The sequence below is a fragment of the Phasianus colchicus genome, chromosome 2 (assembly GCF_987193195.1).
Source record: "Phasianus colchicus chromosome 2, bPhaCol1.hap1.1, whole genome shotgun sequence".
NCBI classification, from domain to species: Eukaryota; Metazoa; Chordata; class Aves; order Galliformes; family Phasianidae; genus Phasianus; species Phasianus colchicus.
This window is the reverse complement of record NC_143437.1, coordinates 37,878,084-38,022,262: the sequence shown is the minus strand read 5'-3', so window position 1 is coordinate 38,022,262 and position 144,179 is coordinate 37,878,084. Positions and strand designations below refer to the sequence as shown.

The following is a 144,179-nucleotide window of genomic DNA, read 5'->3' as shown; positions in this document are numbered from 1 at the left end:
TTAATGATAAAAATAATGTGCTGGTTTTGTCATTAGAGTAGGAGGAAATGTTAGCATACGGAACAAACACTTGTACTGCAATTTCTTCTGTTTAGAAAAAGAACAAAAAGATAACAGTGTGAGACTTTGACCAAGAGCAAAGATAAAATCAGGGCAGCTGACTCAGTGCAACAGAAAGGATTTAACAGAGCTGGCAACATTTCAGCCTAATCAAGAACATGAACGCAGGAATATGTTAAAAGCAGCACAACATATCCACAATGCTGCCAGCATGAAGAAAGAGTAACTACTGGGAGAAGGCATTCTTTTCAATAGCATCAAAGTCCTAGCCAAGCACAAGCACAAACCTGTTTTTATTTGTTGATGTTCAGTTACTGTCAATGTTGCAAACAATACAAACAAGTCAGAGACTCCAACCCTGCAATGCTGTCCCCAGATACTGAGAAAACGTTAGTTGTTCTCCTAAGGTCCCTGTGATGTAACTGTTCAATCCATTCCCCAGAAACAGGTAAAAACATGAGACTTGGACAAGACCCAAACAAAGTTAGCTGCACTTTAGAAATGCAGCTGAGACACAGATCTGCAGGTCTACTTGAAAGCAAGCTAGCTGTTTTTTAAGACACTGGGAAGCAATGGTATTTCCTGAGTTCTGGCTGTACCTACAGCGTAAAGGAGCTTCCCGTGCCGTTTCCTTAATTAGCACAAACATGCTGACAACCTTCTCTATGCTGAAATCAAGCCATAGACCGACCAAAAGTTTATCTACCTACGCATCCAAATCTACCACGTGCTGAACCAACATGTTTCAATGCCGTAATCAGTACTCCGATTATAACATGGCTTTGTCATGCATCCAGTTGCTGAAACAGATTTTGATGTCCCAATATGAAACCTATTTGTTCCGCAGTCAGCAAATATGAGAAGTGCCAATATATACATCCAATGTTTTGCAAGTGCTGAGACTGTGTGCTGGCATTATTGGAGCACGCTGACCACCGCATGAATTTATAAATACGACCCAGCTGAATTAGAGAAATAACACAATTTGAAGGCCAGATTCTAATCTTATTTAATCTGAAATAAACATGGAATAACTCATTTGGCATCCAGTAATTTACTCTGGTTTCATCATGCAGCGATCAAGGCCATAGTTACCTCTTCACACAGTTGGACCTGAGCATAGCCCTGTCAACAAGACACATTATAATATAATCATGCAACAGTAAAAAAAAAAAACAAAAAAAACAAAAAAACACAAAAAAACCAGCATTCCAATACAGTAAATATTGTAGTATCAGCTACTAGGGAAAAGTTTAGCAACATTATGACAGGTAGGGTTTAAGTGTGCGATCCCCTAGCTTCATTCCTGAGACAATTTTTGCTTTGTTGGGAATGCAGCTGGCAGGACTAATTCTAAAAGCAATTTCTGCACGGCCAGCTCATAGCTAATCCTGAGTGAAAGCTGTGACAGCTAATGCTGTTTCCCCACAGCCGAGGCAGCCAATTTTCTGGGGCAGGTTGGTAGGACATGGCACTGCGATGTGCTGGTGTGACTGACCTGTTCCCTCCCACCCATTTCAGTTGTGGGGTGCGTTGCTGTAGGGACGTCCCCACACTACGGTGCACAGCTTCCAGGAATCCACCTCCACTGCTGCTGGTCTGTGGCATCACTGGCCAGATTTTCCCAGAATCACTTGGCACAGACGTGGTCAGACGGCATGGCAGGCAGCCCTGCCAACATAGCTGCTGCTTGGAAAATCTGCCCTGTGGACGTAAGCTGAGCATCCTGCCCATTCCCCGCTGTAACTCTTTTAGCTGGATACAAGGTCACAGTTGTGAGAGTAACATGAATGTCTCTCTGATGACATTGACATACATTACCCATAGTTTCTTGCCGAGAAGAAAAAGAATGCCAGAAAGTGATGCTCCACGAAGAACAAATTAGATCTCATTTTGTGTTCCTTCACCCTCAGAGAATGGCTTTGAATGTCACCGAATCCTGAGCCGAGACTGTCACCCAGCCCACAGGGAACAGGAGCGGGTGACAGCTAACTCATAGCCTGCGTGCTGATGGAGCTTCTTCTTCCCTCAGTTTTATTTCAGGCCATTTATGTATCCATTTTTCAGTAGTTATTCTCCAGTACCACAGAGCAGCTTTAGGACACAAACATGTTGCCATCAGGCACCTCGAGCTTTCCTTAGGTGCTGCCAACAGAATCATGTCCTGCAGAGCTACCATGACCAGATGGGGCTCTTCCTGAGCCAGTGGGGTTCTTACTCTCCCAGAGAGAAGGGGAGGGATGGAGTGAAAGTGACACTGACCTTCCTTGAAGAATGGACTCCTTGATGGCACATGGGGCTGACTGCCAAAGCCACTGAAAGCCCGTGCCTAGGTAGTGAGAACTACCAAGCTGAGCCAGGTATGATTCAGTAATGCAAACTAAGTCGAGCAGAATTTCCTCTTCCTAACCTCATTCCTTCTCTCTGAAAGATAGTTTGCATGTTTAACCAAATGGAAGCTGCAACTGAGACATCAAGACAGCTTGCCGACTGGGCTGTGTGTCAGCATGAGCCAGAGGGTTGTAAATCAGACAAGGTGCAGTCAGCTCCTCTGGGAAGGTTTCCCTGAGGTTCCCCATTGTGCTAAAGCAGCAGCAAAAAAAATTTACCTTCAGACTGACACACCTTTGCCTCCCACAGAACTCAATATAAATCACGATTGCTCCTATTTAGAGAACAGAATGCTGCAAGCCTAATCACACTTACACCGGTTTTACACAGGTTTCTTTACTTTCTTTGGAAATACCCTATCTTTACGTTACAGGTGTCACCAAGACCAACCCTGTCTAGCTCAGCACCTCTGAGCACTGCTAAGGTTTGGGTCTTTCTTCAACAACAAAACATCACTCTCTGCTTGGTTAGAAAGCTGCTTCTCTCTCTCAGCTACTTCCCAGTGAAGACATAGTTTGAGAAGCTCACAACAGGAGGGCATAGGCAGCTTGGATCCTGCCAACCATTCACTAAACATGAACAAGCACCACACAAACCAGCCGCCCAGCCCTGCTGATGGGCATGACCAGGAGATACCACCATGCAAGGGAAAGCTCCTACAGACCCCCGTCTCTGGAGGGTTTCTGCTGCACTGCCATGCCTGAGCTGGTGGTTTGGGATGCTGAGGTCTTTCCTTCTGGAAACGAGTCCATAAGTCTATAAGCACAACTAACTCTCAGCACATACTGCAGTGGAGCTGGCATCCTATTTTCTAGCCTTTGCAACAGCAGCTTTAAAAAGTTTCAGCCCACACCTTGTTTACAAAAGCAGCTCAAAAAACCACCAGGTTTTAGACTACTGACAGAAGGCCAGTAGGTCTGATCTTGATCAGTAGCTGTATCACTAAAGAGTTATAATGCTAAGAGAAAATGCAGAAGACCAAGAGGAGTCCAGCCTCACTTCTCACCCCACAGATAACACTGCGACCAGTGAACACCTCTCCTTGTGCTACATAGAGGAAATCTTCTCCTTTCCTGCCAATGTACAACACCATGCTGTGGCATAAGCCCAGACTGGGGGTGTACTGTAGAAGCTCCAGAAAGCTTTGGAGACAAGATTTGTCATTTATTTATCAAAAAACTCAGATAAAATTGTACTACTTACATTGCTATAGGGCAAGGAAGAGAGAGAGAGAGAAACAAACAGACCATTCACTTTTCCAGGAGATCTGCTGTAGCATATATATGGCAAATTTTCTGTAGCTGAAGAACATGAAATCATATTTCATCATGTACCACTAGTTCTCCAGCTGCCATTCCTGAGCCTAGTCAGGCACTACTTACAGCCCCAGGCCCCAAGTGCCCCCTCGGCTAATCCTAAGCCTTGCTCTCTACCCTCCCATGGGGAACAAGACCCTCTGGGAACTCATTTTCCATTGAAGCTGGCTGAGCTGGCTCTACTTTTTCCCTGGAGATTAGGTGTGCCTGTAGCCAAGGTCCTGAACTGACCAGATCTCAAATAAATTAGTAGTTTATGCAGCAAAATTTGACAAGAGATAGTGGAAATAAATGACAGCCTAATATTTGAGGGGATTCTGTGCACTGTTTTGCTCATGTCTACTAGTCCACAGGTGTCCTACAAGCTGAAGATATTTCAGCTGACTTGTTTTTTCATGCCACCCTCGCATGTTTCTAAAAGCATCTTTCCTTCTGATCACATGGCAGCAGGTACTGACTTGCTTGCACACAGCACTTATGGTGACTGTGCTGAACACATGCTGTGCAGGTGAGCCTTGCAATATTGTCTATGGATATGAAGCCACCACCCCACCCACGCAGTCATGTTTTTCTCAGCGTTCCCCCTGATATGGCCCTGTGAGACGCCTGGCTGCTTTCAGATGAGAGCTTGCTCTCCTTCTCCCCCACCCCTCTGAGCTCAGCAACCAGAAATACAGAGGAAAACTTCTGGCCACGTAAGCTGAGGATGAGCAAAGGGCCAGCCCACGCTCTGTCCGGCAGCGCCAATGCCAGGTTACACAGGGACATGCCAGCAGAGCCCGCATACCACTGCCGGGCTGTGAGCAGTTCAGAGCTGACTGACTCTGCTCAGGAGACCCAAATATAAACAGTACTTTTCTGTGAGGAGTGGCTGGCATCCAAATACTCCCCCAAGTTAGTCACAGGTTGAAATAAATAAATAAACAGTGCCCTACTAATCTTGCAGCCAGCCTGCTTGCAGCCACGTGATCAGCGTCAGCTTTCCTGGGGGTGAAATATGGGCCCAAGGGCTGGCTCCTGGCTCTGGGTGCTCCAATGGCACAGGCGGGATGAAAGGCAGCCCCTAACCGGGATGGTGCAGGCCGCAGTATAAGGGAACACCCACCTGGCAGAAAGCAGGGCTCAGCTGCATGCCACCTGTTCCATTGCACTTGCATCAGGGAAATGCCAAAGGAGCCAGGACATGTTCAACCTAGAAATCCTCCTGTGACATGGAGCCAAAGTGAAACAGAGCAGCACTGGGTTTGCTACCTGCCCTGAACAGAGCAAAGAAAGCAACAACCAGGAGGACAGGATGATGGCTGCCTCCTCCCCCATCCCTCAATGGGTGCCCAGTGGCAGCAACAGCCTGGCCCAGCTCTGCTTCCCACCCTCCCTCCTGCAGCAACCAATGCTGGCCCATCACAGGCAGGATGGGGCCATGGATCTGGCACAGCACAGCCACTCTCATGCATTGCCCTGTGAGCCATGAGCCTGGCTGAAACTCCCCTATGTGTCTGAAAGACAATCCCAGCACTAAGTGTATTCTTCCTCTTACTCCAAACTAGAAATGACTGCTTAGCCTACAGCATCGCTAGGTTACATCTAAGTATAACCAGGAATGCAGCTGGAGGAAAACTGCAGGACATTGAAGCGTGGGGTGAGCAACCATGAGCGCATATTTTTATGGGACCTATCCCAATGGGCTCTGAGAGCTAAGTACAGTATATCTGCCTGTTGCTAATTATATTTACTGTGGGCCTTTTTTTTTTTTTTTTTTTAAGCTGAAGATGAGTCAGAAAAAGAAAAAAGTCCTTTGTTGTTGTGGAAGCAGAAGGACGTCTCCTGAGGGTGTATGTAATACACTACTGTCACGGCATGACAATGGAAAAACTGACTGCTGAGCCAACCAAACCCCCATAAATACCTAATGATATCTCTTCTGGCCCAGATTTCCTACAAGTCGGTGCCTGAACTGCATGCAGAATGACAATCAATATGAAAGGATCTCTCTTCTCAACAGAGTCAGAATTTAAGAGCCCAGCTGAGCATTATATTCCCGTTCATACAAAGAGATCCTTTCACAAGTCTGTCACAATATCCTAAAGGTGGTGGTCCAGCAGGAGCACTGCTAGCCTCTCCTCCCTCTCTCCCCAGTGCCTCACACTGTTACCATAAATAATGGCTGGCTATAAGGAGCTGGCATCCTTACTAATTGCAACACTGTTACGCAAACAAAACGTGCCTACAGACGCATCAGGTTTGCAGTCACATTGGACAAGAACAAAATCTTCTTCCTTTTTCTACCTCCTAGTCTTCTGGCTGGGTAGCTCCACCAGCTTGCTTCACTGGCTCAGGAGGTGGCTGTGCCAAGCACCTGACCCACTTACAGGTATGCATGCAGGGACAGCGAGCCTATTGTGAGAGCACTCGGCCTTAGCACATTTCTCTGGCTGCCTGCCAGCCTCTACGCATTGGGCAAGTGACTCTGCCCGGCCACTGCAGTTACATCAGTCACCACCACCTCTCAGGATGTCACAGCAGGGAAGTGGCTGCCAGCAGAGAGAGGCAGCCATGGGGTTTGAAACTGGCTTTCCAAAAACATTACAACACCTTTGCCAATTTCCAGTGGGTTTGCTCAGTTTCTCCCTGAAGACCACACAGATATTGAAAGGACACTTCACAGTGCCAACAAAAGGTGGTCTTTGTGGATGGCTTTCATACCCATTCCACTGACTTTCACCAGGCTACGCCAAGGGCCTGAACTGAACTTGTAAACTGCTATTTTAAGGGAAAAAATAGAAATACTGTGGGTTTATTTGTTTGTTTGTTTTAAGTTTTCTGCAGAGGGCGAGTCCCCATGCTGCTCCTTCCCAGTACAATTAGGAGGCAGGAATGGAAGGAGCAAATTGCTATGAAGTTCCTTTGGACCCCCTCCCCTGCCCCACTCTGGCCCCAGCTTCCAGGCTTGCTTGCCCGTGGCACAGCAGCTCCCTGCAGGTAGCTGATGGAAGCCATCAGGCCTCAGGGGCGCAGACTGGGGCCAGCAGCACTGGGGACACATGCTGCCTCAGAGAAGGTTGGCTGGAATGATTCCGCTGGCAGAGCTCACAGCCAGTTCCACCCTCAGCTGTTGCCCAAGTGTAAATTTAGAGCAGTTCCCCTCTGCAGCAGTGACCTGGGATTTGTCCTTTGGGTGGGAGCAGAGCAGAAGCTGGACGGAGAGACGGTCTTGAGGACAACCATTCAGGGCTCAGATGTGAGCACAATCACCTTATAAGAGAGCAAAACTGGAAAAGGAAAATATTGCTTCTGGCAAGCAAGTACTTCCATATTGATTCAATGCTTAAAAATGCACCCAAGAGAGGATGCCCTTTCTTCAAACCTTCCAGCAAATTCACTTTCACTCTTGGCACTCTCTCCTCAACTAGTTTGCCCTGATGGCAACAGCTCCTACCTGCACCAGCTTCCCAGTGCTTCACTGCTGGATTCCACTGGCCTCCATACTGCCTCCTCTCGCTCCCTCTGCCTGTCTCCTATTTAAAGTGCTTCTAGAGGAGGAGCTGAAACTTCTCCCTTCCAAACCAGCCGCTCTGCAATGTAACCCACCACGGGCTCAGCTATGGTAGCAAAAGTAGGGAGAACCTCTTGCTGAGGTCAAGGGGCCATGCCTTGTGCCCCTCTCTGTCCCTGGCCCCAAGACAGAGCCCCTGCAGGTCCAGGAGAGGGTGGCTGTTCTCAAGCCAGAGGCTCCACAAGGATTATTTGGCTGTAACATATCATATGACTTTGTTCTTAGAGTTACATTTTAACTGAGAAAGTTTAACAAGTATGACTTATGGGCTTCTAAAATTGGCAGCAGAAAAATGAGCTGAGGAAGTCATGGAAAAAAACCACAAGCGAGGCCATTCCATGTTATGCACAATTTCTGGGCTCTTTTTCCAATCTTCTGTTTTTTTGGATGGTGGAAAATATTTTCCAGCTACACAGGCCTGGCCTCACTGAGTACGTATTTATGCCAAGTTTATAAAAAGCAGCTGCAGACAGGGTTGAATGAAAGGATTACACTGCTGTCTGTCTTCCAGAAGGTGCTTCAGTTCACACCCTGTCCCACAGAGTGAGGCTCATTGCTCAAATCTCCATGAATGTATGTAAAGAGGGGCAGAATTTGAGCCTCATAGTACAAACAAATATGGCTGTACATGTGAATGGGCACGAGTGTATGCACAGCTCGCTAGCAGTGCTTCCTAGACACCGCTGATTTAGCTTTCAGTGTGAGTTTATCCCCATTTCTCTGACCTCTCCACTCTCCGCAGCCCCGTCCATCTTGTAGGAACACAGCGATGGGGAAAGGGCTTCAGGGGTCAGGACTCCAGTTTCAGCACACAGCTGCTGTCTGCTTCACGTATACCTTCTCTCAAGCTGCTCCCTCTGAAATTCAGGCTTCGCCAACCTCACGTACACCAAGGCTGCCAGCTTTTGAGTCTGAAGAGATGGCTGTAATCACACAGCCTGACCTCCTCCACAGCACACTGCCAGAGAATTTCAATCTGGAGCCGGCACAGCAGAGGCATAACCTTAATTTTCAGCCGTATCTTGTTGCAGCCTTGGCGTGATACACCAGTCACAAGAGGAGAGTCACAAATAATTCTTCACTCTCCCCAGCAGAATATCTGCAGGGGGTGCAAGGAGGACACAAACTGAAAGTAAATGGATATAAAAAGGTAAGGTAGGTGGTAAACTGCAGATCGTACATTACAGAACCGTACCCTGCTGGCTCTGCAGGCAAGTATCTTAGAATAACAGTACTGAGAACGACAGTGTTACATCAGGAATATCGGTCAAGACGATATTTCCTGGCAATTGTTTGAGAAATGCTTTTCTCACAGCTAATTGCTCCCAAGAGACTGTGTTTTCTCTGTTTTTAGAAGGAGAGCGATTAAGAAAGTTTTTAAACCTCTGCACCCTGCTGTGGGACAAAGAACTGGGGTCGGGGGTGTGGGGTAAGGGAAGGAAAAAAGAAAAGAAAAAGGCACAATGGCTGTAATGTTCTATGAAATGATTTTGTTCTGTTCTCTTGCCGGGGTGGTGGGTGCAATCACCAGTTTGGCAGAGATAAATACAGAAAAAAGCAATTATTGTACAGGAAGGAAAAGGTACTCCAGAGTACCACATTGCCATCTAGTGGCAGTGGCTCTGGCAAGCCAGAATACACGAGGCACTGCATGCTCCCACCTCACCACTCTGTGCCTGCACGCAGGCACCCACATGGAAAGGAGGCCAAGTTTCCTCTCAGCCTTTTACAACCAAACCAGGCCACTGCAAAACTGCTTGGTCTGAGAAAAAAGGGAAAGATGCCCTCCAAAGGCAGTTTAAGCCAAACTTGGCCTTGCCGTGAAAGCTTGGTGTTTACACTGAGGCCTGCAGATTCCCGCCTCCCACATCCACCTCAGTGGGAGGGACAGTCAGCCCCACCTCGTTCGAAGGTGACAGATATGAACCTAGAGCTGATGTCTTGTTCCCAGTCCTGCTGCACCAACTACCTCAGCACATGTGTGCGCTGATGGCAGCCCTTAACTCCATTAAGTGCCTCACTGATAACACATTTCCTTCGTATGCTGAAAAGAACCTTTCAACGCTGAAAAAAGAAAAGCCAAAATTTGAAGTCCCTCCAATAGCAAAAGGAAAGCACTCCACCTTCAGAAGGTACCCAGCAGAGGGCAGAGGACAGCAGACTGATTGCTCTGTATGACCTTCATGTTCCAAGTTAGAAAGAAAAAGAGTTTGCTGCATGTGAATTCTGATGTTCACTGAAAGATGCTGAACTTGAAAGTTCTGGCCAAAGCAGAGTCCTGTTTAGTCAGAAAACAACAGTCCTAGTGCCTGAACTCTACTGGAAGAGACCACCATTTTGGGGAGCAACAGAAGCCTCACATCAGGCATCCAAGACTGCCTGCAAAACACTACCTCTTGGCAAAGGCCTTTCTGCTCCTATACATCCCATTGGAAACATATGCTCATTCTCACACCTTATGGGCAGTGAGAAGTGTTTAGCAGAGTCTGCATTTAGGTCTGGTGCAAAAAGCAGTATGTCTGGCTAATCATTAGCTTTGGCCCCTGGATCCTGTGAGGCCTCCCAAGAGCACAGCTGTTCTGTTTATGCCCTGAATAGCCAGGTCAGCAAGGGTGATACTCTGATAGTAGCAAAAATAACTTGCTTTTCCAAGAAAGAAAAAAACAGTTAATTTCCCCAAAATGAAGATAACCTATGCCGCTCCAGTAAATCAATCTTACAACAGCCTTTCTGCAAAAGCTCAGAGATTCTATTTGAATGCTTTGATGACCACAAATACAACGATGACCTATGAATACTTTGTAGGGTATTTACAAAGTCCTTGCTGAATCAATCAACAACAAAGGTTGTGTTGTCACCCTGAGACCAAGCACAGAACACCTGGAATATTACCAGGAGGTGGGGTGGCAAAATTTGAGCAGTAAATTGAAAAAAGGAAAGGTCATGAAGAATCCTGAGCTTGAGCAACTGCTGGCAGTGGCAGACCGCAATCCATTTTCTTAAAACTTTTATTTAAAACCAGGGAGACGCGATTGCTTTTATTGAAAATGTGCTGCCCAAGGTAGGAGACATCGACCTGTGAAAAGATCTATAGTGCAGTGACAGATATTAACAGGCCTGCTGAAAACTTCTGAGGGCAACCCAGCAGAGAGAACACTGCCACTGACTGACCTTGGCAGAGACTCATAGTAAACAACATCCTGATAACAACCAAAACAAAGGGAGCAACTCTACAAAGAAACTAGATGTTTCCCCCGCTTCACATTTTTTTTATAAAAAGCAAGGGAAGAATTCTAATATCGGCATATTCCATCCAGTGTCTCTGTGTGCTTTAGAAAACTAATTTAAATTATCAGTATGTACCATCCATGGTTGCCCAGAGAATCCAAGGCACTGAAGTGATCAGCCCAAGCTCTCACTAAGAAGCAGACAGCCTGTTGATTCATGAAGGTGGCAGGCCACACCTGTCCAACCATCCAGCCCTCTGTATACAGCTACCACAAAGCTAGCTCATGTCGAGCACGTATTTTTCCCCTTTCCAGGTATCATCCCAAAAGCAGAAAAAGGAGAGTACAGCCACTCTGGTCAATAGATAACAGCTGCTCTAACCACAAGGGCTTTGAGCAATGGAGGCAAGCTGTAGAAAGCAGTGTTATTTGTAATGAAAAATGGCCAAGGCTAGGATACAAATTTCTTGCAGTAAAGTACTTCTCCAGTTTTCAACAATTTTATCAGCTCTTCACATATTCACGGTTTGCAATTCAACATACAGAATGGATGCTGACTCACCGCATTGCTTTTGAGGCTGTTTGCTTATGCCCACTTAACACCAATGTTCCAGCATTTCCATTTGCATGACGGGGTCACCAAAACTAAGGCACTATGGATAGAACCTAACTTTTTTAAAGTAACTTTTGACAGAGCAGTCGAAGTTCCATTTAAAGTTGCTATCACACAGCAATACAAATTTTGAAAGATTGCTTCTTATATTTGCAATACAGAAGCTACCTGTGAAATGCAGGACTACTGGCACTGCCAGCAGAATAATTAACCAAGTGTTGACAGTTCATGGTATTTAATTTCAGTATGGGGGATGGAGGGTGTTATGCCTCAAATATTTTCAACCATAGAGATGTTTAATGTTTGGGTTTGGTTTTTCTATGGTAGGTTTCATGATTTACAACCAGGTCGTCAGCAGTTGACTGAGGTCTGATTTTTCCTGATGGTAATAGTAACTTGTACTGATTACTCAACCGGTCTGAAAATAACACGGTGTAGAAAAGAAGCACATTTTAGAGCTATACACATAAATCAGATCAACAAAACATCCACTCAGTAAATAACAAACCAAACAGACTTTCCTAAACCTTACCTTCTCCCTTCCTGTTTCACTGTCCCCATGTCCTGATCTTGGTAGCTTAGGTTTCCCTAAAGAAGGGACTGTGCGGAGTAAGTTACAGGATCAGGACCACTGACTGTGAGCTTGCAGAGGCACAGACTCCCTCTTGACAGATTCTTCACAGTGTCACACACATCTCTGCTGACACAGAAGTAATAATAACATTTTCATGCTAAGAATTCTGCCAGTGCCAACAGCTGGTAGATGACATCCCAACAGAGAAGTAAAAAAGGGCCCGAAGCTTTGTCAGACAACCTCTAACATAAGCCAACGGGCTTGATGTTAATGTTCAGAACTTTAGATGGAAAGATAAAAGCAAATGAAAAACAAACAGCAACCCCTCGTTTATGCAAATTCAGCTGAGTGCCATTATAGCAAACACCCAAGCTGGAAGAACTCAATAAACATGGAGGCTACAACCTGGGAATAGTTGCGGTTTCTCTTCATTATATACATAAAAGCTTGCATTTCCTTCATTCTGCAAGTCGGTATTCTTCACTTACAGGACCAAGCACATAACACCAGGTCAATGTGCCACGATGGTAAATTTCCAACAAAACCAAACACCATTCCCATCAATAATGAGATACTGGTACGAACTGATTACACATGTACTATCAATTAAAAACACCAGCGGAGACTTTCTCAAAGAACATGCTTGCTCAGGAATCCCTTTTCTCCATTTCTCCATTTAATTAGTCATTGCATTATAATTAACAAATTCATGCAATAATCATTGTCATTTTAATCATCACAGCGGAAAGTACATTACTTCTAATTAAACATTTTAAATACAACAAAAGATGCTAATCAGGTTGTTCCAGAGCTCCAGGAAATGCTCTTTTACATACATGCCGAAGCGGGCAAGGATTTGTTTGTTACAGCGAATTTCTGTCTTTCAGGCTACCTTAGAGGGTGTAACATCCAGATTGACCCAAGGAGAGAAAAGTCCGGTTTGCAGAGATGGTTTTTTTTATTGAACAGCTCACTTTCTATAGGTACTTGCTATGCTTTAAGCAGACTCTGAAATATTTCATAATAACCAGTGAAATGTCTAGAAAAATGCTCGCTGATGTATAATACAGAGGCGAAAACTTCCATTTACACTTACAGTACGAACATATACCTTCCCCTGCAAACACAACCACGAAGCACAGAAACAGCACTTCAGAAGCACAGGAGTGGTTATGATTTGGTCTTAAGCCAAAGTGCCATTCTGCTACAAATAGCTGCCTCCTAGGCATCAGGGAGCCTACCAGCTCCTCCACATCAGCTACAGGATTGCAACAAAACTGCTCCCTAATGCCAACATTTTGCTTTTTTGGGGAGGGGGAGAGATGGGAGGGAAAGTAGGAGGTGGTTAACCCCAACTCCAGGCTAAAGCCGTATATTTCTCTTCCACCCCTACTGCAGTTGACAGCTCCCATTTCACTCAGGCTAACAAAGCTTATCCAGAAAAATCACATCTGAGCAGGGGGAATCCTTCTCTGACGTGTCAGGGAATGACATGCAGTTGCATTTTCTGGCATGGTTAAAGTGGCACAATACAGGTGGCTTCCCTATATACCTGGTTTGGCCTGAGGGATGGAGGGGAAGGGAAATGACTGTAATTATATAAGCACAACAAACATGTGAGGATTTAAAATGCCAAAATTGGGTGTCAGTAGAAACAGATGCCACTGCTGCCCCCACTGGCCATGTATCATACACTGTATCAAATCTGTTTGGAAAAAATGCTGCATTGCAACACCCTTCCAGACGTGAAGATTCTGAAAATCAGGATTTTGCAGGATGAGCTTGCACAAAACAGATGTGCAAAACTGCCCTCTGCTGTTTAGATTAAGACCTGCTCAAATAAATGATAGTATGACCAAATTGATTTTTCATAGTCGTAAGGGCCCAAGTTGTGAAGAGGCAGAACTATTTGGCAGCAGCTGTTTCCTGTCTCCATGAAGAGTAGAAATCTGAGATTTGAAAGCCACATAAGTTTTATTGTAGCAACACTGTTTTAGGAGCAGCAGCACCCCATTCAGTGACCATAGCAGAATGGGTGAGCACCAATGACACCCTCATCAAAAGACAGGCATACAAGGACATCCTCAGAGAGCAAAGGAAATGAGCAAGAGCTCCAGGACGCAAATCTATCAGGCCATTAAATCAAGGCCTGACCTTTACAAACCAGGAACTGGAATTATACCTCTAAAGACAAAAGCTTAGAGTGTATAAGCTTTTAGGAATTCATGATGGTTAGGTTACAGCAGTGATCAGGAAACACAGAGGGTAGTCACCTTATCCAATGACAAACAGTATGTAATCTATTAGGGTAGCACCTGTAAGGCCCTATTTCAGGGACACAAGGACCCTGACTTTATTTTTAAGCACAAATGGGAAGTACTGTACTTGGAAAGAACCTGCACATTACCTAGCCCTAGTAAGCGGGGAAGCCTGGTACAGAAATATCACAAAAGGGGCAGCTGTTTTCTGTAGCTTCATTCACACATTCATACTCAGGATGTTACAGGAGAATAGCACTGAATCCCACATTTTTGGGAAGCTCCATTTTGGTACAACTGCAGAGAGCAAGTACCGTTACCTTCATCAGAAGCTCAGTCTCTGCAGTGCCCAAAAGCTACTTGTCCTTATGAATTAAGCACGTTTCAGCTCTTTGCAAGACAGACTTGTGGTCAAATATGACTGCTACGCAGACAGGTGTTTTTTTCAGTCCTTTCCCAAATGAGAACATTATCTGTACTGATCAGTGTAAGCATGCAAACGGAAAACCAAACCAAGATTTGGGTACAATAGAAACCTTGACAAAACTATATTCTTCACATCAACCTTTTTCATACCTGCATTGTTTAAAAAACTCAGCTTGGGCGTAGCGTTCAACATGCCTTTGAAACACACTAAAAGCACTTAGTGACCACTTCAGAGACTCCCTTGAGGTTTAACTCACGTTAATTTTAACACAACAGTCACGTAGGACCAGTGTTGAGCCTAAGGGACTTTCAATACACCATCAACAGATATACAAATGAAATTTTAGAAAGATTGTTCTGGGTGCATAAATAGCTCGAGCTTTACTTTGATAATGGTTTGCTAATCTCCTACACAGCAGGACTAGGGCTGGGACTTCTCCATTTTCAAAGCTAGGGGCAACAATAATACTCTGTCATACCTCAGGGTAAGGAAATTAGTGAATTAGATGATTCAGTGAGTGCCTGATCACTCTGGTTTTGGATTTGATCATGCTATCTAAAAACCTTAATGGTGAGACATTAAAGAAAGGTAGTTCTGCACAATCACGAAAGTAGCTGTTGTTTGTAGGTTGTTAGGTGGATATTTTTTTTGCTTTGTTCTTTTTTTTTTTTTCTATAAAACCTGTTAGAGAAGCTTGTAACTAGTGACAGGAAACTTCCTAACACAAAATTAACAGACCTCTTTTATAAGAAATTCTCAAGAGCAGTCACATACATTGAAACCAGTGTGCCTCATTCCTGGAGCACTAAAGAGCAGAGGATGGCTCTGAGAAAAACAGTAGCCTTACCTGCAGCAAAGCACAATTACAGACATTATTTTCCAGCAGCTGTAAGATCACCAGCAGCAAATCCACAACTGAATTGTTCACTTCCACTTTGTTTTAAATTGCACAGGTAAAAAGGAATACAGTACTGTGTACAGTTAAGGCAGCAGCATTACTACTACTGGTGCAATAAGATGCATCACTACCACTGCACTTTCAATGACCTGCACCTTTGCTCATGTCTGAAGCAAGTTTTAAGTTAGAGCCTCTTACATCTGTGGGCTGTACATACTAGCTACAACAGCAGGAGCTCGCCATTATTGGAGAACATCAAATTCCCATCCTAGACACTATTTTTCTTTTTAACCAGCTTTCGTTAAGTTTTATCTTCAGTTTTTAGGAAAAAAAATAAAAATCAGTCTTATTCAAAGGATTCCACATTCCCACCCTATTAGCCAAGGCACTCAAATCAGGTATCAGAGCTTGCATCATCATACTAGCCAGGTACTTTGGGATTATAGAATTTGAGAATATATCAGTACTTAAGGCTTCACTTAAATCCACATTGTCTAAAAATGTCATTTATATCTAGTTTTTCAGGATCAAGAAAACTAAAAAGGATTAAAGTAGTATGGGTACCTATAACAACTATTAAAGCAACGAACTTCTGCAGACACAATCAGACTATCACCGATTCTTCCATCAAAGGAATTGACAGAAATATTTGCTAAAATACTCAGCTCAGGAAAGCACTGCTGTAAGCTAAACTGTGAATTCAAAGTGGCAACATTATACCAAAGAGCACAAAAAACTATTCAGTTTTAAAGGAAGGGTGCTTTATGTTATTTGAGTTTTCAGGAAGCTTGATCTACCATAAGCTGCTAAAAGATGAACCAAAAAGATCTTACAGTGAAATTGCCACCACCACTCAGGACAGCAGGTAAATATGGGAACAGTTCTGTCAGCATAATCTCTGAATTTTTCCAAACCTTTAAAATTAAAATGTAAAAGGCAAAGTCTGCCAAAAAGTCCAGCTGCACATCATAAGCACAGAACCTTCTACTACTTCACAGTGTTTTTATTAAATATCTTATTAGTAGAATAACTTTATATCTCTAAGACAAATTAAAAGAGAAAAACAGTCATTGTCACCTGAAGATGATGGCTAAGTTTTACTTCTACCTTATGCACCTGAACAACAAAAAGACCAAGTTATAGTCAGCTGTTCAAGAAATTTTGTTCCTCCCAGCTATTAACTTTAATATTCACTATAGAAAGATTCAACAGCAGCTCAAACTTTGGGAAACTGTATTTTCAAGGAATTAGTGGAGAAATTTCTCCTCCACAGCAAAAAGAATTGTCCAAGCTGGTGGACTCAGCAAGAGCCATTTGTACTCCCAAGTTTTGGTATGTGACAAGTGGGTGACCATCAACGTTCCATTTAACCTCTCAAAGACTCTGCAAGGCAATTTCTGAAACTTTGGTCCCATTTTGGAAGAATCTGCCTTTACAGAAACATACAGCAGGCTGGAGTGAGAAAGATATATGGGAGTGTTAATCAGAGTCTTTCTCTTTCAGAGTCTCTCTCTTCTACTCAGACTGTGCCATCTAGTACCTTTCTATTAATGTAACAGCACCATTAGACCAAAGCATTCTTCTTTTCATGAAATTGAAACAAGTCATAGTGCCAAAAAATATTAAGCCACATTGTTAACTGCTTTTTTTTTCTGCCACCAGAGTGGCCTTAGCACAAAAACAGAAAATGGCAGAAACTAGTCTGCTCTAATATGAAATTTAGAATACCCTATCGAGGGAAAATGAGTAGTAGAAGAATTCTGAAAACATATTTAAGTCAGTATATTTTCCTTGTTTTCTCTGCGTTCTGACATTTTACTTCTTTCTAATTCCAGCACTTTTAGTTAGTCTAGCCTGGGGATGTCATCATCTTACCTTTGTAATTTGAATCGGCACAAAAAAAAAATCAAGTCAAATGCCAAAGACTGCTAAATGTTTTCTATCATCTTAACAATTAGAGACTGAAATGTTAATTATCTTACAAAAAGGTTAAACACTTTCAAAAAAAAATATATTGTGCTCTTAAAATATGCCCAAGGTTCTATTATAAACAGCTTTACTTCACACAACTGCTTTAACAGAAGTTCCCTTTTGGCAGATTTGGTTTTGACATGCATCACTATAGGTGTTACTGTTCCTGACAAACAGATCGCTCATTCTTCCAGCAGCTAAGTCACCTATTACCATTCTGATTTGCATTTCTTTTTAATGCGATCAGTTACTGTTTAAATGATCACATGCCTATTTTCTCAGGGGATTACATGAGGTTTTGAATTAACTAAAAGCATTGGAAGACCAGCTGTAACACTTCTGGTTTTCTTAAATGTTGTTATTCTTAGATCATTTGCTCTGCTCTGACACCCAAACGTTCTGAAATTTAAAGCAGTACTATAGGGACACACAAGTGTGGATAAATCTTTATTGCCATAACTTTTTTCTTTAATTCTTTTTTTTTTTCTTCAAAAAATGAGCATTGGGTTTTCAATAGGTTGTAGCTTTATGTCTTTATATGTACAACATTACAACTGCATATTTTAATAATAATGAAGTTAGTGATACTTTGATAACTCAACACAGTGTATTTATAAAATGAATTTTTATCAAAATACACTTTTCACTGGGGTAATAAATAAAATCCTGTGAAACCCACCTACACAAAGTTAATTTTAACTCTGGTAGAACCCGATGTGGTACACAGTCCATTAACTACTATGTTTGCCCCTTTATCCCCCTACTGATGCTCATCTTCTGGGGTAAGAAAACACTTTTTCCCCCTGTTGTTGTGTGACCTCATTCAACATCATCTTCAGCCAAGCACTGTGCACTTACAATTCTCTGTAAGAAGGAGAAAAACTCATTCACAATTACGTAACAGACAGCAGGCAACTGATTATCAAGCAATGTAATTTTACACTGAAAATTAAGTTGTGTGATTACTGAGAAACCTGATTAATGTTAAAAATGGCAATCTATTTGACATAAGGTTTTAACGCCACGTCTTAGAAGTAATACATTGCAATACCTACCAAAGCTGAAGTCAGATAAATAACATCCTATCAGCCTCAAGTGTTGACTTAAGTGATGTGGCTCTGGGCAGCCTGGTCTGGTGGTTGGCGACCCTGCACACAGCAGGGAGATTGAAACTAGATGATCATTGTGGTCCTTTTCAACCCAGGCCATTCTATGATTTATTCTGACCTCCACGTTTTTTGGTTTCTCACATGAAATGTTTTTGCTCCACTGGTTCCTTTGTATCTCATTTAGCTGGTGTTTTTCAGCATTTTTACTAACAATTATAATCTTAAACTGCAGTGTAACCACACCTGAGCTGTAATGACAGCTGACTGATAAACACAGAGTATCTGCTTCATGTAAGGCAACATCCTGACGGAGTTCCCTTGCACTTCCAAGATTCTCTTGCGAGAAGATTATCAACGTTACCTGCACAGTAATCAGTCTAAAAAGAAGTGCATTTTATATACATAGCTACCAGCACTTTTATCACCTGGAAAATTTTCCAAAACTGTCAAGTGCTTTGGTGTTAATTAACATTTTGTGCTGACAGCTATCAAAACCAACAGGTTAATTCTGACGGACTCTTATAGCACTTATAGATACTTACATGTCATTTAAAAAAAGCTGAGATTCAAGACCCAGTGCAAGAAAGTTACCTTTTTTTTCAGACCCAACTTCAATCTGGGAAACAATGGATCTGCTTATGCAATAAGATGCCCACAGTTGTCTCTACTTTGAAGAGCTTAGCATACTCTATGCATAAGAGAATTTTTGTATTCCTATATTAACTTGTTTACTATCAATGCCATGCAATACTTTCCATACATTTTCATATTTTGTTCCAAGTGAAAAACCTTTTTGTCTAACTGAACATTTAAGAAAACTGTATCATAAAAACCAATACCCAAAGGCTAATGTAGCACATGACAGAAGATTACCTTCCAACCTCAACAACATGGAGTGTTTCACATACCTGGCTTATTGTAGGGAGCTTAGTTAGAAGCATTTGAAACACTGGTGGTGGAAGAGTCTGCTGTAGAACTTGTAGTAGCTGCTGCGGCTGTCCACACACAGCAATGGCATTGGTCAAGTGATCAACACCTTTCTCATATTCACCTGTATGACAAATCATAATGTTTTGAAAACAAACCTCTTCCACAGCATGAAGTATTTACAAAAAACATCCACCAACAGTGGATTGAACTACTTAGAATCAAACTACATTTCTTTTCTCCTCCCTTGTTGAATCTTCTGAACACAGAAGGTTAGAAAAGAGCAACCAAACCTAGGAAAGGATCATTTGACTCCCAAACAACAGAAATTTAGTAAAAGGTTAAAAAAAATGTTATTTTTACCACTTACCCTTCAAAAGAAATTATGCTATTACCTTGAGCTAGTAGTTCTTCCCCAAGCTGGATCTCCTCAAGAAAAAACTTCTGAACGGCTTCAGCATCTTTCAGATCAGGCAGCTGTAACACACACAGTAAAACTGAAGCTGGCCCTTAAACTTAAGTTAATAATTCAGCACAAAACATTCTCAGCCAAAACCAAACAAATACAATCATATTTTTACATGGAAACTCAAAAAAGAATTATAAGTATCACCACTAAGATAAACATATGCAGAGCAATATTGAAAATGAGACTCAAGTCTCCAATCATTGCATTATACATCCACAGAGGGACAGAGTCTGAAATACCTCTACTTGGTTTATTAAATATACAATTTTGTAGCAAATATAATTTCCAAAGTGTGTTATGTTTATCACAGCCCTCAGAACACATTAAGATAAATTTATCTCTTCTTAAAGGAACCACTGGCAACAAAAAAAAAACAGATTAGCAAATTAAATTTGTACCACAAAAATCTCCCAAATTTAGCTACCAGTGTATCTCACCCATGTTTCTTATATCTGGAAAGTATTTGCGGACCTCCTACAAAAGGAAAAAATCTTCAAGTCACACAGGAAATGTTATGGTTTCTATAGTTTTCCACCTGACTCGAAAAAGGAACGACATATTTTCATATGGTTATTTGTGAGAGCTTTAAAAAATAATAATATCTAAAGACTGCTTATCTGCAGAAGGTTTGTAATGTAGGGATCACAACAGAAAAGTCACTCTCTAAACAAACCTCATAAGCAAGCCTGATACAAATAAAACATTTTTCAAAACAGCTCTTCATTACTGAACACAGTATTACCTTGGAAAGCCCTGCTCTCTCTTTGGCAAGCTTCTGTTTCTTCCTTCCTATAAGAATAATAACATGTGTTTTTCAATTTGCAGTTTAAAAAGACTTCAGATGATAGCTCTAAAAAGTGAATGAGTCAAAGTTAATTTCAAAACGAGAAAACGTTAATATATTCCAAATACTGAGGGCTGAACACAAGAATGCAACCTGCTCTGTGCAACAGAGTACCATTCAGAGGTCTAATGAGAGCTGACACGTTGATTCAGAATGGCAATTCCTCTCCTGCTGGCTATCCTCAACACCAACTGTGCAGAGCCTGTACTCGCATATACCTCACGCACTGAGAAGTAAAGGGAATTAAGCTAATACAGGATTTTTCTCCGTGAATTTCCAGCAATCATAAGCCACAGAAGAACTGTCTACAAGGCAAGGCTACCCAATGTTGAGCCACATTCATTCTGAAATACACTAGTGCACCACCAGAACTGGCAGCTGCTTTGCTTTAGCAGAGGTTTGGGAACTAGTTACATAGGAGCAGGATCTCACTGTCCCACAGCAAAAGCATTACCAGAGCACACATTCCTGAAACTAAATAAGTAAGGAGAGCAAACGGTGACAGATGGAACAAACATTTACAGGCTTAATCATTCAACCTGAAGACATAAAGTTGGTCTGCAACAGAAAAGTGCAGCATTCCAGCACAACTAGTGTAATTAAAATGATATATAGCTTGTTTTTAATGCAATCGGGCAGGTATAACAATATTTTATGGTAGTGGTCATGCACACAAGATTATCCCAGTTCAGTAATACTGGTGATTTCCTTAGAATCATTTTGTTGTTCACTTCATCAACTGGAACAGTTACACCAATGTAACTTGGTATGGCCCATGGTTAAGTAACTGCGCTCTTGGTCCTCAGAGTCAGCTCCATGCACTCCCACCTACCTTAGGCACTTGCCACACAGCCCTCATCTGGCTTCTGACACAATTTTACATGCTGGAAATACTTCCGAATAATATGACTAAAAATTTTAATGGATGTGAGTTAAGAATTTGAGATTGTCCAGATGATGAAGACGTCCAGGAAATCATTTCCTAGCAGTAACAAAGTAACATGAAATCTATGGACAAGATCAAATGTTCCTTTCATAAAGGGAATGCACGTTCTAACCACATGGATCATCCTTCTTCTTCCTTGGTACTTTCCTAACCCCTCAGGCTTGAGTTTCTACAACATACTGACCTGTATATAAAATTTCACATCATTACACACAGAAAAATGTTGCATCATATAGAACTCTTGCTATTATAACAATATCATTGTTTTCTATTTTAAATACAAATTCACCTTCTGAAAGTTGGTGACTTCAGTTTGCCCGCTCCCAATTTTGTGAAGCATTCATCTGCCCAGAACTTTAAACTACATTAGCACACATGACAGTTGTTCTAATACAATACATCAGCTCTCGCACTGCACAGAATTCACAGGTTTTTCAGACCCAGCTCTTGTGTATGGAAAGTTTCCAATGCAAGCCAGTGGGTAACATGATGCTCAGGCAGTGGTGGCAGAACTCCATGCACTGCACCAGCAGCACAGGAGCCAGTCCCACAAAAACAGAGACCATTCACCTCTTCTGTTCTCATCCGCTGTGCAGGAACTGACCAGCTCCCAGTGTTTACAGCTTTACTATCCTTTGGCCCCAAGACTAAGCACCAAAACTAGGAACAAAAAACTAATGTAAGAACGCTGTGCCTACTAATTAAACAAGGTTAAGACATCTGGAAAACCAAAGTCCAGGAGTTCTTGCAGACTCACGAAATTGGTTCATATCCTGAAATCTGAGGCCGACCACTTTCATATTACTTACTGGGTGCTTTTGAAACACAGACTTTGTCCTGATGCTGCTTAAACAAAGGGATGTCAAATACAACTGGGATGGCAAAAAGCGTTATCAGTTCTTTGTTTGTTATCTGGTATTTGACCAAATGCAACAGGCAATCAATCCTCTGATACATGGGATCCCTATCCCTCTCAAGTTCTGCTGACATTGCATTAGAGAGGCTGAAAAAATAATCTTATCCTAAGAACAATACTTGAGATTATCTGCTCTAAATTTCACTGTTAAACAGCACATCTTCATCCAAGGAACTGCAACTGGCTGCTGCACTTGATCCTGGATGTCAAAATATTCTATAGATCAGGCTTTGCCATCCAACAGTAAAAATGCTGTCATGATCACCAGGTCACTGACTGCACTTCGGAAACACCTGCACTGAAGGAAAAAGTACAGTATTAAAGAACAACAAAAAAACCCTGAGTATTCTCTAAAGTCTTACAACTGAAAGCTGCCCAGTGCGTTGTGGCTAAGAATCTCTATCTTTCAGTTCTGTCTTCCCAATAGCAGACACTCCATATCAAACCATGATGGATTTCTTTCACTTCTAAAGCAAATATAAATTTCTAAACCCAGCAAGGATAAGCAGCATTCTTAGAACAAGTGTAAGATCTGTTCAGAATTTTACTTGATGAGAACTCGGAAAAAGAAAACAACGGGATGCAAAATCCCTGTCAGAGCTTCTGTACAAATTTTATGAAATGCATAGAATCGTATCATAGAAACACAGGCTGGCTTAGGCTGGAAGGGCCCTTACTTAAAGCCTCAGCCCCCCCCGCTGCAAGCAGGGCTGCCCCCCAGCAGCTCAGGGCCCCATCCAACCTGCCTTTGGGTATCTCCAGGGATGGGGCACCCACAGCTTCTCTGGGCAGCTGTGCCAGGGCCTCACCACATTCTGAGTAAAGAGTTTCTTCCTAGCATCTAACCTGAACCTCCTCTCTTTTAGTTTAAAGTCATTCCCTATTCTCTCTTGTCCTGTCACTATCAGAGCATGAAAACAGCCACTCCCCCCTTCCATTCTATAACCTGCCTTCAAGTACTGGAAGGCTGCAGCAATGCCTCCCTGGAGCCTTCTCTTCTTCAAACTGAACAAGCTCAGCTCCCTTGGCCTTTCTTCAGGAGAGATGCTCCAGCCCTCTGATTATTTTTGCGGCCCTCCTCTGACACTGCTCCAATGGCTCAGCATCTATGCAGCCAATTATTCTGCCAAAACCCAGTTTTTTCAAGCAAGACAAACAAATACTAGCCTACTATGCTGCAATTTGCCAACCTTGCACTGTGGGACAAAAAGTACCTGGAGGACACAGAACTGCTTTTGCGATCCCAGATCACAAGCAATGGCTCTTTTATCAGCAACGGCGCTGATCACGTTATGGTTACTTGCTAGGAAAATTTACTTTGAGAGTGATTCCTGACCTTCAGCTAAGTGACTGGAGGAACACACCTATTCTCGGGGTAGAATCAACCAGGTACGCAGCTCTCAGCCTGCTTCTCGTTATTCAAATACCTCGCACAACTCGCTCTCACAGTAAAGCTAAATTTAAAACTTCCTCAACCGCTCAAACATTTATTTAAATGTTGAAGACGTGAAATAACGAGGAGCCACAGGACGGGAGCTCCGCGTTTTGGATCAATCACCGGTTCGCTCTGGCATTCGTTCTTATGCCTGGAGGCCAGGGGGGCAGCCACCAGGAGGGTTTGGAATGCGGCGGGTAAGATGTCCGAAGGCCGCCGTTCGCTCACGACTCAGCGCAGGAGCGGCTTCGCTATCAGACCGCAGCTTTACCCGAACGCCGGGAAACGAGCGCCGCCGCGTACAGCGCAGCAGCGACAGGCCCCGCCGGAGCGTGCGGGATTAACAGACCGCGGCACGGGGCAGAGGATGTATCCGCAGGCCGCGCTCCCGGCGCGCACGGCCCACGTTACCCGCTCACACCGCGCAGCGCAAGGGCTGAGGCGCGCGGGGCCGCCGAAGCCGGGCCGGGAGGGCCGCCACGTGCCGCCGCCCCGCGCGGGAGCCGAGCCGGGCGGGGGAGGGGCGGCCGCGAGCGGGAGCCGCGCGGAGGGGGCGGCCCGGACACTCACGCTCCCGCAGCCGGTTCTTGAAATTCGGGTCGCTCCGCCTCTTGCGGTCGAAGTAGATGCAGTAGCCGATGAAGAGGGCCCCGCAGAGGCCCGCGGCGATGGCGCTGGTCTTGCCCACCATCATGGTGCCCGGCGCCGCGGGGAAGGCCCGCCGCCCCCGCCCTCCGCAAGGCCGGCGCCGAGCTCCGCAGGCACCTTGGGGCGAGCGGGCGGCGAGAAAGGACCCCGCCTCGCTTCCGCTACGTCATCAGCCCGCGCCGGAGGGCGGCTTCCTCAGTGCCTGGCGGGCGGCGGGGCCCGCGGCGCATGCGCGAGCGGCGGCACGCTCGCGCAGTCCTCACCCTTCCGGGGCCCTTCTGCCCTACCGCCAGGGACGGGGCGGCGCGGTCGAGGTACGGTGAGGACAGAGGCAGGTCGCGACTGAATGCCCTTGTGTTCATCGGCTTTATTAAAAAGAACTTTTTTTTTTTTTTTTTTTTTTTTTTTTTTTAAACATAGATGGGTTAGCTGTTCAAACAGCTATTTGTTTTTCCCACCTTTCTTTTTAGTAATGGTCTTAAGTCTTTTGGGCTTGGTCCTCTTTTTGGCTGGATTTGCCTTTTCTCCAACAAACGAATCATGAGAGCCTGACTTGTTTTTCAGCGTGGTTTGAGCTCTGTCCTTAGGGCCGCGGGACCGACTGGTGGTGCTTTTCTGTGGGGCTTTGTCCTTCTCAGAGCAGCGTTTCACGCGGAGCTTTCGTCCCATCAGGTCAGAGTTGTTGAGCTTCAGAGCGAGATGTACAGCATCTGTATTCTGTGAGGACAGACATTCACTTGAAAAGCAGCACACTCCAGTTGATGACTTCCAAATAAAAGGTTGCCTTTAATTCTGTCAGGCAGATTTTTTACAACAGAGAGCACCCGACTGCCTTTACTTCCATAATGTCACATCTCTGGTCAGAAGTGCTCGCACACCCACAGGGCTTATGCACTGGGGCACGTGTTCTTGAAAGAGAACTCTGAACAGCTTACACTGATCATAGGAGACAGACAGAAAGGAGAAACTGGGGGCAAAGATCTTGGGCTGCAGAAAATAAACTGAGTAAGATGAGGCTGGGAGAAAAGCATGAAAAAGCAGAGTTTAGGGAGCTGCAGAAATGGCTGCAGGAAAGAATTCACTTACATGTGGAAACATAACTAATGGGAGAACATTGCTGTTACAACAAATGAATTCATTTTTTCCTCCATTACACCTTTCCCTTGCAGTTAATTTCTTTCATCCCAGCGTTTTGCAACTCTTCTTTGTCCTCAACCTAAAATAATTGCCGCAGGTCTGGAGGAAGCTACTTTTAACACGCAAAACAGCGCTACCATCTAACATCGCGTCCGTATTTAAAAAAAGCAAGTGTTAGGTAAGGCCATAACAGCAATTCCCAATTCCCATTTTGACAAGTGTCCTGAAGTCTGACATTCATACATACCTCAAACAGAACGTAGCCAAAGCCTTTCCCCATGCCGCTCTGTCTGTCGCGCACAATCCGCACCGCCACCACATCTCCGCAGTCAGCAAAGTGCTCTCGCACAGCGCTGTCACTGATGTCTGCAGGCAAGCACAGCAAGACACGTCTTTTCAGAGAGGCAGCTTTAGAAGCCTGGCCTAAATCCAAACCATTCACCAATTTAGGTACGCAAACATATTTAAATCACACAATCACTGAACCACTCAGGCTGGAAAAGACCTCAAAGATCATCGAGTCCGACCACGACCTAACCATACTACCCTAACTAATAACCCTCCTCTAAATCATGTCCCTGAGCACCACATTCAAATGGATTTTAAACACATCCAGGGATGGTGACCTATAAAATTGTTTAAGTACACAAATATCAGTGTTTCAGAGAAACTCCAACAAGTTAACACTGCAGACAGCGTGGAAATTCTAAGCCATCACTGTGTATGATTTGAAAGTGGTTTGCAAATGCTGGTACTTGCGGACTTTATATAAGACTGTTTCCTTTGACACTCATTGATCCCCTACCTTTGAAAACTGCAATACAAATCGCAAATGAGAATAAGGACCAAAGTACATTTTTTCAAATAATTTCAGTTATGGGTTGAACACAGTGGAAATGAAGATTCAAGCAACATTTTTGCAACTCCTTCTTATGCCATAAACTATTTTTGAGAATTAATACTGATGATACCAAACCTGAGTCGGCAGTTCCTGAAACCTGATGCTCAGTGACCGGACAAAACGTTAGCTGAATGGGGGAAATGGGATGGCCACACATGTGAGGCTTTCTCAGTCTCATGTTTATGCAATCAGAAAGACAAATGGGATGTAAGAGTACTAAAACATAGGTTACACTCATTTCTGCATAGGTACACTTTATTCTATAATAACTCTCTTTACATGGATATGTCTCTGCACTAGGGAGGGTCTGAATTTAACAGTGAGGGTTTAATTTTAAGGGAATTTGATGTGCTGAGAAAAGTTAAAGGTGCTGAGGTCATATCCAGAGTACTGTCAACGTCCAAACTGCTATTTTCCTGCAGGATGCATGGAAGGACAGTACCAACACAAGTTCTACACAGCAGAGAAATGTTACCATACTCAGATCGGTCACTTCTCCAGCTTTACAGACAGGTCAAGTTTTAACAGTACTGGTTGTTTATCAAGTTATTGGCACAGGACATGCCATCATCCTGCATATTTATGCACCACACCCCAAAGCAAGTTATCCCAAGCATCCTCACTCCATTAATACCCTCACATGGACCACACCTGATGGTGATCCCTTCGTTTACTCAGAAGCAGCTGAATATTCATTAAGCACTGACCTGAACTATAGAGCAAGCACCTCCACTCAGCTAACAACTCACAGCAAACAGCTGCCTGGACAGAGTCACTCATCCTGTGGCTCACAGATGAGCATCAAAATTAGAAGCTGTCCCTGTGTATCACTTGGAAGTGGTTCACAAACACAAGCAGGCATTTGGCAGTTTATTAAGCTGTGACATATGCAGCTTAGTCATATTTATTTAAGAAACGTGAAGTAACAATAAGAAATAGAAGTGCTTGCAGTTCTAGAAATGTAACAGAAGAAAAAAATTCATGTGCAGCACCTGCTGAAAACTCACCACTTCTGGTGCCTCTGTCAAAAAATAAAAGTGGTATTTTAAAAGATTCCAACAAATGATAGTTAGCTGCCTAAACATGGTACCTTAAACAATAAATAAAAGAATTCTAATGTCAGTGTATTCCATAAGCATTAAACAACAAAGCATGATGTTCCATTTTACTTACCATACGCAAGATTTCCCAAGAATACAGATCGCTTGTTGTCATGCTAAAGAAAACAAGGAAGAGATTGAAAGCCACTAAGTCATTTGTTACAGCAAAACACAGAACATGAGTTTTTGCATCACACGCTACTTACCAAACTGTTTTTTGATGCACTGTCAACTCTGATGCGAAATCCACTAGCAACCTCTGTCCCATTTCTTTTGTAGTCAAAAGAAAAAGAAAAGTTCTTAAAATTAAATAATGAAGCATTACTTCATTTACAAAGTCACTGCATAGCATTTTTGCAAAAGGCACTTTACTTTTAAGCTTGAAATACCATCTTTATTTTAATACAATTGAAAAGCAGGAAGCAGATTAAATTTATCTTTAAACACTCTGCATATCTGCCTTTTCAACAGGCACAAGGAACAAAGCTGAGACTTACTTCTTTAGAGCCTTAACAGCAGCATGTTCTTCTTTAAATACAACATAAGCATTAATGTACTTCACGTTAGGATGAATCTTACGCCTGGAATGGGAAAAAGACACTTTTTAAACAATTCTGATGTTACGCTGTGCACAAGCACTTCTTGTTAAACAAGTTGATGTCTCCCATTTTGCACGCAGTAGCAACTTCAATTCTTGTAAAGCACATTCTGTCGAAAAGAGTTCCAACTGTACATCTTACACAGCATGTGTACGCACCTCAATCAAGCTTCCTCAGCTCATAAGTACACCCAAAGGAATTAAAGACAATTACTGTCTACCTCCTTCCTAAAATATCTGAAATGCAATCTAACATAATTATTTACTGCTACACTAGGCTTATAATTCCTTATCACTTGTCAAAAGAATTGCATACAAAGTATATTACAAAAATCAAAGAAACAAAAGACAAAAAAACCAACAGCAAAACAATGAACAACAAAAACTTTTAAAAAAAATTTTGTCTTTGAAAAATAAAGCACAAAACTCAGAAGCAGAACTTACTTTATGGCTGCTAACTTTCTGGATAAAGCAACTTCTGCTGGAACCTTTAAGATAAAAAAAAGCTTTCATTACGTAACCACAGTGACAACATATCACAACTATTTGTCCTTGAAGAGAAAGTCAAACAAACACCACTGCCACTTAGAGTTACGTAGCCAGTACACTGAGCAAATGTGATGACCTAGAAATATCTCAAAATCTCAAAAAAATACAGCTTGTTTTGGCCTAGTCTGTTCTGTTTCTTGAGTTCCTTCACCCATTCTATACAGTACACAGAGTTACAATGAATATGCCTTTTCTACTGTAATTTAAAAATAGCTAAATAATCCCGTATTAAATCAGCAATAATAAAGGCCTTCTCAGAGAAAAACTACAACTCTGATGGTACAAATTGCTGTTATAGGAAGAATAAAACGAGATGAAAGGTGCCTCTGCAGGAATATCACCAGTGCTTCTTCTAATGGTAAAATACATTCACCTAAGCCTGCTTCTAAATTAATGAAGATACAAGCCTGAGGAACAGTATTCTGTAAGGTCAGAAAAGCAGATGCCATATAACATCAGAGGAAATAACGTACCACGGAACGGAATCGAACGGATTCTATTCGTCCATATTCTTTGAAAAGAGACTTCAGCATCTGAACAGAAAACATAACAGATGTTCAGTGCATTTCTGCATCCTGATAATAAGAATTATTGTTGAGCACATACTACCAAGATGGTTTTTATACTATTTTCACTTCATTCATGCAAGCTATGTTAACAGGCTACTAAAAACATGCCAGCAACTTTCAAGTGTTTCTTTGTTTTCCATGACCACTTCTTATTCTATGGACTGCCAAAACTGAATTAATATCCCTAACTACTGAGGATGGTATAAATTTAAAATGTCGTGCAAAAATATGAAGCATTATTAGTGTTCAAAATGAGCAGCAGGTTCCAGCTTTGTACTTATAGCTCTCATTTATTACATAGATTTTAGTTGAAGGGGGAAGATCTTCACAGGGAGCGGTGAGGAGTTGGAACAAGCTGTCCAGATAGGCTGTGGATGCCCCGTCCCCGGAAGTGTTTGAGGCCAGGTTGGAAAGGGCCCTGGGCAGCCTGGTCTAGTATTAAATGGGGAGGTTGGCAGCCCTGCCTGCAGCAGAGGGGTTGGAGCTTTGTGATCCTTGAGGTCCCTTCCAACCCACGCCATTCTACGATTCATTCTATGATTCTATGAAGAAGAAATCAACAAATTCTACTGAAGCAACACAACTGCATCCACTGCTGTAAAAAGCCTAACTCCACTAAAACAAACAAGACTGCATCTGAAGGTTTCTGATAATGAGCATTATTTCCCACTTTCCCAATAAGAGATTTTAGTCATAAGCACGTGTGAGATCCCAAGTGGAAACATTCCCTGAAAGTAAGGACTGTCATAGTCTTTTTCATTCCTTTAGCTGACAGATTCTGCTCACGTACCTGAGCAGTATAGTTGACAGGTAGATTTCCAACAAACACCGTTCTTTTGTTTTTAATCATTTCTTCAGCCTCATTCTTTTTCTTCTCCTGTTTTACAGTGCTGCCTGTACCTGAATTAACATCACTCTTGGCGACAACATGAGAGGCCCGTTTTTTTTGCTTCGCTTTGCTCTGAAACAGTTTTCGCTCTTCATCTTCATCTGCCTGTTCTAAAGCACTCTCCCTTTTCAGAAAAAGACAAGCAAATTGTAACTGATGGGAAAGAATGGGACATTTGAGGTAAAAGAATTAATGCCTCCAGGAGAGGTATTTTAATTTCTATTTTAAATTGTCATGCTCAACATAAAATTTCAAATGTTATTTTTTCCTCCAGTGTGTAAAATAAACTTATCTGACTGTTATGTGATACAGAAAACTATTTGCTATCCCAGTCCATGGAATTCACTACTAATTAGTTAAGAAAGAATTCAGAAGATTACTCTGTATAAAATAAAGGGGGAAAAAAAGTCATTGTTGCAGGCCAGAAATAAGAAAAGGCTTCTTCCCATCATCTAACGACATCCACAACAATCTTTTGAGATCCATCCATATGCTAACAGATCTCTATCTGCACAAGTCTGCCATAATAGCATATTCAAGAAGGCTACTGACACCAAAAAACAAACAAATTGATTCCTTTCTTGTATATGGAAAATGCAGCAACAACATCAGAAAGTGGACACAGTATAAGTCCCAAGAGCTATAATCAATCAAATGCCATTATCCAGGAATTGAATGGAGAAGCTTCCGGCCTGAGCTGACAGCACCTCAACTCACCCTGCACGTTCACAGGAACAGGCAATGCAACAGAACAGTTTGGTTTACAACAGAGGCCAGCAGACTGAGGACAACCAGCTCAGGCCAGCAGATTGCTCCTGCTGAAGGTGCCTCTGAATGCAGCTCTGAAGGCATCACTCTGTGCCATGGAGCACACAATATCTCAGCCTGCAGCCCTGCCAGCTCTCTGACAGAGGCTTCGGTTCCATGAGCCTAGGGCCTGCCTCTAGCAGGAACACAAAGTATCGAACACCTTCTGGTGTAAACTATTAGACACTTCCACAAGCTGCTCAAAAATAGTACTTTAAAGCACAAGGTTGTGAGGAAAAGTAGATTAAAATTTCATTGTTTTGTCTCCTGATTAAGATAGGCTTTTTCTTTAATCTCTCTTTAAGAAGGTACCATCTACACACCTCTTTGCCAACTTCTCCTCTGCTTTTGAAAGCTCCTTCTTCCTGGTTTTCTTCACTTTCTTAGGAGGTTCTTCTCTGACAGAAGAGCTCTGTCCCTCCGACACTTTCTCCGTTTCTGTATGCTTTCTTTTCTTCTTTTCCTGTTTTGAAAACCTCAAAGAAATTAACTTGAGAAACAAAGTTCCAGAAATCCCCTACAGTTGTTTTACAAATTGCAGTTTACTTAAAACACCATTTATTTATCGGCTGTATCTCGAGCGGCCCAGCTGCACGCCTCCTCCTGCGACGCACAGAGGGGCACCGAGTCCCTCAGGGCGGCACTCCGCTGTGCAGCTACGAGGCCACGTAGATCCCATCGGGCCGGCCCGGCCAGGACGCACCGGGAAGAGGGGCAGGTCGGGGTTATCCAAACCCCACCGCGAGATCTCCGACCGATATTTAAAAACCCCGCCCTCACACCGAGGCGCACGCGGTGGGAGACGGCTCCGTCAAGCCGGTACGCAGAGCTTACCCTGGGCGCGGCCACCAACACGGGCGGCGGGGCGGCGGCACGGAACAGAGCCGCCAGGGGCCGCACCGCCGCCGCCCCGCCCGAGAAGAGGCTGCCGACCACCTGCCCCACCACGTAGTCCCCGCACGGGGCCCTGCACAGGAGAGCGGCGTCAGCGGTCGCCCCGCAACGTCCGCCGCACGGGGCAACACCGCCGCGCGGAGGCAGAAGGGGAGGGAAGGGGAACGGGACGGGGCAGAGCGCGCGGTAACGCACCCGGCGAGCGGCTCGGCGGCTCTTCGGGGCGCCGCCATGACGGGACGCGCGCCGCAGGAAGAGAGCGTGCGTCACTTCCGGCCGCCGCACGGCGTGGGCAAGGGGCGGCGCCGCGCTGGGCGGGCTGTGACACCTACCTGGGGGGCGGGCTGGGACGGGGGTCAGGTAGTGAGTAGGGCCCTGTGTCGTGTGCCCACACCGAGCGGTTGCCGCGGTTGGGCTGCTGAGATAAGACGTTGCTGTAGTATGTAATAAGGTGAAGCACTTTGTAGAAGGAAGTTATTGCTGCCCAGGGCAGTGGGCAGTTGGACTCGGTGATCCATGCGGGTCTCTCCCGAATCAGGATATTCTATGATTTTATGTACTCTTCCGATGTGACCTTTTAAGCACTTCAGGCACATTTTTGAGATGCCAATGCGACCAGTTCTGTTGGCACTCACATCTAAACTGAAGTAGAACAAGTAATCCAGCTAAGGAATAAGGTAAAGCATTATTGTTGATGTAGGCCTTTTGGACAACCCAAGAAAATACAAAAATTATTGAAAACAGTCAGTGGATCCTGCACTTACATGTATTGGCATTTCCAAACCACCTTCACGTGGCAGAGCAGCTTTGTAGGTGACACTGGGATAGAATAGACTGAACCATCAAATCGCATCAAAGCTACATTGGACAAACATTTTGCTGACTGATTTAAGAGATTTATATTTACTGAAGCTCAACAAAAGGCATATTACCTCCAGGAACTCAACCAGAGAGTGAGTTTGAGCCATAAGGTAGGCAGAGAAGAAAGCAAACAGAGAAGAAACCACACAGTAAAAAGCAGTACAAGCACTGGTGCAGACTGGTGCAAATAAACATATCAGGAGCAATACAGCCAGCCTTCAAGCAAGAAGGGCTCCAAAGCATATGCTGATGGCCTACGCACAGCTGTTCTCAAGAACATCAAATGTGAGGCACACAGAACGCACCTGTCACTCAGCCAAAGTGCATGCATAAGAGGGGCAATTTTCTTTTAAGGTTGTCCAAGCAGGCACTCACAGGTACAGACACACAGTCTTTCTCAGCTTCAAGCACAGTGTGCATGCCAAGCGGGAAGCACACCATGTTTAAGCAGTATTATAACATGTAAACTGAAAGGAAGCTCAGATTTCTCGTACTGCAACTCAGATTACATTAGCCTAGCTAAAAAGTTTGCCGAAAGCATCTTTGTTTGTAACTGCAGGGACACAGTAACATGAACTAGAGAATACAAATACTTCACAGAAGAGGAGCAGTATGAAACACCCAAAACAGATTCTGATTAGTCATTGAACTAAATGCAAGAGAGCAAAAATTAAATCTATTTAATAAAAAACACCCCAAATCCATACTTATGCAAAAACTTTCAACATAATGGAGCAGCAAGAAAGTGTGGGGAGGCAGCTTAATGAAGAATCTTCGTTGTTTCATGTTAAGTAAATAAAGCTTCACATATGGGAGTTAACAAATGTATCAAAGCACAAATGGCACTGAAGCAGAGCTGATAGAGAACTATCAGCAAATGGAAGGTTGAATATGCTCAATTGCCCAAATGCAGTTCCCAGTTAAATCAATACCAGCTGTGACTCCTGAAACTAAAGGCAGAACTGAGACAGTACAACTCTGTTTCTACTAAACATGTATATTACCTTCCAAGTAGCCCCAGTGAAGCTACTGAAAGTTGCCCCTGACAGTCTCAAATCGTGGCGATCATTAACAATTTAAGTGTCCAAAGCCTGTTGTCAGTCATCTGTGATTTACCAGCCTCAGTGGCAATCCACCATTTTACAAGTGCAACTATTTTGGACAACAGAAGGAAGGCCAGGCATGGCGTGAGCAGATATAACTAAAGGTTCCATACACGTTCCACTTCTACCAAATCTGAACTTAGCCAGTTGTTTTTAGAAGATGGCAAATATCTTTAGGAGCTTTCTTTTCCATTTTTCAAACTAACCATATTAACATGAATCCAAACTCCTCTTTATTTCAACCGGTGCAGCCTTAATGACATCAATGAGCAACCCTTCTGCTGAAAAAGATAAATTTTAGCCAACCACTAAGAGAAAAACAGAGCCAGCCAAGGTACCACGTCTAATTTTCCAATGCTTATTACACCACATCAAATATCCTTTGCTGAACTGATTCTGCAGGTTGGTGTCATTTAAATGAGCACGCTACTGTTGCTTAATTAAACTGTTAGAAACAAAATCAGGGATTCACAAACTATGGCATTTTATTTCAGAGGCCTTTGCTTACATTTGTACAATATATTACATAATTCTCCATTCTCTGCAGAACCTAATATATATTTTATAGCTTTTTTCTATAAGCTTTTCCTTCAACGTTTGTCAACAAATTTTTACAGTCCTGTACAATTCTGAATACTTTGAAACCATTTTCAATAAAATCAATAAAGTTAGCCTTAAGCACACACTACGAAGACTGAAAATGCTTTTCTTAGAAAAGTCAAATGTAAAGGATTCTGACACTCTAGCATCTACAAACAAAATGCTTTGAATTCTTACATGTTGTATTGCCAGAAAACAAAGAAAAACATGCCAGCCCCTATTTCCCCAGCCAAAAGAAGTACACAGAACTACAATTAAAACAGTAAAACAATCTGTACAATAAAGTACTGTGTATTAACAGTGCCAGGTATTAAATAGCTTGAATGAACACTTCCGCAATATACAAATGTCTTACAAAGGTATATAATTAACAGGAGAGCGCTTGGGATTCATACAACGTAAAATCAATACGAGTGAAAACAGTTTGAAGTTGGTTTTGGAATTTGTACAAGGCATTTAAAAAATTAAATGTCTACCACTCAGCTAGCTATGTATTTTAAAAACAACTACCCTTTGTGGCAGTGTTCATACCAGCAACCACAAATTATAACCTCACACCTTACTCGGTCTTGAAGTCCTCTCTCCTTGAAGCTCGTAATAAAATAAGCATTACAAATGAAATATTTGTTGCTTTAAGGGAAAAGAAACATTTACAAGAAAACACAAAAATATAACTGTTATAATCCATTATGAATAAATATACACTTTAAACTGGCTAAATACAATATTTATACATTAAGATTTAATACAGTTTGTTAGCCATTTTCTTCCTTTTTCATAATGTATTTTATCAAAATTAAAAAAAAATACTGTTTTATAGAAAAATGGCAAAGTACAGTAGTTTCTTTCCAATTAATGGGTTATTAAAACCCAGAGTAACCTATTTAAGCCTAATTCAAACCTGTAAACATTAGTCAGTTTTGTTTGTCTGTTTTTAAAGGAATCCTCGCATTTGGTTATCAGGACCGATGTCAAACATCCCACTAACTGCAGGTTTTGAATTGAATACATGTGCTTGACGTATACAATTAAAGCCACTATAAGGTGACTTAGCAGTTAAAAAACAATTAGCTTGTACAAATGAAAATAGGTTCAATATTTGTCATAAATAAATGGAAAAATATCAAATGTTCCAGCTTTAACAAAATACCAAGGAATACATGTACAGTAAGCCTTACCACATTTATTTAGATCAACCCAACAACTATATGCTTATTGTACTGTCTCTACAGGCAGTGAACAGCCTCCATTTGCCACAGTGGAAGGCCTTCCAGTCACTGGACTTACAATTCCCAGACAAGTTGGAAACAATTATTGCTTGAGGAAAAGCAGTTTGTTGTACTTTTTCTTCATAAAAGTGCACTTAAGTGCAAAGTTAGCTTGTCAAGAAACAACTTTAAATACAAAATAGTGCTTGTCTGAATTTTGTGCCACTGTGCAGTATAAAAAAAAATTAAAAAAAAGAAAAAAGAAAAGAGTGGCCCTCAGCAGCCATTAAGTGCAAAGTGCTTTGGCAAGTCCTGCTGTCACCTGCACTCAACTGACATTCCATTTTGTGATGAACTTGACATGGATGGTTCTGCTAAGGTTAACATAACTGCAGCTGTAATTGAACTGGAGGAAGGTGATGAGGAGGAAGATGACGTAGTAGCAGCACCTGCATGGGAACAAGAAAACAGGTTTTAGAAGTTCACAAATTAGGCAGTAAAAAGGGTTGATAAATACTGACTCCAATATCTAACGTCTAGTAATTAAAAGAAAAAAAATTCTCCACTCCCCAGCTTTCATGGGAAATACTCTGCAAGACAAGCTATGCTATTTACAAGATAGCATAGCACTGCACCCCTGCAGTCCTGGTTCCCCGATGCCCCACATCAGAAACTCAGCCAGAGGATGTCAAAGTCATTCCTGTCCCACAGGCAGTCATCAGTTCTCTTTCCTGTGGGAATTTACACAGGCAGGGCCTTGTCCCAGCACTAAACCTGCACGTACAGCCTGCTTGGGCAATCAAGAAGCAACTGTTGTGCCCACAAAAATCTTGCTACGTGGCAGAGTACTGCTAAATACGCAGACAAAAATGGGACGTGGAAAAAATGCTTTTAATGCTGTTAGAAGCAGGCACACTAGAACATTCCTTATTGAAGTAAAGAAAGAGAAACAAGATATTTTGTTTATTAATCTTCTTTAACCCCATGATGAATCTCTTATGCTAAGTGGAAATCTTGAACCAGCCACACAAAAAATACTCTAGTAAGCTAGCACTTGTCTTCAACTCGTACTGTAGGTTATTCATTACCTTAGGATGCTTCGTTCACAGCTTAGAGTTTATCATACTTTTGCCCCATGCAAAAAGAAGCTCTACCTAAACAAAATAGATTGCCTGTCTCCCCACCTCCCTTACGGAGGGTTGATTAAGTATCACTGCATGCCTGAACCGTACCTTCCAAAGTTGAAAAAGCATTGTTAAAAAAACAAACACAAATAACCACACAACCAAACCAAACTAAGGGCATGTCTTCCAATAAACTATCCAACTCCTATCAATACCTCAATAACATGATATGTGATTTAGCCCTTTGAAAGAAAAAGGGAGTTCCCACACTTACTTTCTCTCTCCTTTTTCTTTAAGCGCTTTCTTCTCCGATCAATGGAAGCTACCTCAGACTTCAGGGACAGGTAATGTTTCCTGATCTCCTGCAGTTTTTCTTGAAGAATGGTTATGCGCTCGGCACTGGTCAAATTTTCCAAGTCAGCTGCAAGGTAAACAGTCTGTTAATTACTGGACTGCAGCATTTCTAAAAACTTCTCAATTGCAGTGAAGTAGGAAGTACTCAAGGGCTGGAGAAGAAAATGTAGTGAGAATCTCTCAGAAACAGCTAGCATGGGCATGAAGGAACACTGCTGGCAAAAACAATTCAGCACAAGTGACTGCATGATGTGCTGCTCCAGCTCTTTCTACATTATGTAAGAAACGGCAGCCTTCAGGCAGTCTGTGATAGAGCATGGAATAGCAGAGCATAACGTTCTGAGAACTTCGGAAATTTGACATATATTAAGGTCATCTGTGAATACTGAATGAGATATTATGGATAATTCTAAGAAGTAATTTAAATCACTCATGTCACACAGTTTCAATTTGACCTTTTAAAGTTAAAAAAAAAAAAGTAATTCATGAATTTCTACACACATCCATGGTTGGTACTAAGGAGAACAATTTACTGCTGAATAAACAAACTCCTAGATGCTGAGAGAGGGGGCTAAAAACAAGTTTTTGTTTTAAGATAATTATTTTTCAATTGTTTGCTTATTGTTATACTGAGGAAGGGAGCTTAAATCATCTAGCATTTTGTCCATTTTTTCCCTCTCTTCCCACTGTAATACTGCAATAGCACACACAGGCAATGAAGAAGTTGCACTTACAGCAGTGAGATATTAATAAAGCTACTGTGATGTTTTTCAGATAAATGTGTGATCCCTTCAATACTATGCTCACAGCCTGCTCTGTGTCCCCATAGCTGACTGACACAAACGTGCTGAAAGCTCTTACTACTAGAAGTAGTAAACATACTCTGGCTAACTTAAGTAAAACAGAAGAGAAAATAAGTTAGAAATGCCTGAACAATAACTAGAGAATGAGGAGTAAAACACTGAAAGTCCTCTGTGACAGGTAAGCACTGGATAGCAACAGTGGCAAGTCACAAAGGAGCCATTTTTAAAAGAGCATTGGAACAGCAGGAGTGGTAATTTCCTGAATTGCAAAATAAAGCAAATGTTTTAAAACCAGGATTTAATCACAAAGTGGAGCAAAGTAGAGACAGAATCATTTTAAAGAAAAAAAGCAAAAAAACTTATCCAACACAAAAAAATATTCTATATTTCAAGACCACATTAGGTATGTTTTCAAGGAAATGCTTACACATTTGGAAACTCCACTTGTAAACTTTGGGCAAACGATTATTCTGTTCTTTGAGATCAGAATCCTTCTCTCCATTTTTCCCACATTTTCCTGGAGATTGCGTTCTTGAAAGTGATTTGGTTTGGTGAGATTTCATGCCTGTAGAAACCAATTTTGCTGGCTGAGTCTTGGACACACTTTCACCAGCGGATAGTTCTTCACTATCACTGCTGTTGGCTGAAGAAACAAGACAACATATTACAAAATAAAATAGCCTTTCGGACCAAAGCAAAGCTTATCAGAAATCTCTTCTGTGCTGATTTTCATACGAAAGGAGTTTATCTGACTGAAATCTTTTTTACCCTAACATGATACAATTTTCTGGCATAAAAGCTAAGCACACAGACTTTTACATCACTGGTACCTAAAAATAAGATCAGAACATGGGCAAAAAAGTATGAAATATAATTACATCCAGGTCTGTTTCTCTTCTATTACATGAGATCACCACACAACAGATATTGCTATCTTTTTTTCTTCCTGTGGTAACAAAGATCCCCAGGTGTTTAATAGCTTGTAATTCAGAAAGACTAAGAACAGTGAGATTTTACACCTAGTAGGTGTATTAAACATAGATATATTAAAACCTCTAAGGTGTTTAATAGGTCTAGAAATGACACGAGGCATTTAAAAATACTTGAGCATTCAGCAAAAGTAGTTTCTTCATTTTAAACTGTATTAAGAATTCCGTGATATGGGCATTATTTACATACATAATTAATGGGGTTTCTTCTACAGTTGTTTAAAGAAACGATGCACATTTCATTTCACACTAAACTGCTGTACTTACTAGTTTTACTCTTCTTTTTGTTGTTCACAGAAGATGTTTTGTGGCTTCTTTTCTGCTTTTTTGAGGAGCTGCCTCCTCCCTGAGCATCTTTAAGTCTCTTTTGGCCTGCACAGACTACAATTGGAAAAAAATTAAAAATGAAATACTTGAACTTCTGTATATTTTTCTCAAAATCTCAGGAAAACACTTCAGAGCTTAAGCACAGAGTCTTTTAATTTAGTAAATCTTATCTGAATACATTTTTTTGAAAAAAAAAAAATCAGGAACTCCTAGAACTGAAACATGTTGGAAAAAAACTGTTGTACTTGGAAGCTCCGAGAAAAAAATAACATGATTTGTTATCAGTGTTTACATTAATTGAATATATCAAAACCTTAGTTAGCATTTAAAAAACATCAGGCAACAGAAATGAGGGGAAAGAAAGCAAACAAATAGAAAAAAGCAAAGAAAAAAATATCTACTGGTATTTGTAACTACAATGGGAAAAAACAGATTATACATCTATAAATTGGCAAAGTAATACAGGCTTTATTTATGGAGGGCTACAAATATACTTCTTCCAAATTCTCCCCTGAACACTAAATGGCTCTTTTGGAAGAATGCAACAAACCTAGAATCAGCAAAGTGTTTTGAGAAAATTAACTATTTTTATACAACTGAGACATAAAATCTGTGGAGATGAACAAATCACTTCTGTATTCAGGTTTACAGTCAGACACTTTTTCCTTACTATCAGGCAGATTAATGGTTTTTAGAAGTAGCTGTACTTCTCATGGAGCTGTGAAATAACCACTGCATATCACAAAAAAGCTTTTGACTCAGTCTAGCAAATAGTTAAAAAATAGTATATTGATATTACATGTACAAGTATTGACAGTGTTTAAGCCCTGTACTGCAGTGGTCACAAGTTGTGAACTTCAGTCTGCAAAATCATATCTGAAATATTGCTTATCAAGTCAATACTTGTGATCAGCCTAGATTTCGTTTTTCTTGTTACTTGTTTGCTTTGTTATTTTTTGTTGTTTTCTATTAAAGAAGCTTGAAATGGCTGCCTGAGCATGCAATGACAGGCACTATTCTTCTCCTCCATATGCAGATAAAATGTTGATTCTCTGTAAAGGTATTTTTAAATGTACTCAGCTTGCTAGTAAATTTTCCCTATACAAAGTATTAGAGTTAATTCCAGGCTGTTATTGCCACCTCTGGTATAAACTTTCATCTTATATATTTTATTCCTCATTAAAACTACTGCAAATTCTTTCTGAAAGGCCAAGAAGCTTCCTGACAGATTATCTCTTATTCAGCAGGTGATTATGCCATTTCTACAGATTTGAAGTAGAGAGCTGGCTACTGCTTCCTTCCTTCTTCCAGTAGTGTAACCATAACAATGAATATACGTCTACAATGCAAAAAAAAAGAAAAAAGGATATGTTAGGTTGAAGACACCTGTTTCTGCTGTCCTTTACCTTTTTCAGTATGCTCTGGCTCTGGTTGATTACTACTACTGGAGCTGACGCTGGCATCAAAACCTGTTGGAGAAATATTTCCCTCAGACTGGAGGTCTTGCAGCTCTCCTGCTACACTGTCCACTTCTATTGTGCTATCGGTTTCACTTTTAATGCTTCTTATCTCTTCTTGATTTGGTGGCAATGTCTCAGAGACAGCAACACTAGACTGATGTCTACTGTCTGTTACAGTTACAGATGAAGGCGATTCAGGAGTTGTAGGTGGAGTATTTAGCACTGAATTACTGCCACTGCTTGGAAATTCAACTTTCTTTTCACCCATTTCAGCTGTTTTTTCCTCAACAGGTTTAACATCCACACTAGATGGCAAAGGTTTTTCAAGTTCAGAGCTAGGCAAAGAAATGTCTTCTTCTGCAAGAGTCTGAAGCTGCTCCTCTGCTGCAGCATCCTCTGGTGCAGCATGTGGAGGGGAGGCAGCAGCTTCGGTGTCAGAGTCCGAGAACAATTCCTTCAGCGTTTTCTTCGGCCACTGTCCCTGAATACTTGACCAGACATCTTTTCGGTCCTTTGCTCTGGTGTTCTGAAGTCTTTCATCAGAGTTATTTAGAAGTTTTATCCGTTTCTCTGCCACTTCAGAAAATCCTGAGTAGAAAGTACTTGTCCGTAAAGACTTTCTTTTTTCTTCTAATCCATTGTACTTTTTAGTGGGAGTGATCTTCAGCTTAGATTTGTCTTCCTCGTCTTCATCCGAGGAGCTGTTGCTGCTGTTTTCTAAACTAAGGGAATCTTTGTTTTTGGACTTCTCATCCTTTCTGTTAGGTGACACAGTCTTTAAAGATTCCTCTGCAACACAGTACCTTCGTTTACCACGTTTTACTTGTGGTTTTGCTGTTTTATCCCCAACCTCCTTTTTTACATCCTTTTTCTTTTTTGTGGCTTCATCTTCTCCATCAGAGTCAGTATCTTCAGATAACTCTTCCATCTCTTTCCGCAGTCTTTCAGGAGACTTGGATCCCGACTTGGGCACTACTGTATCTGGCAAAGCTTTAGCTTCCTCTGGGAGGGATGAACTGTCCTGTTCTTCTTTTAGACACAACTCATTTTTATCTTGGCTCACAGCTTCATGCTGAGATTCCTCTTTGCCATCAGCATCTATGTTCTGGGCACTTTGGTCATCTTCTTGCTCACTATCATCAGAACTTTCAGAAGCTAGTTAAAAATAAAATGAGAGAGTTGGTCTTGTTCTTGGTTACAAATACTAAAAAAAAATAAAGAAAACTGTATTGATATGATCACATGCTACAGAGATTTCTAGTAGTACGTATTTAAATTGTATTTATAAATTGTACTAAATTATATTATATATCTCCAGGAAACACACTAATAAAAATAACAAAAAAAGATCAGGTCCACCATTTTTTCCTCTCTACCTATTTAGTCTGCTGTGCCCTTCAAAGGAAAGCCAAATAAAGCATTATTAATTCCAGTTTAATGAAAGAGACATGTAAAGTTTTGAGCACACCGTTTTAAAATTGTGGAAAAATACTGTAACACAGCACAGCATTTCATACTTCAAAGAAAAAAGTTGTTTAATCTCACAGCGTGAATCTATGCAGACTGAAAAGCAGAAAGAGTAGCACGTAGTTAAAAAACATTCAGTTGTGTTTTTCTAAGGAAAAGTTGATTACAGAATAATTGTAGCAAAGTCACATTCAACACAACTAATTGCTTTTTGTTTCTATTTTCCTATGTAAACAAAGCTTAAGGTAACTGTTATTCCACCTATAGAAATATGAAACCCAGTAGCCAACATTACCAAATCTGAGTGTTTGAAAGATTATTACGTTCACATAACTTTCACAAGTCCTTAACCAAACTACATAGATCATATACTGTTTCTTTTTTTCTGGAGGCATGCAGGAAACCAACAAGGAAGAGAAGCAACCAGTTATTGCAGTGCTGCTGTAAAGGCATGGGAAGTGGGAAGCAAAGTTAGGAACAGCAGATGTGCTGATACAACACCTAGCTTCATTAATTCAATTTTTCAAGAGAAGAAATATTTATGGAACTTCTAGAACCCAGTGAATCAAAACTTAAAGTTTAGAAATAACACAGGAAGGAAAAATGCTTGGCTGTGTATCAAAGAAAAAGATGCCAAAAGAATGTAGTTCTTAAAACTTTACATACTCTGAGAATCCGCAATACCCATTTTCAGAAAACACGGATACAGATTTTGTTCAAGGCTTATTTCTGAAGATGATGTCACAGTGAAAGAGATGGCCAGACTGAAAAGTGCACAGTTGCATCATTTACTCTACACTGTCATTTACTACACTTAAAATTAACGTTACAGAATTCAAAAAGTTAACATACAGTACCTTGAAGCCCATTAATGATAGAAGTAATTTCTATTGATTTAACAGGAGCTTGTTCGCTATTTTTGGCTTCAGTGCTATCGAGTTTGGACCCAGTCTCTGGTGAAGTGCTGGCATGAAAGGGTGGCTTTGATGAACGTCGTAACTTACAGTTTTTTGGAGAATACTTCTCCTCCTTTTCTTTGTCAATTTTATGCTGCATGAAAGAAAAGATTAAAAACTCTTTATTTCAAGCATATTTCTTAAAATAGAATACAGTCAAGACATGCTTAGAGTTATCTTGAATGTTCAACCTGAAAAGAAAAGCTTCCCTCTGCTTAAAAGATGAGAAATACTTTTCTGCGATGACCCATGCTAAAATAGTTGTACCAAGGACAGGAACAAAGTCAGTGCTACCGCAAATGGGAAAGCAAACACAGCCAGTGTTGCCTTGGCACCACTGGGTGTCAGACCAGCAGGTGTAAGTGCCAAAGGGTGGGGCAGGATTCTGACTGTCACAAGGGGCAGGGATCTCTGGAACAAGACTCAGATACTAAAGGCATCACAACACTGGGGAAAAGGAGGAACGTGCTGACATCTGTGGCAGAAGGAAAAGCTTCCTAGCCTTCCATTGCACAACAAAGAATGCAGCATAACCTAAGCCTAAACATCAGTTTTAGGAGAGTGACTTTTGAAAGAAATACTATGAGGTAAAATTCTAAAAGAAAGTCACATACGTAAGGACTACTCATATGTATGCTCTCCAGTCAGCAGAGGGAGCTCCCAGATTCCAGTCCCAGAGTCACTCCCAAGCACTGATGGATCATCTTTGTTTCTTTAAGAGCATACATAAAATCTCACAAGACATATAGGAAAGAGAAGCTTCCCTCCACACCCTCTAAGTGAAAGAATAAAACTGAGTACAAGTTTTAACTTTTGCTGTCATACATTTGTAGGCCTATCAAAAGAAAGGGGTAGGGGGAAGAGTTTAAGAATACATTAAACCCAAAGGTGGGGAGGAACTAGGGAGAAGGGAGAGAAACTACCTTTATTTTCTTTCGATGCTTAATTTTTGGTACATTTTTATCAGCTGGTCTCACTATCTTGTCTGCCTTTATCCATTCATCATACCTATAAACAAAAAATTGTACACATTTACGTTTTTAAGTAGATCATCACCTCATAAAATAAATTAATGGAGGAAAAGTATTAGCAATATAAAAAAAAGACTAGAATTTAAAGAAAAAAAGTCATTAGTATAAATAAAGAAGTCATTAGTATAGCTTTCAGTATGTAGAGTTTAAGATAAGGGTTGATTCTTAACATGTTTGAGCATATAGGACAAAGTTACCTTACACTGATGAGTAGTTATCAAAACTAACACATCCCAGCCTGCTTGGAACAGGAGGTTCATTTGCACAGTGAAACAAACTACCAGAAAGGTGTTCTACATGAATCCACAGGAGATGTACTTTGTTTATAAGCTGTATCTCCTTAGCTATTAATTCTCACAACTATATAACATGTAAAAAGTTAACAAAAATCTCCTTCTAGCTCTGCTGAGTCACTAGCACTGGGGAATCACTAACTCCTGACTCACCCGCTCTCAATATTAACACTTTTCAACTCATTTTCAGTTCAGGTTTTCCATTCTATCTCAGAATGATACTAGGCAAAAATACATACTAACAGCATGCATTTTTTTGTACAACAATTGATGCTGTTACTGTCTAAAGCCACACATGTTAAATACAAATATCAGACCAAAGAACTACGTTCTGAGCAGGAATATACTTTCCACATAGAACTACACTTCCCATTTTCATTGCATATTTCTGAAAAACTGCAAGAATCAGTGCTATTTTGCATTAAAAAAAATTTTAAAAGCAAGCATCATTTGTTGTCCTACTTTAACTACAAATTCAATAACCATCTGATTAAGAAAGGGGTCAGCTAGAAAATTAGTACGTATTCACTTCTGCCTTTTGTAAAGCCACAAAAATAGAGAGCCCTTTAAGTAAAACGTGATAATGGAGAGAAAGAAACCAACCAAAACCACACCCAAAGAACTAGTACAAAACGGAGCAGAACATAATGCACTCATCACCATGCTGGCTTTCCAGCTGGCCTTATTTGACCACCTGCAGGCCCAATTCAGCTTCTTTACAACTACTGCCAATTATATCTACAATACTGACAAGTTAAAAACGATTACTTTTAAAAATTAAGTGGATATGTTTCCAATTCACTTTCTTATAAGCAAGGGATGTCAAAAACAAATACAACTCATATTTTGCATAATACAGTGAAAAACAAACACTTTAAAACACAATGTAGAAAGCAGAAATTATCTTTCTATAGATTAGCAGTAGTCTCTGACAACTTCCAAAGTATTTATTTTTCTTTTCCACTGAGTGACAACAGAAACACCAGTTCCAAGATTAACAGCAGATCCCACAGCTATAAGATACTGAGATTGCCTATACTGCTGCAGATAGGATACTGCCTGCAGGTGAAACATACGTAGATAGGTTCAGATTTCTCTCCGACACCTAAATAAAACTCTTCAGAGCTAGGCCTCATGAGAGTAAATTCATAACCATAGTGGTTTCAAGTCAGAGGTGTCGTCTCAAATTCTGAAGGTTGATGTGTTACCCTCCTTACTGCAGGACCACCTTTTAGATAAAAGTACATCCTAAAGCACAGAACCTCCCAAGAACCAACTTCAACCAGGTATATAAGAACCAGCAGTTTGTTGCATATGGGGTAAGGACAGGAATGTTCATAGGTAATATATCAGAGTGTGAGCACCCTCACTGGGCTGCAGATGGCTCCCATTTCAAAGCGACTGAGACCTGCAAGATTGACACTGCCCTTCCTGCTGCCGTTGATTTGACTGGAATAAAGTGCACCAAGGAGCTGCTAACTGCGCACTGATACCTGCTTCACCCCCCAGAGCACATCTAGCAAGCTGTGCCTTCTCCCACTCTACAGTCACTTCCTGAAGAGTGAGGCGTCCTCAGATTCTCACTGTATAAATGGATAGGGAAGGGAGGATGCAGCACTCTACTGCATTAGGGGTCTGGGCATCAAATCTGGTGACTGTTATTAAAAGTGGAAAAAAAACATTTAGAGGGACTAAATGTACCATATTATTTTAATGGAAAGCATTGGATGGTAAAAAATAAAAACAAACAAAAAACTATTCCTGTTGGACTGTGAGAAATTTGAAGGCTATTTGAAGTAGCCTTTCCTAAAGTCAAAGATGTGCTTTCATGAAGAAATATTGCTAAGTAGACTGCCAAACGGCCTTTGCAATCCAATAAATATAAGATTTCATTAGGTCTAAATGCATGCAGGAAAACTGCACCAGGATTTGACAAACGCACAGGGAAAGGCAATTATTCTGACAGTGCCCTTTCTGCCTGTTATGTTATCATAATAAAAAAAAAAAACTGTTTTCTTATTGGAAATGCATACTGCAAGTGAATACAACCTTTGACATAGGCAAAGACTGCTCTGCACATGAAGTCAGTCCTGTATTCCCCATTAGGCGCACAGCTGAGAGACATGGGGTGCAATGAAGTGATGGAGTAATTTTCTTATGACTCTGCATTTCCCTATCTGTAGACATCACTGGGTCTTAAAACATTACATACCAGAAGCATTAGTCACAGCTCACCTGAGAGAAGCACAAATTGAAAATCTGTGACAGTCACAGTTCCTCACAAGAACATATCCTGCTTTGCTCCTGACCATAAACGTAATAGCAGCTCCTGCAGGAAACTCCAGCAATACAGAACCCAGCAGCCTGCTCTGAGAAGTCAGATACTCACTTTTCATTCCACTGCAGGGCACAGCCTATGTTCACTGCCCACCTCAGCTCCCAAGAGAAAGCAGCTGGGGTGCATGGGGGAAGAAGGGAAGATGGGTATTTGTTCCTAAACAAGTCTTAGGAAGAGATTTGTTTGAGATCCAAGATGGATGATCTATTAATTAATTTAAGTTTTCATATTAAAAAAGCTGAAATAACTTCTTTGTTATAACAAAATGAAGGCAAAGATGAACAAGTAAAGAGTGAAAATTTCCTGCCTTACTGGTTAAAACAAATGTCTCCCAGAAATTTGGGTTTGAACTGGAAAGAAGAAAGGAAAGAAGAAATGCACAGTTATATAGTGAAAACCTAGCTGGGGCTTTGCATGGAGATATGTACTGTTTCTGTGATAACTACACATATCAATCACAGGCTAAAATAAACAATAACATATACTCAGGAAGACAAGTGATTACAAGGGACTAGTAAACCTTAGAAAATTCACTAAGAAGTATATTGTCTTTATCTGCTTACATGAAGGAATCAAACGTTTTCAGTGGCTGCAATCAAAGAAACAAGGGGATTATTTAGGCTGATATCCTAATATAGGAGTATTAGGTTTTCATTTACTTAGTTTTTAATAATTCTCCTCCATAACACACACTGCTCTAAAGCACTCAAAAATCTGGCAACACGAGTTCCTTTAATTTCAGGGGTTGACTGCTAAGTACAGAACTTGTATATTGTTCAACAAACCAAGATGAAAAGTAACACTTTCAAATATATATTTCTGGAGGAGATTAAAAATAAAAAGTTGAAAATAATAGTCTTAAACCCTTGTAATGTTCAAGAATATCTTGTGATAGTGTGCCATCTAACAGAATTAAAGTTACAGTCTCATTTTGAAAGTGTTATTCATCTGTTTTTCATTACTGGGAACATACTGCAGAGGAAATAGCTTAAACAATAACTTCTGACCTACATCAGCAGCCAAACAACAATGACAGAAGGGAATGGCACCATGGGCTCCAGAGAAGTTCATTTCATATGAAGCATGCATAATCGAGAAAGTAACTGTTCCTGTTAGAAAGCTACAAAATACAGTTTCTCTCACAAGAGCTTTCTGGCTAAAATGTGATAATGTATAGAGCTCTCTAACAGGGTAGAGATGTTTACTGATCCCTTTCATGGCAAGTCAGGCTTCACTGCACACTACTGTTCTGTACCTTCATCAGAAAGGAGCATCACCTGAATTTCACAAGCTAACAGCAAGGTCATTTAGCACAGCTACACGTTCTTGTCCAACTCTATTCCATCTCCATACTTCTAGACACTATACTGGCAAAGTTTTGCAGTTGACACTGCAGGTGACACTGGTTCTAGAGAATTAAACATGATAAATAAGGCCAAATATCAAATCTAGCAAATATCATTCCAAATACACCAAAGCACATGTACACATAATTATTCAGGAAATAAACAGGAAAGTTGACTTTAAGGATAGAAGGCAGACATAATTAAGAATTCCCAGGACTTCAGCATACTCCCTGACCTAATGTTACAGTCCTTGCTCCCCCTTAAGCACAGTAACCAAGGAACACAGCTATAATGAATAAGGAGAAGAGGCAATTGCAACCTACCCTAGTAAAGCAATTATCACATCATATCATACAAGACTTGTCTTTACAATACTAGAACATCAAAGTGTTCAGACGCTGTCTTAAGCTCAGACTTACTGTCAAATGCCGAAAGTTAAATAATTTCACTTTAAATAAATTAGCCATATTTAACAGAGTCCAGACACAGTCCCAAGGAGCTAAATTGCCATCACTGGTATATTTTCAGTGAAAATAATCCTGCCTCCCAGCCCCTTTCAGAGGGCTCTTCTGGAATCCCAAGAAAATAAATGCAAGTCCTGCTGCCAGAAAAAGAAAAAAAAGAAAAAAAAAAAGAAAAAAGACCCTTTTGACCTCTGGAATGAGTATGAACTACTAAAAATGCTTTTCTTATTAGATATACCGTAGTCACAGAAAAAAAAATGCCTCTGATACCAATCTGTGTATTTGTTTAAAATACAGAATTGTAATGTGGAGTTAAAAAAAATAAAATAATGTAATGTAGAGCTTAAAAAAAAAAAAACAAAAAACCAGGACTGTGATTTCTCCTTTAATAACCAGTATGCTGGATTCCCTAAGATGAAGGCTCACTTCTACCTTCTCTTCATTCTTAAAATGGCTTTGCTTAAATGAAACACTGGTGATCCCACATCATAGCATGTATTTAATAATATTTACTCTAAAAGAAAAACAACTTATGTTTACACAAAAATTCCAAAACGGAAGTTTAAAACAAATAAAACCTCAGGATGATAATTCTAAGTGAGGACGGTGCAAATTTCATCAACTTAAATTCTTTCCCTAATGAAGGAACTGCATCACTTAAAACCCTACCCTGAATAGGCTGCATCTCCCTTTATTTGGGCATTTTAAGGCTCAGACTTCATTGCCACAACACTTACAGAAGCTGCCTGAAATCGGTGTACATGAAAGACCATATTCCTGTAGATCAGCACACACGTAGATTAAAATTCTACAAAAGATTGCTATGAAAACTCACAATATTGAGATGTTACTCCTCAGCAGTGGACCTGGAAATCACCAGGCATAGACACAAAGAGGTATATTCAAGGGAGGGAGAGAAAAGTCATCTGCAACCATGACTTGCTAGCAGATATTGCTAGCACCGAATGAATGAGATCTGTCCTGCCCTCTTGGTCAGAGGTAGGATGGTAAAGTCCAGATGACAGTAGGTCATAAGAGCCTCAGACTTTCTGGAAGAGTAGAAGAATAAAAACAACAACAACAAAAGACTATAGCCTCAGGTACTTGTGGGCTGTGATTTTTATTTTATTTCTTTAAAGCTCTGTGAACACAGTAATGAAGTTTTAAAGATAACAGCTGAGGAGAATGAGCAGATACACTGAAACTGAGGAAAAAAGCAGAAGACTGGGTAACTGGCTTAAAAGCCACTAAGAACATTTAGCTTTCTCTGCTGTTGTCAAAGTTTTGTCAAATTTTTAATAGCAGGAAAAAAAAAGTCTTAAATGGAAATAAAAAACATTAATGCTTCAATTTATTTCTATTAGTACTACATTAAAGACACTAAAAAGCATATAATCTGAAATATATTAGGAAAAACATAAGAAGCCAGTGGACTAAGAAGAGTCTGCTTTGTAAGCATGAGGCCACTGGGGACAGGTGGTGAATTGGACCTCAAAGAAATGCAATTATTTGCTGCACACTAATTTGCCATCAAGAATCTTGTACTTCTCTTGCTAAACAGCATACTGCTAACATACTCTCTGCTACTCTGAGAAGAGCGCGTATGTAGACTCAATTATTAAGTGCAATACTCAAATATTGTATGAGAAAAAAATTGGTTTAAGAGATCCAGAAGAGGAATTTATGAAAGAGTGGACTTTCACTTGCTGTATGGGGAGATCTAAAAATGAGATAACAGCGAAGAAAGCCTTCTCTGAGCAAGACATTTTAAGATGATCTTGTAAATAACTAAAGTTCTGCATTTTTATGATGCTAAAAATCTAGTAGTTTCACACAGTACAATGCCCTTCACAGAACACCAAACTGAAAGTTTAGGACTTCAGATCTCTGTATTCATTTAGTTTTTCATAGTACTCAAGTGTATTTTAGTTGTAATTCAAGAAGCATTCACTAACTAAAACTCAAGTTACCTCACGTTCCATCCACAGTAGTGCACCAAGTAAAGGACTTCTCCACCTTCGATGTCAGAATCTTTAATACTAGCTTCATACATTTTTTGATTTTTCCCTCTTCCATACCGCACTTGGACTTTCATGCCTGGTGGATAGCATTCAAACTCTTCTTCCTCAATGTTATTGCTGTCTTCTTCCTCCTCCTCTTCCTCCTCCTCCTCCTCTGCTTCTTCTTCATCTTCATCTTCTTCCTTATTCGTGTCATCTCTTGAAAGGTTTAAAAAATTGTAGAGTTAATATGAGATACTTGATAAGCTTTTCAGTTCCAAACCACATATATTGATAAATATTGTGGATGCATTGGAGACTGGGAAACAGCAGGCTCCAAATATGCGAAACTGCACTACGTGCGATTAATATCAGTAAAATAGGATACAGCAATACACACAAAATCCAGTGATAGTATGGTGCAAAAATGACTTGTCTGTAAGAAAATCTAAAGAAAAAGATGTCATCCATCAAAATCTGTTTGAGCAGAAGTTGTTCAAACTCATCTTTTTTACGATCCTTCATGCAAGTCCCTTTAAGTTTTTTTTTTTTTTAGTCAAACTCATCTTTCTCAATATAAAATTTCCTATTCCATTTTTTAGCCCAGAAGTTTTACAAGCACTTCTAGAAACTTGCTTTCCCGAAAGATCCCTGCTCTTTTATAATCAATTCTCTCTAATATTTGAAAGTGCAACCAAAACCAGATATTAAGAAAAAAAGGGAAAAAACACACTGGGCAAACAAACCCCAAAATGCTACATGAGATTATTTAGCAAATCAAGAAGCCTGCGCTAATTCACGACCTTGTCATTCCTTGCCAATTACATATACAAAAAGTCTTCTAAACGTAAATCAAACTTGCATTCATTTACTGCAGGTGTCCACTGTTTTCAAAAGTAAGCCAATTCTAAACACTTGTTTAGACATTTAGACCAATTTTCAGAAGCACTAAGAACTCAAAAAACGTTCTGGTCCTGTCAGTGGCACGCATGGGCTGCTCAGCAGTTCTGGAAATAATCTCCAACAAGATTAGAGAGGCAAAGTACAAAAGTTAACGGGGAAAGTATCTTCTAATTTTAAATCACTTTACCAATTATTATTATTGGCCTTTACACAATCCCATTCTGTGCAACACAGAACAGATCAGAGCCTCTTACTAAATCTGCAATAACTATAGAACAATGATGATTTAAAACTTGCTGCACGGAACAGATGCATATGGATGTGTTACAAACTGGGTAAGAAGAGGTAGGTGATGCTCCAAGTCTGATTCACACCTACATTTAAGTTAAGCTCACAAATACAGAAGTCTGTAATCGAAATCTTTCTATGATATTTTTAGTAGAAAATGATCAAACTGAGCTTTACCTCTGCAAAAGGATCAAAAAGCATTTTTATTATCCAAATGCTTATTAGAAATGGCAATGTTATTAATTATTACTTCAATAGCTCAAAAGAGAATTCAAAATAAGCTAACCTTAGCTCCAGCATAACCACAATAACATAATGAAATTACTTCAGAAATGAATGTTGCCGTATACACATACGCACATACTGTGAGACAAATGCTAGAATTCCCACTCTGTGTATTAACTACATCAGATAGTAAAAATAAATAAATAAATAAATACATATTGCATTCATGCAGGTTTTATGTTGCATGGTCCAGTTTTGTTCTGCAAAGCCAAAATTTTTAGTTACATACTTTTGGAAGGGTACCTTCCTGTGGAGCTAAAAACTGCAATACAAATGAAAAAGCTTTGAAAGCTCGTTTCATCTCCACTGCACACTATGTGGCAAAATCTACTTCCCAAACAAATCATTACTAAAGCTCCTCAAAGGCTGTAATAAAAATCCTGAACAGAATTCTACAGCAGAAAGCACCAGCCACTAATTTGAATGCTCTTGAATACTACTCTGCTGCATTAAATCAAAGATCCTAGCTAATTTCAGCTTAACATTTATTGGCATTCAAAAGGAAAGAGCCAACACTGCTTCACAAACAAGACAAGTTTGTGATTTTCAACTACTGAAAAGACTTTCCAGAGTTGCAATAAAAATAAGTTTTGCTATACGTTATTGTTATTATTCCTCTTCAAGGACCAGTGGTACAATCCTTGAATGCATGGCTCTAAGTAAGATGCAGGGTTTTCCAGAAACTGGCAATTATGGTACCAGTAGCTCTTTCGGAAGCTGGACAAGCCCGGAGTCTCTCTCACATTAATACTCTGTGACTTCCTTGGAGTCTCAACATAACTTGTTTCTTGTTTGTTTGTTTGTTTTTAAATAAAGACTCATGACAATGCCAGGACTTCTCCGGAAGACATGTGAAACTCTCACTGAGAACTTGATTAATTTTGATGGCATAGTGGATGCGGAGAATAAACTGTACATAGTCGGAGGAAAATGTTGGAAACAAAGGCAAAACAGAAGCAGAGATGGTTGCAATTTTTTTAAAAGACTGTTCTAGTGAGTTGTCTGGTTAGTGATCATAAGCTAGAGATGCTAGGAAGCCAAAACAAAAGCAAAGAATATTCATCCTTTTGGAGCAAAAAAATTTGCGTACTCACAAAGCTCCTGAAAAAATAAAGTACATTCCAATGGTTGCAAGAAGAAAAAATATCCTGTTCTATAAGGCCATAGAAAGCTCAAACCTGGCAGCGCAGATGAAGAAGAAGTTATGACTGCCATGAAGCAGAGTTTTGTAAGAAAACTGTGATTGCAGCCATCCAGCATGCACAGCAATAACCTCATTCGTCCATTTATATTTGTATGATATCCAATTTCTTTTAATGCTCTTTAGGGAAAGGGAAACAAGCCTCTTGACCGCAGACAATAACTAACATAAGTAAATAATAAGAGATACTGAGCAGCATTTGCTACAAAGCTGCAACAATGTGAACGGCCTAAGCAGCAGCTGATGAAGGAAGGCAGCAGCTGATGTGCATGCACACTGTGTAAGAGACACAGGAATATAAGTGTAACTGTGTACCAGAAATCTAAAAAGCACCAGAAAGCTTACTGGGAGGACAAAGCAGCATTTCCATTTACAACTGTGGAACTCACCCTATCTCCTACTGAATGGGAATGTAAACCTTCAGAAGCAGAACTATGAATTGGAATGCAGCAACACTTGTTAGAAACACAGTAAAATCATTCAAGTGTTCAGATCATACAATCACTGCATACCGTTAGATCCCAAAGACAATCTGAAAGAGTTAAAAAGCTAAAAACCAAGTGTTAAAAAAAAAAAAGCACAGGTAGCAGGTACTTCTCACTCAGTATAAATATGTAACACCAACAAACCCATAGCATGGGTAAGTATGACAACAATCACATTAATAGGTGAAACAGCACATGCTATTACACCATAAAAGGAACTGCAGTAACGTGCAAACTTATTTCATTTCTCCCCTCTCCTTGTCTCTGGCACAAACCACAGCATCCTCCCAAAGCTCAGGTGAAACCACAAGGCAAGCTGACAGCCAGTACATCAGCCGTGCCTCCCAGGATCCCTGTCGTGCAGCAACCCCAGCCCTGTGCCAACACACTTTCCTCTGACACCATGCTGGGGCACACGGCAGGTGAGACGGTAAATGCAATATTTTTCAGGGTTATTCTAAAACTTGAGGAAGCAAGATTATTTCAATTATCGGTTCAATTAAGTCATTACAGTTAATTGAATCACTAGCAGAAATAAACTTCAGCAAAATTGACACTTTAAATTCAGCAATTAGCTTCTATTTTTGTTCCCTCCCCCTCCACATTTTTCTTATTCTAGAGTATTAACCTCTGCTTCACCATAGTACGGAGCTGAAAAACATCAGGTCTCCTCCTTCCTTTGACTTTTCAACTACAGCTGCATTAAAAAGCCCTGAAGTTTCCAGGCAGAAAAGCCATTAAGACCTGTATCTATACCATAACACTAGAATCTTCTGTTTAATTAGTAATATCAATAAAAGTAAAAAAAAATCCACCAATATTCTTCTTCGCTGTGAAGTTATAAAGATAACCTAAAATAAAGTTCTAAAGTCCAAAGGCTTCTGTCTATATCCAAAGAAAATCTGAACAAACACAGGGTTGTGGGCCCATCGCTCTGAGAGAGGGGAGAAGTACAACCTTGATCTGAGTCACATCAGAGGGAAGAGGTCAGCATGCTTCAGTCATACAAGCACGAAAGTTATCTTCTTCTACTGCCATGGAGAAGACAAATGAAAGAACCTCAAGTTATTGCTTCTACTCATTCAGCCAAGTTTTTAAGGAACTTTGAGTCACTGAAGGGGTAATGAATGGCCCAGAAGCCTGGCTGAGGAATGCAGCACTTTTCATTTTTATGGTGTGGGTTCCCCCACAGCATGAGAACACCTCCTGTTTGGTGAATGGTTAAGGGCTCCACCCAAGCACATTTGTCTCAGTGACAGACACCATGGTTAATAACTTCCACAGTGACCATAAGCTAGGCGTGATGACGGAACTACTTTTTCCAAATCAGAGAAGTCTCCCTCCAGTTTAAGATGAGGCATGCTTCAGAGCAGTGCATTTACACTGCCACTATCCGCATTGTTATTGTGCCATTAGTAGTTTATTGCAGTATGAAAAGCAGATGATACACAGATGTGTGCATCACTGCATACTCTACATTAAGAAGAAAACAATCAGACATTGTTTCTCAAAACATGACTATAGAAAAACTTCATTCTTACTATAACTGGCAGCTGGAATACACAAATATAACATGCATTGCAGTAACAGCATAGAAATACGTTCCTATAAATGAAACTATCTAAATACACTGCTTTTTTTGCATACACATCAACAGTCTAAGATCCAGAACAGATGTTCACACCAACTGTGCAATGAACAAGATGGATTTCTCTGCCTTCTGCCAAGCTAAATAAGCAATTCCATACAAACCTAAATCAGATCAGAGAAAGCTATCTCAATATATACCTCTCAACATCAATCTAGAAGCTAAGGTACGCCTCCCGTAGCAAACCTCTTCTCCAAAACATTCTAACCTCCCTGCTATCATTTTAGATTCACCACAACACAGCTTTGACGCATCACTAGAGCAGGTGAGGAGAGTGCACTGCTTCTAACAACTTGTTACCTGCAGGAGGTTAAATTGAGCATCTGACTATTATATAATCTTGTTGTAAATCATTTTCAGAAAATCCCTATCGAGTTTCCAGAAAAATTCTCTCTTGTACAAATAGAAGCCGTGACAAGCATAGCATGCAGACACCCTACCTGTACCCTACCAGAGTGGTAAACAACAGAAAAACCCTTAACATGAACCAATGCCATCTAAACTTAGCTCTCCACTTCAGCTTTCATTATTTCTATTATTCCTCACGCCTCCACTGTTTACAGGGAAGAAAATACTATTATAATGTTTTTTTATGCTGTATAACGTATCACTGATTAAGACTTCTTTGCATGTATGTGAATGGTTTGACTCAGTTATATATTGAGTCAAAGAGACTTCTGATTTTATCCCCTTGATATTGTCCCAGCGGGATGGTCCCAATTCACAGGAAACTGTATAGACAAGACCTGAGCATGGCAAAAAGACATCCAGAAGCGTGTAGGTTTTTAAATCATATTTTACAACAAGTGTTCATGCATTCCTTGGATTAATCCAAAAAGCAAACAGTTTAAGAAAAAAAAAATCTAGGAAGTTTCCTAACTTCCTTGACTGAGAACTGTTCACGAATACTGGAAGTGACAGCACAGTGTTAAGGACAGAACTAAAGACCCTGAGCTGGCAGGCTCCCCTGGAGGTTGAGTTAAGGCAGCACTCTGGCTAAGAGGAAGAAAACACCAGAACAAAGCTTCTTACAATCTTGCAGTACTGTAACTGAGATCACTTGCAAGAAACTTGCTTTGTCATCTTAAAAATCAAAACACTACCAACATACAAGTCCAATGTAACTTCTGTTTTAAACAGTAATTGCCTTCCTGATTCTGAGCACTTAATCTTTCAGTTCAGTATAACAGTCTTATTAGCAGCCCATCTGCCTCAGATGCTTTAATCATTAAAAAAAAAAAAAAAAAAAACTTGGTGTTAATCACCTGGAATAAAAAGTTCCTTGCTAATATTTGGTAATTAGCAATTAACCTGCCCTTCAGTGCATAAACTGCATCATTAAATTTTCGAACTCTCTTACTCTTGATTTCATTAGCGTATAATTTTTTTTTTTTAAATAAACTTCACTAGGCTTCTAGCCTCAGCCTCTTCAGAGCACGTTCACTTTACACTGTCTAGAAGGCTCTCGTGGTGCAGCAAAGCAATTCAGTTTTAAATTTGTTGGCTTTGACTCAAGTCTTTGGGTTAGTTACAACAGATTGTTGTTAGCAGCCATGAAGAAAAATTGCACCAAGTATACAGCAAGCTATATCCAAAGACCATTACTTCAGAAACAAATTTACCAGGAACTTACAAAGGAAGATCTTAAGCTTTCTTACTTATTGACTAAAAAAGAACGTACATCAGGGAAAAAGACAAGTTTTACAAAGCTATTTTGGTAAAGATCCCTCTGGAACAGACCCATGAGAAGTAACACATTACAAAAAGTAGCAATACATCTCCTAAAGCCATCCAAAAGCAGCTGACCATGAAGGCAGCCTTCTCGTATTATTTAAAGACTAAACTGCAGACAACAGGATGTAGCACATGCATCCTCCCCAGGCCATGCCAAAACAAGGAAAGCATACACAGGAACATACAGAACAAGAGGCAAGCTGCCTCTTGCACCGTTCTCAGTGCACAGATATTTTGGTAACTATGATACAGACACTCAGGGAAGAGAAAGAGAACAACATTCGGGCTTTCTTCCTATTCATCGTATTGTTGAATTCTGTGCAGAAAAGTCCAATGGGGTAACATGGGAGCAATTGCTACCTAAAGGGGTTGAGATGCATGGCTTTGCAGAAACAAAGCCTCTGGAAATAAAAAACACCTCTGGTTTCCAGTAGTACATCCCAAGATCACAAAGATGCAAATTTCCTCCCGTCCATCCAACACATTCTGCATGCAAGCCTGAAGTTTTCCTGTCTTCTTGCATCTCTATGAAAAGATGCTACATGAAGATGTATCTACAGGGTATAATTCCTAGAGGTATAAGTTCAAAGAGCAGCTCTATGAATTTGCCTCATGCAATATTAGATTCCATTTGACTGGCTATTTGGTTAGCACTGTGGAAGATAGATAGTCAATATTTTAAAACTTAATTTTAGGAGTACACTGAGAAAAAAAAAAAATCAGTCTGCAGCGGTATTCTGTGATTAACTTTCGATCTATAAAGGTGCATTTTACAGTTTGTACGTTAGCTTTTTTTTCATTTGTATGTTAGTTTAACACAGAACTCAATCCACAACATTTTTCCCTTCCAATAAGGAGAAGGGCTCACAGAAACCTTATGGCGTTTATAACACAAATGTATATCATAATCATTTTTTCAAGTATTTAGGATGTCAGCATCTTCTAAATTCTTTACAGCTTAGAAGTACAAAATCTTATCAATCTCTAGAAAAATAGCAAAACAAATTAAGCTAACAGCACTGCTACAGTACTTAATGCTGCTTATCAATGCTGAGACTACAAGCTGCTACAGACCTTTCATTTAAATAAGTTTATGTTATTCCAGGAAAATACGCTCCTGGAAATGATGATACCATCACCTCTATCTATTTTTAGAGTTATGTTTTCTATTCCAAGCAAAATACAAAAATACAAAAAATAATGAATTGCTACAGAAAATGCTACTCTTTACTGGATAAGTACAGAGAAGCAGAGAAACGCCTAACCATCAGATGAATTGGGGAAAATTAAGGGAAAACATCTTTTTGGTTTTTTGAAGGAAAAGCTAAGAGAACATCATGTTTTTATTGTTATAAATAACCCAAACATGAATCAGAAATAATAATAAAAAGAACTACTAAGCAGACCAAATGCAGCGTACAGCTCTACTTTCTTTCTACAGCAGCATGATAAGTTTTAAACCACTTTTATTTCCAAATATAAGCAAGTGCTAAATACCACCACAATAACACACAGAGTACTTAGGGATCTTTTTAAATACTGCTTTTCTTTCAGCAGTGCAAAGATTTTCTTACATTCAGTTAAATATTTTGAAAGTATCATAAAATTAGTCTTTAATATTTTTGAAAATTCAGAAAACCTGCTACAGAACCATTTTTCTGGTTGCTCTTATAAAACAAAATGTAAAATTCCAGCAACCAGTCTTTTAAAATGATTGTCACCTAGGACACAAATGAAGTCACATACACAGGGAGAAGGCTCTTCTGCTGTGTTCAGGTAAATTTGACTTTTCTTGTTATTCTGGATTTCTGAGTTACACAAGTTCTCAGTGGAATTTCCTTGAGAATAGGTGAGATGACATTTTACAGGGGGATTCTTTCAGAAATCAAAACGCTTAAAAGAAAACTAAAAAACTTTTTCGAATGAACTTGGAAATCAACACACTGAGCTATAACATTCTGTTAAAACTTTTAATGGGACAGAATAAGCAATAACAGTTGTTGATATTAAGATGGAAGAGAGTTTATCTGCTAAATATAGCAAAGGAAGAGTGGAATGAACAAGGAAATGAGTGGTCAGGCAACAGCTGCTATTAACTACATAAAAAAAACTCTGAGATTCAAACTGCTTAGAAAGAGTAAGGTGCCATTAGCTGCTTTCCCTCTTAAGAAAAGTTTCTCCTTTAAGCATCTGTACTGTTTTCAGTTACAGACAATATACTCAGTTAAACTAGACCTTTGACACATGACCCATAACAGCTACCTATGTCTTCTTGCTTGAAATCATACAGCACAAGGCTTCTATAATTCTAAGAATAAGAACTGTTACCACCCCATAGATCAGTGAGAACTGACATGCTGTTTTAAAATTCTTTGTTGTTTTTACGGTTGGTTTTTGTTTTTCCAGATCTGGCTGTCAGTTTTTTATTTTTTTCACTGAAATGTGAAAAGTTGTCAAACTCTATAACTAAAGTCAACTGCGTACATTTCATCCATGGAAGTATTAAGGATGCACAGGACCAAGTAATTCACTTCCTACTTTCAAAATTTCATGTCACGTGAAGGGCGGCACAAGTGTCTCCTGCAAGTCATCTCTGCCCAGTGGGAAAGTTGATACTAAATGATGCAAGGTATTTCTCTCTCTTCCCATGTTACCAGAACACACAACTGTCCAACAACAAAATCTACCAACCAAGTTAAATAAACAAATACTATTCGTAATGACGGCAATATTTTTGTCTTAAGTGAGATTTATACATTCTACTGCTTGTTCAGCTTGCAAATATTTTGGCTTGGATCTTTTAAAAGCCTTATGTAAATCTTCTTAAAAATGATTACATATTTTTAAATAGACTCACTGACTTTAGCAGCACTAACCATAAGAAAGATAGGAGCATACAGGTCTCCAGAAAATAGGAGCCTAATCGCAGCAGGGAGGTCTGATTTGAAGTTCAAATTACACGAGTAAAGTTAATGAACACACATTGGATGCCTTATCTGATTACAAACAGAGTAACTTACCCTGATTTGTCTTTTTCATCAGCCTCTGCATTTATGGTAGAATTTTCCACTTCTTTGATCTTTTCCTCTTCTTTATCTTCTAATTTGGTTTCATCTTCAGTTTTGATTACATTCAAGTCCTTTTCTTGGTCAGGCTGCGTATAAACTGAATCTGGTACATTTTTTTTGTTTCCCTAAGACAATAAAACCTTCTGTTAATTTACAAGAAAAAATAAAAATTCAGAGGATTTAAGAAAAACAAGATGCACAAGTTATTGAGAAGGGAAAAATAAAGCACTAGATTCTAGGGCTCTAAAACTACAGCATTTCTGCTGGTTTTATTTTTGAAATACTCAATGTAAGTACAACAGTCCTTAGTTGAATCCAGTCTCCTAGGCAGTTTTTGCTACAACAATATTTAGCACACAATTCTTAAAACACTTCACAGGATACATCAGGACACAGAAACATCAGCACTAACTGATGGAGCTTCTAGCAGCAGACAGGCCAAGGCTGCTGCCACCTGCATACATCACAGCTAAGTTGCATGTTGACTTGAAAAACTACAATGCTTCCAGAGCAAACTGCTGTACCTTCACTGCTCAGCTTACCACCTTAGGTCTCCTTTTCTAAAACTACTGGATCAGTACTGAATTTCGAAAAAGTAAAAAGATTTGTCTCTCTGAATCAATTAACTAATTATGCCACTGCATATCTTTGTAGAACTTAGGAGGGCTTAGTTCTTAGTTGTATTTATTTCAATACAAAATAGAAGTATCAGCACTGAAGGTAGTTGTGAGCATGTATTATCCAGACCACAATAAAGCTGCACGCTAATTGGTCTCCATTTGACTTGAGATGGCCCCAATCGAGTGGAAAGTTGCAGCTGCTTCCTACCAAGTCAAAGCCTTTGACATCACAAATCTCTAAAACAGGCACTTAAGAGATAAATATAGCTCAAATCTAACCTACAGCATGTTGTTTGTCTTGTTTTAAATCCGTTACAGAGATTTCTGTCTTAATACAAACTCATGGTTATCAACACACTATCTGCCTCTATCAACAGACTATAATATGAACATTAAAATATTTTACCAGAAGAGTGGGCTTATCATTTTCTTTACTTTCATTATCATTCTCAGCTAGCTTTTTTTCTTCTTGTTGTACTGTTGCTACTTCCTCTTGCTTGCGTTCCTCCTTATCCACTTTTATTTCTTTTACATCCTGCTCTGGATCTTCACGCATCTTTATATCTTTTTCTTTTTCACAGTCTTTACAAGGCTTGCTTGTCACTTTCTCTGGTAATGCCATTTGAAACTCAATATTTGCTGATGTACAGTACTCTTCAAAGCCATAGAGATATCTAAAAAAAAAAATGCTTCTGATGAGCAGGTTTTTTTTTTTTTTTTTTTTTTTTTTTAAGAAAAATCATGCTACCTAGCAGAAGCTTAACAGGAGCAATATATTTTAAAGCTTACACAGACTGTATTATAAACAAATGTATAGAATTTATGTATATTGCCACCACTACCAAAAGATCTCTACTTCTTTTTAGTGTCGTTTTAGCATAAACTGCATTGCTTATTACTTACTTTTTGTATGCACATTTAACATTATATCCTGCAGCTGAATTCAATACAGGGATTCCAAGATCTTGATAAACTTGCTTCCACACTGCTCCACTTTCAATCTGTTAAAGCAAATGTAATGATGGTTGCTGAATTAACTCACTGACATACAGAAGACCAAGCTATGTCTACAATTTCATACAATATTTAGTTCTCTCTACAACATTTCTGTTTATCATACACTGTACTTTCACTGTAACGCAAACTGTAGTCCAGTGTAACTACTTGTAGCAATTTAGCATTTCTGCACTTCAGTAAGCCACAGCTGGCCTCTTTCCAGGTGGTAATAAAGGAAAAAAAATACAAAGATCAGTATAGTTAAAATAATTCTTGAAATATCACATCTAGAATTTTAATTAAATTGGAAAGAAAAACACTAATTCCAAGTATTAACCATACTACATCCTTGCAGTACTGCATCAGAGAATCTAAGACTGGTAGCTACTGGATATCTTTAACACACTCTTCAGTGTCAAAGCTTTGTGACAGTGTGACATGCTCATTTCTCACCATCTGTGAAGGTAAAGCAGATCTACTGTGATACTAAGTACAAGATCCTCCCTTGTATAGTAGAAAGGCATCACAGCACAAACCAACCTCCTCAGTTGACGGGCTAGATTTATGAGAAGTAGCTCAAAGCAGTAACAGAATCTGCTTGACCAAGAATTCCCTATGCATCAACTACTACATTAAGACCAATTCCAGTCAGCACGTTCCTCTCTATATTGCCCAGAATAGATAGGAGTTAAGAATCTCACAACCAACTTGAACTTATGGTTACCTGCCTTTGGGATTTTACTGAGCAGCGACACTTTTCACTTCAGGGTAACAATTTTATCAGACAGACATTTCTTGAAATCTCACAGAAACACACATGCTGGCTGATTTTATGCAGCAATAACAACGCGCTGAGTAGACAACTGATTTAAAATATAACTAGTTTCTGGTAGAATTCAATTTTAATATCTGGAGCTGCTACACAAGATTTTTTCTGTATTTCTACTTAAGGAAAAACCACCCCCAGACTTTATAGATCTGTAATACTCACATTATCAAATCCTCCAAGCTTATGTACAAGTCTGAATAATTTGAACAAATTCAAATTTCTATATCCTAGTACAGGTCGCTTGTTAATAGGAGTCCCTGTAAAGATAGACAGTTATTAAGGTGTTTTGAAATATCTTTTTGAGAGCAATATGAAATCCATTCCACGTATGCTACTACACTATTAAATAGTATGATAAATTTTCTGACCATCTCATGCATCTAGTGTTTATTTTTTGTGAAAACCAAAATTCACGAGTTTTAATAAGCCATTCTGCCTATAGTTCAGTAATACAAATACATACATATATTTGCATTATTCCATATATTACTGAGTATGCACAAATGATGCAACTTCTCTTGCTTCTTACACATACACTTCTATTTCACCCACTGAAACAGCTGCCTCTAAAAGAACCAGCCTAGTCCTGCTGAGGGCCAGAGTTAACAGGCAGACTCATCTTCTAAGTGAACAGGAAGCCAAAAGCAAGGAATGCAGTCTCACTGTTTCAAAAATAAACTGTACGGTATTACTAGTTCACAGACTCAGGTCTTTGAAGTATTGCTAAGCAATACCTCTAAATCTAACAAGTCAAACACGGAAACGCGTACCTCTGTCTTCCATGAACTTGTATAACTGCTGAAGAAAGTTCTCCCTTTCTTCAGGAAAAGGCTCTATTTCCTCCTGTTAAAAAAAAAAACAAACATTTTACCCTTGTGAGTGAGTTACAGGCTGTCAATAAGAAAATCACTTAGGTTCAAAAGTTTAAGTTTGTTTTTACTGCAGCCAGAACAAGAAACTATACAAAGAATAACATTGGCCTCAGTGCTACGCCACATGGAGTTTTACATAGCACACTTTATCAACATACATAAGACAATATCTGTAATGACGCATCTGAAACTGGATTTTTGATGAATCACTGTCATAGATATCATAAATGCCATCATGATATATTCTTAATTTTGTTCCTTTACACAAAGTCTGGGAGATACCAGTATTAATGCTCAAGGGATATCAGATCTCTATTTCCTCTGCAGTTAAGCAATTTCTTAATGCTTGGATATACTGTGCAACTTTCAGGAATGAAGTAGAAGATAAAATCGTGCTTGCGCTTTCTCAGAAGTTCTAATCCACAGCACTGACAAACCACAGCCAATGACACCGCATGCTACTGCCATGAGGTACCAGCTGAATGCGTGCGTAGTGAGCAGGATCAATCCCAGAACTGAAATAACAATGGACATTTTGGATATTCAGTTCATTGCACTAATAAATCCTTGTATTAGATTTACCTAAATTAATAAACAGTGGGGTTTCTTAACAAAACACCTGGGTTTAATTTTATTAGAAAATGTCACTTGCCACAACTGGTTGTAATAAAATATTAAGCCTATAATCAGAATTCTTAGAAACGGATGACTAAGCTACTTCAAAACAATATGCTGAACAGAAGTTAATTTTCTACATTCCCTTTTCGCTACTATCTGGAAAGCTTCTAAAATTAACTAATACATTCTAAAACTTTTATGTGCATGCGCATCTCAATTCCATGTTTATTTTTCCATCCTTCAACAGCCTCCTTTTGCTAAACATTAAAGCTTCACAAAACACACTGCATTTAAAGTCAGACCAAGGCAATTCAGAAATCAGTAGAAATAGAATTATTAAACATGACAGAAAAAGAAACAAAATTGTGGCTGAAAATCAGGTTAAGGAAGGCTGTAGCAGGGTTTTTTTGTCATATACTTCCTCTTCTCCATTAAATGCACTCGGAGAATGTACTAAAGCAAACCAGCAAAAAAAAAAAAATTAAGAACTATTTGCACTATGTTGAAATTGTTAACATTTGAGCATACTTAATAACAGAAGTACAATGAAAAGTACTTTGTGAAGTACTACAAATGACGTACTCCAGTCAGAGCCACTGCAAAGGCAATACAAGACAAAAGTCTCTGTGAGGAACATGAGAGGATAAGCATCTACCCACTACCTAGTACACCAGCAAAACTCAGTGCAGGCTATTTTGATGAGCAAGGAGGATAGGTTACATCCTCACAAGGTAGGGCCAGAAGGAGTTGGGAGTATATAGTAATCCTCCACTGGTATGAGGAGCGATGCTGCAGCCCTGCAGTAGTACAGACAGATACATATAGATAAATGCTTGGTTCAGAAAGTTAACACTGCTAGTAAGCAAGGATGGACCTGCTACCATCAAACTTGAATACAACCACAAATGCCTCGATTGGAATGTATTAGGATTTGTTGTTCTTTGGTTTTGGGGTGAGGGGTACACAGTACTGAGGCAGAGATGTGGATTTTTCCTTTTTTTTTTCTTTCTTTTCCTTCTTGTCATATCACATGACCAGTACTAGTATAGGAATTTACCGGTATGCACTGGAACATGGTGAAGAGATCTAGGACACTTATTTGTGTTTTTCCTCCTCCATTCCTCACCAACAAAAGACTACCTGCCATAAGAAAGTGGTCTCACAGAGTATTTAAGGGATGGAAGATGAGGAAAGAGAAAGCTTTTAACCCAACAAAACTTTCAAGATACAAAATGTCAGTTAGGGGAACTAAAATAAAGGTGATGAGTAGGCTGAACATAACACTGTTGCTCTTTCCTTCCTGTAAGACATAATGTTTGAAAAGTACTTACATCTCAAACGTATTAATGCAAAGAGGTGTCAAAATGCCAAGTGGATATTCCTTATTAATATTCCCAATAAAGCCCTCTCAGAAAGTGTGCTAAGGGGGAAAGCTTAAAACCTTGTGTACTTCTGAAAAGACTTCTTTCTCAGAATCTTTACAAAAATCAATACATGCTACATATACTGTTAACTGTTAATACTCTCTAAAACATTTATGGAGTCTCTTAAATAATCGCTGAGAACACAACAGGGTTTCCTAGATAGTGGATTAAGGCAGACATACCATAGTCTGTTATCTCTGCTATTTCCAAGTTAGTTAACCACAGCACTAAGCAGGTTGCTCCGTGGCCTCTAATTTGTCTATGTCACAAAGGTAAAAGAAATTAGCTTGTGTGTTTAATATCAAAATCTAGAAAAAGCAACACGCTTCAAAGCAGGAAAAAAAATTCACACAGTATTGTAAGCCAGAAGAAAAGAGAGAATCCTTGTCAATCCTTTTGGCTACCATCAGATTCAGAGGAGGAAAGGAAAGCACTTTCCATTCTTCCATTTATAAAGCAGAAAAAGAGGGCAACACATCCTGGAAAGAGCTAGAACTATCTGCAGGTGGTACTCTGTAAAGAACAAGCCCAGAGGTCCTGCTTAAGAAAAGATGTTTCTTGATAGCTGGGAGTACTGGAACTGCCTCTCTAAAGACAAAAGCTACAAGGTCAAATATTTACAAACAGCATAGCTAAAGATGGCAAATATTTCCACCTAAAATAAGTAGCGATGGAATGACTGTTATAAAATGACTGTATGTTACACTGCAGAAGTAAAAATCTTCCTCATCGTGCTCATGGCTGGACATAAACCTGCTCTGGAAAAATCAAGAACTGTACTGAGTCCATGGAAGTACACTGTTTCTCAACATATCAGAGCATATATTGGACTACACAACTTAGGTCAGAGCTGCCTAATCTCCTGCCAGCGTGGAAAAGTGGCAAAGATTTTCTCACACTTTTGAATCCTCCCTAAAATAAAGAAATGAATGAAAGAAAGAGAGAGCCTCATCTTCTGGTAAGCCAGAGCTACAATTTTGAAGGATTATGTAGTCAGACCACAACAACCATCTATCTATCCCGCTCTTTGAATTTCCACTATGGATGGAAATTTCAGCTTATTGCATTACTGTCAGCAGCGTAACAAATCAGAGAAAACAGACCTTGAAAATACACGCCAAGTGAAAGATTCAAAAAGCCTCTCTTCCAGTTTCACAGCCAGCTAGATAAAGCTCTTTCCACTAATTTTCTTCTTTCCTCATCATTTTATTTTCTGGACCAAAAGTTGAGAGGGAATAACAGAATTAGAAAACCAAGCATGAGGCGGGGTTCCATATTTCCAGTACAAAAGAGAGAACAAAGGTGAAAGGAGTGCACAGACTCCGTGCTTTGATTGAAAGTTCTTCTGCTTCTTTACATCAGGGTAGCCAGAGAAATAGCTTTGTAGTACAGCAATTCTTCAGTAGAACAGGATAAAAGAAACGTACAACAACTCACATTTCTTGGTAGTTATTCAAGAGTCTCAAAATCTCTTATCTTTTTCTTTTCACTACAAGAAAACCAGTAGATTCTGCTTTCTGTAGTTAAAAGTGAGCAGTGAAAGATCAATGGAAGCTACTTGAAATTTCTGCTTTATAAAAGAATCTACAGTTACGAGCCAGTAATTTGAGAGCATGAAACTGAGGGAGGAGGACGGGGGGGGCAAACATACAGGGGAGAAAGAGACAAAACAGGACCATGTGAGCCTAGTTTGGCTTATTTTTTCAAAAGTGATAAGAACACAGGTCAGGAACAACAGCTCAGAGATGCTGCCTCAAATGAGGCTGCTGTATAAAAGCTAACAAGCTTCCCTGGGCCTCGAAACATGTGCTAAGCAACATATTTACTGAGGTAGTAGTTCTACAGTCAGTAGAAAAGTTTATCATCACTTGTGTGTGCAATTATTTATAGTAATGCTGGATCTTGCTGCACTGCCATAAAGGAAAACTACAGCCTTCTGCACAACACAACACACTCACCAGCAACATCATTACAGAAAGACAATGCATTATTTGGAGAGAGAGTGATCAAAGAAGTGGAAACCCAACTGGGCCATGACTGACATTTGCTCTAAGAAACATGATGTTCTGCACTGGTGAAAAAGAACTCCTTTGCCTTTCAATACTGAAACAGAATTGTGCAAAGAGAATAGATGTTTTCAAAGCAAAGAGAAAGTACATAGAAACATAGAACGTCTTGGTTTGGAAGGGACTTCAAAGATCACCTAGCTGCAACCCCTCTGCCACAGGCAGAGTTATCAACCCCTAAGATACTAAAAATATATCTTCTACACATGCAAAGTCTTTGTAGAACACCAAGATATGCTTTTATTAACGTTAATGACTTCACATACTCAAAAGCAACAGTTTTACCAAAGAATAGGATGCTCATAAAGTTGAACAAGAGTTTTAACAGCTCAGAAACTTCTTAGGATAACTTCAGACAGTGATATTTATAGTGCATGCATGTTTCCTATTCATACGGAGAGAAACAGGGTTTAAAACCCTCCAGAAAGACTTTAAACAGATGTATCATTCATGTATCCTTTGAATCAACCAATTGCTTTCTCCAAGGGAAGCTAGAAGAAGCTCCAGGAAAAGGCATATGCCTGCAGAGAAACACTTTACACTTTCGCTGAGAATGACTGTAAGGTCATAGATGAAAAGAAAAGAAATAATTCTGTAAATGTTAGCGCTGAACTCTGAAATTAAACCCAGCACTTGAGCAGATTTTATGTGTATTTTGAAGGTTTGTTTTAAAGTAATAAAAACACACTGCATATCCTTCACCAGGATATGCATTTAGCTGTTTTTAAAACATGCATCTTTCCAGATGGAAGACGGTTTAACCTTTAATAGGTACTAGGCAAGTTCCATTTAGAAATATGCATAAGTAAAGGGAACCTCTCTTTCTTTTAGTAAAAGCAATACGCATGAGAGCACACGCCAGTATCCACCCTTCTTCACTCTGCTCAGTCTCTCACAAGGTATTGCAACCCTTCTATGGCTGCATTAAGATCAGCATGGGAAAGATTCTAAAACAGAATCTGAGTTTTACCTTCTTTTTCTTTTCTTTTTGTTGTTGTTGTTAAGTTTCACTGACATGGGCCACTGACTGCACTTTTTTTGCTTAGAGATTCAAAGATAATTGTTAGACTTCCATTTGATATTTTCACATTAATCTTTGTTAAACAGAGATTTTAAAAGCTGAGAAGCCAAACTGTTGCCTGTGTTAAGATGTTATATGCTGTCAAATATTTATAATTCCTAACTAAATATTGATAATATCAGTTGTGTATCTAAGCTACTTGCATAGTAACTTCACTTGCCTCTTCCTCACTGCTGTTATCCTCTTTTTCTTTTTCATCTTCCTCCTCCTCTTCAGCTTCACTGCTGGAGCTGTCTTCTTTCAATTCTGTTTTCCAGTTACTAGGAACAGTTTTATTTTTACGGAATTCAAGAGCTTGGTCAAAAGCTGTAAGAGGAATAGAATTTGTTAGCAGTGCAGGAAGGATCAATTTCACCAAATGTTTTAATCAAATAAAGTAGCTGAGGGGAAGCAAAGACTGCGAATAAACTATTCCACCCTAACTTCAAAGAACTTGAACTAAATTCCTGTGTTATCCATCTTTACTCACCTTACCCAGCCAAACTAGCCTCATCTTCTCCATACATCAAATTATTCAGAGCTATTATTAAGATGATGAATATATTTAATTGAGATAATTCCTCCACTAATGAGTTTACACTGCGATTTATGCACATTAAACAAAGAAGAAAAGGAGGAGGAAAAATTTACAATCCCATTTTAGAAGTTAAGTCACACAAATGTCAGCTTTCACACAAATTCAAAATTCCAGGTTCTTGTGTGCATAAAAGTAACACCCTCAGACCTATCAGGAGTACTGTGATAAAAATAACTCTATTAAGGTCTAAAACAAAGGCCAAATAGTAAATAACCTACAAAACTAACAAGCACTGTACAATTACATCCTTTGTTTGACATATCTACATTTAAGACAGGATGCTTTTTGTTGTTTGAAGAAAACCATTCCTAGAGGTTTTCAGCATTGTTTAGCCTCAAGATATATAGGATGTTTTCCTCCAACAATTTTAGCATTTTTAAGACATGAATCAATCCATCACAAAATTGGTACAACTTGTACAAAATAAACAGATGCACACATATTTTCTCATTAAAAGCTATTTTTACCTTGTTTTAACAGAGCATCAGGCTTTGGTGAAGTTTCACTAATTTCCCGAACATCTTTTCTTGGCACAGAAACACTAGATAATTTAAGAAGCATCCAAGAAATATTATTAAAAATATATATTATAAAGATTTCAAAGCTAAATTAACACTATAATACAGAGCTGATCACTAAGATCACAACAGTTACTAACAATACAGAAGAAGAATATGAAGGATACCTGAACAATTCCATTGTATAACAGTGTGGTATGGTATTAACCAGTTAGTGGATTAAAATAAAAACTTCTACATAAATGTAGTTACAGTACATAATCTATTCACTACGTGTTGAAGAAAACTTTCTGCTAAAATACATTTTCTCAAATCTGCCTAGCATATATTTCCTAGAGCAAAACCTCACATTAGCTTAGCAAGTAACTACTCAGTCACAAACACTTCCCCCACATGAAACCTAAATGAGTATTAACATACAAAATACTTCAAATTAAAAAACAAAGCACTTTTTAATTTCTGCTGTGGCTAGATTCAAAGAAGCTGATTTGAACAGCAGCTTGGACTGTGGAGAGGGAGAGGGTGGGGGTGAAGCATGTACACATTTGCCTGCACACACTTACACATGGTTCTCCAGTGATGCGCACTGAATGCATGAATAACTGCCAAATGGCACCAGAAAACAATAGCCTAGACTTACTAAGTAACTAAACTACAGTTAAATCATTAAATATGTCATTGTCTTTTCTGCAAAAGCATTCTGCTGAAACAAGCTAAGCAAAATAAATAGCTGGAGCTTTTAAAACTAAAACTAAAACCAGGAAAAGAGAATACTATTAACATACATCAAACTTCCTTCCTGACCATCATGAGCTGAACACAAAGTTCTCTGTCCTACTGTGAACCCCCTACAAACTGGTTTTCTAGGTTTCACTATTTTTCTTCCTCGAAGAGCATCACAGCTCTTTTTGGAGAATGCTAACAGGTAGCTATAGTCTATACTGAGACAAACATACACCTTTTGCCTCAAAAAAAAAAAAAATGCTGTGTGCATATTTATATTCCACAAACACACACACCTTCTAACGACTGGATAAGCACAAGGCCATGTCTCTGAAAAGCAGTGCCCTGCTCCAATCAGAGCAAGAAAAAAGGAATGCTTTGTTTGCCACAGTTGTAACAATTATTAACAAAGTTGAAGGCTAATTTTACCACTATGTAGGCTATTTACAATTTTCTAAACACAAGAAAAATCTTCGCAGAAACTTTCTGAACTGTTCTTGGTATTGTATTCACCGTATCTTACACTATGATTTGCTTGATTGGTACACATTTATTAATTATCAGTCTCTACATTCTTACTTACAATTTGCCATCCTTAAAAGAACGAACAAGAATATTGTCTTTTTTCACTGCAATATCATCACTGCAGTCTGGACAGACCACCTGCAAAGATATTACAAATGCAAGATTTAGAGAGAAAAGAGTAACAAGATAGTAATAGTATTTACAATGGTTCTCAAAAATTTTTCGGGTTCATTTCTCTCCAGCAACACTACAATGAAAGGAACTAAGATCCCTCAAAACACAAGAGCAAGATCTCTCAAACACAGGAGCAATGCTCACCTGGAATTACTGAATATAGAAGTCCATGCTTGCTTCCTGGAGGGAACTAGCTGCTGCCACTGAGAAAGGTTAAGATCAACCTCCTGATAAACACTAAGTACCTCTCATGTCACTACAGTAGATTTTACTCCTTATCCTAAAAAGGCTTATCTTTCAACAAACACTGCCATCAGGGATCTCTTCTGAACACGTCCAGAAATTGTGAAGATGTCATAACTCACAGTTTCAGAGGAGAAAAAGAAACAACCAAACAAATCCCTCCTCACACAATTTTATAAAGAATCATAGAATCAGTTGAGTTGTAAGGGATCTTTAGAAGCCATATGGGCCAACTGCCTTGCTATGAAATGAACTAACCTACCTTTAGGTCAGGTTGCTCAGTGCCCCACGCAGCCTGACCTTGAATGTCTCACAAGCTACCTACTAGGAGATAAAAATGTCTGATGTACAAGTGTTATGATAAATTTATTTCTTGAATTAAAGAGCCTAAGTCTAACCTAGCACTGAGATACCACCTTCAGCTTATTGCAATTTTAAAAGCTATCTGAATCTTTTAAGTTAGTATAAAAGTCATTAATTTACAAAGTTGAGGAATTTGATAACTTATACATTATTCATTGACATTCCACACTTACAGAACAGGAAAGCAGCCTTCTCCATCATTTTTCTCTCAAAACTTGAATTGCTCCCAGAAAGTTAAGTAAACTGTGGTTGATATGAAGCCCCAAAGAGCAGCAAATGACTGCAACTCTAATTTAGTCCTGATAAACTCCTCTTCTCCGGTTTGGACCAGTTGCTTGCAGTCCTACTTCATGTTTGATAGAAAAAGATGCTGTACAACATACAGTTGTCTCTCTCATTATGTAGGCTGTCAGCTATGTAGTGCTCTAGAAGTTGAACTGAAAAGCTCCAATTCCATTGTTTATCATATAGCACAAGGCTTCTCAAGAGAAGTAAAACCTGGCTGTGCAAGTCTCCAAATTCAATGTGTTTTACAACCTCCAAAGGAAGTACTATATGAAAACTGAAACTTCCTACTTAAAATGCAGTCTGAGATACAGTTTGCAGGAATGCATCAGTATCTAGGAAAATAAACCAATTATCATTCCCCATTTAAAAAAGACAATCTCCGAGCTCTTTAAAGATTGAAAAGTTGGCCTGACTTCAGCTACTGATTTTCTAGCAGCCTCAAGATTGTAGCAGTCAGAAATCCATTCACAGTTTAGAGAACAGCTTACCACAATCTCATCTAGTGCCTTACACACAATGGCATCATCTCAATTTTCCCTGAATCAAGTCTTCTTGATTTCCTTGCAAAACAAACTCCATTGTATTTATAGAAGGATGAGGGAGATGATCCTATGTAAGCCCAGTTTTCTGAAAACGCTGTGAAATGATTTCCTAACTGTAACTTCCAAAAGCCTTTAAGTACACATTCTAACCAAGTAATACTATAAAGCTTACCAAGCACACTACCTAACAGAAAGAGCAAGTGCCAGACATTTTTGTTTATTTTAAATAGAATTAGCCGCTGCTCTCAAAAAAAACACCAACCAAACAAAAAAAAAATGCAGGTAGGATTAAGCCAATGCAATCAGCCACTGAGTCCTTAAAACAATTTAAAAAACAAAAACAAGAACATAGACCTCTACAGTTCAGACCTTTATAAATTACAACCTACCTGACTGTAGCCAAAGCAATCCCATTACTAATCTCACCTGTTTTTTTCTGTAAAGATTTAGACTGATCTCTGACCTTCTCTCATAATCAACTTGCTCGATGTCCTCCATTTGTTTAAACACAAACTGTATCTGTATACAGCATCATTAATAATAAAGTGAAGCATTTTGGAGATGCATATTTCTCAGCATATGAGGCCTACATTTTCACTTCGTTATTCATATAATTACAGACAGCCATGCTATGCAGTTTAAGCAAAACTGCTCAGAAACAAAATAAAATTACTTTGTCGATAAAGTACAAGTAATTCCTTAAAATATAAAAAAACAGAACATCACAGCTATAGGGGGGGAAGAAGCTATTTGAGCAGTAAATCTATTATTTGATATAACCTTTAAGGTTAAATACAATACCATATTTATTTGCAGAACTGTAAACCTGATTACTGAAGTAACAGTTAATCTAGGATAAACTACTTCAGAGTTAACAAGCTCCACCCTCCAACTTGATCCCTCTGCTGCTTCTCATTTACTCACTTTCCACATAGAACAAGCTATGCCAACTCCTAAATGAAAGCTAAAGAAATAAGAGCATGGATTTTTGATATACCTTGGAAGAACGAGCAACAGAGCTTCGCTAATTCTTAAGATCGAACCCACAGCTATCCTAATTATCCATTCCACCCCATGCAAGCAAAACAGCTACTAGAGTCTACACTGGAAACTGTTGTCAATTACGTGGATCATCACAAGGCCTAACAACAGCATGAGAAAAAGCAGGCCAGCAAATTGACCCGTTCACAGAGTATAACTGCAGCACAGTTATCAACAGAAGGAAGGCGGTATTGTATCAAATTTGATGACAGCTTTCAATAAATAATCAGCTTAGTTTTCTTGTCCGCTACTGAAAAATGCTCTTAAAGCTATCTTTTATCAGCAGGGTTATCTCCTTGCCGCATATACTGCCCTCTCCTTTGCTGTAGAAGAGACTGCAATGACTCATCCTCTCCCACCAACTCTTTCAAAACAAATCCTTCTGGACTGCATTACAAGACAGGAAGTGAGACTAGAAAGTCGCAACTGAGAGATACTGCACGCACTACCAAGAGTGTAATGTCAAAGCAGCATTGTTTCAAAGGCTGAGGAAGTCTTTTTGAAATTCAGTAAAATCACTGTCAGCAAAGCCAAGGAGAAACAATTCAAGCATTTCAAATTAATAAAGTACAAATTTAAAAATTTTCCAAATATGCAAGTCCATCCACATGCAATCCCTAGACTAACAGTGATATATTTTGTTAGAAGTTTGTCTTTAAACCAAAATAAAGGAAGATTGATTAGATTTCTAGTAAAAGACTACAGCGTTATTTTAAACTAAATTTATTGACAGTTCTCTACTGCAGGCTAGAAATTAAAAGTATGTGCTTTTATTACCGAATGCCTTTATACTGGAACTAGAAAACTCATGCCTACTTAATTACTAAGCTTTCTCTTTGCACTTCTAACAACTTCTCCCCTGATATTGCAACTTCAGAAGAATGATATACAACAGCACAGGTTGAAAGCCTTCCAGCATTAGTTTGGTAGTAATACTAATCACTGCCAAGCAAGAAATAGGTCAGTGAGCTCTGACTGTTTGGAAAAACAAAAGCTGTGTTAGCAATGAGTTTGTGTAAATAAAAGTATTTACACATGCAGTGTTTCCTATGAATACTATAGCATTCAAATTTTAAGAAATGTATCAAGTTCTACAAACAATGTAGATAAATCTACTGAAAAGGAAACAAAACAAAAACCACCTCTCTTTGTTGCCTAGCAACACGTGGAACTTTAAAAAAATTAAAAATAAAATTCTTACCAAGGCTGGAAACCACAGAGTTTTCTTTTTATCCACACTGAAGCAATCAACACACACGACTTTTCCTAGTAACTCATCACTCTGTTTCCTATCATCTTCATCTTCATCGCTGGAAGAGGATGAAGATTCTTCTTCAGGACTGAACAATAGAAAAAGACTTAAAACTCAACCACTCAAATCTCTTGCCTGCTACAATTACAAGTGATACAAAGCTAATTGTCAAAAACAGCATAAATAGCGACTTGAACTGAAGTTGAGTAATTTAAAATAATAATGAATAACATTATTTTACGTCCTCATAAATAATTATAAATTAAAAAATACAGTAACAAAACCATTACAAACTCAGAAATGGATATGTACAAGTAATACCTGCCAGGAAAAAAAAAAAAACAACACAGAAGAACAATAAGAACAATACACACCCACATGGAAGAATAGAAATGCATGGTCAGAATGTACAAAATCTTAATTTTGCCCCAGTGAAACAGTATTAAAAGAATACAGTGACAGTTGTTTTGAACCAACTTTAAATTAAACTGATTAATCTCTCCATGGTTTTACTTTAACAGCCATTGTCTACAAGCCTGCTGTCATCTTCCATACAGAACAGAAAACTATTTTAAGAGAACAAATCTCCAAATCTCTAAAGAAACGTCAGCTACAAACAGCAAAGAGGTAAAAAAAAAGTCTCTATCCCAAAATAGCTCTTTAAATAATCTGCACTGATACGTTTTAATAACTGCTTCAATTTCATACAGAACAAAGTGCAGGAACATAAGTAGACGAGCAAAGGTGTAAATGAAGTTTGATTATAAAAAGGTCAGCATTAGTAGCTATATATACACACATATTATTTTTGTATTATTCAATATTACATTTTTTGACCACTCACTTTGAAAGTTAACTTGAAAAATACAAGCATGTTCGATAAGCATTTAATGCAGAATTTAAAAGCTGGCTTCCATTTTTCCCATAACTATTACTGTGCACAAAGGTCAGTGTTAACAGAAGACTCGTTTTTAGTCAGCATTTGCTTTTTTTTTTTTTATAGTCTAAGCTTAATTACCATGTTTTGTTTTCTCTATTCCATTTTACATTAGTTGCAGCATTGATAAAAGCATTATTTCTCCCCAAAACTTTTTTTTTTTTTTAAATTAATGATTTCTTTTAAAACACAGCATGGAATTCACTCAGAATGCTTCCTGGGGTTTGAGAAATTCTTGAGGGAGGAGAATAAAGTCAAGGACAAGAGAAAGCCAGGGCTATCTTGGAGAGATCACAATCTAGCTGAGCTTACCATCATCTGTACAATTTGTCTTTTTACCCAGTTCAGTCAGTATGAACCATAAGATAAAAATAAGTGTGCTCTTTCTGCCATAACAACATCCTGTACAGTTAGGGAAATAGAGGAGAAAACAACTCAGACAGCAAGGAGGCTGCAGTCATGTCTGCTATGGTATGTGCCAGCTTTTTTTTTTCTTTCACTTCATTACAATAGTAAAAAAAAACAAAACAACAACAAACAAACAAACAAACTACATGAACAAATATAGGGCAATATTTAGTATCAGTTATTACAAAGTAGCCAAAACATGAAGGGATAGTTCAAGCATTTTAACTCCTTCCCCACCTTTGCCATTACTACCTCAAAAGTTACAAAGAAAAAAAGTATTTCATAATGTTGTTTCAAGTTCCCAACTACTATAAACTCTAGCACCCAGGAAATCAAGTCACTACTCTTAACCATTATTTTTCTATCAGTAAGCTTTGCTGCAAATCATAATACTGTTCCATTTCTAAAAGCTCTTCAGAGACCCCATAATAGAAAACCAAAAGTCTACACGAGGTTTCCAGTGCCTTCTATGAACACTTCAGGTCAGCTAAACAAAGACTGTGTTACAATGGTTTTAGCTCAAGTTCAATAAATTGTCAAAGCCCACTTCAATACCTGCCACCATTTTAAATACTGATAACACGAAGATGATGTAATTCTTTCATGCAGCAACACAGGAAAAAACTGACTTTCAGTCCGAGAGCTGAATGCTTTTCATATAGCTTGTTGGGTAGGGGTTTTTTTTGTTGTTTGTTTTTAGTCTGAACATGCAACAAGTAATAAAAAACATACTGAGAGCTTCACAATTTAATAAAAACATAGGTATAAAGCCATTAAACTTACATATGATTGGATCTCCTTCCCCTGTTTGTTTTCTTTCCTATAACAGGAGTCCCAAAGTGTTCAGGATTTGTGAGTGGAAGCTGATCTAAAGTCTGTTGAAATAAAAAACAAAACAGGTATATACATACACAAGAACTATGTAAATAATTCTCCAAAATGTAAGTTCCTATTACACAGTTAAAATAATTTTTGTCAATACTGTCTCACTACCTAAGTAAAGAGCTAGAATAGACGTCACTGCTTTAAGGTTTAAAAGAAACAGTTGTGTGTGTTGTGGGGTTTTTGTGTGTCTGCATTTGTGCATTTGTTTCTTTTAAAACACTTCTTTTCCCTTATACCCAAACAAAATTAATTTTCATCCAACACACACACACAAGTATTTTACCCAAGTCCTGACTTTGGACCATTCAAAGTCAGAGAGTGGAGTATCAGGTATTCTGCTGAGTTGGGACACTTTATCTCTAGAAGATGAATTTTTGTCTCCATCCTATCACCAAACTAAATATCGAATCATCTACTTAGAAATGAACAAAGGTTCCCCTATAAAATGAAACAGATAGATAACCCAGTTGCAGTAAACAAACTGATTTTCTAACAAAAAATATGTAGTTGATATGAGACACGTTCCAAAACAAATTTAAAGTTGGCCCAATACTGAGTATTAGCAATAAAACAAGATGGAGAGAAAGAAAACTTTCTCCAATTAACAAGGCTACTAAATCATCAATGCAAGCACCTCAAGGACCTCCAGTATCTTCAAAACTGCTGTTACCTATTTAAAAGGTAATTTCAATTTAAAAGAATCGTTCCAAATTTGAAAGCTGCTGGTATGTATGCTTGTTTGTTTTTGTTTTAGACACATCTTTTTCTTTCTCTGAAAGGCATAACATCTTACAAAGTAAATATATTCCTCTGAATAGTACCTGTGAGTTGTTTGTACTGACCTGTCAAGTTTATTGGTTATCACAAAATAGTTTCATCACTTATTAAAAACCAATAGTAGTGATGTCTAAAGATGTTTATTTATTATGTACCATATTATGATTGTTGGAAAAAATCTGTAAATATCCATTGCAAAACATGTAAAGCAAAGTCATGTGATTGCTGCTTTCCGTGTGGGCCACGATCCATGGACCATTAGTAATACAAAGTGAAAAACTTGAAAAATGATGAAACATTTATATTATTCATCAAAAGTTTACATACAAAGTTTACTGAAATTCAGCTATATTCCCAGGTTTTAAAAAAGAGAATCCAAACCATTTAAGGTGTATTTTACACAACCATTTAAGGTATATTTTACACAACCATTATTTTTAGTCACATGGATGGACAACATATTGAAGACTGAGGAACAAAAGATGTATTTTAATTTTTTTTCTCAATAAAGAGTTGTATTAAAATTGCTCAGTTACCTCACTTTCTGCAAAATGTCGCTCTCCTTTTAAACACAGCGAAGAGCGTCTGAGAGTCTTCTCATCACCATCATCAAATACTGTCACCAAGTAATACGTAGTGCAGGAGAACAAGAGAAAAAAACATTTGTTTTTTCAAAATGGGGGTATCAGTAAGTAATTACTTTAGGTGTCATAACATATGAGATAACATCTTCCTGCAGCTAACACTTGTAACAAAGCTGTGCCTAGATAGTGCTAGATATCCACTAGAATGTTAGTGCAAAATGATCAAATACACAAGCTGCTGTTTCATTATAGCTACTCTTGCTTTCATATGGTAAATGGAATATTAACTAACCAGTAGCTGAGCACATAGAATTCACAGATCAGGACACACGCGCACACACACACACACACACCAATGCAAGTTAGAAGTGAAAAGCAATTCTTATAGCATTTTCAGTTTTGACAGACCATTATTATAAAATCAGAATCTCTACCATCTTCAACTGGAAATTACACATACTATGGAGAAACACAGATGGATATCTGGAGAAAAAAGTTACTGTTTACTGTTATTTAAAAGTTCAGCATTTATCTCTGCTGATTTCATCCAACTAATCTACAAAATGGCAGTGATATAAAGCTTAAGTAGGATGACACCAAGTAACAGTCAAAGCACAATCAGCAAAACCAGTTGCAGTGAGAGAATTGTGGAGCTCCTGCCTTCTCAATTGTCTGCTACTCATGTAGTCCCTAGGCACCATTATCTCAAGCAACAGAACGAGGTCAACTGGAAACAAGTTTGTAAAACAGTTGGCTTTAGCTTCACAACTAAATCCACTTAAATCCAGAAGTACATTGCACACGTTCAGTGTATCATCTTGAGAGGATGATAAACTGGCCATATAAAAAAGCAGACTTTTATCAAGTTGATGAAAATTTGGTATCTCAGGTTATACTTCCACTGTTCAATCAGCAAAGAACTGAGCTTCTCTCCAGTCCCCAAAAGTGATGGCAGTTATACTCCTGTCTCCGCATTGCAGTGAACTTGAAAACTTTTGGGGGTCAGGGAACAACCACAGGATTAGATTAAAAGTTAAAGTTTCAGCAAGCTCTCAACATGTCTCTTTCACTCTCATTTAAGCTCTCTTCTGTCAGTCAACAATACTGCTGAGTTTGACTCATTAGAATTCTATCATGTGGTAGAAAAGGAAAAATACATAAGCACTTTTACAAACGAGACCAAATGACAGTATTCAGAGAATGGCTGTCAACCAGCAGAAGATGCCTGGCAAGATTAGAGCTTAGTTTTCAGCCATGTCATCAAATACAGGTGCAACACTCTACTTTCAACATCTACTAATTAAAATACACAAAACAACCAAGGTACATCAAAACTGCAGACTAATATTTATTTAATATAGACGTAACTAGTATCTAGTTCTGAGATTACTTTTTTTCATCTCTATAATCTGCTACTATTAAAGAACAAGAAAAACTCTAGCCCTTGAGATTACCATTTTGTGTTTTACACTACAGTAATTGTACAGTTTAGTGAAAAACAGCAATTATAGATGCACACCTGACACTTAAAAATTTGTTGAAAAGAGTACCAAGGGCTTCACAAGAGAATACACCAACTTCTGAGGTACATTTCAAATGGTCAACATACAATTAAGACCTCTTGTTATTAAGTGAAGTAGAAGGCAACAGGTTCCTAATTCAGTTAGTGTTAATTAACATAACTGAGTGCCCTTACATAATGAGAGACTAAAAAAAAGCCTATCCTATTCAAAAGGATAAGCTGACTACAACAAGGATAAACCTATTCAGAGCTAGGTAGGCAGGCAGGTTATGTATCCTAAGTGGTAATCTGCTTGTTTCCCTGTCAGACAGATCCTTAACCTTGTTCCCTAACACTAACACACTGAATGGAAAAGCATCAGTCTTGAAGACTGTGTGGCCTCTCTAGCACATAAGGCTTTAATGCACGTGAAATTCAAACCTAATGGGACATCTTCAAAACTAACTAATAAGCAGACATAAAAATGTGTACTACATTTTAAAACACTTAACCTGCAAGAAAGGAAAAAAGCAAAAGCAGCAGTGTAATGATGAAAAAAAGTGCAGAAGGAGGTCAGACTACTTCAACACATGAACAACAGTTATTGTTATTTCTACACACCACTGCTGCAGTGGTACAAATGGTAACAGATTAACAACTTCTGGAATGCTACTACTTCAGACCTGTTCTTCTATAAGTCTTATTTTCCAAATTTAAGTAATTTTACTTGTGAAATAATTAACAATGTAAGTACTTTGATACTTCTCAACAAATGATAACGTTAGATAACCCCGGTGGTTAAGAAGTGCATTACTTCTAACATTTGGTAAATTTTGACAATTCCTTGAAGCTGGACTTTCACTCACATCTGCAAAGTCATCACTGCCTACAAGGTGAATTTCAGACCCACTCAACTCACTGTCCTGACAATCATTTTAGATTATTCAAACCATCTACTGCTAGAGTCAGTTCTCTCTCAAATGCATTACAGTCACCAGCTGTAATGCTTTTACTGATTCTGCAAGGTCAACAAGCTTTTGTCTGCTTTTATCTACTAACTCTCACATCTCTCTTTTTCCTCTTTTTCAAGTGCAGGATTTTTGACAGATATCTACTTTGATTCACAGACCAGTTCCATGACACCTATCTTCAGAATTTAAACTGTGCTGGCTCCTATATTATTCTTATTGCTGAAGTGTTAAACACATGCTTTCTCAGAAACTAGAGTATGTGCGCACACCATTTTAACACCAGCTATACCATTCTGTTCTTAGAAGCTCTCACGTCTGATCTACTTCTGTACTAATTACCAGGTATCTATAATATCAATTAATGTTGTTATACTGCATGTTTCACCCTATCCTGGCCTAGTTTCTCCCTTACTCACACACTGTATTTCGTAGGAAAACAAATATTTTCTACAACGCTTATCTAGAAGATCAAATATAAACTCACACCTCTATTCCTTTCTAAAAGAACTAAGGCTGGGGAAACTCTCCCTAAGTGTTCAGCAGTGCTTTAAGCAGTAACAATTCTTAGTATGTCAATACAAGTAATTCTTGCTAAGGTTCTTTCATGACCTGGTCCTCCATCCTCCCATGTCCAGTATCAATCAAGGAGACAAATATGCAACTTCTCAAGAAGTTCCTATTATAGCTTTAACAGTACCAGTGCACAGATGGGAAGTATGTAATCACTATCATTGACCTGCTCTCCCCAGGATAGACTTATCTAATGGCACACAGCATCATAACTCATGATTCCAAAGCCTATGTAAAATTACGATAATAAATCAAGGTTTGCTTGTGGGTATGTGGATACATCATGTGAAGTCTAAAATGTCATATACTAGAAGAAGGAAAATGAACAGGAAGACCTTAAAAAATGAGAAAAAAAGCTATGACTTTGATTTGATAGCAGTTGTTATTGGGACAAAGTATAAGAGTGGGAAAAAACAAATATTGCAATCTGTGTTTAGAAAAAAAATTGCTAAGCTTTGGAATATTTAATAACATATACTGTTATTACATACACTAAGAAGTACCCACAGAGCAGCTCATTTAGTCCTTATTTCACATGTCAACTTCACATTGTGATGAGTGATGTTTCCAATAAATACACAAAAAGAGATTCTGATATTTTGTGTGGGGTTTTTGGTTTTCTGTTTTTAAACTACAAAGCTTGAATATAAGAGCATCTCCAAAAAATTTCTCTCACCATGCTTAAGACATATCCAAGAAAAATATAGGCCACTCACTTACTCATGTCAACTGTTTTCTTCAAATAGTTTACTGTTTATCTTACCTACAGTGTACCAACTTGCATCTGTTAATTTGTTGATAACTGCTTCCTGGTAAGTTCCATCTGGATTCTTCACTTCCACAACAGTTCCTACCTAAAATACAAAAGCCACTTTGCATTGGAATGCTTCTAAAATGAAGTTAACACTTTTGCATTCAGCCAACAAAGTTAATTAATATAGACACAGTTAAAGATTCTACACTTCTGCGGCTTCATTTGAATCTGTTTATACTCCTTAAAGCTTCTCTTTTACTCCTTCTAAAATAAGCTGACTTAACTGAGCTGATTATTTCCTGCCAGCAGGTGGGGAACAAGAACCAGTCTCAGTGATGTCATTCTCTTGTATAAGAGCTTTTGCCCAGTTTTTGCTCTAGCTGTGTTTTCCAAAGCAACAGTAGCTAGAAATCAGGGTCAGCCAAACTTCTCAGATTTAAGTCCAAGAAGAACAAAGAGGGTTGCATCAGCCAGTATGCTGCATCCCCTTAACTACAGAGGGAAGCTTAACATGAAAACAAAGAACTTTAGCACTGCAGCATTACCTTCTATGCTTCACAGTTTTATCTAGTCTATGTAATAAAAAAAGCCTTCCACTTCCATCTCATAGTGCATATACATGTTTATTTCAAATACTGAAGAATGCTTTTCAAGGAGCCCGCAAGATATAAAATAAGTTTCTTACCTTTAAAGGGCCCTTTATGTGGTCATCCTGTACTTCCACTGTTGAAGAATCATGCCTAAAAGTTACCTAAAAAATATAAATCAACTGACAATCACTTGATATAATTGAGCAGCATAAGAACATGCAAATGTCAATAGCTCCTCTTACTCTCATCTTGCAGTTCATCACCATAATCATTCCACTTGCTGAAACTTTCATTCACATGTTTTAGAAATGAGGAAAACTTCTTAGCTGCCAAAACTTAATTTTGTTTAACCTTTCCCAATAGACCTATTACACTAAAGGACGTGACAAACAACAGCTTACCAATGCTGTTTAGCAGCTCAAAATTTCTGCAGGTCTCTTAATGAATTTAATTATACTGTGTATAAAAGGAGGAAGTTCCAATGCTGTAAGCGTAAATAAGAAATGTTTACATTTCAGAGCTCTAAAATCAAACCACTCCAGCACTTATATCTAAAAGCATGTAATGTGCAGAATTTTTTGCTGCTGCTTATTAAAGTGCATTTTCCTCACTACTGCAAGACTTGCATTAAATCATATGTGGTACTCCTATCAACTGAAGAAAATAAACAACCCAAAGAAAATACTCTGGCCCTTCAGTGTATGCCAGCCAAACCAGCAACATGCTAGAAACTAGAAGTAAACGTCCTGATAGCTACATTTTTAACCCCCCAAAACAGAAGTAAATCCTGTAAATATTTCTGACGCGCTTTCTATTTAACAGCCAACCACGTAGGAATTCTTTAATCCTACACGCACTGTCCTCAGAAAAATATGGTCTAGGCAGCCATATTTATGATTAAATTATCTCTATCAGATGCTACTGATATTCTTTATTCATTTCACTCAAATCCTACCTGATCACACCACAAGTCACAGAATCGATTGTACCTGAAGCTTTACTTCCACTCTTGCTTTAAAATTAGGGAAACCTTGAGAAAATTCTAGTGTTACATATGGGTGCATTTTATTAATACCTGCAAAAGATGTTCTAAAGCTCACCAGAGCAGACCTGCTCATTGTAAGCGTGTGACATTTTATTCAGTACTCACAATAGCTAACAGTGTCATTCGAGATTCAGCTATCAAACTAGAAGTGCTGCTCCAAAAATAATGCCTCCTGTTTTATTACACTAGCCCACAACACCAGAGATGGGTGTTGGTGGTATGGCAGTAGAGGTTAAACTTTCCCACCAATATTTCATTGCATTGTTGCTGTGTGACAGACAGCAACAGAGGGGTAGTCTGACAAAATGGCATCTGATATGGAAGAGCATATGAAGCAAAAGTGCGGAATTGAATTCCTCCACATGGGAAAAAACACCCTCATTGACATTCATCAACGTTTGCTGAATGTTCATGGAGACCAAACAGTGGATGTGAGTACAGTGAGGCGGTGGGTGATGCGTTTCAGCAGTGGTGACAGCTGGTCATCTCTGCTAGTGCAGATTTTTACAAACTCAGCACGCAGGCTTTCCTTCATCGCTGGTGAAAATGCATAGCTAATGGTGATGGTTATGTTTAAAACAGTGCTCTGTTGCTGAGAATTTGCTCTATCAAATGGTGCTGTATTCTGCTTTGTGTACCTGTTGTAGTTTCCAAGGAAATAAACAGAAAGCATTACATTTGGAGCAACCTCTCTACAGCATGTTGTAGGATTTAGCTCGCAAGGATGCCCAAAACTATGTTCTCACAATTACTGAAGCTCCTCTGTAAAACACAGCAATAGCAAGATTTCCTTCAGAACAGAGTGTTTTCTAATACAAGTTCTTGTACTTAGGCACCTCAGGGAAAGATTTTAAGAGTTATGCAAACCTTGAGAGTAGCAAACAGTTGAGAACAAAACCTATAGCTTTGATGGAGGAGAGCCCACCATGACTGGCTGATTAGAAAATAAATTCACTAAAATGTTTTACTGCTCTCGAGGCAACAGTTCATGGAAGAGTTATCTTGTTGATTTTCTGTTAAAACCACAGCAATATCAACTGAAAGTATATTCTTCTTAGAGTTGCATCATCCACCTACTGGTGGCAAACACTTCCTGTCCGCCAGATAGACACAAGACATATTTTGTAACTTGAAAGCCACACAAAGAGAGAGGGATTAACACAGCTAGGGCCACTCTTCTGAACTTAAGCCCAATCAGAACCTACCTAAAAAATCAAGTTTGAAGTTCAGATGATCACATTTGTGGTCACTCAGATGAAATATCCAGTACATTCATTCTGATTTAGAAACACCCAGTTTAAAGATAGTTACAGAAGGGGAATTAAGTGTATTTTACAGCAAAAAGGAAATATATCCCCCCAAGCCATGAGTGAGTCACAATATACTAAGATAAAAGGAGTATGCATCTCAAACTTCTATTGTAGTTGCAATATTGCTTCTGCTGGTTTGTTTTCAAATGGTGCATTGGGGCTTTGCCTCTTTTTTCCAGAGGATTTTTCTATCAGCTGTTTTCACCTCTTGAGATCTTCAGACATGTTCAAAAAACCCAAAACCTGGGTATTAACAGAAATTGGATTTGATCATCGAGCAAACCTGTTTAAATTCAGTTGGAAATTCCCTATTATTCATCATCCTGGAAAGATAGTCCTATATAGGCTTTATGCAGCAGGTGCTTTACTTCCTTCTGCTTAATGAAGACAGACACTAAAATCAGTTTCTTTTAAAATTTCTGTGGAGGGTGCCCAAGAACAGCTGTGAGTGAAAGTGATAGCTCTAGTTACATTTTAGAAGATGCTGTCAAAATAAACTGGATTAATATCTAAGAGAAGCTATAACTGATGAAGAGGGAGTGGACTGCCACTAATATTCAAAGTCTTGCTCTTCAGCCAAATTCATATTGCCTTCAACACCCTTCACAAGTCCAGGCGAATCTTAAGTTTTACTTCTTTCCATGGCAGTGTTTGTAGTGCTGATACATTGTACAGAATTTTACTTTAAACTATTTACAGAAGTTGCCAAAGACTTGCCAAAGACTGCTAACCTGTGAAGTATGGCACCTGCTGATATTGAAATGATAAACACTCTGCAGTGAGTTACATTAAATAAAGTTATTAAATCATTATTTAAAAAATTATGTTGATGATGGTAAAGTTATTATGGAGGCATTCCTTAGTATTTTCTAGGAAGTGGAATTTGCAGAGGAAGAAAGCAGTTAAAAGAAGAAGCAATTAAGTGTATTTTATTTGCCTGATGATGCAAATCTATACTGAAAAAATGTTGCCACTCTCCTTTCCCAGAGCAACTAGTTATGAAACCTAAATGAAAGCTTCCAACTAAAATTTCTATTATGAAGCTAGCTGGCTTTGCTGGCAAGGAAGATAGAAATCCTAATGCAAAGAAGAGTAGGGCATAAAATATCTTGATGTCAGAGGAAAGTCTGTTAGGTAACTGGAAAAAAAATGCAGCAGGTAAACTACCAAAATTCCAGACAAATTACACCACTTCATAATAAAAATTCTGCTTAGAGCTAATGCTGGAGGAAAACTGCATGTGCCAGAAACAGAGAAAAATCAAGGGATCACTGCTAAATTCAGGGACAATCCATACCTGACGGAGGAAACTCAGTGTAAAGAGATATTGCTACAGAACTCACAAATAAAACACCTTATCACAAAATACTCTATAGAAGACTAACAGTACAGGGGCTTAACTGCTCTGTGTTACACTGTAACAGCAAAGACTTTCTCCTGCACAGCTGTTCCGTTTCTGATAAACAATGCAGTGACCAAGCTGCAAGTAAAGCCATACAAAACTATTTCTCAATGGACAACACTAAAGTGCAAGTGGTCATGGAAGAAGGTGGGCTATAAGTCCTCTAGAGCTGATAGTAGTTGATTTCACTGATGTAGGCACAATACAATTCCTGTCCTTAAATACTGATGCCTCACAGCCTAAATACCACTACTTAATAGCTTAAGCTTAATGGTGCTGTAAAACATAAACCAGCTGATGCTGTTAATAGTTACGACTTTTTAAAGATGTCAGATTTAAGACCAGCATCTTCTCATTACAGTTAACATTAATCATCATATGTGACAATATCCTTCCCATCAGGACCTTTAGAAACAGTCTGTTCTGCCCCTCATATGTGCCATAAGCAAAATCAGCCAAGTGCTGCACAGCAGTTTATGGTGAAAACTCTTCTATATAGGATTGCTTTCCACTCACAGTGCATTTTTCACTTCTTTTTCAAGTAGGTAAGAAAAATATTGTTATTATAAATACATTTTCTTCTACATAACTGCTCTTGATCCTTGTCCTGTTATATTTCCATGTAAGATTAAGGTAACTTGCTCCCACATTAGAAGCTTTTAGGGCAACACCTGCAGCAGAAATATAAGGCCTTTCTGCAGCACAGACTTACTACATAACAAACATAAGCCAAAGCATTGTTCATTTTATTTATAAAAAAAAAAATCTTAAATTCCTAACAAATGTTAAAGCATCTACCCTCAGTTTTCTCCCCACAGTTTTGTTATTTCTATTGCACTTAGCTTATATTGATTCAATCAGTCATTAACTAGTCACTATAAAGATTAAGTGAGATTCCCTGCTTGCTATTCTGTAGGACTTAATACCCCAGGTCTTTGTTGGAAGACAGCAGGGCTTCATGTCATTCCTGAAGCATTATCTAGCTGCAACTGCTAACTGGAATTGACCTGTGCTCCTGAAGTAAAATAAACCACATTAGATCTACTTTGAGGAGTTCTGTCTATCCCCTCATGATGTCACCCCATACATAAACTCACTTGCCATTGTAATCAGTTACTTCGGGTCAGCCTATGGCACTGAAGGCCACAGATAGTGGAGGCAGACAGATGACAAAGCAGTGAAAGAAACAAGATGTATTCAACTGTGTGGGGAGGAGAGTAGGAGGAACCCTCCTACCCCCACAACAACAACAAGCTTATTGTTATTGTAGTAACTGCATTGCCAAACTTCAAGGGAAGGAGTATTTTGAACACAGATTACTTCCCCCTCCCCCCCCCAAAAAAAAACCCCCACACATTTACAGGAAAATCACATACCTTGACTTTGACAAGTCTTTTTGCTGTCTTGATCTTGGCTTCACAGAAGGCTCCTCTATACTTTGCACTCACATCAGTGCCCACTGTAAGATAGGGAGGCTCATCGATGGCCTGGAACAGAAAGGAAAATAGCTGGTTTTTAATTGCTGGCCACTGACAATAAAAGCTGTCATTGTTTCACTAGCTTTTGTGGACAGAGTATTTACAAAACAGCCCCCAAACCCAACAGTATACATATATCACAGCACTAGAAACAACGCTTGTGCAATAGCTACCATAAATATAATCATCTGACACCACAGTTGTCTGAAACAAGTCACCACCTGAGGATGCAGTTAGTAGATGGCCAATTCACTGCCAACTGAATTCTTCACCTTCTCCTATGATTGCCTCCAAATTTGATATAGTTCACGAACACACTGGTGTTTTGTTTCCCATAAATACTAATGAAAAATGAAGCTGAATTAAGTAGAAAAATCTCTGAAGAGACTTGGCTTCTTTTACTTTTGAATGAAGTAAATCATATGGAAGGATGCTTGCCAGGAGTGTCCTGAGAGATAGAGTAGTGCAAGAGAACAAAGACAGGATGAACACACAGCAAAGGGCAAGGGCCCAGATGAAAGAAGAGGCCCTCTAACAAGTAACAGGAGGAATGGGGAACACCCAAACAGAAAAACAGAAAACAAGAGAGGAGGGAAACAAAAGTTTTGGAGGGCAGAGGGAGAATAAGGATCCAAATATCATGCAGAAAGGGCATGTCAAAGGCTCTGCTCCTTCAAAGGAGGGCTATATCCTCTCATCCAACCTCACATACTGTCATCCAGGAAAGGAGATTCTGGATACCTGAAGAACCTCTTTCAATCATTTTGTAGAAACTAGGTCAGAAGAAAGAAGGTAGAGGAGACCAGCAACAGCAGTGAGCTACATCTCCAAGAGTTGCAAGCCTCCGTGCAGCCCCAAATAACAACTGGGAAGGGAGATCTAAGCCCTCCAAGCCCACATTATGTTTGTGTATCTCAAGGGATTCAGACACAACTTACAAGAAGCAACTATGGCACGTTCCAAGATATCTGCAGAATATTGGGAAACATAACTTGAAATTGAGACACATAAGATGCTGCAATGTTAACTACATATTAATTATGTTTTACCTTGATTCTTCCTTCAAGTCTAGTGCTCATTTTCAGGTAACAGAGTATGTTCCAGACAGAACATCAGCAAACTTTTCAATCTGTGCTTGCAAAGATAATCAGAAACCTAAATGCTCTGATGAATCTTCCTCAACCTCTTGCTCCCTTCTCTGCATGTATACACAACTGTACCAGAGTACTATAACCATAAATATTTATCCATTCCTACTACAAATTTAGTAACAATAAAATTCAACTGAGATTAAGTAGGTAGCTGTTAGCAGCGTGAGGATTCTGATACTCATTTCCTTCTTGCTTCTCTAGCAGTGCTAACGTACTTGCCTTCAAGGCAGGCTGCAAAGCTTTTCTGTAACTTCTCTTGGAAGGATGCTGTAAGAGGGACCTGGACAGCAATAAACTTCATTTTGCTGAGTGCTCATAATAGATCAAGTGTCAACATAAATCTGAATGGGGAAAACAGCCACAGATTCTCTTGCTAAGTAAGCAATGCTCTAGGAGGGGAGCATTCTCCTGTTCTTCACTTTTAAAAAAAGGAACTCCTCAGTGCTACAGTGTTGCTAAGTCCTTCACTACGGTTGATCTTCCAAAAGTCAGAAGGAAGCACAGAGTATTACTTTAAGAAGACAGACAGATCTGATCTGGCTCTGCACGGATGCACAAAGCTTGAATCCTCCTATAAGCAAGCACTGTGAGTTCGTTCCATCAGTACCTGTCTACACTTCCCTGTACAGCCAAACAAAAGATCCCAAGGACGGATCCAACATTAGGTTTAGCTTACAGAAATTAAAGAATGTTTTTTTCTTCACTACTTCTGAACCTGAATTAAAAAAGCTGAAACAAGACAATCAATCCTGAACTTTAATTAAAAAGCAGAAGGGAGACAATCTGAAGCTCTGGCCTTGGCTAGGAAGTTTGTGATAGAAGAAACAACTTCACAACCATCAGCAAACTTAGAATAGGATTTCAAATTCCTTTTATAATGAATAAACTCATTAACAGTATTGATTAATTTGATATTACTCTGGCTTATTTGGAAAAGCTTCTCTAAAAATTATATTCATTTGAAGAATGAACATCTGGAAGAAATGATCTTTATCTCTATCACAGAAGTTCATTTTAATCCCTGGCCTAAATCTCCTGAAGTTACTTTTTAAAACAGTTAACCCCTTTCCATGGAATTCATTAATATTTACAACTGTAAGTAGATTAATTCTGAACATCAAACATACGGTCCATTTGTTTACCCACTGTAAGAATGTTTACTAACAAAGAAGTATTGGAGTGGCTTTTGACACGAAAATTTGTACCAGTAAAATACATTTCTTCATTTGAATGTATAAATGATTCACAGTAGTTGAAGTATGAAATGGCCACATGAAATCTTCAAAGGATACACCAAAGAAGAATTTTCTACAATTTCATCATTTCATTGAAATACATTAAACGATTCTTCCCCAAACCAGTCAAGTTTTTTGAAATCCACCCCTCATTCTGACAGACAGCACCAGCTGAAAATGGTAGGTTAAAACAACTAGAGAGATGTGATGCATCAGAGAACGCAAACAAGGAACGCAAACAGCAGTGATCAAAGTCTGGCATTCATTTCATGTAATCCTGAAGGCAACGTTGTTATTTTCACCATCTCTAAATGAGTCACCTGTTCTCAAACAGGTTTTAGTCAATTCCACCAAAATTAGATAGGGATTAAAAATAAGTATACAGCTATTTTTACCTTTCTGTTATTCCTTCTTTTTGTGCTTACGTCACTTAATAGACATCCTTACACTCAGACTGAATGCATTTTTTCCCATTTAATTTTGACGTGCTTTGGCAGGATTTGCTTTTATTCTTTCTTTGCTTTTCAGAGTGTTAAAATGCAGCTGAAATCTGAGAACACGGCTCACTCATCTTGGAGCACGCTGAGATTCTCTCTGCAAGTGTTGCAACCACCCCTGAGGGGAAGGGGGAGGCAGCACCGAGTGCTCTAAAGCACGAAGTTCTGAGCTTCTTAGAAGTACCAAAGGCTTCATTTTGAGACAATTGCTGGTCTCACTACAGTACTTGTCCGGGATCTCTGGGATAGAATCACTGAATCAAAAAGTTGGAAAAGATTCTAAGATCATCTAGTCAAACAGTTCGCCTACCACCAATACTGTCCTCTAAACCACAACCCTAAGTCCTACACCTGCCTTGAACACCTCCAGGGACGGTGACTCCACCACCTCTCCCCATTTTCTAGTTAGAAATTCTTTGTAATAGTCAACCTGAAATGCAGCCTCTGCCTTCATTTTGTTGTGAAGCACACCCACCTGACTTTCTTTTTACATCCAGACGTAAAGTCCAGCATTTTGTGTGCTATAGATAAGAACTGGCTTCTCAGCAGCCTATGATAAAAACCATCAAGAAAATTTTGCTAAAAGGAAAAACCAAGAAGTATGCCCAGCAGGCACCACCCCTCATTTAAAGAGAAACCGCGAACTTCTCAATCCGAGCAGCTTCAACACAACCCCCCACCCCCTAGGCTTCCTTCTCTCCCTCCCTCCGCGTTCACACGTCTCTACATCCCCCCGGAACGCCTTTCAGCTCAGGCGGGAGCAATAACAGGCGCCGGCACCGTCCGGCAGCCCGCACCCAGCAGCGCGGGGTCCCGCAGCCGCCAGCCGGTAGGGGCGCCCCGCCTCGCGGCCGCAGCCCGCTCCATCCCGCAGGTGCGGCACGGCGGGGGCGGGCGGGCCCCGCGGCTCTCAGCGCGGAGCCGAGAGGAGGGGCCGCGCCGCCGAGCTGCCGCAAGTTTCCGCCCGCCCGAGCCGGCGCCCGGGCCGCGGCAGATTATGCGGGGATTGGCGCGAGACTAAATTCGGCCCCGTAAGGCGATTGCCTGGCAAAGCCGCAGTCGGGGCCCCGGGGCGAGGCGACGGGCCGGGCGGGCTCCGCACGCGGTACCCGAGGGGCGGTGGCGGCTGCCCGCACCGCGAGGCCGCCCGCGGCTCCAAGCGCCCAGCCGGACCCGTTCTGCCAGCGCCTGGGAGGGAGGGGGCTCACACGAGTCCTCCGGAACGTTTCAGAACGAACAGCTGAAAATTAGAATTTTAAATGGTAGCATCGTGTTTTTACATACCTTTTAAGGCTGTTAAAGAGGTCGGCTTTCCGTGTTTTTCTAGACATTTTCCAGCTACGTGGGATGAAATCATCCTCACGCCTCCCCTTTCAGCTGTGCTGCTATATTCAACTCCTTTGTGAAGCCTGTCGTGCCGCGCCGCAGCCGCTGGAGCTGCTTTACATTGTCCTCTGCCCGTAAGTGCTTCTAATGCAGTGCGCGAATATATTATTCGTCTCCTAATCTGTATTCCTCTGCACCACACACAGGATGTTCCAAGTAAACCACATGAAAACAAGATTAAGCATTCAATCTAGAAACACGGCAGACATGCTTAGCAGGAAAGCCTGCAGGACTACTTTCAGATCCCCATGCAAAGAACAAACCGAGTCTGTACCTTCCCTTTGTCTCTCACACGTACAAAGTTTGAAGAGCCGGGACTGCTACCTCCCATTAATCATTCAAAGCTCAGGGTATGCCTACAGTTTAGAGAACTCTTGAGTCAAGACAGTAGCAAAATATTTCCCCAAAAGTCCAATGTAAAATATAATAAATGACTGATTTTGGTTTTTAAATGGTAATTTCACATTTGTTTTCAAAAGCGAAGGTTTAGAGAAAGCTTTAATGAAGACTCAACACCCCCCTTCCCAGCATCTTATTTTTTTCCCGTTCATATTAAGCAAAGCAAAACTTTTTTTTGACACTCCATCCTATTTTAAAGCTATCTTTCAAAAGGTAAGTATTTTCTCATCCTTTGCATATCTGCTGTTATTGAAGATGGAAGCACCCAGTTTGCAAGCAGAACCCTCGCAGCAACTGGTATCCTGGGCTCCATCAAAAGAGGGGTGGCCAGCAGGGACAGGGAGGTGATTGTCCCCCTCTACTCTGCTCTTGTGAGGCCCCATCTGGAGTACTGTGTTCAGGGCTGGAGCCCCCAGTACAAGAAAGACAGGAAGCTGTTGGAGAGGGTCCAGAGGAGGGACACAAAGATGATCAGGGGACTGGAGCACCTCCCCTATGAGGACAGGCTGAGGGAGCTGGCCTTGTTCAGCCTGGAGAAAAGGCGGCTGTGGGTTGACCTCACTGCAGCCTTTCAATACCTAAAGGGAGCCTACAAACAGGAGGGGAGTCAACTCTTTGTCAGGGGGAAGTTCTTTACTGTGAGAGTGGTGAGGTGCTGGAACAGGCTGCCCAGAGAGGTTGTGGATGCCCCGTCCTTGGAGGTGTTCAAGGCCAGGTTGGATGGGGCCCTGGGCAGCCTGATCTAGCGTTAAATGAGGAGGTTGGAGGCCCTGCATGTGTCAGGGGGTTGGAGATTCATGATCCTTGAGGTCCCTTCCAACCCTGGCCATTCTGTGATTTTACTATTTCAATTTCAATCTTCCTCTGTCTCACAAATTGGCATTAAGACACCCATCCAGCAAAACATTCAGCCAGGTCCTTCGACCTGTCTTCTTGTGGACAGTGCAAGCTGCACGTGGCTCATAACTTCGACTCCCATGCTGTCCTGCAGCATTAACACCCACCCTGAAGCCATTCAAGCCATTCAAGGGAGTTTCTGAACATCTGGGGACAATAATGGCTTGAAGACATTCAGATGTTAAAAGAGCGCCAATTTAGGGGAGAAACAAGGTTAAGTCCAACATCTCCTACACAAGCTTTAAAGAACCACTTTCATGAAAACGGGGGGGGGGGAGGATCTACAAAGAAACCATTAAAACACTTTCACCCCAATTACTGAGATACTTAACTTCAATAAAGATTATTACTAAGATTATTAACTTCAACGTTTTCAGACTGCCTGAAGTTCCACCCAGTAGCAGAGATCTGCCCACACACTGCAGAATCAGTCTCTTAATAAACAAAATTACTCAGTGCAATTACAGATGCAACTTCTCAGTTACAGCTCAACCTGTTGTGGTTTAGGAGGACACACAGCTTTACAGCAAGAGCAGACACACAGGAACAGCCTATTACTTATGTGCAGCATTTACTTCTTAAACCAAATAGCCCACCCCCTGCCTCCCAGAAATGAGGGCACTGCAACTTCATGATGAATTTTTCTATACACTCACCAACTACAGCACAGAAAGACACACACTGATGGTTTCTCATATGGAAATACTATTCCACAAAAGCATTAGAGAGGGCTTTTAAGCAAATTTACTTCTGACTGCCAATCAGAACAAGGCTCGATTGCTTTGTTGCTGTTGTACGGATCACAGAAAGGTCAAACTTACTGATTTTGAAGTTAATGAAGAAGTATTGCTCAGTGCTCTCAACATTCTGCTCACAAATCAAAATTAAGCTAGGAGCATCCCAATCAAACTGAACACTTGCAAATCCAAGGGGAGGAAGAGAGGCTTTTTTTTTTTTAGCAGAAATCAGTTCCAGTTTCCATTGGAAAATGGTCAGGAAGTTTCAAGTAACACCTCACCAGTTGCAAACATACCATAATCGCGGCATAAGGTTTTTTCATGTTTTTATTTAAGTTGGAAGCTAACAGAAGCTAGTGTCCAGATGTCTGAAGTCATAAACCAACTTCTGACAGTTTTTAGAGTTCTTTACAGGTGTAAAGGGGATATTTTCTTTATTTGAAATTCTCCAGCTACATTAGCACCATGACTGGCTTATTCCAAATTCTGAAAGGCTTCAACAGGCACAAAAGCTGATTTGTCTCTCCAAATAAAAATGGGCCATCTGGCAAAGATTTACAGGTTCTAGGATCATGAAGGACCTAGTGACCCAAAACAAGAGGTTCAATCCAGTAACAACAGGCAATACTCCCTTCTTATCCAACGTTATATGTTTTAAATGCAAAATGGGTTTTCATTATTTTTGCTTATTTGTGTGAAGTTGGATTTCTCTGGAACTAGTAATTCCATTGCTTTCATTTCTTTTTAATTTTGGAGTGGGGTCTTAAAACTATGATAAGTTACTAGATATAAAATTGCAAAAATGTTTGTGCTCGGACGATGAAAAATATATCAAACACTTAAAAGTCAATCTATCTTCATTTTAGCCAGAGCAACTGCATTCTCCATTCAGAAATTCATGGAGTAGTGTCATTTTCAAACATTTAAATTATAAGTTACAAAAGAGCAATTCCATACAGGTTGCTATGCTCAATATATATATATATGGAATATGTATATCTATATTTTCCAACACAAAGAATGCAAATCACTGAATTTTAATTCTAACTTGGTTACAGACTTCCAGCCCGCATCCACACAACTCAGCAGACACATAGCAGCTTTCAAGTCTGGCAGAATGTGGCTACTCTGCATCCTTCTCAAAGGGGAATAGAGATTTGATGTTTATACAGTCTTATTCCTTATACAGGTCTCTTTCCTTGTTCTGTATTGCTGAAAGACCAATGAAGGAAAGATATTTTGAATGCCTGCTCCCCCTGCTTATCATGCTGAATATAAAAATCTTTTTTCCCCTTAAGTCAATCATCGCCATAGTTACCAGACTGCAATTCTCTGTAAGGTTTAACCAAATACTCGATCTGTTTAGCATTATGCTGCAGTACTGCAAAAGGTACAGCTTCATTAATTTTGGTCAAGCGTGCTTTTTGGCAGCTTATAGCAGTATGTGCCAAGTGAGGTCTGAGCATCAAGTTTCTGCATGTACAGACAGAAAAAAAAACCTTGATAAAAGAAGTTATCAGTGAGAGACTTTTTAGACAGAGATACTTGAAATGACTTTTCTGACCTCGTGTTGTAGTGCAAGAACCAAAAATCCATCATATTTGAATGCATTTAAGTAAATATGTGTCAACGATATGTTTGTTAAAATAATGTAATAACCTTGTCCCTGATAACTGTCTTGTATTTGGACAAATACACTTGCACTTCTTTTTTAAAACTAAGATTTAAAAGCTTCAGATAACGCTTCATAGCATTGTTTAAATTTACCAGGTCTGGACAACTTGCCTCCGTTTTAAAAGCATGCCATAAATCTGGAAATGCTGCTAGGTGTGGAAGACTTGGTATGTTTCAAAGGATTGTAAAGAAGAGAAGCTAACAATATGCTCATGTTCCAAATCAACTGGAGCAAAGATTTGATGGTTTCAAATGAAACAGTGCAGACTCCCTGAGCAAAATAATAAAGGGACTAGTACAGGACTACATGAAAGCTGGAAGATCCATCTTTAAAAGCAAACAATAAAATTAATTCTTCGACAATGTGTCTATTGCCAGTCAAAGATAATGTAATGATTTTCTTTTTCATATGTAGTTCTTAAAAATTCAGTGCAAGAACATAAAGAACAGTAAAACCTGTAAGTGTGAAAGGAACTGTTCGTATTCCACAGCACACCTATTCAAAATAAAGATTAAAACAGTCATTTGGTTATGAAAAAAAAGACAACAATGTTTTCAGTTAAAAACAGAAATACTGAAACTGATATCAGGAATACAAACAGTGAATAGAAATTAAAAATCAGATCCTCATCTAAGAATGCTGGGGGGGAGGGAGCGTTCCACTGTAACTGTACTATGTTAAGCTTCTGTTTATCATCATCTACTTTTAAAATATTTTCTGTAGTCTAAATCTTCAGGAACAAATTCATAACAAATTGAAAAACGGAGCCTTCAGACGACCATAAACCACAACTTCTTTTTCTTCAAGCAAAAGAAAAACTACTTGCCTTGGCTTATTTACATACTCACAACAAGTCTTCTATAAAGTTATTGGGAAGAAGTAGTGAGGGGAATTACTTTCATTCATGAATTTTAAGAGAAAGACAAAGTTGAAAGGATGGCATGCACTCGTGCAAAAAACACCAGCAGAATAAGATTTCTAGAACACCGATCCATGTCAACTCCCTAACTGTAGCCACCATTTCCTTAGTTTAAGGAGGTCTTGATAAAATTATATTATGAAACCTTCAGCATCTGCTTTAAGATGTTACACTGTTTAGTTAGCATGAAAATACAGCTGGTACAAATCATGACTGTAGCTGATCTGTAGATCAATACACAGTTTTGTCTTTTTAAATATCACATTAAAAAAAAACAGTCACAGAAAAACACATTGTTTACTTACTCAGATGAAGACTGACAGGTTGCATTTTTATTGTGGTGTTGCCATTATTGCTAACTCTGAGAATGACAAACCAGCACCAGAAATGGTGTCAAAGCTACACGCAACTGTCAACTATCACAAAAAAAACTAATATGAAAAAGCGAAGATGCAGCGTTTCTTTCTTACTGATTAGAAAGCAATCCTAAAGACAGGTTATCCAGCAAATTACAGGTCACACATCAAAGCCTAACATTCATGAACTAAGGATGTGTATACAGTCACCACACTTAGGTTATTCTGACAAAACGTGTTCACAGCAGATGGCCATTTCATACTACCATGCTTCCAGTAGCTGTTCACGTGCAGTTGTACATACAGCAACACAAGAAATTTTAGAGTGAAAATCTCTCTCTCCTGCCTATCATGCTACCTCAACTGCTGCCCAATCATTTCACATAAAGTTTCTGGTCAGGGACAAGTCGTTCAAGGAGAAACTATGAAAATGAATTTAGAAAATATCTACGGTGAGACCAAAATAACTTATTCTAACCGATTTATTGAAGACTAAGTTCAGATGGATGAGATCCTTGGCAACACCAAACAAACTTAATTACACATAAAAGGCTAGAAAGGCCATTCCTCAAGGCAGGATAATTTTAACTGTATTATTCGTAACAGATGTCTGTCAAATCTATTCTTAAACTCAGGGGTGAATATACCATACTCTCCGTAGGCAATATATTCCAGTGCTCATACAGTTTTCTCTATCATCTCCTCTAAATTTTCTTGGCTGCTGTTGTCTGTCTTATCAATACTGCATACAGAGAGCATTATGCTTCTACTTCCTCTGCAGTTTCCACATTTAAAAAGATGTGATTCTTTAGAGTAATCCCATCTCTCAAAGGTAAACAAAACAAAAAAGCAAGTTACTGCGAACATTTTAATTAGAGTCCTTATTTCTTCGGCACTTCATATTTCTAATTGTTTTCCTCTGGAATCTGTTCAAATTATCTCACATCTTTCTTGAAGTTCAGTGCTGAAAACCAGACATGATATTTCAGGTAAGTCTAACTGCTAGCAGAAGTAGTTAACATCCTTTCACAGTTTACAAATGGTTTTTTACTTTCTAGCATGAGATTCGCCTTTTTGGCAAGGCTATGGTATTGTCTCACATTCCATTTATTTTTGGCTACTTTATTCCCCAGAACTGCCCACGAGAGGGGGAAGAAATAGGATGCATCACATTCCATTTTCAATAGCAGCAAACTGCTAATGTGGCACATACCATGCCATGAAACTCTAGCAAGTGTGCTGGCTGTTGATGGCTCCCCAGCTCAGCCTGTTGGCTGCTTTCAATCTCAGACACTAAGAGCTTAGATTAAAAGGTAGCCAGTGCAAAGTTCTGAACCCTCTGTCCCAGGGACCTTGCCTTATTGAATACAGCACCTAGTTTGTGACTCCACTAGATTGAGGCTACAGCAGAACATGGGCATCACCACCTTAAAGGCAGTGAAGCGCCCACAGAAGTTCCCCGTACTTGCAGACAGGTTCATGGATCCATGTACCTGTGCAGCCCTCTTCCTGCCCAGCAGCCAAGCACCTAGTGCATGTTCATAGGACAGAAGAGACTTCTGCAGTGCCCCAGCTCTTATTTCAGAGCACCACAAACACCCACAGGTCAGTCAGCTGCAGCCCCTCATGGTTCAGCCTGTAGTGCCTCTCCTCTCTCATCACACAGCAAAGAAGCAATGCTGGGAGGTTCCTTCATTTTGCCATCTAAGGGGTTACAAAATCCCATGGCTTCAGGATGAACAGGGCTTTTTGGTTTACAAGAGAAAGTTAATATTTTTTGTAACTAGGTACTTGAAGGGATCACAAGGGATGAAACAAATATTCCACATCTTCAAGGCTTTAAATCAACAGACTTATTAGAAATACATGTTCAAGGACTGAGCAAGTAAAGCTCACAGTAGAAATTCAAGCAAATGCTATAGGTATTGACACTCAAATTCTGACTCATCAAAAAACACTGATAATCAAAATACATTGCAGTAAAGGCAGCTACTGAACAGTAGGAGCTTCTGAAGAGTTATCAGCGCTTTTACAAATTGGATAATTTACGCTTTGTACTAAAAGGCCAATCAAAACTATCAGGAAAATCCATTCCATCCTTCCGCAGCAGAAGAAATGCCAGCTTTACCACTTCTGATATGTGCTGATGTGTGTCAAAACTCATCCTGCCACCCCCAGGCACTTGTGTGATGTCTCAGACAGACAGGAAGCACGCACACGGTTTTGTCTGTTTAGAGCTCTGCTTAATTATCATAATACTAATTTTAAAAATACACTGTACACAACTCTGCTGAGCAACAATCTGTTCACTTCTTCAGTTTCAAAAACCAAACTGTTGCAGCCAGTCCCCCACTTCCTCTCAACAAATTATCTAGGCCAAAGCTGGCTGCCTCATCCCCATATTCACTGCTCTGAAACCCTGCAATCTTGGGGCTATTACAGCTGTGGTTTCTTAGACTCAAAGGCAAAGGCATCCATTATCATGGATTACCATTTCATAATGCATTTTTCTCAGTACTTACACAAAAAAAAAACAACAAGCAACACACCTTGTACTTAATACAGTTTCTTATTAGGTTTCTGAAATTGCAACATTCATAATGCTTTATCTTTTAAAAGCATAGAATAGGCCCTTTAGTTAAACTCAGGAAAGAAGAAAAATAGGTGTTATTAAAGAAAAAAGAATCTGATTTTAAGCAAAAAATGACTAACACGTGGAGCTTTTGGTATATTTGCAACCCAAAGCATGCAACTACCTATGCAAGTAGCAAAATATTTACTTGTCTTGTGTAGAAATGTATAAGCTGACAAAGTAAAAAAGCAAATAGTGAAGCAATACAACAGGCCTGAGCATTAGAGAAACAACAGGAGACTTCTAAAAATGCAAGTTTCAAGACCTAACTAGCACAAAAGTAACAGTATGGCTTCATTGTATTAGGAATCTGATGCAACAGAATTGTTCTGAAAGCAAGTTGCATTCTTTTTCTTGTCTGCTCCTGGTAACTTAAACGATCATCAGGACGTAGTTTTGGTCATACCATGGTATCAGAAAACCAGGCAGGTAAAAAGAGTTAAGCCAATTCAGACCTTTATTCTTAAAGCCAGGGATGCTGTGATGGACTCTAAGATTTCTAACCTAAGTGAAGAGAAGTAAAAAAAAAAAAAAAAAAAAAGATGTAACAATTGAAAAACAAAATGTTTTTAAGCCATCAGTTTTTGACAGGTGCTACCTGCTGTCAAAAAGTTCATCCTCTGTTCAAATACAAAACCTGAGGGGGTGTGGAAGGCTACAAACTCAACACCAACCCTTAGAGAAAGCCTGCTGCTTCATGTTTCATTTCAGAGTTGCATTAACACCTTGGGAGCGTAAAAGTAGAAGGTCTCGATGCTCAAAACTCACAGAAACATGGATGATGCCCTTCCTTTTCCATCCTCCCCCTTCTGCATCAGTTCTGGTACTCCTTTAATCAAAGACTATGATGATTCAGCTCACCAACTCCACAAACAGCTATTTGTTCCTGTTACTTCTGTTAAATTAGAGTGGTTTTGGTTGTTTTTTTGTTTGTTTGTTTGTTTGTTTTTACCACTTTGATGAGCCAAATCACTTCACTGTATGATCAAACACCAGAGCTAACAAGATTGAAGAGAAAACAGTAGATAAACCACCATGTCTCAGAACTTCATAACCGTCGATGTTATGCCAAATGTTCTTACAAAAAATACAGAAGCTTAAAAAAAAAAAATAGAAGATGTTCCTCTTCTCCATCACACTGTATCACTTTATATTTACTTTTCCATTGCACACACTACATTCCTTTTTTCCCCCAGAAAAAAAAATTTTAAAAAAAAAAGTGTATGAAGCACTAGCTGGATGAGGAAGAAGACATTTACTGCACTGCTTGATTATTTTTAAATAACTAGATTATCATCTAACTACTTCTTCCCTAGAGGATTCCCCTAAGCTAGGTTGCATCTTCCAGCGCAAGTCAGAGATCTGGGCATCCAACAATCAGCTTTCAGTCCAGCATCTCCACTAAACCCCACAAGTGGCTTTAAACTGAAAGCACTTCAGTGCTAAAGTACACACAAGGTCAAATGTAAGTTTGTATTCAAAGTCTAATCTACTTGGACAGCATTCAAAATAACAGTTTATGTTAAGTTTTATATCCATTGCACACTATTTGCAAACAAAGCAGGTATTAGCTTTTCCAGGGAAACTTTTTTTTTTTTTCCCAGATGAGAAATATTGATTCAACTGAGCAGTCTGGGGGAACAGACTGAGTGTTGATTTTGTTGTTGCTTTAGTAGGGAAGCAGCAAAGCATCATTACCACTGTGTTACAGAAGCAAATACATTTATTTTATTAATTTATTTTGTAAAATAATGAGTCCAGAATAAACCAAGAATTAAGTTCAAGATGAACTTCAAAAGCTTCAGAATTTCTCACTAAATAGTAACTTGACTTTATTCGTTTTACAAATGGAATCAATCCTGTCAAAAAATAACATGGTCTCAACTGACATTTCAGAAGTATCAAGTTTAATGACTGCACTACAGAGAACTACCAAGATGATGAGTGTTGAGACAATCTTTAGAAGGCAATCCAGGAGTAGAGCTCTACAGAAGAACAATAAAACTCTCCAGAAGCGCACAACTGAATAAGCATGAGGACAAGTCACTGTCTGGCACAGGGAAGGATAGAGCTCCATTCCACCGAGTTTCAACTGGAATGACAGACTCTGAAGTGCACTGGATTCAGAAAGCTTTGGTTTGAAAGCTTTGGTTTTTGATTACTTCCATTAACAGTAAAAGAGATCAAAATATGAGAAAACATTCTTTCAAGTATGTCCTGAGTGCTGGGCAACCACTTAACAACAGGTGACACAACAGACATGCTCAGGAACATGTCACAGCTCCAAGGATATGGCTCCCCAGACATCTTCCCTCCCAAGCATTGAGACTGTGGCCAACTCTGCTATTAAAATAAACAAAGCAACCAATCAACTAAAGGAAGACTACACTACAAGTGTTTGAGTCAGTTGCACTTCCTGCACCTGGTTTCTTCTGCAGGGTTCAGATCCAATGAAGAAATACGTAAGTCCCCATTTCAAACTAACATCAGATCAAAAGCATGCAGCACAAAGATATCTTACCTACAGGAAGAAATTATTCTCTCCATAACTTTGATTTTTGCTTTCCTCTTCTTTTTCCCCAAACAGGTGATTTACATCTCAGATCAAGCACAAGGCTCCGATTCAGTAAGACCCGTCAAGCACATGTCACAGGGCCCAAAGATGCACTTGAGATCACTCAGCAGTCTCCGCTTCGCTTTCCTCTGACTAGCTCTATAGAACTGTCCTCAAATTTCCTTACTCACTCCAGCCAATCTAGCACACACAGACCAACAGTCTCCCTTTCGAGCTCGGTGCCAGTAATAACTTAAGATTTTAGTTCGCAAACCAGCCAAACTCAAGTATTTTTCATTTGTTTTGGGTTTTGGAAGATCTTTGAATTCAACTAAATACAAACTAATCCCTAGGCTTTTCCTTAAGTTTCAGTGCAACTGAATCCTTTTTTTGGAACATTTTGGCAGATCTTCACTTCTGATCTGAACTGGCCTTGTGTTCTAGTCAATAACCTGCTACACTTCAGTCTCCAGAGGAAAAAGTTACTCAAGACTTTGTACAAAGTACATCTCACTTGGATGAAGCTACTATGCTGAGAGTGCAATATTTTGGCTTAAAAATACTTAGCCCTTCTATTTGGCTTTCCTAGAATCCCCTTTGCAGCAACTGGGCATTTGAAGCCACTAACACAACTGAAAAAATCTGAAATGAAATTCAAAAGCAAACAAGCAAGAACGAACTTTTAAAAGAAATGCAGTTAATGGCTGATTTTCTCTATATTAAAATGTATACCTACATGTGGGAAGGTATATAAATATATACCATCTTGACCACTATTACTTTTGCAGTGTAAGTTTTGGCATGTGGATATTAAAAGCACTATTCATTATGGGCATATCTGTATGGTATGGTTGGTGAGCTCAGGCAGCTTCGCCAGCATGTTTCCCCCAAAGACATTTCTTTTTATATCCTATTAGCAGATAGAATCCTCAGTTGTGTCAGATGCAGGACATTAGAGATGAAGCAAACAACAAAATGCTTGCCTCTTCTTCCCTCTATTCCAGCCAGGGGGAAAATATTCACATCATTAGACAATTGCATGCCTATGGCATATTCCTGCTGTCCAAACAAGTGCAGCTTCACTATTTCTAACCTAGTCCAGTAAATTATTACAAGACTTTCAATTTCATAAATGCTTTTACGAAGTTTTCCACAGATCAAGAGCTCACAACATTACATATGCTACGTAAGAGTCTTGTTTCAATATTTTAATTAATGATTCCAGGTATTTGGTATTTTACATTCTTGATTTATATTTTAGTAACTTCCGCAGACCACCCTTTCCTACCATTTTTCCCCTTCGATATTAAAAAAGACATATCTCCAAGCTTCCTATGAAGAGGGTTATTTTTCTACTAAATGAACTTCATTTAAAATCACATCAGTTAGGATACAACTGGCACGCACTAACTATACACACAGAAAACAGCAGCGGTACCTTAGGCTTAATACAGCAGAGATAATACCCATCTTTTTATGATTTCTGGAGTACACCCTAGAACTGCCTGTAAGCCCTGCTACAAAACAGAGAAGTATCTGTATCCAGAAGGGAAGATATTACATCTTTCAAAATAGTCAAATCCTTCCTCAGCTTCTTCTCCCAACAAAAATGAAAGGGAAAGAAACGTAAGGTACCTACCACCTCATGTACATAGAAGGGGCAGAAATAAGTAAGAAGTAAGTAATTCCAGTTACAAAAGGACAGTTGCATTAGATGAAATTCAAAAAAAAAACAATGTTCAATTTCACTTTCAAGCTCTAAGTGTTACAGGCTTCTGAAGAACAAACAGACCTAGCTATATCTTCACAGATCACAAGAACAGAACTTCAACAGAACACTGGGCACCTGCAAACAACTGGTTGAAAACCTCTGCTCTAAGATACTCAGAAGACAGCTTTTGGAGCTGGGCACAAGCAAGGCTGAAGACAAGTGAAATACGAGTATGACTACACACATACGCTCTGTACAAAAGTGTCCAAGCAACACTGACACAGATCCAAATCAATTTCAGCCTGCTGCTGCTGAAGAACAGTTGGGTAGGCACCCAGTCAAGAAGAGCAGACAGTAGACGAGTTAAGAGCATAGCTGTATAACCACATAACCAACTATCTGAGCCTGGAAGAATAAAGAAATAAAATTATTTTCTGTTAAGTCCACTAATGTCTATTTTAAACTAGCATCTCTTGGGCCACTGTTGACATGCCTGCAACTCTGCAGAATATAGATGTGTTAATTAAGCTGAGCACTGGAAGTAGCTTAGCTGGGACAGCACAGAAGTTTGTAAAGAAAGAACTTAACCCCTCAAAAACTGTGAAAGTTATAACCTACACCAGGAGGAAAAAAATAACCTCCAATAGATTATCTTATCCAAATGAATCAAATAATTCATATTTCAAACTTCGCTTCCCATATGAGTCTAAGGAAAGAATCAAGACCATCTCAAAACTCAACTTTTTTCATGCCTCTCTCAGTCCATAGTTTCCTAAAAAGATGTAAGTCTCATATTCTTATGAGAATCATCAGCGTCTCACTTCATAGGATTACGTCCCAATGATCTGCTTCTTATCTGGCATGTTCTTTGGGCACAGATCTCAATTATACGTTAAACATAGTCAATTTAAACAGCCAGACCCGCCAAGAGAAAAACATTTCTCCCCAGACCTCAATAATATTTACTTCTACCACTGGTCAGTTGTGTAACCTCCGAGATGAAACAAGAACCATCCCACAGTGACTTACACACAGACTCACATACAGCACTAACACTTCCTATAACTCTTTAAACACACTGCTTACATGGGGATTAGAAACTATTTCTGTATCCACATCCGTTCAGGGTGAATTAAGCTGCCTTCAAATCTCAGAAAAAGTTCCAAATAAGCTGAATTCACCTTATATGTATTTCACCGTATGAATGACGTTGGAGTTCAATGAACACAAATTCTGGCTTAAACTTTTCAGAGGCCCCAACTCCAGCCAGTATCAGTACCACTGGTGTCTCAAGTGCTCTCATCCTTACAAATGAAATTAGCACACACATTAGAGACAGGTAAATTCAGAATGTAGAAAAGCCAACTGCTATTTCAAATCCAGCTACCGAGCTCTGTGATAAGGCTTCTGGAAGCAGACAGCCACACAAGTCATCTACATACCCCAATTCACCTTTACCAATAGAAACAAGATCTATACCTTCCTTCATCAGACATATGCAACTCCGTGCAATTTTACAGGGGTAAAAAGAAAATATAACTGAAAAATTAAGTCTGTAGGTTGTGGGTTTTTTGTTTGGATGGTTTTTTGTTGTTTTGTTTGTTTGTTTGTTTTTGGCCTTTTTCCCTCCAGCCTCATAGAAAACTAATGCTCCTTCAGAGTTATTTATTATTTCCAAACTTGTAGGAACACAATTTTCAACTTGCAGAAATCTAACAAGAATAAGCACATGTAGAAATTCCTCACACATCTCAACACATTTTCTGAAGATAGTACTGACAAAACAGATTTGCTTCATTGGCAACAAGAATATTATCAGCAAAACAAAAGTTGCTTATTTCTCTTTTTATCCCTCTCCACAACAGTATTTGTCTTCCAGACAGAGGAAGTTCTCCATCTAAACATGAAGAACTCAATATTCAAGCTCCAGGCTTGCAAGAGAAGATTTGAGGTTTCAAAAAAAAAAAAAACCTAAATATAACCAACGCAGCAATATCCAAATCCAAAGGATGCAAGCCTTTCCTGTTTTACTAGCTTCTACTATTTGAAAACCCATCCAAGAATTTTCCATCAGTAATATATCTGTAGTGAAATAAGAATATGTACGTTAAAAGTAACACAGATACTAAAAAAAGAAAAATAATTAGCCACTTGAAGGCAAATTTAAAAAGAGAAATATCAAGTAGTGCATAATTTTGAATAGCTTTAACATATTTTAGATGTAAATATGTTACACAGAACATGAGAACTCCACCTGCATGGTATTCAACTATGTTACCTTCTAAAAGTCAGCATGTTGAAGGACCTAAAGCACAGGTTTCGTACCTTTTATCTAATTTAACTACCCAGAACGCTTCAGTTTCTTTGGCTACCCATTGCTGCACCTGTTTCCAAAACATCTTCAGCTGGCTTAGCCCATGACTAATGTCAGCCATTTCCAGAGAGCAGCTATTTAAGGAAAGATCCTTGCTACCACTCCACAAAACTCTTCAACATACTAAGGAGGAAACAGTAATATTTTTGAACTTGCATAGATGGTATAAGATTGTATGCGCTACTTTCAGATACACTGAAGCCATTCTGTAAAGCCCAGTTATTTATTAAAAGCCTCTTATACTAAAACCTTCGTTTTTCTTTTTAGCCTCTTTTCAAAAAGTAACACTTAAGATTACTGAAGTGAAAGAGAAAATAAATCTATCCAAATAAACTGTATCTCAGCAATTTTACTGTTACTCCCCAGCAAAACCTCCCTAGCCTCAAAAGTTCAACAGGAGGCCTCCCAGAAGCCCTCCTCCTGCTACCCAGGAGAACGCAGAGCTCTCGCAGGGCCAATAAACACACATCAGCAGGTTATATCAGCAACGTATGTCAATGAAATTCTTATTAGTTATTTTTAATAAGCTTTTTCCACAAGCATAAGATAGCCATCAGTGAGAAAGAAATTCTGAGACGTGCAGCTCAAAGAACAGATGAGAACTTCCAGCACTGCCAGACGAGTAACGAGCTCCCGTCCCATCCTCACTATCACAGAAACGCTGTGCATCACTACTGCCAGCAGAGGCATGCCTACCTACAGAGCCTGCACAGGCCTTTCCAAGCAGCTGATGCTCTCCTTGGTGAGCTTGGCTGGAACGCTCCTTCAGTGGTTGTTAAAGCTGCATGAAGTGAAACTCCTGGACAAGAAAAGAGGTTGAGGTTCCTTTGAGACAAAGTTTTCTTGTGAACACGGGGCGTTTGCAGATAGCATTCAGCTATTTCAGTGTATTCTTTTTTATTTGCAACTTGAATTTTGAGCAAGTATCGTAAGAATCACACAACTACAGCAGTAAGACAGCAAGACAGTACTTCATCTGCAGATGTGTGGAGCTAAGTTCCTACAGCTCACTGCTTTCTCTTTTTTTTTTGATATTTCTATCATGATAACAGCAGCTGGTTTCATTCCTTAGAACTACAACTAAGTAAATACAGTGCACACATCTAGAGCAACTTGATCAGACCATCTCAAGTATCATGAACGACTTTTATTCCACATCATAGACGCTATTCTTGATATTTATTGTCAGACCATAATTAAGATTTTATTACACCATTTCAAATATTCAGTTAAGTGCTGTTGTGCAGCGGGGCATTCCAAGCAGAAAAGAGCAGGATTGTTTTATGTTTTAATGCAAAGTGTTGAATGTGTACCTACTTTACTGAACTCAGTGATACTGAACAGATACAAATATATATATTTGTACACACTGATACATACATAACATTTATTCTCTATCCCAAACCAACCTTTCTATCATCTAAACACAACCCACCAACACCTAAGTTGATATAGAGATGCTACTAGTGCCATGTACACTACCAATGGGAAAAAATAGTGTGCCATATGGGGATATACACATCTCACTTCTATTGATACATTATTATGTTGTCATCAGAAGAGATTTTTTTCTCGCTACGTAGAATGTAACTAAACCAGTTCAGTTTACGAACCTCTAAAAACCTGAATCACCCTACGCCACAAAGTGTATATATGCTAATATATACTCAGTATTCCCCAAGAAAAGTCAATGTTTTAAATAATAAAGAGACTAATACAGTGAAGTTTGTCCATATATTTTGACTTCCATGAGGCCAAGTAAACTGAAACCAGAATATCAGCTCAACAGTCAAGGGCTAACAACAAAAAAAGAATGAATTACCAAAGCCAGACATTTAGTATCCATACTAATACTTCCCAGAACCTGAGGTTAAATTATCCCAGGGAACACAGTTAAAACACAAACTCCAGCTGGAAAATCTGTTTCAAAATGGATCAAGAATAGATTCTTTTTACCTTCCAGTCCATGTATATAACACCATCCGTCACCAGGCAACAACATCCTCTGTACTACATGATCTTCAGGAACGTAAAAAGCATTCTATTAGTAATCTGTAAGTAAAGGAACAAATCTAAACGTCTCCTAACCCGTCCAACATCACAGGAAGATCAGTGTGAGCTTTTGACAAAGACAGAAACATCACACAGCTACCCCCAAATCACATCCTGCAGGTAACTGCAATGTGCATTGAAAAAGTTCTACAACACCACTTCAGAAGGAGCCTGCAGACACAAAATGAAGATGACTTGAAGTGGAATGATTTTCTCCATTTTTGCCTCTGTTCTAGGCAGCAATGTATCAGTATACACAGTACTCTAGTTTTCAAACTACAAAGCATTCCTACTTATGCTGAAATACTTTTTCCTCGATCGACACTTAACATGATAACCTTCCAGTGAAATTAAAGTGGAAATTTACAAAGTTACTGCTGTGTTTTCAGAACTGCGAGCAAACTTAAAGCAAACAGATGAAGTATCTAATTTTTTTTCCCTAAGTTCAGATATTTTATTTGAGGCAGCGTTGGTTTAATGCTACATCATCTATTTCTCAATGAGCAGTGCAGCAAAAGAAGTTACAAAGTGAAAACACCCATTCTATTAGAAATCCCTGAGTTCTGAAATGCTGGTATAACATCCACTGATTTCTAAAGTATCTCAATCCTTTATTATTTCTCATTAAAAAAAAAAACAAAAAACAAAAACAAAAACAAAAAAAAAAAAAACCACTTATGTAGCAGTGACCTACATGTCACAGCATTAACAGAAAGATTAAACTAACATTCTTCCACTGACACACATGCAAGATATTGTAAGGTCTATCTTTTACCCTTATAGCTTCATTTAAAGCATTCTCTGAGAACTCAGAAGAACATATTCTTTGTCTATCTTTAGGAAAACAGGAAGTGGACTATTTTAAATGTATAAATAAGAAATTCAGTACTACCAGTCTCCTACTGTGAAAATGGCTGGAAATCTAAAGGAAAAAAAAAATCATCACAGTGGATCAGGTCGCTCTGCCACAAACTGAAACTTCTTTTTTTTTTGGATCAGAGAATATGAAAAATAAACAAAATTCTTCCTCACTATGTTATTTATCACCAGCTGAAGACTTCTAGCAGATATATTCGGATCTGAATTTTGCTTAAGTCAAATTCCTTTTCCTTGCTCTTAGAAGGACCAGCGTAAACAATGAATAATAATGTTAGGAGGGCAAGTAAGAGGGAAAAGGGGATGGATCCCAGACTAAAGTCAGTAAAAACTTCAGTTCTTCAAAGGGAGATATTAAATTTATCACTGAAATTTTCACATCAAGCATATAATGATAAGCAGAAGGTGTCACATACCGTACTGCTACCATTTCCAGCTGGCATAATTCCTGCCACTGAGTCTCCATTAATCTACCCACAAGTATATGGGGCTTTTCTTCATATACAGAGAATCAAAACTATGACTTCTATTCCCTTATCAAAGGGAAAGCGATATAATTTCTCCTCAGGTTATTGTTTCTGACTGCTTTGATTAGGAATAAGGATTGCACATTTTTCAATTCACTGGCAGAAGTACCTATTGGCAGAACACTTTAGCATAAATGTTAGTTCCCTGAAGACTGTCACCTTTACAGGATAAGAATTTTCTATTTATAAATACAAAAATATATTCATAAATTCAGAATACTATCTACCAATTCTTCCTCTAGTTAGGAGAAAAAAAAAGGCTGGAGCCATTATTATTATTGATACTTTTTCCAAGTATTGAATAAGAACTTTTTATATGGGGAAAAGAGGGAAGTAAAGCTTGAGTCCTCAAAAAAAATACTTACAAGGCTTTCTTCTTCTGTGTCTGACACTCACTCTCCATCTTCTGAACTAGAAATTTGTGCTCACATCAAAATTAAGCTTTCTTCATTACCTTCCAAACACATTACCTATTTCATTCAATCTTTTAACACCTTCTAGAAGACCTATAGAAAAGAGCAGTGTTCTAGCTAGTAAGCAAGCCTAGAAAAAAAACTCTATGGAAATTTCACATCTAGGTAATTTACAAAATATTGAGCTTAATGACTAGAAATTGCTAAGTTAACGGATGGGACAGAAGGTGTGTTCACAAGCAGCTTAAGCCACTTCATATCAGTTTGGGTGCTTTCCTTCCTTCCTCTGTCCAAATGCTAGGGTCATGGATCTGCTGTAACCAAACAGCATGGATATCTGATTGTTGAGTTAATTTCATTCTGATTCAGTCTACCTTAGGACCATACAAATGGACCTGCTGGCATAAAAGACAGCAAGAATTGACAGTCAGGAACGGAGAAGGAAGAAGAGAGTCTATTCTTCTATAGAAGCCCATGAAACAAAATTCTTTGGTGTAGGTTGTTAGGGGACACATTAAAAGACTCAATAATGAAAAAAAATCAAACCCTCCTGTCTAAGAGCAGTGTTACTCCGTTAGTTACCAGTTAGTCCAATCAGCGTGATCCATTCAACAACAAACACCTGTAGAACTAGTATGTCATCCATTTAGCTTAAATCACAACTGATAAGAACATCACTCAAGATAGTCTGCACAAATCACCAAAGACTCCATAATTTGGGAAATACGGATGCCTGGAGTCTTTTCTTCAGCATACTGAACATACACTCTTCACAGTGCACAGCTTGCACAACCTCAAGATGAGCAATGGGAGCAAACGATAACTCTGGCTAAACTAGACATTACTACTGCTACAGTAAGGTAAATGCCTCCTCACAGTTGGGTACTTCGATGTTTTGCTTAGTGTGCAAGAAAAGCCTTCACAGTGCTCCCCCACAGGGTCAGGGAAGTCCACACCAGAGCTCCATAAGCAATTACAGTTAATGTATACTAACTCAGGACGTCACCAGTGCACAGTGGTCACACGTAACACAGACTGATCGCATCAGTCCTAGTTTTCTGCAGGTAACCCAATGACACCCTCCACCACCCTGCTTTGACAATCTCACAGCTGCCTTTCCAGAGCTTGCCTACAAACATTTCTTGCTAAACAGGTCATGACTGCTTTATATGCTGGCTTCCAAGTTGGAGAAATAAGCAAAAGAGAGAGAGAGAGAGAGAGAGAGAGAGAGAGAGAGAGAGAGAAACACACAATAGCTCTTTATTGAATTTCTTCCCTGCTTCAAACTATTCTTTGGAAGGAAAATAATAGACATCTTGCTAAGGGTAGAATATCAAAGTGCCCTTTCCATACTTGAATTACTTGAAATATCCTCTCATTTGTTCGCCCCATGTTAACCAATTAAAAAGGTATGGCTTTCCATCAAAATCTTTTAAAACAATTATTTTAACACTTTTTAATCACTAACACTTGCTTTATGCATAGAAAACTAAACAAGTTTCCTTATTTCCTTGGAGGTATTTTGAAATCTTCTAAGAAGCCTCTGAGGAGCAGTTCAAGATCCATGCTTATTCAGATTTGTACACTCTTTCAGCATTGCTGAAAGGCCCATCTTAGTAGCTAGAACTGCTACTGTAACGTATTACTGCATTTCTCAGTAGGTGAACTGCTGTCAAGTACAGAACTGATAAATAATCTAGCAAGTGGACGTCTCTGCATGGCGTTAGGGTTCCAAGTAAACTTAAACTCGGTCTCTTCCCATAAAATCTATTTCTTATATTTTTCAAAAGAGATCTCAAATGCTGTTTTATTTTTGAGCCTATTAGAAAACCATTTATTTCTGTAGGATTTAAATGAAAATTTGCAACTAATTTGCAACAATTAGGTACTGTTCCCACCTTCCCTGAAGTTTTTTTTTTTTTCAGTTTAAATGACCAGTGAAACATTTGGACTAATTGTTTGACAGTGCTTTTAAAGCTCCATACATCAAAAAAGATTGTGTTTTGTTTCAAAAGACTTCTCAACTACAATGAATTCCTTTAAAAATACATACAGGGCATACTTCTGCACTAGATGTATGTAACACTTGTAGTTTAAGATTACAAAGCAAATTGAATAACTGTCCCAAAATGTCTGAGTGAACGTATGCACATCCATTACTCCAGCTGCTAACATTTTTCTTTGACAGTATCCTGATACAATAGTTTGGCTGCTAAGAGACTCTTGATCCAAAAATCCTCCAACAAATTTCTAGATACTAATACAAGCAAATCAACCTTTCCAGTTGTCATAGTTTGTTACCACTTCGGTCTTCTCAGTCTAGCAGCCTTTTTTTCCACCAGGTGGTCTAATTAACTTTGGAGTCCTTATCAACACATTCAGCTACAGAATAGACACACACTAAACACACACATTTGAATTCCAGACTTCGAGGATATTTAGCCACTGTAAAATATACTATGACTGGCATTTCTAAAGTGCAAATATCCAATTTCAAAATAGCTTAGATTATTCCAACGTGACTTGTAATTACTTGGTGCAAGCGGTGTTTGCTTTCCTTTCTACATAATTATGCAAGCATGAGGAAGTCAATAAGTGCCTCTGATCACTTGTTTAAACTGGAACATCAGGACAGAATTTAAGATTGGTTTTCACAGCGCTAAAACAAATGATGGGGGGAAAACCACGTCTTAAAACTTACCTGTTTGCATACCTCCAGCACAACAAAAACTATTCCCAAGGTACTCCTCGGCTACAAATGTCCTTTACTGCCGCAATTCAATTAGTTAACCAGAAAGTGAAAGGTCACTACATTCCACGACTAGTTTCCAGCCTACGTAAGAGCAATAGGACTTTCAGCTGACTTGTGCATGAAGCTGGAAATTGGAGCCTGAAAAATTTACCAGATACTTCACTTTTGTCTTCTGCCATTCTGGCAGGAAACAAGAGCAGCAGACTGCCTGGCTCGAAGGGAAAGTGATTACAGCATCAGTGTGCACTAACGATCTCTGCACAGATCTCTGCACAGATCTAGAGAGGTCACTAGGAATAAGTGAAACCAAAATGTAAATGAATGAATTAAAAACAAAACACGCCACAAACCAAATGCATTGCTTCCTTCATCTGTCAGCATAACAGCTTTGAGCAAGCACTCACAAACATCTAGAGCCACCAGATAATTTTTTATCTACAACCACTAAATATTTCATACTTTACAAATTGAAAAACTTGAATGTGCAAACAGCATAAAAAACATTTGAACCATCATCCCAGATCGCTTAATTCATAGTGGATTACTCTCGCTTCTGGGACAGTTACTATTTTTATCACCAGGCAGCAGTGAACTCTTTAACTACAGTAGGTATACTATCTTCATTCATATATTTAAATTTCAAGCAAATATCATAGTAGATATTAAAAATCTCAGGAGCATTTACAATAGCTCTCAGTACAAACCAACAGTGAAACTGTTTCTTTACAGACAGAGACTCTGCTTTTCTGAAATTTACTTCTTGACTTCAGGAAAGAAAATAAAAAAAACTGGAATAATGTTTATATATGCATTTTGCAATCTACTTAGTAGGTAGTAATTGGGTGGCACACAATTAGCTTTTAAATAATCAAACCTTCCGCAATGATTCCACAAGCTTCTACGGCATGCTTCATGCTTTAGAAAACGTTATGCAGAAAGTACCTAAATTTATCAAGGAAAAAAACCTCACTATAAAATACGAATCATTGTAACCATCATTCTAACCACGATCTACACAACTGCACTGTGCGCAATTATGCCAAGATCTGTGTATTTCCTTTTAAGATACACTTTGAGATATTTTAAGACCGCCTTCAAATGTTCTTTGCAGTCCACGGTAGGACTACTTAATAGGATAAAGTTACTAATTTATACAAGGGACTTTATCTACTTGGATTAAGTTGGGTTACTGTGGGGAGAACAATTATGCCAGTGGCTTTGGAGGTGGTAATCGCTTAGCAGGCAGCAGCACCCCTCCGCTGTCTCAGAGAGTTCTGAAACAAGAGCAGGACTGACTTACAGCTTTCCATCAATATGACTTGGCACTCTTCCTAAACATGCCCCACTGTGTTTTACAAAGCACAATAAACATTCTGTCTATACTACGTAGATTGAAGAAATGACTCTGTAGAGATAAGTGAGTTGTTCAAGTTCACCCAAAGAGACAAAGATACAGACTCAGACCACAGTCCTAATTGCTTCACGTGCTGGAATACAAAACCTCTGCACCTGAAAGAATGACCTCGGCAGGAATCAAACAGTGCTGCAGTCTGCGCCAGCATGCAGTCAGCAGCCTCCAAGTAAAGCTGGGTCTTAAAGAGTTACATTCTCTCTATGCCGAAGTGTCCTTGAGGCATACGCTGCCAATACCTTAAAAAATGAATGCACACAAAAACACAGCCATCTATTTCAACAGTATCTGTACTGTTGCAGTACTGGTGTAGTACAGCCAGTGTTACTTTGTGGTGACACCAATAGAAAGCCAGTAGCTTTCCTAAGGCTCTCTCTTAACACTTCTTATTGGACTCACTTATACCCATGCAAGCTCAGAAAATTAATTACAGATTTAAGCCATGATGCACCGTATTATTACTGAGATCTTAAAAAACAGTCTTGGAAACACCGCTGTATTTTAGACGTTTCTGTTGAGCTACAATTCCATTAAAAGTTTCAGTGTAACAAGTGAAAAAAGTTCCAGTGTAATGACTTACAGATTAACCTCACTTAACGTTATGTGGCACAGCAAATAAAGCTCTTACAGTTATCTCGAGCATATAGAAATTTAATGCTACACACAAATGGCAGACTTAACATCAGCATTCCAACACCCTGGCAGAAATCATTGAAATCTTTAAAAAGAAATAAAAAGGCAGTAGCAGCAGAAATCTTATCAAAGAATTAACATGCTGGGGCCGTTGTTTGTTTGTTTCATTTTTAATATATAACTACTGACAGCTTTCTGAATTTCCTACTTAAAATCTTTGCTACTACATGTGTGATTCTGGCTGAAGTGGGCGCTATCGCTATTGCACAGAGCACTCTGTACTGTCACTCGCAATCCAACCTCCTCATCCTCCCAGCTCTCTACATTTATATGGCTCTATAACCAGAGTATCTGAGCCTAATCTCTATGGTAACTGTGGGATTTGTTTACATGGAAAAAGAATATTAGAAATGTATGTAAATTTAGCTGTCATTTAAATAAGTGTTTTTCCTTCCGAGGAGGAAAAAAAAAAAGAAAAAGCTCCCTATGCTGCCTCCTGCTTTCATCTCCTACAACCCCAGCAGGCAGTGAGCCACATTTGGAAAGCTCCATATCATACTCCATTGACAGCCTGGTGGTGTACATTCATCAACAGTTTACTTTAACGAGGAGGATGCATGCAGGATTTTAGACCTGCTTGCTCGCTCAAGAAAAAGCATAGGGAGTGCTGCTAAAACATTATTTTTTTTTTAAATATACTGACATTGAGTCATCAAAGTGGAAAAAATAAAAAAGGAAGGAAACCCGCATGCTGGACCTTTAACAGCTCTATAGTAAGACTCAGTTTGCTGCTCAGCAGCTCAGATCAATCTAGAAATTAAAACGATCCGCACCGCTTCCCATTTCCAGCAGCAAATAGAGTTCTACGCACATATTTTACATAACATTCATTCACAGACAGCAGCACAACTCCAACAGCTCAAGACCCTACACACAGGCTGCCTTTTTTTTAATAAATACCAACAAGACGATGTAGCACAGACCTGCAACAATTCTAAGATTTCTGATATTTTGAAACAAGATTTACCACAGCCCAGCAGGACCCGGACCTGGATTACAGGTCCCGGTGTGACAGTGCTACCAACAGCATTCGCAGCGAGACACCATCAGCAAAATGCCAGCAACCCAACAACCGCAGCTTTTACACACTGCTTTGGGGTACACCAATCTTTCCTACGCAGAGTAAATCGCACTATCCCACCAACGTGGTTTGTTCCCTATACAATTTGCCGGATGCGCCAGAAATAAACAGCTCAGAACGAGCAGCAATGATGCACGTGAATAGCACGCAGCACACAGAAAAAGACCGGAACCTGTTTGAAAGCCGCCTGCACCTTACAGCGATCATTTCACTGCGGAGAGCCTCTCACAGGCACCCTTCCCTGCTGACACCGAGCTCGTTCGTTCAGCAGAACTCCGATTAAGGAGCAGAAAGTGAGGCGGCCCCCGTGCAGCCCCCGTGCCCGGCACTCCCCCGCCCCGCCGCTCTCTCTCGGGCGGGTGCCCGTCCCCGCTCCGCCCGCAGCGCGGCCCGGCAGCCATGTCCTCGCTCTGCTCCGAGCGCTGCTGCCGAGAGAGAACGGCACCTCCGCGCCGCGGCTCCCCCCGCGCCGGGGTCCGGACAGACAGACAGACGCAGACAGACGGGAGGGCCCCTCTCCGCGCAGCTCGCTCCCCCCCCCCTCACCGCCCTCCCCGCTCCCGGCGCAACACGAGCGGCCGCGTTACCTTCATGATGAGCTCAGGCTGCGGTAAAACCCTCGGCGGGGGCTGAGCGGCCGAGGCCGGACCTGGAATTTAAAACAAAGCGCTGAGGGCCCCCCCCCGGCCGCTCGCACCGGGGTACAACACCGGGCCGGGGGCTGCCCCCGCGGCTCTCCCTGCCCTCCCCGGGCCGCCCCGTTCCCCGCTCCCCGGTCCCCCCTCCCTCCTTCCCTCCGCCCCGGCCGCTCCCGCACGGCGCGGCTCCCCCCGCGCCCGCCGCCGCCATTTCTGTCAGAGGAGAAGAAACTTGCCACAACAACGGCCCCCCCCCCCGGCCTCCCCCGCGGCAGGGAAGGGCCCCCCCGGGTCGCGGCCCCTCCACACGCGCACTCTGCGACGGGGAGCGGGGAAGGGAGGCCCTTCCTCCATTGTGCGGGAAGGCCCCCCGGGGGGGAGCCGCTTTGTGGGGGCTGCGGCCGCGGCCCCTCCCCGCGCCTTCCCCCCCCCCACTCCGCACGTACAGGGAGCGCCGAGCCCGCCGCAGGAGTTGGGGAGCAACAGCCGCAACTCCGGGCCGGAGCCGGGCGGGGGGAGGAGGGAGGGAGGGAGGGCCGCGGCGGCGGCAGGGAAGAAAAGGAAGAAGAAGAAAAGAAGGGAGCGGGGCCGGGAGGGGGCGGGGAGAGAGGGGCCCGACCTGCTCAGCGGGGACACGGAGCGGTGGTGCGTGCGTGCGTGAGTGTGTGTGAGTGTGAGTGTGTGAGTGTGTGAGTGCAGGCGGGCGGGGTGGGGGGGCTGCCCAGGCGGCCCCGATCGCTCTCCGTCGGCCCCAGAGCCGCCGCGTCCCGCCGCAGTCGCGCCGCGAGGAGAAAAACAACCGCCCCCCTCCCCCCGCCCGCCCCGTCGCGGCCCGGCCCCGCGCCCCCCCGACGCCTCCCGCTCGCCGCCGGCGGGGAGCGGTGCTCTGCCCGCGGCCCCGCGCCGTTACCTTTGTTCCGCGGCGCCCGCCCGCTGCTCCCCGACCCCGGGCGGGGGGGAGCGAAGGGTGCGGGGCGAAGCCTCTTCTCGGCTCCGGGTCCCCGTCACACCGGCTTCGGCTCCCGCTCGGCGCTCCGTAACGGCTCTGCTCGTGGACTGCTGCGCGCGGCGGGGCCGATCCGATCCGTCCCGCCCGGACCCGGCGACGGCGGCGGTGACTGCTGGGCTCGGAGCCTCTCGGTCCCCCTCCCCCTCCCGCACCGAGCGGCTGACTGACGGACGGACGAGTCGGGCCACGCCCCTCTCCCCGCCTCCTCCATTGGGCTCCGGCTCTCGGAGCCCGCCCCCTCCTCAATCCCATTGGCTGTCGTGTCGGAAATACTGACGTCATTTTTCTCCACTTCTATGGAAACTGAGACTCGGCGCCGAAAAGGTTCATGGGTGATGGTGTTCTTCACCGCCGCTCGTTCCGGCTGGAGAAGCGATTTGGCGCCTGTCGCGGACTACGTATCCCAGATCACACCGCGCGCGGCCGCCGCGAGGGGGCGGGCCCTGGGCCGAATGCTAATTCAGGGAGGAGGCACGGCCGGCGCCTGCGCGGTGCGGCCCCGGTGGCGCATTTTCCCTCAAGAGAGGAAGGTGGCGCCCGGCGGAGCGGAAGAGGGCGGCGCTCTTCCCGCAGAGCGGCGCTGCTGCTACTGCCGGAGCGGAGCGGGCGCGGCTCGGGCCGCCGTTGAAAGCGAGGTGAGCGGCCACGATGCCGGGGCGGGCGGAGCGTTTTCGAGCCGCCTGGCCGCTAGGCGGGTGGGAGGCGCCCGGGCTGGGGGGGACGGCGGCGGCGGCGGCAGCGAGGCCGGTCCTCCCTAGCGGGCGGAAGCCGGGCGGCGGGGAGGGGCTGGCGGGCTGCCCGGGAAGGGGGGGGCCGGGGGAGGTGGGGGTGGTGCGGCGTCCCCGCGCGCTGCAGTCTGGTTCGCGTAACATGGCGGTGGCGACACTCGTGCGGCTCGGCCGTGCATCTCGGGGCAGCCCCGCGTGGCAGAAAAGGAAGCGAATTACCGCCCTGCCGCCGGTGCGCGCTAAAGCTGCGTGAGGTTCCGCTCTGCCTGCCCCACAGGGTGATAGGGAGCGCTGCTCTAATTAGAATGAGAATGCGGGCTGCGAGGGCAGGCGTCCTGCCCGAACTCGGGTTAGGAGCCCTCGCAGCCTCCCCAGGACGATACGCATCCGCTGCCGTGTGCGCGCGGGTCTCGCTCTGCACCGCTCGCCGCGGCGCGGTGCCCGGTTATTGCCGCGCTGTGCTTGCGCCTTCGGGCCGTGGCGCTCTGCGCCGCCGCCGCTTCGGTTCCCGTGCGGCTGTGCGGTGCTTGGAGCTGCTGAGGCGCTGCTGCCCGCTTTCTGTTTGTTAGGTGTGCCTTTGGCCCTGCCAATTTCGTCCTTCCCACGAGATGTGTGGGAGTGTCTGAAGGATGGGATGGGAGAAAGCTGTGTTATGAAGTTCTGAGATCAAGAAGTTCCTTGACGCATAGCTTGGAATTCATATTACTTTGCTGCTGATCAGGGGTCACAGTTCCAAGTCTGAGGAAAGCTCCCATGTCCCAGAGGCCTGTGCTGCTGTCTCCCTTCAGCGCCCTTTGCCAAAGGATCACAGAATGGCCAGGGTTGGAAGGAACCTCAAGGATCATGAATCTCCAACCCCCTGCCACATGCAGGGCCAATGACCTCCACATTTAATACTAGACCAGGCTGCCCAGGGCCCCATCCAACCTGGCCTTGAACACCTCCAGGGACGAGGCATCCACAACCTCCCTGGGCAGCCTCTTCCAGCACCTCACCGCTCTCTGTAAAGAACTTCCCCCTGACATCCAACCCAAATCTTCCCTCCCTCAACTTAGAACCATTTCCTCTTGTCCTGCATTTATCAACCCTTTCAAAGAGTTGACTCCCCTCCTGTTTGTAGGCTCCCTTTAGGTATTGAAAGGCTGCACTGAGGTCACCCCGCAGCCTTCTTTCCTCCAGGCTGAACAAGCCCAGCTCCCTCAGCCTGTCTTCATAGGGAGTCCCCTGATCATCTTTGTGGCCCTCGTTTGGACCCTTTCCAACAGCTCCCTGTCTTTCTTGTACTGGGGGCTCCAGACTTGGATACAGTAGTCCAGATGGGGCCTCACAAGAGCAGAGTAGAGGGGGACAATCACCTCCCTGTCCCTGCTGGCCACCCCTCTTCTGATGGAGCCCAGGATACTGTTTGCTTTCTGAGCTGCAAGAGTACACTGCTGGCTCATGTTAAGCTTTTCATCCATCAGGACCCCCAGGTCCTTCTCTGCAGGGCTGCTCTCAAGGACCACTCCTTCCAGTCTGCATAGATGCCTGGAGATACAGCTTGCTGCAGTTTAGGGCAGTGCTGTGGGCTCTGAGGTGTGGCTGTGAGCCCATACGTGCAGCAGCTGGGCTGTGTGAGGGGAAAGAAGGAAGAACTGCTGAAGAAGAGCTCAGCTGTGCATGATGCAAGTGCATGACAGCAAGTGCACGTATGAGTTCAAAAGGAAATTGAACTAAGCAGAACAGCATCGAGTGCTTCAGTTTGGGGTTGTTGGGTGTCTTCTTTTGTGATAGGTGCAATTATTTCTTCTAGTTTCACTAATGTTACAATTTGAAAGAATATTGTGGAGAAATGAAAAGAAACAAACAGAAGGAATGCTCACCTGTATTCAGATCATAGAATCACTCAGGTTGGAAAAGACCTTAAAAATCATCAAGTCCACCCACAACCTAACCATACTACCCTAACTAACAACCCTCTGCTAAACCATGTCCCTGAGCACCACATTCAAACAGTTTTTAAACACATCCAGGGATGGTGACTCAACCACCTCCCTGGGGAAGCCTATTCCAGTGCTTAACAACCTTTTCTGTAAAGTGTTTCCTGATATCCAACCTAAGCTTACCCTGCTGCAACTTAAGGCCATTTCCCCTCAACCTGTCACCAGTGAGAAGAGACCAACCCCACTCTCATTGTAAGCACCTTTCAGGTATTGGAAGAGAGCGATAAGGTCTCCCCTCAGCCTCCTCTTCTCCAGACTAAACAGCCCCAGTTCCTTCAGTATCTCCTCATATGTCATATTCTCCAAGCCCTTCACAAGCCTTGCTGCCCTTCTTTGGACCTGCTCTAGCACCTCCATGTCCTATTTGTACTGAGGTGCCCAAACTGAATGCAGTACTCAAAGTAAGGCCTCATCAGTGCTGAGTGCAGGGGCTGGATGACTTCCCTAGTCCTGCTCACCACACCATTCCTGAAACAAGCCAAGATGCCATTGGCCTTCTTGGCCACCTGGGCACACTGCTGGCTCATATTCAGCTGACTGCCCATCAATCAGTGCACCAATGTCCCTTTCCATCAGGTGGCATTCCAGCCACTCCTCCCCAAGCCTAGGTTGCCTAGGGTCGTTGTGACCAAAATGCAGGACCTGACACTTGGCCCTATGAAACTTCGTACAGTTTGCCTTGGCCCATTGATCCAGTCTATCCAGGTACCTTTGCAGTGCCCTTCTCCCCTCAGGCAGATCAACACTCCCCCCCTGCTTGGTGTCATCTGCAAACTTACTTGAGGGTGCACTCAATCTCTTCATCAAGATCATTAATAAAGATGTTAAATAGAAGCAGTCCCAGTACCAAGCCTTGGGGGACACCACTCGTGACTGGCCACCAATTTAACTCCATTGACCACAACTCTTCGGGCCTGGCCATCCAGCCAGCGTTTCACCCAGCAGAGTATATGCCCATCCAGACCATGGGCAGCCAGCTTCTCCATGAGAAAGTTGTGGGGGACAGCATCAAAGGCCTTACTGAAGTCCAGGTCTGTGGGAATACAAGAAAAACTGTTCAGAGCAGAAGCTGTGGAGCAAGATAAACAGCACAAGAACCAAGGACACCTCTAGAAAAAGAGAGAACATCTCACGGCTCTGATTGGATAAGCGCCTGTGTGAACGGTTGAAGAGTCTTTTGTAGAATGCTCTACACATAAAGGTGGATGAGAAAGTTGTAGGGACGGATGGGAAAGCTAGAAAAAGAAAACTGGTGAAGGTATATAAGTGATGTGAGAACTTGTAATAAACAATTTGGATCATTCGCATTTGAGTCCGTGCATCAGACACTGCACAGGTAGACCACATCGACAGCCTTACCCTCATTCACTAAGTGGGTCACCTTGTCATAGAATGAAATCGTTTGTCAGACAGGACATACCATTCATAAACCTATGCCGACTGGGCCCTGATTCCCTGGTTGACCTTTAACTGGTCCATGATGGCATTCAAGATTATCCATTGCATAACCTTCCCAGGCACTGAGGTGAGTCTGATAGGTCTGTAGCTACCAGCATCATGTTTCCAGCCCTCTTTGAAGATGGGCATCACATTTGCCAGTCTCTAATTCCCTGGGACATCCCTAGGTAGGCAGGACTGCCTAAAAATGGTGGAGAGTGGCTTGGCAACCACATCCACCAACTCCCTCAGCACACCAGGGTGCAATCCATCCAGCCCCATGGACTTGTGAGCATCCAGCTTTCAGAGCAAGTCCAAAACTGTCTCATCGTGGATTGTGCAGGGAAATTCAAGATCGCAGTGAAAGCCTCCACAAAGGAGGGATCTCTAGAAAGAGATCCTTCCCTGCTGGCAGTCAGCCCTTAAATGAGGTCTAAGAGAGGTGCAGTCAGGCTCCACCCCTTCTGGTCACACAGCTGAATTGCCTTCACCTGTGCTCCCAGGGCTGATCCAGTCTTTGCCTCAGGTGATCAATCTGTGGTTCAGGCTGTGACTCAGCAGTTTCCATACAACTGACAAACAGCTTATATTCCCTTTTACTTATTGCCTGACTTCTTCCTGGTGACAGGGAAGTTGCGAGGCATTAACTGAAATATTTGTGAGAAAGCTCTCTGCAGCAGCTGAGTTTCTGAAGTAAATCACTCAGTAACCACATCAGAAAACCCTTGATATCAAGGGTTGGATAACTCACATATCACACATTTCCCAAGGTGTGTCAAATGTGACTCTTTGTGAAAAGTTACCACAATATTACTCTCATACTTCGTGGTATTCTAGATAAGCACCTTCATTTAGATATCTTTTGTCAAGCATCTCTTTCTTCTATAAGTTTTGGGGCAACTCTGGCCAGTATTCCAGTTTTGATGAGTCTATTAGCCATGTAGGTGCCTCATGAAGCACTGCACTCTTTCTTGGCAGAGGTTAGGTACTTCATTTAGAGGCACAGTGAAGCAGCCTGGGAGAGCTTAGCTGCAGTGATTCCCGGGAAACTGCCATCATTTTTAGAGCTTTTTTTACATTATTTAAGAAAAATAAAAATGAAGCACAGCCATAACATATCTTGCTTTTCTGCTTTATTAAAAAAAAAAAAAAAAGGCATTTGTGGAAAAGTGCCTAGAGAAGTTTTTTATTGGTTTGTTTGTTTTTTAAGATAAGCAGCATTTTGGAGCATTCCTATTAGTTTGGCACCAAAAGATAAAAAGATGATTTGATGTGGTGTAATACTGGCCAATTTCCAGCTGTTTGAGGATTTGAGTAGTGCATTAGTTACCTACAGACAGGGGAGAAGCCTCCTAATGAATTGCAGGGGATAGAAAGAATTTTAGGATTTACTTTCAGGCAACTTGTCAGAGTGGATGGGAAGTAATCTTCAGATTACAGTCGTCTTCATTTTCTTATGTTGCAGTGCATGCTCACTGAATGCCTGTAGGTTCTGTATCAGTGGGAAACTGGTACAGAGAAGACATTCCCGCTCCACCATCTCCTCCCAGTGCTGCTGGATAGCTAAGCACTTTCAATTTTGAACTGTGTGGCTTTTTGACGTGTAATAGTCACAGGAAAGTGGCCAACTTGATAGCATCTCTGCACATCCATCTGTATAAGTTCCTCTTTCTCCTTAAAAAATCAGTTGGTGGACTGTGATAGTCTTATTATTTCACTTCCTCACTGAAGTCTGTTGAGATTATCCTCAGTACATAAGGGTTTTACAGCTGATGCTCTCAGAGGCAGTCCTGGCTTAAAGGCAATTCCAATCTCTGAAGCTCTACTAATAACAACAGGGAGCTAAGGATGTCATACAAACCTGGTTCAGATTCTGACAGCTAGTTGTGCTGGAATATCATGGGATAAGCGATGGAAAGGTGCACCGCTTGTTGTGACATTACTGCTAAGAAACCATGCATGCATGACTACACCTTTCTGGAAATGCCTGCATTTCAGTGGCAGCCATGTTTGCTTAAATACCCTCTCTTGCCCCTAAAGTGCTGATGATTTGCATTAGCATATGCAGTGAAGCTAATAAAAAATTATCCAAACCTAAGCTTCAAAAATAATTACTGATGAAGATCAGTTCCCAAGTTTGGACTGTTACAAATATCTATGGCTCCAGAAGGTGGGAATAGGAGTTAGCAGGAAGTGACTGAGCTGTTGTTGGCAGGGGAAGGTCCAGTTTGTCCAGGTAGCTTAAGGGGAAGCGATGATCTTAATACCGCTCCTTTGAGTTGTCTGTGGGAAACTATTGCTGGATTACTTTGAGCAAATGTGGAACACAGTATATTTCATGTCAGCCACTCCCCTTAATGTTCCTAGATTAAAAATGCATCAGTCCATGCTTACAAACTCACTTTAAATTAGTTAGTTTTATTGATAATTTATAAAACTATTGAATAGCTCAGGGGAGGAGGGAGCACAACAGCTGAGAAGCACTGCTGAAGTAGCATGAGCCTCTGTGCTGCTGCTGCAGTTCCTGTCTTAAAATGACATTAGAAGAATTGTTTTGAGCTGCTGTATCTGCAGTGCAGCAAGGAAGGCTAGAGGTGAAAGGAGGAAAAAATCTATTATAGAAAGCAGTCTGAAAAAAATGCAAATATGGATGATCAAAGGGTATGTGAACTGAAAAATAATCAATACATAATTGTTGAGCTATGGAGGGAATGGATCCTAAAAGATTTATTGCAAGAATACAATGTATGTAGCGTATGTAAAGATGACTGTGTGCTTAAGCAGTGGCAAGGAAACAATACATTACTGTCTTCTAAAAGAGGACTGAAGAATGCTGTCAGAAGGCTCAAGCTTTTTTTCAACTTGCTTAGGCTGCATTGGTGTAAAGGTATATTTTCTGCTCTTAGTTATCTGCACTTTTGTATGGGTACAGCGTTTAGGGAGGTCTAATCAGATTAATCATGCAAGGTTTGAATGTGCTGAGTGTCTTTTCTACGGATCTACAGTGTGGCTCGATTGTTGTGAATGCTAATGTTTTAAATGTTTCTCTTTCATCTAAGCCCTCTGATATAGATAAAAGTCTAGGAGTTGATTTAAACTACTCATGAATAAATAAAGAAACGTGTACTTAAAACATATGTTTGCTTCTTGTCTAAGTGCCATCCATAAAACTTTTCTTTTACAGTGAATTTTGTAGTCACCATTGGATTTAAAACTGCAGCACTTACACCTAGCATGGAGGTCAGCTAATTTTTTTTTCCTGAATGCTTGCTCCTCTATTTTGTTACTTCACTGCTTGGTTGTTTTTTTGTTTGTTTGTTTGTTTGTTTTTCCCAATCTAAACAGTGTTAATAACACTTTCTTTAACAGCAAACTACCTTTTATGAAAGAGACATGGATGGGATGGATGAAACATCTAAAAGAATTCTAGAGCCATACCAGTATTTACTTCAACTACCAGGCAAGTTTATTTTTACTGTGTTACTTCAAAATATCAACGTTACTTTTATAACATCTTTGTCCTAGGAAATACAATCCATTCTTGATACTTAGGTTTGAGAGTAATTAAAGCTAACATTTTTCTATATTTTGTTGTTCTTTCTTCTCTTCTTCTGGTGTGATTCATACAGTAGCAATTGCGTTTGTCTGCTGCAGTGCAGATAGTTTTCTTTCAGTTGCTCTGCCCTCCATTCAGAGACTTGCTACTTGCTGAAACAGATACAGGCAAGTACTGAAGACCTGATGCTATTCCTGAAGGATGAAACATCACAGCCCAACACTTAACAGCTTGCTGTGCTGGAGTTGATGGGCTGTATGTATGTTTTAAATAGTCTGTGTTATTTCTTCTCCCTGATGAGTATAGAGCCAGGTTTTAGTATTGTCAATTTTGACTGTCCTGGATTACTTGACTTGTTGGTCCTTGTGTTGTATCAGGTCATTAGAAACACACTGAGATGAAGTTTTCCCTCTTGAATAATAGCTATTTCAGCAGAATGCAGGAGGCAGTTTGATAGAAAATTTCTGTATGCATGTGCCACTCACAAGCCTCTTTGCTGAACAAATAGTCATATTGTTTGCTGTGACTCTTGTTTGTACACCTAAGGCATAAGGAAGACCACACAGGCTATCAGTGACTATAGAAGTAACTTTGCTGTGGGAGCTGTTGCATCATTTACTTCTATCCAACTTGTACTGAATACTGGTAGAGTTAATGGATATATAATATTTGGTAGTTATTAAGGAATATAACTGACCAGAATTATATGTGACTTGGGATAGAAGACTTATCAAGATAAATAGCATAACAAATCACAGGTGCAGTGCTAAGTGGCTTCGTACATCTGCAGCAAAACTTAGACTGATATTTGTATCGGCATGGTGGGTCTATAATCTGTGTGTAGTGAAATTTATTAATCATCTCTACAAATATCAGTTTCATTTTGTCTACATTAGAGATTGCAGTGGACTTGGCACTTTGTGCTGCCAAGCACTGTCGTTGAAAACCTAGAGGAGGAGAGAATTTGGCAGTAGCGCTCATTTTTTAATGCCAGGAAATTTGTTTGCCATTTGCTGACAGCATTTAAACTGGATGGTGGCTTTTTCTTGAAAATGTATTTGAGAATGATTCTGTGATATTCCGAGGGGCTTTCTAAGATCTGGTCTTGTAGAAATTTACTTTTCTCCAACACAGTCTATAAGGGTATTATTTGTTTGGTTAGTTTATCTAATACAAGCAAAGATGTATCACAGCACCTCTGTGTCTTCAGCTGTTTTTTAAAAAATAAAAAACTGTAGTGACTAGCAATGAAGCAAATATATAATAGACAAAGCGAATCCCCCCAAAAACAAACAAAACCAAAAAAAAAAACAATTTCTGTAGGTATAAGTCCTTGACTAATAGCTCTTCAATTAGCTTTCACTTTATATTATGCATTTAGTTTAACCTTCCCATCTTGACTCCTCTGGCTAAATTTCTGTACTTCACTGTGTGTTCAGCCTTAATCACTGTATCCTAATGGCTTATCTTATACAGACCATCAGTGTAAGCTCAAGTATCCTAAATCTGATTGTCCGCTGAAGCATGTTGATCTCTTGTTAATTTAATTTATGCTTTGAGAAGGTGAAAGATAAGATACACTTTTCTCCATGCAGAAATATTGGCGTGATTCAGAACAGAAGAATTCTTTTAAGTTAGGTGGGTAAAAGTTGTGTGCCTGTGGAGCACTTGTACTTAATCATACAGCTGGATGTTTACTATGTTTTGAAACACCAGCTTTGCCCCAAGTCAGCTATGCCAAGCACAGGTCAGTAGGAGTCAGCTACTTGTGTGAGCCTTGGCATCAGTATAAACACCAAGGCTTGGTGAAGGGAACATGAGGCATATGCTAGCAGTTCATAATTAGGGTGGAGCCCAGATTAAATGCCTGAGCAAATCTAACAAGTCTTTGCTGAAAAGGGCAATTTTGTTCCATCTTTCTTCTGGTGGTATTCTCTTGCTTCTTGTGCCAGTTCTCAGCTCACTGACCAAATGATTAGCTATCAATCACCTAACCTGTTAAAAAACTTGCCTGACAGAATAGCTCATCTTTTGTCCTGTCAGTGAGGTGGCACAAGGGTAGGCACATCTGAAGGGCTTTTAGAGCAAGCTTGGCTGTGAGTCAAATAAGCAGTTGCTTATCTTGTAGGACTAGTTAAAAAACAAAATCTCTTAAGTGCTTTAATAACCTATGAGAATTTGAATGAAGTTAGATGCATATCAAATTCTTACATAAAGAGGAATTGGGTATCATTGAAACTGCTTAGAAACTTAAGTGTCTCCTAACCTTGCTTGTAGTGTGAGAATGCGAACTTCTATAACAATGCTAAGGGTTAATCCCCTGATACAAGAGGAGGTTGACTGTTTGATGTTAATCCAGTAGGACTTCAATGGTAACTTTTTGGGGCTGATACTTAAGCACTAAGCTTATCTGTTTCTTTGACTTTTGGCTAGAAGAACTAGTAGGCTTAAGGAATGTTTTTTAGGTTGTTGCTGTTTTAACTGCCAGTATGCTAGTGACAGAATAAACATTAAAATTAATAGAACTTACTGTTTCAGAAGGTACCAAATACTAAAATCATTCTGTACATAAAATTGCCATAGTAGTTTGTACCAGTGTTCTGCTCTGTATGGTTTTCTGTCATTTATATGGGTAAACAAAGTACAATAAGCAGCAATACATTTCAGAAATGCCAATAATGTGGTTTGTCTTGTAAATTCACAAGATGATGAAGCATCTTTCATCTCCAAGAGGCTGAGTTAACAGCAGTAACTGTTTATGCAGCACTAACGAGTATATGGGCTTTCAGTTGCAGTAAAAGTGACTGGATCAACAGCTTGTAATTGAAAAGAGTAGATTCTGATCCTATTCACAACTCTGCATTTTCCCTTTCACGTGTATTGCTCCAGGCTTGTTTAGCTTGCTAAACAATTGAGACTGGCTTTTGTTTTTTAAGCTTTTTCTGCTGAGTTGTTGAACTTGACCAGTTCGGTGAAGGAGTTATGAAGCAGCAGTAGCAAGATTAAGGTGGTGTTTCTCTTATAATTACTGAAACATTATTATTTTAATAGCATGTACATTTGTTTCCTCACTCCTGTTATTTCTTTTAAAAGAGAATACAGATGGGGGGCAGCCAACAGATGTAGGTGCTCAGTTCACACAGAAGGGGACTGGAAACTGAGGGCAGCACAAATATGCTTAAGAATGGTGGTGATGTGCCACAGGGCATGATCCCTACCACTGGAGCAACTGCATCTTGCACATCAGAGCCTTCAGTTTAGGCCAAGTTCCTGAGAGTGATGGCAGCTTTCAGTTCTTGCACTGCTGGGATGCTCGGGCATACCACTAGACCAGGAGAAAGTAGTGTCCTTGCCCTCCAAATGGTGCAGTGGTGGAAAACTTGCTTCCACCAAGCAAAAAGACAAGTGGAAGAGGTGTAGCAGGCTGCACAGCATCAGAAATAACTAGAAGGAGATAGACAGGATCTTCTGCAAGAGCCTGAAGATTCAAGAGCCCTGTGTATATTGAAAGAGGGGCAGGAAGAATGCACATCAGGCTGCAAAATGAAGACCTCCACAGTGGTGAAGGGTGGGAGCTCATGGCTTCTGACACCAAGGGAGATTCCTGTATCTCATGCATATGTACATTTGTCAGATAAGTTCATTTCACTGAAAGAAAGCAAATGGCTAGAAGCTCTGTACAGCACAGCACCGGGGTGAACATCAAGTGATAGTAGTGGGGAGGCTGCTTCCTGCAGGGAACAGAGGCCACCATCTGAGCTGTTATTTTAAGGAGGCTTGCTGCTTCTTGGGATGTAGAGGGATGTTCTGGAGAGACAACACACAGTGTGTTTCATCATTAGGCAACCGAACCCTATACCTCTTTCACTTAAGACTAATGGATATAGCCAAGGGTTACCTGGAGCTTTTCAAACACAATTAAATGGCTTTTGGAGTGAGAGACAAAGGCACAGGAGACCAAGTGTTTTTTCTTGATCTTTCCTTTCTTGAGCCCTTCCTTACTATGAAAAGGAATAAACAGATCATTCATGTCAATAACCAGTTAGTTGCCCAGCTGATATCAGCAGTGGGGATTTGGGTTTTATGACTAAGGGACTGTCTATGTGGATTAAGAACTCCTAGGAGAAGATGGGTTCCACCAACCCGAGTTAAACCAGAAATATGTCTGCCAACAGGCTGATCAGTGTGGTGAGGAGAGAGAGACTTACATTAAAAGTGACAATACCCAAAGTAAAGTAAGGAAATGGTGAATTGGCAAGAAAAAGATATAGGCTGATGGAGACAAGAGATCCTCTAATGAATACAGCTGGAGGGAACCCACCTCAGATGTATGCACTAAAATAAGGAAACAGTAACAGGGCAACATGATGGGGAAGTTCTCACACATCCTGGGGAATCTGCAGGCCTAAATACCTCTGCGAAGTGACTGTAGAGAATAAACAGGAGGAATTAGAGATCTGCATGCAATTGTAGGGCTGTGATTCAATTGTGATATTGGATGTGGAATAGCTCAGTGCCTTAGTATCTAGTAGAAGCAGCAACACAGCAGGGCACAGGCAATCCAGTCAGTTTTCGGGAATGCATTGAGGACCACTCCTTAACACAGGATCAAGGAGTTGATGAGGGAAGGTGTTTTGCTGGACTTCACACCTCCAAACATGGAAGAATTAGTTGGCATGTGAAGGGTGGAAGCAACTGTGTCCAATGTGACTGTGGGATGGTGGAATTGGGGATCCTGAGAGGACAGAACAAGGCAAAAAGCAGAATCTGAGTGCTGGACTAGTTAACCTTATTTTGAACAGGGTGTGGGGTTAACATAGACAGTCCTGCAGCAACCTCAGTCTGTCCCAAGTGGCTGCCTAGATTTGAAAGTGTGGGCCTGCAGTTCACATAGGATGGCAGTAGCATTCCCATAGCTGTGTGGGAAGGTCTGCACAGACCTGTTTAGCCCCAACCCATCAGATGGCAGAGCTAAATATGAAAGTGTACAATAAAACTGAGGTAATATAATGGCTTGCTTCATCCAGAAGGGTCTCTTTCTCATGTCTCTCAGCGTCTGCTGCTCACCCTGCACTAACTCAGGCAGACCCACTTCATAAGCTGATACAGTACATAAAGCTGGCAGAAAGCTAACCTAGCAAAAAGCAGGCAGTTTTCTGCTGCAGTAATGAGTTGAATTAGCTTAGCGAGGCTCTAATGAGGGCTGGGTTGATGGTCCCTCTGCTCTTTCTCATGCTGTTCTATCCCTTTTACACACCCTCAATCTAAGTGGGGTTCTGCCTGAAGGGCATAGTTTGAGGTCACATTAATGCAGTGTGAGCAAAGAAATACTGATCAGCAGCCTGTTCAGAGCAGGAGGTCAGAACTCTGTCAGGAGAAAATTATACATACACACGTGTAGTCAGTCTCACTACAGAGAAGTAGCTCTTCTCTGTCTAAAGAGGTTGGATTGTCCTCAGAGTGACATCACTAAGTGGATCTTTGTTTCAAGAAAAAGAAATTTATATTTTATCCCTATGGAGAATTTTTGTCAGAGTGAATCTGTTAAATTCTATTTTCTCTTACCTTGCTTGTCCACCCAGCTTTGCTAATGAGAATACAAGTTTTGTGTAGTTGTTGCTTGAGGAGGGTACTGTTGGGATCCTCAGCAGATCAAACTGACTGCATTCTGCATAACTTTGTTAGAAGTTTGTTTCAGTAATGTCTATGATTATGACTGTACAGGAGGCAGAGCTTCCAATTTTGGAAGTTAGGTCTTGGTAGTCTTCAGTTTTACAGTACTCTCCTTTGACTAGTCAACAGTGTAGTGACATGGAACAGTAGAGAAGAAAAAGTGAATTATTCTGGTAGTGTTAAGTCCTAATCCTTTTAATTTTATCGTAACATCTGTGGGCTGTGTCTTGGATAATTTAGGGTTTTAGGGATGGAGGCAGAAGTAAAGGAACGGAGTACCAATGCATCTAGTCTTCTAAGACCAATGTTAAAAGGATCTGATCTGCTGCCATCATAGTGTGACTGTAGACATAAAACATGCATATGAAAATTGCTTTAATAGCAAATAGACGTGGTAGGATTGACTTCAGAACAAGATACAGCATCATTTGTGAAGCAGTAACAGGGCTCACACAAGCAAATCTGCACCTATAAAAGTAGAGATGAATGTTTTATTGTACAGATAGTGGTTTTTCCATAAATAGCCTTTGTCTAGACAGCCTTGGTGTTCAAGGTAGACAAGTCTAACAATTCAAATGCTGTCTGTACTAAGAAACTAAATGGCAAAATCCACTGTGCATATTAAGAGTCCATTTAGATTATATGCTAGTACTTACGTACTTCATGATGAAATAACTCTTGTTACTGAACTTGTAGCATTTCTGTAAGCTTATTTTCTAGTAAATACATTTCAAAAAATATTAGCAGCCTGTTTTTTTATTGTGATTGTTTTTATAAATGTAATTTAGAAGTATGTAAATGGCTGTAGATAAGGTATGTACATCTGTAATATGACATTATCTGTGACTAATTTTCTTCATGGACTTACTGAATTATTCTTTTATATTTATCAAGCCATGCAGCTTGGCATGTGTTTGTAACAGTTGTTTTCAGTATTTTGAGGGATTATTTTCTCTTCAGTTAACTCATGCAATTATTATTAGAAGGAAATAAAAAACACAAAAACCTCTGCAGGACATTCCTGCCCTGGTTTGTGCAGTATTTGGTTGTAATGACTGTGTAGCAAGTCTGGTCAGGGAACAGATTTGGCCAAAATCTGATCTGCCCACATAGTGGGTAAAAAAAATCTGAACTTTGGCATTTGCAGAAGCTGTTGTCAGAAAGAAGTAACTTGAAATAGTGGTGGCACTTAGCTAATGTGAGAGCTTTTAAAATCTTGGGTGCCATTCTAATTTTGTATTTGAACTTGAGCCCTGGTTGTCCATGTTAAAATGATGAACTTTTAAATCAGTGAATTCGTGATTAAAATGCACAGGTTTTGTTGTTGTTTAAAAAAAAAAAGAAAAAAAGAAAACAGACCTGAGAACCAAATGCATACTGTACTGATAGAGAATAAGCCCGATACAGGTGACTTAAGCTATGCCATGCTGTTTCAGAGACATAACAATCCGTCTGTCCAGCAGAAAAATATGTTTAAACCTAAGCTTCTACAGATAAAAAAACAACAACAACAACAAAACAAACACCTAGCCACAGACAGGTATGTCCAGGTAAGAATGCCCCTTCCCATATGGCAGAGCCAGAAGATAGAGCTGTCAGAAAAGAGATGCCTTTTCATTGGTATCTTCTGATGAAAACCAAAAGATGGTGGTGAAAGGAAGTAATGGAAATCTTTGAGACTGAGCAACAATTGAAGCCCTTTGAGCAACTGAGGAAGATTACCACCTCCACTGTAGAACCCAAACCACAAATCTTACCACCAGCTTACCTGCTGGTGACTTAATAAGGATAAATCCTGTTCTTTTCCACAATTTATCAAATTTAATCTATCCATGTTTATTTTTCCATTCTGTATGTCTAATCACAGAGCAATAGAGAGAATACACAGGGAGGCATTCAAATGTTGAAACTTCTTCAGTGCTACGGCAGGGTGGCATCATTAACGTGAGAACTAATATTACAGAATCATTCTTCAGTTATGTCTCTCAGTAGGTCTTGAGTAATATGGAACCCAGTAGATAGGTTGCACTGCTCTGAGGTTTGTTTGTAATAGCTTTTAAGTGGCTCATTGAGATGAGCTAAGGATGCAGAACTCTGTCTAAGTCTGTTTTGCTGTTAATAGAAGATATTAAACTCAGCTGAGTTGAAGTTCAGAGCTGCACAGGAGGTGACTTTATTGAACAATTTCCTATTGATCATCAATAGACACACTAAATGAATACTTGTATGTGACCCCTCGCTGTACTAAAGAAAGCTGGCATCAATAATTTATAGGATAACTTGAATTAAAATCACCTCCTCCAGGTAAAATGTATCTAGATTGAATTTTAACACTTGTTTTAACACTTGTTTCAACACTAAATTTGGATTTATAATCTTCTTTCCTCTGAAACAGGAGGAAAGTTTTCTCTGCCAAACAAATTAGGACTTGCTTTCAGAGGCAGTAAATCTATTTGTAGAGGTTACCAACAGAATCAGGATCTAACTAAATTGGCTAACTAAATTGCCAAGACTAATTGCAATAACATGTGAATACACGTTTTTATATCATTGTTTGTGTATTACTGTGAAATGTTTGCAGCTATCAGCAACTTCAATTCTACGGCTTATACAATGAGGAAAGAAGCTACAATCTGGCTTTAATGTATTTTGCCCTTTGAAGTGGTCATGCTTTTAGCAGCTTATTGGTCTCAAATTAGTTACAGCTGTTAAGATAAACTGTTGCATTTAATACTGGACTTTGATTTCTTCTTTTATTTTTTTTTAATTGTAGGTAAGCAAGTAAGAACCAAGCTGTCACAAGCCTTCAATCACTGGCTTAATGTTCCAGAAGATAAAATACAGGTACTCACTAATTATTTTTACAAGGCTCTTTTCTTTCTTTCAAGATTGTCAGCAACAGATTGTTCTTAGTGTAATGTACTTAAGACTTCTGATCATTTTCATCATTCCTGAGTACCTTAAAGCACAACTTAAGGAAAATAGCCACAGCTTTGCACTGAAGTTATGGTTAAATACTGAAGTTACAATTTCAGTGACTTGTCTGAAGTAGAATGGTTACATGCTTTCTACTTAAGCTCAACCTTCTAAGTGGTAGAAGGAGCAACTAGTATTGTTACTCGCTTCAGTTAATAACAATGGGAATAAGTTTTCAGTGACTTGCAAAAAAAAGCTAAACAGTTACTTTGTAAGCCCTACAAATACACTGACTGAGAACAAAGTCATATGATTTTGATACAAGAATATCAAAGCCAGGAGTCAAGTGAACATTTAAACCTTTATAAACCACTTCTTGTTCTGGGCCTTAAATGGCAGACTTCTACAGTTTAGTGCCCTTATTACCTAGTGTGAAGCACTTTACTGAGAATAATCCTTTCCTTTTCTTTTTCTCCTGGACAAATCTATGCAAGATGCATGGCTGTGCGTTCAAACACTCTGGCTTTTGAAATGCAAAATTTTCCTTTTGACTAGACTACAGTCACACCAAACTGTATACTTAGGGTGCAAAAGATTCTCTGTATCCAAGGTAATGTAGAGAATCAAAATAACTAATTGTTTTTTTCTTGACACCCACCTGATCTCTAAATAATTTCATTAATGATCAGGTAGGCCATTGGTGCTTGTGAAGGAGTCCTCTTTAGGATAGGCTAAGTGTGATACTTTGTAGTGCTCAAGTAGCAAAATCTGTCTGTTGAAAGTTATATTGCAGCAGCCACTGGTGAATTAGGTTTGGTTTTTAAGAAAGCATGCCGGGCTGCTTTCATTATGAAGTGCAGTTTTCTCACTTCCTCAGACAACTTCCTGTTGTCTTCTAGAACATAAGGTTTTTTTTCTGCTGTCTGAACTTCCTCTCTCCTCGCTTTCAACTCTAAAATATTTTTGATGCTGTCTTTAATGAAAGTTCATGAGGTAATTTGTAGTCATGAAGCATATCTTAAGTTATTTCAATTCAACCTTAAATATCCGGAAACTGTAGGAGTTCACAAACTAAGTGATACGAAATAGGCTAATGAGAAATGCTAGAATAGGCTTATCTAATGATGAACTTTCCTGACAGTATTGGGAATGACATAACGGACTAAATCAATATTCAGAAAAGTAGGTATTGCAGTGTCGCTTTTTATAAGCACTCTATCCTTCATGATTTTAAAATCAATAGACAGCAGTATCTTTACAAGTTGAAGTAGGCCTCACTTCTATCTCAAAGCTGAGTAATTAGCGCTCAAATAGTTTGCTCTCAGAGTCATTATCTTGGGCAAGCAAACAATTAGATTGCTGGGTTTCAGGTTTTAACCTTTTGGATAGTGGTTACTGAATGCTAGATAGTTCGCTGGAAAGAAATGCAGATAATCATTTTCTCTTCTTGTAATAGGTTATCATTGAAGTGACAGAGATGTTACACAATGCAAGCCTACTTGTGGATGATATTGAAGATAACTCAAAGCTACGACGGGGCTTTCCAGTGGCACACAGTATCTATGGAATTCCATCTGTAATCAACTGTGCTAATTATGTTTATTTCCTTGGCTTAGAGAAGGTTTTAACCCTTGATCACCCAGATGCTGTTAAAGTTTTTACTCGTCAGCTACTGGAACTCCATAAAGGTCAAGGCTTGGACATTTACTGGAGGGATACTTACACCTGCCCTACAGAAGCTGAATACAAAGCTATGGTACTGCAAAAGACAGGCGGTCTCTTTGGATTAGCTGTAGGCCTCATGCAGCTCTTCTCAAATTATAAGAAAGACTTAAAACCACTTCTTAACACACTTGGTCTCTTCTTCCAAATAAGAGATGACTATGCCAACTTGCACTCCAAAGAATATAGTGAAAACAAGAGTTTTTGTGAAGATTTAACTGAGGGCAAGTTCTCATTCCCAACTATTCATGCAATTTGGTCAAAACCTGAAAGTACACAGGTGCAAAACATTTTACGTCAAAGGACAGAAAACATAGATATAAAAAAATACTGCGTGCATTACCTCGAAAACGTGGGTTCATTTGAGTACACTCGGAATACACTGAAAGAGCTTGAATCTGAAGCCTATAAACAAATCGAATCACTTGGGGGAAACCCTGAGCTTGTAGCACTAGTGGAACAGCTGAGCAAAATGTTCAAAGAAAATGACAATTAATTAATCTACTGGGGATGAATGGAAGCTTTTTTTTTTTAAAACAGGTAAAAGGTTATCTGAAAGGTGTGACAGTCAGTCTCACTTAAAAATACTGTGTTGCCACATGGCAGAAATGTATGTTGAAAATAAGTTTGATCACTGAGTACTGCAGTATACCTTATATATACAGTCTTAATTGTAACTGCTTGCAGATGTCTTCAAAACATATACTAGAATTGAAACAAATGTGAATATGGATTTTTACAGAAACACTGGCATTACTTCACCCCTAGAAATCTCACAGGCTACGGTATATCTTCAGCAAAGCTACCGTAAGTTTCTGGCTGAAATTCTTTATTAAATTAAATCTGATTGACCCAAGTGGCTTATGTGTTTTTAAACAACACTCTAGGAAACCAAAATATATGGTGTTCAATAAAAAAAAGATGCTCACAACCTCAATGCATATACTAGTGTTGCATTGTGAATGTTAAGAGTTGTGAAGATCGGATAGATCTGCTTAGTTCTGATAGATAGATAGATGTAATTAGTTCTAATGTGAATATTCTACCCAGTATCTGAGGATATTTCAGGGGAATACAAATTGTAAAAATGCTATATGTCCAAATGAGACTAATGTTTAGATTGAGATGGGAGCTTAATAGAAACTTCTATTTATCTTAGAGAAAAATTTCCATCACTTTCATTTTGAATTTGCCACTGTTTCCAGTTCTGCATTGAATAACTTCAGTTGACTAGTTTTTGATCATTATGTCATTGGGTTTTTTTTTTTTCAAACAGTCAAATATTTTATAGAGTGGGACTTAAACATAAGCATTAGATCTCAAAGACGTAACTGCAAATAGTAGCACAGGAAGCTGCTACTAGGAATTAAATGGGATTCATAACTTTAGCTTTAAGAAAGCTGTGTAGCTTTAAGATGCTGTGAATTATGCTGGTTTCTCTAATCTCTTATTTTAATTGAGAGAATTTTCCAGGAATTGATTCAGATTTCATAGCATTCATGTTCTGAATTCATATCAGGAGGCAGTTGTAGGTATCTCACAGAGACGGTAGTGACTTGTGGCTAAACTGAAATGTAGTACCTTGTTCTACAAGCTGTAATACCCCTCCAGTTTGGTTAATTGCTTAAATACTGTTTTAAAATCATGTAGACAGACATAGCTGCATGGCACCAAGAACTTGATTAGAGAAGTAGCCTGAAAAGTGACAAAAATCTCTGCTCACACGTGTACACATTACAGAAATGTTTGTTTCCTAGCTGAGGTGGCTTTAACCAGGTGCAGTTCTCTTCATACTTGCAGCCATACAAAGCTTTGCTCTGATGTAGGGAATTTAGTGTTTCAGTCAAAGGTGGGTCTGGTGCTATCAGCAGTGATATTAAACTGACAGCATGCTGTCACAGCATACTCTGAAAAGAAATGGCCAGAGATACTTGGCTTCTAACAGCTGAAGAATAGTTGTGTGCATCTGTTCATTTATTGTACCTGCAAACAGGTAGAGCCACTACCTCAACCCACTGAGAAAACTAACTGAAGATGCTTGCCAAAGGAAAACATTACAGCAACCCTTGTGATTCTTCCAAAAGTGATTAAGCATGAAAAAATTGGGATGGCTGATTTTAGTCAGAAGCATTCTGTATTTATAGATGGTGGGTTATTCCTTTTATCTGCCTGCTGAGGTGGGAGCTTTTGTCTCTGCTTTGTGATTAGACACAGAATAGTAGCCTTTTCACTGAATGGATCTAGTTGCCAGGACTGAATAGCTTAAAGTTAGTGAAAGGTGTCTTTTATATAATGTTAACGACAATAAACTGCATTTCTTAACTTGAAGTGCATAGTAACAAGCCTGTAAATTCCTAGTGTTTCAATGGGGAAGAAATACCATCTGTAGCAAAGTGCAATATTTATTTTGTGCCATGTCTTGGGAGTTTCTAAGCACTGCTGCAGCTGATGCTGAATGGGGGACAACACTGAAAAAAACTATTGCCAGGAAAATCTCCTAGTCTCAGTCTAAAATGTCCTTGTGCCTACTGGGATATTACAACCAGTATATATGCAGTGCAAAGTGCACTTAGTGGCATTTCATTTCTGCTCAATTGCTGGATGTAAGTAGTTTTGTATAATCAAACTTTCTTGATGAGGTAGGGTTTTTATTGTTTCAATTTTTTTTTTTTTTTTTTTTTCCCCTACACTAGCTGGCATTTCTGCTCTTTAATTTATTCTGTGGTTTATTCTGGCAATATATCACAGTGTCATCCAGTAATCATAGAATCACTGAATCATAGAATGGTTTGGGTTGGAAGGGACCAAAGTCCACCCAGCCCACCAAGCCCCAACCCTGTGCCATGGGCAGGGCTGCCACCCAGCAGCTCAGGCTCTCAGGGCCCCATCCAACCTGGCCTTGAGCACCTCTGGGATGAGGCTTCTCTGGGCAGCTGTGCCAAGGATCCCCCACCCTCTGAATAAAAAATTTCCCTTTTCTATTTTTTCATATTAACTTTTCAGTTTAGTATAAAATACTCAGTTCACAGTTGTGCAATTTGCAGTGTACCTCACGGGGCACAGAGGAATAACTGTTTATCACCTTACCTGGTGATCCCCTTTTCCACCCAAACTTTCTTCTAAATGTTCACATGCATGTCTTGCAAGCTCAAGTGGCATTTTCTGTCATTTGACTTACTGCTGGGGAGGCACATGTGGCATGTGTTAGATGAACTGCAGCAAACACACTTCCTTTTAGTTGTGTTCTGCTGCACTGAGTGCTATGCTACATATTGATTCTCTTGCCTTTACTGTTATTCTGTATGTAATGGACTTTGAGCTCACAACCCCCCGTTCAACTGCAGAATCAGGTTTTTAGAATCTAATCTTTCACAAGTTTGTTCTACAGCAAGATACAATCTCTAATTAGTTCAAACATATCATTGCTATTATGCTTATTACTGTTTTCCTGTAAGTCTGTTACTTGGTTATTTTTATCTACATTCCTCTGTTCTTGCAGTTGTGATAGAAATGCTACATGGCACCATCCTATGTACAAATCTAGTTCTTTCTTCCAGTGTAGCTCTAAAATAACTTCAACAAGATGTATGTAATGTCAGAGAAAAGCTTAATCTGCAAAGCAAACGTGAGTTTGTGTAAAACAGTGGAGGAATGAGATCGCATGAGAAATTGATTAGAAATGGCAGAGGTTAGGATCTGATAAGCATCAAATCAGATACTTACTACTGAGCCTATAATTTGAGATGTAATAGTTATTACTGATTAGCAGCTAGTGTGTGTGCAGACACGAGCTTCTAAGGCTAGTGGTAACAATGCTGTAACCTGGGTTGTTAGACCTGGTATTCTGTTTTCCCTAAATTCACTTTCCCTGGTGTTTTACACACAGCTTTAATTCTGTATTTTTACTTGCATTTGTTGCATGTCTTTGTTCTGTCTTAAATCTCATCATTCTACATTTCAACTTTGATATTTACTATCCTGTTTGTATTATTTGCTCAGTACTTTCATAGTGTATAATCAAAGAATATACAGATGTTATAATTAAGAAATACACAGGAAAGCTATGCTAAACAGGTTATCATGCTAAAGAAGAATGGATGGAAAGCTTACCCTTGTCCTAGGCTCACTAAGAAGACTCCAAGAGGAATGATCTCCAAGAGAGATCCTTCCCTAGTAGTAGTCAGCTCTTAAATGGGGTCTAGGAGAGGTGTACCCCAGGCTCCACCCCTTCCAATAGAGCTGACTCATTGCTTGCCTCAGGTGGTCAATCAGAGGTTCAGGCCCTGATTCAGCAGTTTCCATACACATGGTAATTCTTTTCCTGTTGTATTTCTGTTCTGCTACTAATACCATAGCACACACAGTACCTTCAAACTTTTTTTGTTCCAGGACAAACAAAGTAAACTTTCAATCTTGGCTTTTCCTGTGCCTTCACAAAAGTAACCCAAGATTTTCTGCAATCTTGAAATGCCAGAAACTTTTTCTCCAAGAAGTTGAAGCTTGTAACATCTTAAATTGCCATACGTTATTTTGGTCCCATATAGTTGGAGCTTCTTTACCTCCCTTTACCACTTGCTTTCAACACTTAATTTGCTTTGATTGTAACACTGATTAGACGTGTCTGTGAAACAGTTTAACTTGTTAACCCAAGGAAAAGGAAGTTTTGGGGTTGTTTTTTTTTTTTTTTTTTTGTCTGGATTAATGAATTATTCCTCTCAGCAAAAGCCTTGTGAATGCCAAAGCTGGCAGCTAGATGGGGTAAAAGCAGAGCCAGGGAGGGAATATGAGGGGGTAAGAATACCTACTTAAGGCTCCTGAGGGTACCTTAAGTAATTTCACCTCATTTTGCAGCATCTCATTCACATTAGAAAATGCAAGAGAATGTGTTCAGTTTCCCCGTGCTTCCCTTCTTGCTTTCAAAATGTTATAGATAATTTAGTCTGTCAGTTACGTAAATAACTTAAATATATCATCTTAAGGTTTTGATTAAAAGTACAGATAAAGAGTACAGTGTTCCATTACTAATTTTCCTTTTGTAACAAATTTTCTATTCTTGAAGCAAGGAAACGTAGTCTGTTACAGGCTGACTTGACTTGATCCTCACATTAATACCCTTCCTGGATAAATCCTATTAGACCTCAGCACCAGAGTTTACCTTTTCTGCAGCATTTTCTTTTAAATAACTTTAGAATGAAACTTGGTGATGAGGTGATGAAATAGGAACAAATTATTGTTTTTATGCTTGGTGACTTCTTTCTTTAAGGCTTATCAATGTTATAGCAGAAAATAAAGGACTCTGTGCAAATATGTTAATTTGGGGATGGTTGCTTTTTAACTGTGTTTTTCTTCATCTCTATGTGCATATTTATCCTTGACACTGAGCCTAATGGTTCAGCTGGTGGGGTTAAGAGTAATCCACGACTCATAGATCCACTTCTGTGATGCAGGTTAAATCCTGTGAATCCTGATAATGTTTCTCACCCATGTGTCCTATGAGCAAGTTCTTGCTTAGCTCACTGGAAAACCACTTGCTGAGCAACCTGGTTCACTGCAGCATAAAAAACTATGGGATACCCCAAAAAGGCCTAATGTGATGCTGCCAGTGGGAGCACTGCAAAACCTGGTGAAACTCTGGTGTAAATAGAAACCTTAGATATCTGATTTTCTGCTTTTGAACTCAAAAACAATCCAACAATCCATGAAATTACTCTCTACTCCCTCAGTATATGAATTACATGTGGTGCCAGTGAGCACTTACATCTTCCCTGTATCATAGTAGATTATTTTCACACTTGTAATGTTCCAGTTGTCATTTCTGGACCATATGGTAAAATGTACTATATGACTAAAGTAGCAACTGAAGTCTGTAAAAAAAGAAAAGTGGCCAACTCCTACAATTTTGATTATGCTGTTTTGAAATACACATAAAAACTGGCCTGTTGTCTTGCTGTCATCCAGCATATGGTAGCCTGCAGTGAACTTCTGCTCACTGAGGGAAGAATAACAATTTTGCACTGGTGGAAGTTGTTAAGCGCCCAGGTGTGCTTGGCACTGTGAGCAGTGGGAGGGAGTTTCTCAGAGAGAGAAAAGAAAAAGTACTTGCAAGGAGGAAATTCTCTAAAAATATAATTCATGGTAATCAGGGAGTTAAAATATATAGACTTATATAGAACTTAAGCCACAGGAAAACTGTTGTAGTTGACTGAAGAGCCTATTGCTGCTTGTGTTCTCTTCATTTTGGGGGTGAGGTGGAAACATACAGATCAAAGTAAAAACTGCATGAAGGAACTGTCAGTGCTATTTCCAAAAATGTAGAAGGGATGCTATAAACACTTTCCTGTGTTGCATATCAACTAAGATGAATGTTCAAGAAATGTTGATGTTAATTTTTTTTTTTATTTGTAAAATGCAAAAGTTGTTAAAACTAGATCAGTGTAACATTTTTTATCTTGTTACCTAGACTTATTGGTGCTTGCCTTGTCCTGTTTCTGATTAAAAAAAAATAAGTACATTGGATCAACTACATCTATTTGTTGATAACAGTATTAAAACAGAAGAAATAAGACACCCACTCCCCCCCCCCCAAAAAAAAAAAAAATCAGTATCATCTTAGAAATGCTAAATACAAAAAAAAAGTCAGTGATACACCTGTAGATTCTCAGACCGCCTGGATTATCTATAGGCACACTGCTGGGTGAGAAAGATGGTGAATAATACTTCAAACACCTTTCCCAATGTGCAGCCAAAGGTAGTGAAATGTAACTCTTCTGTTCTGGTCTTCTGGTACTTCTGTTCCGATGCTCAGCACACTGAGTGCTGTCCCAAATAAATATGGAATTTAAGAAAACAGCCTGCCAGTAATTTATAAGGGCTAATAAAAACCTTGCAATAGGATCTGTAGTATGTACAATTAAGAACATTCCACATCATCAGGACTGGTGTTGGAAGCATAGTGGAATGCTGAGGGAGAAATTAGCAGTAAGGTGAGTGTACAGCAGTGGTTACATTCCTTTTGTAAGAACATACACACTTTCTAATGCAGCAGCTGCTGCCCAGAGTTGACTGGTAGCTTCCAAATACAATACAGCAATAGAGTAAGACATATTTCCCTGTGTGTACATGAAATAAAAGTAGTAATTCATACTAAAGAGTTTGACTTTGCGTTTTATTTGGTTGATTTAAAGGTCAAGACTCTTAATGTTAAAGAAAAAAAAAAAAACCCAAGGAGAGTCAGGTGAAAAGTGAATGGTTACAATTACAGAACAGGCTGGAAATCCACCCAGATTCCTTTCCAACGGAAAGTGCCTCTAGCAATTCAGACTGGTACATCTAACAAAGAGGACAAACCAAAGTAACTCTATTTCCCATTCATAACCCGGATGAATTTCAACTCCTCACGCTAAAACAGGTTCTCAGGTTAGTATCGAGGAACAGCGACTGACTCACAAGTGGAGAGCACGAGGACTTGGTGCCACCGCTTCCGTCGTTGTACCACCATCTACGTCCACGTAGTTTCAGCATCGCTGACAACGCGTTGTTCCAAGGCTGCCCTCTGCGGGAGAGGAACAGGCACAGGACCCCGGAGGAAACGGCAACGCCAGCAGCTCACTGGCGTGCTGCATACTCCGGACTTACTATCCAAACCGCTTAGACTGGCATATACTAGCGTTACCAAAGGCCTGTAAGCGGCGTCACACAACCAGCTGAGCTGTCTGCCATACGGAGTCATTTAATGTCAGGTCGTAACAGCAGAGGCACAGCACTGGAATAGCCTCTTTGTTCCTGGCACAGCAGTTTCAGCCCTTGCGGTCCCAAAGTTGAGGCGATATTGTTTTAACTCACCAGCAATTGCTACTTACAGAAC

At 40.0% G+C, this 144,179-nt stretch overlaps 4 protein-coding genes and 1 non-coding gene across 9 annotated transcripts; 1 reads left to right on the top strand and 4 right to left on the bottom strand.

The window, feature by feature from the left end:
* Positions 1-12,388: 12,388 nt before the first annotated feature.
* Positions 12,389-24,740, bottom strand: TOMM20 (translocase of outer mitochondrial membrane 20). The gene is made up of 5 exons (XM_031592056.2): positions 24,505-24,740; positions 20,536-20,582; positions 19,720-19,801; positions 19,306-19,448; positions 12,389-18,152 (listed from the first exon to the last, which is right to left on the bottom strand). Exons 1-5 carry the CDS (start codon positions 24,626-24,628, stop codon positions 18,108-18,110), a joined length of 441 nt encoding a protein of 146 aa, XP_031447916.1. The 5' UTR covers positions 24,629-24,740; the 3' UTR covers positions 12,389-18,107.
* Positions 23,993-24,128, bottom strand: LOC116233198 (small nucleolar RNA SNORA14). The gene has a single exon (XR_004167911.1). It is a non-coding gene; the product is annotated as a small nucleolar RNA SNORA14 (small nucleolar RNA).
* A 203-nt stretch (positions 24,741-24,943) lies between the features above and the next one.
* RBM34 (RNA binding motif protein 34) lies at positions 24,944-32,296 on the bottom strand. Its single transcript, XM_031592046.2, has 11 exons — positions 32,222-32,296; positions 31,967-32,099; positions 31,456-31,595; positions 30,227-30,449; positions 29,341-29,400; positions 28,763-28,806; positions 28,218-28,301; positions 27,927-27,990; positions 27,794-27,836; positions 25,967-26,085; positions 24,944-25,299 (listed from the first exon to the last, which is right to left on the bottom strand). Exons 1-11 carry the CDS (start codon positions 32,257-32,259, stop codon positions 25,024-25,026), a joined length of 1,224 nt encoding a protein of 407 aa, XP_031447906.2. The 5' UTR covers positions 32,260-32,296; the 3' UTR covers positions 24,944-25,023.
* A 2,154-nt stretch (positions 32,297-34,450) lies between these two features.
* ARID4B (AT-rich interaction domain 4B) lies at positions 34,451-118,474 on the bottom strand. 5 transcript variants are annotated; one of them, XM_031592000.2, is made up of 24 exons: positions 118,203-118,474; positions 117,242-117,303; positions 88,225-88,335; positions 83,187-83,252; positions 82,511-82,601; positions 78,658-78,737; positions 77,243-77,334; positions 75,064-75,202; positions 71,270-71,349; positions 69,913-69,986; positions 69,029-69,174; positions 63,578-63,650; positions 62,970-63,064; positions 61,886-61,983; positions 61,389-61,656; positions 60,315-60,487; positions 50,721-50,969; positions 44,202-44,286; positions 43,180-43,372; positions 40,802-42,010; positions 39,336-39,449; positions 38,507-38,722; positions 37,197-37,343; positions 34,451-36,247 (listed from the first exon to the last, which is right to left on the bottom strand). In XM_031592000.2, exons 2-24 carry the CDS (start codon positions 117,245-117,247, stop codon positions 36,117-36,119), a joined length of 3,936 nt encoding a protein of 1,311 aa, XP_031447860.2. In that variant the 5' UTR covers positions 117,248-117,303; positions 118,203-118,474; the 3' UTR covers positions 34,451-36,116. The 5 variants fall into 5 exon arrangements, with proteins under 5 accessions (XP_031447860.2, XP_031447872.2, XP_031447865.2 ...); XM_031592012.2 differs by having other exon boundaries at positions 75,064-75,172; XM_031592005.2 differs by lacking the exon at positions 118,203-118,474 and adding an exon at positions 117,912-118,102.
* A 30-nt stretch (positions 118,475-118,504) lies between these two features.
* On the top strand, positions 118,505-137,167 carry GGPS1 (geranylgeranyl diphosphate synthase 1). The gene is made up of 4 exons (XM_031592036.2): positions 118,505-118,936; positions 125,818-125,908; positions 134,451-134,521; positions 136,050-137,167. The coding sequence occupies exons 1-4, from the start codon at positions 118,598-118,600 to the stop codon at positions 136,809-136,811; spliced, it is 1,263 nt and encodes a 420-aa protein (XP_031447896.1). The 5' UTR covers positions 118,505-118,597; the 3' UTR covers positions 136,812-137,167.
* Positions 137,168-144,179: the final 7,012 nt, after the last annotated feature.

What these genes read in the sequence shown, in the direction of transcription:
- TOMM20 (XM_031592056.2), bottom strand. Translation starts at nt 24,628, where the DNA reads ATGATGGTGGGCAAGACCAGCGCCATCGCCGCGGGCCTCTGCGGGGCC. An exon ending in AGAGAGCAGGGCTTTCCAAG is followed by an intron (nt 19,802 to 20,535) that starts GTAATACTGTGT and finishes TGTGTGTTACAG; the next exon opens with CTGCCTGATCTGAAAGATGC. An exon ending in AGCTCCCTACAATAAGCCAG is followed by an intron (nt 18,153 to 19,305) that starts GTATGTGAAACA and finishes TCCTTCTTACAG; the next exon opens with AGAATTGTAAGTGCACAGTG.
- RBM34 (XM_031592046.2), bottom strand. Translation starts at nt 32,259, where the DNA reads ATGGCGGCGCCCCGAAGAGCCGCCGAGCCGCTCGCCGG. An exon ending in GCTGTTAAGGCTCTAAAGAA is followed by an intron (nt 27,991 to 28,217) that starts GTAAGTCTCAGC and finishes TGACTACAAAAG; the next exon opens with AAATGGGACAGAGGTTGCTA. An exon ending in GTGCATCAAAAAACAGTTTG is followed by an intron (nt 27,837 to 27,926) that starts GTAAGTAGCGTG and finishes TGTTTTCTTTAG; the next exon opens with CATGACAACAAGCGATCTGT.
- ARID4B (XM_031592000.2), bottom strand. An exon ending in GTTAAATGTGCATACAAAAA is followed by an intron (nt 61,657 to 61,885) that starts GTAAGTAATAAG and finishes TTTTTTTTTTAG; the next exon opens with ATATCTCTATGGCTTTGAAG. An exon ending in ATGATAAGCCCACTCTTCTG is followed by an intron (nt 60,488 to 61,388) that starts GTAAAATATTTT and finishes TTATTGTCTTAG; the next exon opens with GGAAACAAAAAAAATGTACC.
- GGPS1 (XM_031592036.2), top strand. Translation starts at nt 118,598, where the DNA reads ATGGAAACTGAGACTCGGCGCCGAAAAGGTTCATGGGTGATGGTGTTC. An exon ending in GGGCCGCCGTTGAAAGCGAG is followed by an intron (nt 118,937 to 125,817) that starts GTGAGCGGCCAC and finishes TTTCTTTAACAG; the next exon opens with CAAACTACCTTTTATGAAAG. An exon ending in GTATTTACTTCAACTACCAG is followed by an intron (nt 125,909 to 134,450) that starts GCAAGTTTATTT and finishes TTTTAATTGTAG; the next exon opens with GTAAGCAAGTAAGAACCAAG.